This window comes from Onychostruthus taczanowskii, unplaced genomic scaffold (genome assembly GCF_017590055.1).
Source record: "Onychostruthus taczanowskii isolate IOZ18803 unplaced genomic scaffold, ASM1759005v1 scaffold11, whole genome shotgun sequence".
NCBI lineage: Eukaryota > Metazoa > Chordata > Aves > Passeriformes > Passeridae > Onychostruthus > Onychostruthus taczanowskii.
This window is the reverse complement of record NW_024497629.1, coordinates 13,834,320-13,978,498: the sequence shown is the minus strand read 5'-3', so window position 1 is coordinate 13,978,498 and position 144,179 is coordinate 13,834,320. Positions and strand designations below refer to the sequence as shown.

The following is a 144,179-nucleotide window of genomic DNA, read 5'->3' as shown; positions in this document are numbered from 1 at the left end:
TTATGAGTGTACCTCCGTAAAAGCTCCCAGGCCATCCGAGGGGCAGTAGAGAGCTCTTCTAGATCCCTATTTCTTATGCTAATATAAATTTATACTTTTTAATGCTTTGATATTTATTTTTTCCTCAAACTACAATGTTTGGTTTTGGCCAGGGTTTTTTGTGACTAACTGTACACATTCTCTTTTTCTTTTTGGAGAAATTGTTTCCTTTCACTGGAGTGCTGGCTTCTGTGTTCAACAATTAATAACTGCGGGATAACATGTTCCTTGGATATATACTCATACAATTTTTGATCCATGAGATTATTTTCACTTGCAGAAAAACTACTCACTTGAGGCTTTTATTACTGGGTTTGTTTTTTTTTTCCCTGACACCAGGAACAGAGACATAAGTTAATGCTGAGATCTTCTCTATAGATCTTACCTCTCCCATTGCAACAGATTGTTTGCATTTCATTGTCAGCAGAGCATTATGAATGCAAGGAATAATCTGTTAAGCTGATTAGGGATCTGGGGTTTAGCAAAGCAATAAACATGTGAAAGCAACTTGTAAACTTTTGTAGCTTCACTGCTGAGCTCTCCCCTTTACTACTTGTATTCATTAGAATGTGTGTAAATCAAATAAATATAAATGTCAGCAGCAGCAGTAGTTAGAAGAAATGTAAATGTGCTTCTCTTGCCTTCACTGCTGTATTTTCTCCTTCTGATTTTGCTACAAAGGGGCAGTAAAATGAAGGACCACATTATTTATTTCCTCTTTGTTGAAATGGACAGTGAAAGAAGCAGAAAGTTTTAAACAGGAATGAGAATGATAGAGAGGAAACAGGGCAGGAACTGGGAAAAAAAGAAGGGAGGAAAAATAATTAGAGCTGGGAAAGAAAAAAGCCTCTGCAAACCAATATTTGTTCCAGGGGATACTATATGATTTACTGTGTATTTACCACATTTAAGACTTTAAGTGGATCGAAAAAGCCAAAAGTTGGGTATTCCTTCTGGTGATGAGATAGGATCTGGGCAGATGGTTCTTCACTTGTCTTTCAGATTGTGGGGAGTGCTCCTGTCTCTCACAGCTGGGAAAGTCCTATGTTACCTACATGTCCACTCCTGTTAACTTTTACATGGCTAGTGCATGGCCAGTCCCCCACAGGGGTTGGCAGCACATGTGGTGAGACAGAAATCATCCTATTTTCAAGGTGTCTCATCTCAATTTCTAATGAACTATGGTTTCATTTCAAGAAGCAAAAAATAGCAATCTCATGTTGTGGCCACAGATTCCTCATGCTGCATCTCCCAGCAAAATAAGAGTTTAAGAGTTTCTGCTGGACACATGATAAGTCTGTACCTTGGCCTGGGCTGCATTGTGGGCTGTGTCACCACTGCCAGGCTTTGGCAGAGCTACAGGCAGTTTCCGCAGAACTCACAGTTTGGATGACAGAGTTTCCTGATTTCAAATTAGTGGGGAATTTTGAAATACCCAAGTAGAGGCCTCAAATGCATCAGATCAGATCTCATGTTTTCATTATTTTAATCATAAGAATTTGCCTTGTGTGCAGTGATCTGTGCACCCTACTCCATAGGAGAAAATTATGACAGTCAGCTATTTCTTGGATATGACTATGTTTATTGGCAAATAGTGTTCTCCTAAGCACGAAAATCATACAGAGCCAATTTCCCTTTTCATACTTCAACCCTGGCGTTCAGCTAGCATTCTGTCCAAAAAGTGGTTTTCTGGTTCTCTTTCTGACTTACAAACATGAATTTTCCTGTCTGCATGGCTTTCTGCTGAAATTCTGCCTGTTCTATAAGTCACACACACATATAAACCCTGAATTAATTATTTCCCAGTGTTAGTGTTTATAGGCAGTCTAGTTCTTGGCAGTCACTACCATTGCTTTAGGTCTGGCTGAGCAGTGGGACACTTAATTGTTTGCTCATTTAGTCTGAAGAGAGAGCAGCCAGCATAACCATAAAACCCAGAGAGAATTTTATGTGACCAGATTGAAAAACAAAGATGTATTTGCTGGATTTCACCCAACCTCCTGCAAAACAATGCTTCAGCAGTGCATGAAGAGGAGAACTGCCATCTTCACAGGGTAAGGGGGAGGCTCAATGAGTCTCTCGGGTGGAGAGCACAGATCCCCTGCCCCACCTGGGAGCTGACATTGTCCCCAGCTGTACTACTGCTAAAGCTTGCTCCTGCCACCATCTCTTCCTGCCAAGGCAACCGTGTAATTAAAAAATAAATAAAATTTTTAAAACCCTATTTAAATCTCTTATTAAAAAAAAAAAGGGATAATCTTCTCTGTGGAAGTAGCCCAGTGAGCAATCATGCAGATATACCTGAGGAGCACAGCCAGGCCGGGGGCACTGGGCAGCCTAGGCATGGGTGATGGGCATGGGAACACATTAAGCCAAGTATTGCCATCTGCAGAGAAACTGGTACTTGAAACTTGAGAGGAAAAACTTGGGTGTTACTTTCCTTACCATTTTTGTGCCTCAGGTTGCCCATCCCTGTATTTCTAAGGACTACCTTAAGACATTGTTAACATTATGAAAAGGTTTGAGGTTCCTGAAAAGAAGACAATACCATTTATAACAGGAGTTTGTTTACTACTAATACTTCAGGTCATACATCAATAGGACTGTTTCTGCCACTGCAGTCACTCTATGGTAATACTATATAAGTGCTGCATCTAAATAAATGATTAGATGAAGGAATATAATTTGCATAATTACTTAATATCTATAATTTAGCATTTTCAATGCCCATTAACTTATAATTCATAACAGCAATTTATTCCTCTGTACCCATCCACTATTTCTCTCTCAGCTACAAATAGCAGTAGCCTATTTTTGGCCAGCCCTAGTAAAGAAATTAATAGACTGACTTTGTGATTATTTATTACTTGTTGGCCTTCTACCAGTAACTGTGAGAGTCCCAACATCCTGACATCTGTCTTTTGACAGGTGTAGATCTTGCCTTTTTCTTTTTGAGCTCAGATTTAGAGAAAGCTCAGCCTTCCCATTGTTGCTCTATGCTATCATTTTACTACAGACCTAAGTGTTCATAGAGCTGCTAACATCGCATTCTGTAAGAGCACCTGTTTGAGAGCCAGTGGTGTCTCCCTGTGACGGCAGTGGATAGAAAGTCTCTTCTTGAAAGCACTTCAGACCACCTCAGCTCAGGTCTTGATCTCACTTGTCCTTCAAGAGACTGCTGACTGTGGAGCAAGGGTAGCTGCCCAAGTTCACAGCACCAGTGCCTTTCCTTCCATGCTTTTTGACACCTGGAATCATAGCATGATTGAGGTTGGCAAAGGCTTCTGAGGTCATTGAGTCCAGCCACTAACCTTACACTGCCAAGCCCATGACAAAAACATGTCCCTAAACACAGCATCTACATGTTTTTTGAACACTTCCAGGAATGGTGACTCCACTGCTTCCCTGGGAAGCCTGTTGCAATGTTCGATCACCCTTTCAGTGAAGAAGTTTCTCCTAGTGTCCAATCTAAACCTGTTTTATTACTAGAAAAGATATTAAATGGATAGTGGTTCTTACTGTAATATATACAACAAAAAACTGGTTAGCTCCTTCAGTCCAGCAGCATTCCTGTTCCAGCTGGCATCTCACTGTGGAGCTGCATGAGGCAAACATGGCAAACAAAGGCTGTAAAGGGCCTCCTGGGCAGTGTCCTTCAGGCACAAGGGTGCGCAGCTGACTTCATCTGCTTTGCACTGCCTGAAGACTGTTATAGAAATTTGGTACATTGTTCCCAAGCATGGGGACAAGAGCTGTTCCGTGTGGCTTAAACTGGTTGCATCCATGCTGCCTTGCTGGTGAGACTGGGTTTGAGACAACACCTACCTGCTGCCTGAGTTACTCCACCTGGCAACACCTACCTGTTGGATCACACCAGGGTGCATTTCTCTTCTTTGCCATTTTTTAGTTGCCTATGAATCATCTTTAGTTAAGTTTAGGACAATGAGTAATTCAGTGATGCAAAAGAAACTACAGCTGAGAATTCAGCTCTTCAGGCACCATAAGTAAAGTGTGATACCTTTGATTGATCTATTGTCAAAATAACTTCAGTTTAAAGCAGCGTTTAATTTCAAAGGGTTTTCATTTATTTCTCAGGACTGTGGCATATGGATTTCTCTTTATCTGATGGGGAAAAAAACATGTGGTAGTACACTCAGGGCTCACCTCCATGTGGAAATGCACTGGAAGAAGCATTCCCCAATAACTGTATCTGATGCAGAAACGAGAGCTGTGACTATTATTCCAGAATAGTTTTTAATACCTATTTTCTATGCAGCCACCCAGTTTCTGAATTAGCTCTGAATAAGAAGTAGAGTCAGACCAAAAAAAGCATTCCTACTCTGAAATAGGAACATCCAGAGAAGATGTACGCCCAAATTATGTTCTGGAATAGCTATTTCAGAAACTTTCCAAACACTGAGGAGCCCTGAGGGTAGGCAGTCCGAGGTCTTCCAGCAGCACCAGGGTGGCCAAGTTTGGACTGCTGTGAAATCTTGGGTGGAGCAGGGAAAGCTGCCACTAGCAGCCCTTTGTGGAGCTCCTGGAGAAGTTTGGTGTGCAGGGTTTCTTGCAGGGAAACAGATCCTGTCCTTGAACACACACCCCCAGCTCACAGATGTGAGTACACATGATGCCAAGCAGGCCTGTGTCCAGCAGTCCTGCCAGGATATTTTAGCTTGACCTTCCCTCTCTCTCTCTCTCTCTTGTGTTTTGACAGACCTGCAGTTATTTTTACAGAGTTAGCCCAAATACATACTGAATATACTGAAAATGTGTATTTAAATTTCTGCTTCACATTTGCCCTACAATGTCTTACATATAAAGAACTCTTCTGTATCCCTTTTTTGAGGGCCAAAATTCAGTTTAGGTACTTCTCCTCACTATTCAAGAAAGACTGGAATAAAATTTTCATGTGAAACAATTTTTCTTACACTGAACAGTGAGATTTTTTTTTTATTTACCATGTAAGGAATGTATAAAGGAGACTATAAAATATGTGCATATTCTTTTTCCTAGTTTCTTTTATGGAAATACAATTTCCCCCCTCTATTGCCTTGCAGCCTATTTACATATAAAATCATAGTCTTCCTTTTTGCTAGTGAGTCAACAGCCATGCCTTGTTCTAACTGTTCCTATTATTTTCTTATTGCAGACAAATGTTAACAAGTAGGTATATATGTAAGTAACTTTATGTTCCTCATAGCTATGAATGCAACACAAAGTGTATTTGCATAACCTAAAACAAAAATGAGCTTATTGTTTATAGTAGGCTGACCCTGGGTGGATGCCAGGTACCCACCAAATCCATTCTCCCTTCTGCTGCTGGAAAGGGGAGTAAAAAATGTGCCAAAGAGTTAATGGGTTGATTTCAGGACACAGAGAGATCACTCACAGACAAAACAGACTCAAACTGGGGATATTAATTGAATTTAGTACTAAAAAAATCAGAGCAGGATAATGAGAAGTAAAATAAGATCTTAAAAATATCTTTTCCCCATTCCTGCTTTCCAGCTCTACCTCCTCCCCCAGCAGTGCAGGAAGATGAGAATGGGGGTTATGGTCAGTCAATCCCAGTTTGTTTCTGCTGCTGCTCAGGGTCCTTCCCCTACTCCAGCATGGGGTCTCTTCCACTGGAAATAGTTCTCTATGAACTTCTCCAATGTGAGTCCATCCCACAGGTACCAGTCCCCCCCAAACTGCTGCAGTGTGGAGAAGCAGTCCCTCAGGCACAGGCTGCTCCAGCCGGGGTCCCCCACAGGGTCACAAGTCCCACTGCAAACCTGCTCCAGTGTGGGCTCCTCTCCACAGGTCTGCAGGTCCCTGCCAGGACCCTGCTCCAGCACGGGCCTCCCACACGGTCACAGCCTCCTCTCAGGCATCCACCTGCTCCAGTGTGGGTCTCCTCCATGGGCTGCAGGTGGATCTCTGCATCCCTGTGGATCCCCATGGGCTGCAGGGGCACAGCTGCCTCACCATGGGCTGCCCCACGGGCTGCAGGGGAATCTCAGCTCTGGTGCCTGGAGCAGCTCCTGCCCCTCCTTCTGCACTGACCCTGGTGTCTGCAGGGCTGTTCCTCTCATGTTCTCACCCTGCTCTTCTCTGGCTGCAATTACAACTGTGCAGTAACTTTTCCCTTTTCGACTGTGTTATCCCGTAGGTGTTACCATTTCTAATTGGCCAGGGGCATGTCCATCCTCCAGCTCTGCTGGAGATGGAGGAAGCTTCTGGCAGCTGCTCCCAGAAGTCATCCTTGTAGCCCCTCCACTACCAAAACCTGGCCATGCAAACGCAATACAAATTTTATAAAGTTTTTTTTTTTTTTTTTATCTATATGATACCTACAAAGTACTTCTACACCTCCACTGCAACTTTTACTAGCTTCATGCAAAGAAGTAACCTGTCTTGTTGGTTTGTGTCACAGACTTACTCACTTTGGAAGTTTCAATCCTCTCTTGGCATATGTTCAAAGACACCAGAATGGCTCAGTTGGCTGGCAGTGCAGGAGGATGGATGTCCTATTCCTGCAGGAGCACCCAGTATGAAGTAGTAGAAATGCCAAGGTGACCAAAGCTGCTGTTGTTTATCAATTGCCTAATATAAAGCTAAAACTGAGGCTAGAAAACACTGCTGAGGTAATATTAGCTAGGGGTGCTGTTTTGATGACTTAACACTGTTATATGAACTAAATATACTGACAAAAAACATTATACTTTTTTTCCACCTTTTCATAGTTTGGGAAATTTTATTAAGCTCTACCAACAAATCCACCCAAAATGGAAAAGCTAAGCCCAAGGGCAAGGAGGAAATATTGTATTGGTGTTTGGGATAATTTGGTGATCTCTTTGGCTTGGCTTGCTGTGGGATTTTAACCTACAACAAATGCACATAATTTCCTCATTGGGTCGGCAGGAAATGAATGTATGTGATGTATTATTACTGCTGTCAATGCAGTCTGTAAATGGAGGTACAATGAGCTCACTTGGGTGGTGTTATCCTCTTCAATCACCAGCTAGATTCAGGCTATTCAGTACCATCAGGCACTAGATAGAAAGTAGTAAGGAGTTCACTGGCTCTTTTGTTCTCCATAGACTATTAAGCCTTGAAGGGAAGAACCAAACCTCAGACACAGCTGTGAAGCAGGAGAGTATTTTCTGTTTATTGGTATATAAATCCCAGGGAGTGTCTGTTCTGATGTTTGCACTACCTGGATGCTTCCCATACACATGATTTTCTGAGAGCTAATTTGAGTGGCTCTGCCTGACCCAGCAGGGATGTGTGCCCTAGCCCAGGCAGTCCCAGCTGTGGTTAAAGGGTGGTGTGGGGTCTCTTGAGGGCAGTAAATCCTCCCCCGTGCATCATCAGTCACTGAGCATCCTCACTCAGCCATACCCTGGGCAGGGCAAACAGAGACCTCATTTAATGCCCACCCCACGCACTGTGGCTAAAGGTACTCTTTAAACTACTTGGCAGGAAGGCAAATGGAGTCACTTGCTCTGCTCTGCTTCCAGCAGTGCTCCACAGCCCCCAGTAGAGCTTTGCTTTACATTCAATCACTTACAACTGTGCAAAAGGGCAGAAAGCCTCCACAAGTATGTAGAAGGGAGTAAAAGGTTACTCCCACACTACATTTCTTTCCACAAACTACAATATTTAGAGCGATGAGTCTGCTGACTGCAGTTCAACTTTTTTACATTGGCAGTCAATATTTCTGCCAGTGTTGCCTACAGTTGATCTAAAAGAATGAGATTCAGGGAATTAGTTTTCCACACAGAAAAAAAAGAAAACGTGATTTTACTACTATTTACTGAAAGCTGTCCCATAGATCTTCCAAGGTATAGAAAAGGCTACCTGCTACTAATAGAGGATTTGGGTGTTTCAAATATCCAGAGGTTTCAGACAGCATCTTCAAAACTGAATAACTGGGATTACTTGAATCCACAGTTAAGAATCAGGCCAGTTGCTTCCTGGTGCTGAGGGACAGAAGTCTTCCCAGCAGTCTTTCAAGATGCTGACATCTGGAGTTGTTCAGCAGCTTTTAATTTCATCCTCTTTAGGTGTATAAATGTGGATTTAAAAAAAAAATAACATCTACCTCTGATCACACATTTTTCCTTCCTTAAATGTGCTTAAATAGTCCTCTCCCATGGGTACATTTATGGATAAACCCGGCAAGTTTTCAGAAGAAATACAGAATTTGATTGAAGGTCACTGTTATTTTCATTGCGTCAGGTCCCTAATAGAAATCTCAGAGTAATAGTAACATATGCTTTATATTAACAATACTTTATATTTTGTGCCTGTTACTCAGGAATCTCAAAAAGCATTTCTGAAACATTTAGCCAGTTAAAGAATGTAACACATCTATTCATATTTGGAAGGCTCCTGCTAGGTAAGTAGTACACCAGTTTTGCAAGTGAATGAACTGAGGTTTGGTAAGAGTCACATAACAAAACCAAAATTTAAACCAGAGATCAATTGCTGCACTAATAAATAAATAAACACTTTGTATTTTGTTTTCGTCATCTGAAATTTTCAATCTCTTATGTTTGTTTATTTGACTTGCTTTCTTCCCAGGACTAAGGCAAGCATTCTCCTAGGTTTGATTAGATTTAGATCTCTCTCTTGTTCCAGCTTTGTAAGAAAGCAAGATGAGATGCTTTATAATACCGAGGATCTGATTGCACTGCTTTTCTCCAGCCTTGGTTTCAATTGCCCATTTTTTTCAGCTTCTTTTTAACTCTTCTCACTTGTGTTGCACTTGTGCTTTGCCTCTGGAAGGCTGTGTCTCCCTGTGCTGCCAGGTGCACGCATGCTAGGGGCTACAATGTGGGGAATGCTCCTGGGCCGTGCTGTGACTGTCTTACAGGCTGCAGGACTGGGGTGCTTTCCGTGGAAACTGAAGTGCAGGGAAGGCATGCCCAGTGCACAACTCTGCAATGAGCAGCACAAACAAAAAAAGCTCCACTACACTCCTCCACTACAAAATCTTGGAAGTCAGGACCTCTGCTTTGCAGACCTAGCCCTGCAGACCTTTAAAAAACCAGATTCCTTGTCCTAGTACTTACAAGGATGAAAAACCAACCAAACAAGTAAACTAATAAAAAGATAATGAAGTAGTTTGTGTCACCAGAAAAAAGGTATTTTTACTAATTGAGTGATTCTACAGAAAAAAATATATACGGAAGAATGGCTCATCCATGTGGGTTTTTTTAATGAGGTTTTTTCCCCCCATGTAATCCTGTGCCATTCCACACACAGACATTTAAGGAAAAATGGAGCCACACAAAGCTCTAGGATCTACAATTTTAACATTTCCACCTTGCTCTGTTACACTGGACTTGGATATAACAAAATTTTTAGCTCACTGAATAAAACTGGCTACTTTGGATGTCACATTTTACACCATACATACACAGTGATTTTGGACTGAATATAAAATTAACTTTTCACTATTTTTGCTTTCTACAGGTCATGTCATAACCTTAGTAAACACATTTCTTTTGTTTTACTGTGTCACAGGTTAAATTGTTATCAGCCACAATCTTTTCAGCAATGCCAGTTCAAAAAGAGCTCACTAAGCTTCAATTCAGTTTTCATCCACAACGTAATGTCTTCAAGCCACCACTTGCAAACCTCACTAAAGGAAACAAATGCTATGTTGCAGCAGCCTGGTAACACAAGCATAGGCACTGGCAGTGCTAAGTCATGAGCTTTAGATTTCTGTACAATAGCTTCCAATGAAAGGTCTTATGAGATGTGGCTGAGGGAGTCAGCAAGGAAGTTTTGAATACCAGTGTTCTTCTGCAATGGAGAACATCTTTGTTCTATTACAAACTGCATTTTTTCAGGCATTGTAAATCATTCTTCCATATCAAAGTTAAAAACTGCACTTTCTAACAGACAAATATTACCATAAGACAGCACAAAACTATTTTCTTTGAATATTTATGCATTTTATAACATTGCTTACTCATAGATACCTTGTTTATTCACAGATGGGAAATATAAAACACCAGATAACAAAAACTGTGATAGTAACAAGCATGAAAAATTTATTATAGATTATTTAAAACTTAATAGAATACAGATTTATAGCACAATATCACACTAACACTCATTTTGACTGATGCATTAAAAAAAACCTAATAAACATTCCATTAAATAGAATATGCCACTTCTTTTTTGCTGGATGATAGTTTTGTTCATTCTGTGGTTGAAATTACAGATCACTGCAATCGTGGATCTCCTTCATTATCCTGCACTTGCAGATTTGGCTTAGGAAGTGAAACTGAATTGTCTTCGCCTGGTACTGCTACTGATGCTACAGGTGGTACTCATGCTGTTAAGAACTGCCCTGGACTACCCTGCCATGTGTCACTTTGTCAAGGTAAGAAAATTTACTGGCAAAGTCACTGGTTTTTACCAGTTAAGCTGGTCAGAATGACCACTTACTCTGCAATCAAGATATTTTCTTTTGCTGACCTAACTTTGTGAGCAATGTCTGCCTGCAGAGAAAAGCTAGTATACCTCTAAAGATGTAGTTCTACAGGAATAGTGACAAACTCCTCCATACAAAAATGTGGGCTGTGGAACTAAAAGAAACCCATATTCAATTAGGCTATGCTGGATTTCTGGAGGGCAGTTGATCATAATCTGCATCTTCCTAGCAAACACACCTAGGAATTACCCATGGGAAGTGCAGCTGCTCCACCATTATGGGTGGATAAGGAGTAGTCACCATCTAAGTCATGCTGCAGCTGTGTTTGTACAATTTAGACATGGTGCTTCTCATCTAAGATTATGCAGCATTATTAACTTCTGCTTTTTGGAAGCAATTAAAAACCCCCATGAACAAACAAAAATACTCAAATCTCTTTTGGGCATGAGGTTTCTGTAAGCTATTCCCTGACTCATGCATCAAAACACTGCTTGGGATAGTACTGAAAGAAAAAAAAAAACCCTAGATTTTAATAGTGCTACAATAATGTTTCCACAGATCCTCAGGAGAAATGCCACTGGCTTTTTTCATAGGAGAGGGTCAGCACTAGGATTTTTATTGAGTAAATCCATTGATTCTTGTGCTAGTGTAATTCACAACTTTACTCAGGCATTTCCCTTCAGGCTCTTTTAATGGAGAAAATATGCGTATATGTATGACCTGCACAATTTCTTTGGACTTTTATTTAATTAGGTTAAAAGAAATTTCTATTTTTTTTTGCTTAGTTGTTGTTACCCTTATTGTCAGAGATATTGTAATGTCCAAGTCTTTAAAAATTACACAATAAAATTATGCCTCCAGATCTCTAAAGAACACAAGGATCAAGTCATTAAAGAAAAATATGTAATATTTTATACATTCAAGTATCTGCCACCTAAAAAATTCTCATTCTTTCTTGCAGTGGTGGTGAAGAGGCACATGACCTCTACTAGGCAGAAACCAGATTTTATAGAAGCATCATGAAAGGAATTCCTCCTTTTTGTGGGCTCAGGTCCTGTCTGTTGTGGAAATCTCAGTAGCATGATGAACACTTGTAACACGGACACACTGGTCACTGAAAAAAGCTGGGAATTGATATGCCACCCTTGGGTCTCTGTGCTTAGTCACCCATCACAGGACATCACCCTTGCTGCATCTGTGCAGACTGAAAAGACTTACTGAGGGCCAGGCAATCAAAAGCTCTTTGAAGGAGGGTAGCAAAAATGAGATTGTTTTCTTCTTAATACTGGGGTGATGAGGGGGTAAGTAGCAGCTTCCCATCTCCCAGCAACCAGGCACTGTGACACCCAGGGATGCTGCAGAGCAGGGAACTTGCAGACCCTGTGCTTAGGGAGCTGGTGATTTAGCTTAAACTGTCATGAAAGTTTAATCTTTCTGGATTCCAAACTAGAATTTAGCAGAACACCAGGTACCCAGATCCCAGCACGGGTTAATGGGATGTGCTGCTTTCCCTCTGAAATTACCTCACTGATAGGTTTTCATCAGTGTACACAAAAAAGATGTGGTGCAATATTACATCAAAATGCCAAGCCTTTCTTTGCAAAGAACACAAAAGAGGTTCATTAAAATTTATCATGTAAAAATAGATTAATTTGGTGGCTGAGCTTCCATGTCCCATCTGAAACAGTTCAATACTTGCCTTTGTAGGCAGTGGCAAACTGATGAACTGCAGGCTCCTATGCTACTGAGCTCCTCCAGAAACCTTGCACAGGACAGCTAAACCAATGTTATTTGCTGTGAAATTCAAAAGGAATCTTACTTCCTAGGTAGTTCTTAAGCAAAATGCAGGATGACTGACTTTGTAGGCACACATAATGGCTGCTTACCTGCAAGATCAATGTTGAGGTTAATGGGGAATTGCCAAATCAAATATGAAGTTTTAAAAACAGCTTTGCAGAAGCAGAATGATGAGATTGCAGCACTATACAACAGCACAACAGACACAATACAAGACACAGCAGGCAATGCTATTTCTGAATCTAAACACTTTCCTTCATAGGAAATGTATTTTTACTCATTTTTATATCAATCTTCACCTTTCCTGAAGCATATGAATTTCTTGGTTCTAAGTAACTGATGGGTTTCTTTTTTTTTCTTTTTGTTGTTTGCAATAAATATAAATTCCTGACCAAATGGACAACTATATAGTAAACTATTATGGTATTAAAAGCAAAAGGATTTATGTAAAGTATGTATTGAGCCTACTAAAGTCAGGAGGAAAATACAGTGGAATTTCAAAAAAATTAGTGATTTCATAGTATAACTGTAATAGGTGAACATGCAAAGTCATCAACAGTGGATGAAATAAAGGCAGGGAAAGCTATGAAAAAAATTAAATTACATTATATTAAATCTAAATAAAAGTGATGCAAATTTAAGTTACGAAATTCTTATGAAAAATAAGTACTGGTATACAAATATATCTACAAAATATAAACTCTTCTAATTGAAGCCTTTCCTAAAATCTCTGTACTCGCTAAATAAAAGTAAGCTTCTTAAGCATAAGAAAATTCTCAGCCAGTATAAATCTCTCCAGCTTTAGCTTAAACTGAATTCCTATATTGGCATAAGCCCCTTGTGGCTAACGCAAGCTTTATATTCCCTTACTGTCAAACATAAGGGACATAGTCTCTGGTACCTGGCCTACACTAAGCATAACACACAAAAAGCAATGTAAGCTTTCAGAAAGTAATTCTCACCTGTATTTGCTTTACAGTAGACCTTTCTGTCAAGTAAAACTGAACATGTTATTACTGAACACCTGGGGAAAAATTTATTTGGATCTAAAATTTTAGGTGCTGTAAAAAAGGTGGAAGATTTAGATTATTGTAGATTTACATCTCACTGGGGGTACGTGAAGGAAATTGTCAAGTAGCAAGCTGCCAGTTTGGGGATCCACACTGGCTTTACATGCTAGTGCCTTGAGAAAATCAAAATGCAGCAACTGATGGGTGAAAACTTGATGATTTTGGAAGCACTTTGGTTTTTAGTTCTGCTTTTGGAATAGCCAAATGCTAAGAAAACTATTGTCGTTGAAGCTGAGATTAGAGACAAGAAAACCTTAATGATTCCATGATTCTATGAAAACTGAAAAGACTCAGCCATGTAAACTGTTTTCTAAATTTCTGTAAATGGGTTTTTAAATTTAAATCATCTACACAATCAGATAAATAATACTAATAACAGAATTTGAGGCCCTGCTCCAATATCCACTAGATTTTTTATGCCCTTAATTTCAAATAATTGTTCAGTAACATTTTAGATAAATCTCTGTCAGAAGAAATGGGGCTAGCCCAAGGTGTCCTTTCAGGTTAGGTACTGCTATGATCAAGAGGGCAGAGACAAGAAAAAAAAAATCACTCATTTAACTAGGTTTTGAACCAACTGGAGTGAATATTTCTCTTGTGAAATTTAACTGGATAACAAAATCTCTTTTTAATACTGATCTCAAAGGCCTAAGAGAGAAACCAAGAACTAATCTGATAAAATACCTCTTTAGATTACATTGATATTTCCACACTGCACATACACAGGTTTGTTTGTTTTTTGATTTTTTTTTTCCTCCCCCTTCTGTATGCAGTTATTTTGAATTAAAATACACCTCTGCTAAAGTCAGGGAAAACTTTATCAATGAAATCAATGAGGTCAAGGTTTCAGCCACTTGGTCTAAGCATAGAAAGAAAAACACAACTCCATCTTGCATCATTAGCCTGTCCATGGGAACTTGTTTTTTTCATGCAAAAGAAATTTAATAGGAATGGCAAATACTCCAGGGAAATTTAGGCAAATGCCACTGACTCCTGTATACTTTATTAGAAAACTAATTAATAATCAATACTGAGTAATAACTTTTGTAGAAATATTTATAGCTCTCTTCCTGACTCTCATTATCCAGGACTGCAGCAGTCTCCCATATTAGCAAGTCACACCAGCCTTGATTATATAGAAGCATTCAGGAAAATTATCTGAACCACCTACAGGTGTGACTTGGAAGTGTATTAGTAAAACTGCCTTTAATCCTGTGTGGACACAGCTTCATAATTAAATCACTTTTACTTTAATTTTGCATATATCAGAAGCAAAGTAAACAAACTGAAATCAAGGTCAAATCAACAGTAAAACTATATATGTAATGAGCGAATATAATTTAATCCACATTTTAAAGTACAGTAAATTCCAAAGTACAGTAAGCAAAATTCTTAATTGCAAATTTTTTTTGTTCTGAATGAGTGATTCATGTGCAGTTTTGTTGAGATGACAATACCTTGCATTTAAACTATTTTAAATTTTCAACTTTCATCAATAACAAGATTTTTTCTACAGTATTCTATGGAAAATACATGGTCATAATTTCATAAGCCATAACTCTAACTCCATCTGTTAGGCATTTGGGACAGTTTTGTTGTTTAGCTAGTATTTATACTTTTTCCAATGCCATTCCACCTTTTAATTTTCTCAGTGCCTTTGATTGCATTATCCATAGTATGCTTTTATACTGTATATTTCCTTACAATAGAAACCAAGTGCATTTCTCAGACTCTGGACTCCACTGGCATTCTCATAGTCAGAGATTATAGATTGCCAAACATTTAAAAGGGCAGGAGATCATATAATAACAATAACACTTTGGATGCTTAATGGGCTGTTTGGACTTGATCTTTATCCCTTGCCAGCAAGAGAAAGTTAAATTACTGTAAATTCCATCATGCCCTGAAGGTCTATGCTTGAGCAAAAGCACACCTGAGTGCTGGGCACACTGGCTGTGGGCAGAGATGGATGGAAGCTAAGGGGCTGCTCACATTGGCACAGAGCTGTCCTGCAGTGACATACAGGGGGACTTTTTGCAGTGGATGACACTGTTCCACTGATAGGAATATGACCAGGTGACCCACATAATGTTTCCCATCGTGCTATTAACATTCCCAACTTCTCCTGCATAAAAGCAAAGTTTTCTTTGTGGTTTTCTTTCTCCTTACATTTAAAAAGAAAAAAAAAAAAAGAAAAGTGAGAACATTTTATGGAGAAAAGTTGAATTCATAGTGAAAGCTCATGGAATAGAAGTCCATCAGGCTTTTTAAAGCCAAAGATGCTGATATAGTCTCTAGAACAGGAAGCTGATGCTGGCAGGACATGCCATGGGAAGTACCACACTGGACTTACTCCATCCCTTGTTTCTTTTCTGAAACATCATTGTTAGAGACAGAATGCTGGGGCAAATGGACTTTTGGCCTGATTCAGACCTTCCGAAACAAATACCCCTTTACTGTTCCAGAAGGATGTTTGTCTTTTAGCAATATTGCTTCTCATTCTCTGGTTTGCACCTCTTCTATATTCCTCACAAACCTGGCTATTGCTACAGCTGCATGATAAACAGCCTTGCACCTTCCCTTCTCTCCAGCACGAGGATATTCACACTTTTTCTCTGCAGAGAGAAGCATGGTATTTAGGTGTCTTCCCAAATTATGCAAGGCAATGACTGCCTGCCTGTGATTTATGCTAGCAGTGGAGAAAATAAAGTATTTCTCAGATGTGGAGTTATCATATTACATTGATCAATGCAAAGCAATAGAAAACAAAACCACAATGGGACAATTGCTTTGAGGGAACAGGGCATTGTGGAACTGGAAAATTGTTAAGAAATATATAAATGAGGAAACATCTATGTTCCTATTCTTCTGTAGGCTTGATAAAAGCTTCCGTGGCTTTGGGAAGGTTGTATCACTCGGATGAGAATATTTTGAGGTTTTGATCACTTAAAAAATGTATTTGTAGATATACAATCCATGACTACTTGGTGACAGCTCTGCAACAGTGTTTGTTAGTGTAGATGTGGAATTGGCAAAGAAAATGGGCTAGTGGATAAACAGCAAGAACGTGAAGTCAGGATGTTGCTGCTTGTTTAGTAAAAGATCTGACAGTGCTTGCTAGAAAATCTGTGTATTTTGGCATCAAGCATACATAGTGCTTTATTATTAGTCATGATTTCTTGTTTTATTCCAGTAATAGCAAACTTTGAAAAAGAGGCAAAAAAAAAAAACAAAACAAAAAAAACCCAAAAAAACAAAAACAAGGTAAGCTGGAGTTTTCAGCTATGAAGATATGAAGATTTTTTTTTTTTTGACTAATATGTTGTCAGGATTAATTCACTAATATGTAAGTGAGTACTTTCAGATCATTGCACTGAAGTTGCACTACAAAAGAAGTATGTAATTTGTTTTCTCACATCTGAAGCCCATTATTAGTACAACAAATAAAGAACATTTTAAATGTCAGGGAAGAATAGAAGTTACAAATAAACAAAATTCTGTCTTAAATCATACATGACATATAAAAAAGCAGGCTTGCTCACTGCAGAACAGTATTTCATTTTTGCCTAGATTAAAGAGTATTTATTCTTCCAACACATTTTCATTAATGACCACTTGAGATGTTTATAACACAATGGGCAGTAAACACAAGACCTATTCATCAGTCTCCTCCTGGTTACAGCCAAAGTGGCCTTTCATGCCACCATGAGACACAAACTCAATGAGGGTACCCTGCCAACTGCATCATCTGCTTCCAGGCCCTCATCTTCTCATGCTGACAAAGAGAGCACTGGTGGGCAGCAACCATGGCTCCCCTGGACACATTCCAGGAGTGACTGATGTTGTTGGGGGCTGCACTCTTCCAGTGCCCATCAATTTTGAGTCTGGCACACTCACACATTTTTTCCTTTTAATCTTTTTTTGTCCTCTGGAATCACTTCTCATTCTCATATTTCTTTTTTTCCTCCAGCCCCTTCTGCTCAAAAGGCTTGAAGGGTTGGTTACGGCTGGGCTAGCACCTGGCTCTAAAAGGGAGAAAGATAGATAACATGGTTTCAACAGGACTTAATTAAAAAAATTTTGCTCCTTTCTGAAGGGTCTAGTGAGAGCTTATGTGCTCACTGAATCACTGAGAAATACTTGAGGAATAATTGGTCCCAGGAGAGTCATATGCTGGTGCCTTGAGATTCCCTCTTCACACTGCGTAGTTTCCTTTGTTATCTTCCCACTGCTGATGTTAACCAGCAGAATAAGCACTGAACTGGAATGTTTCTACCATATTTTTCTTTGCCAATCTCTTTTTGCTGTCCATCTTTTTTGAGATATTTTTTGTGACTAATGGCCACACAATGCTGTGATCACGCAAGAAGAGAACTTGGAGGTGAGCCTTGAGCTCTTCAGTGTCCTTGTGCTGTAAATTTGGATCAAAGCTGCAGGTAAGAGTTGGATCTCCAAAGAAAACTGAGGCCATGACAGCAGACTCCTGCAGTCCAGTCATGTCACTTGGGGTCAGAGCTACTGCTCTGGTAGATAGCTGTTTGGGGGAGAAACAGTCCCCCTTTTCCTCCCCCAGCACACCTTTTTTCCTTCAGATAATTGTGGAAGTACAAAACAGAGGTCCCACCTGGAGATCTTTGCCTGTTTGGAGTGCTGGTATATCCATGAAAATATCTCCAGCTGAGATTGCCACTTCACCAGGCAGAGAAGGCCTGAATCTGCAATCAAAGTTTCACTGTTGACTTAAATAAAATGCTGGGGAGATTTCATTAGGTTTAACTCCCTGCAAAACAGATCACTGAGTAGTCTAGAAGATGATGCATGTTTGATTACATTTGCTCTTCTTGAGTGAGTCTGGGCAAACTCATGAGAGTATTCTCATGAGTTGAACTACCTACTCTGTGGCTTAAATAGTCAAAAGTTAATCTCCCAGTTGTTCATTTTCATTAGATTTTGGTAATTAAAAGTTTTAACTGTGCTAGATTTCTTGAAAAAGTTTGTGATCAACATAATATAAAATACGGCATACCTCAAAGAACAGAGAATTTCAGCCACTTTGGATCTGTTTCCTGCAGACAATGAAGTCTTAGTACTTGAAATCTTCTGAGCGCATTTCTAGCCAGTGTAGATATTGCACAGAAAAGCACTGTTTCAGGTCATTTTATTTGAACTTTGTCTAGGAAAAAATTTTGAAAATACTTATAAAAAAGAAAAGGGATGTAAGATCAGAGAGATTAGGCAGTGGTGTGTTTTATATAATATTCTATTTCCCATAGAGGTCACTGCCAATTTGTTATACATTACAGCAAGAAATCCTGCAGTGGAAAATAATGGAATATATTTTCATTTTATTAAAATCTAGAGAAAATTAGCATAACACTTGAAATCTGAACTAATCCTATTAGCTTTTTTGGGCTTACTTGTGCTACCTGATGCTGTTGTTATCCTCATGAAGTTCCTGTTTCTTGAATACAACTTCAGTGACATTCTTCAGAAATGAATTTGCACAGTGTGCAATTACACTGTTGGAAAACATCTATTTCCTTTTTCAGTTATAAATGCATTATCTTTTGTCTAAATGGATGCTTCCTTGTTTATATCTGATGAGAAGAAGCAATTCTATTAGTTCTATCCACCTTTCCAGTCTTTTTCTGTGTACATTTATTCCATTTCCTCGTATTTATTTCTGGTTTAAAGCACAGTGTTCATCTATCTTCATAACAGTATTTTTCCATGTCCAACAGTGTCTTTGTCATCAGTTCTGGCCTTCTTCTATTTTTGCTATGTCATTCCTGGGGATATAAAATCTATAATAAATCGTAATGACAAAGTAGAAATTAATTTAGTATGCATTTGCACACAATAATCTGCTTCCTCTAGGAGCCTTGGTATTTCTTGAACTGACTTACAGTTGATTCAAGCAGCTGTCAAGTTTTAAAATAAGTCTATTTTCCCAAAGTATTTTGCTGTTCTCTCTTACACATTTTCTTTGGACAAAGATCTACATTGACTAACTTACACGCCAAACCACAAACAGCTTTCCTATACATGCCAGTATTTCAAATCAAAGTGGGTTTGTTATCAATAAGAATGGAGTTTGGCTAGAGACAGAAGATTTTCTTTCCCCTCTAGGAACAAGGAAAAGGAAATATTCTGTCTCTTTATTGGTAAGCCTTGAGAGTTTAGAAAGGAAGGTTAGACCATCTTGCGGTGTTTTCTGGCTCCTAAACCAGCTATATTTATGCTTTGTTTTAAATGAGAATTATACTAAAATCCCAAAATAGTAGAATTCAATATTTTTCAAATTGTCTAGAACAGGTTTTATGTAATAAATGTAACTTACACACCTATGTATACATAAGTGAAATGTAAGTATTGCTTTTAAATGGGCTTGGACATTGTGATGACTTGCAGAACCCATGTACTATACTCATCCAGAAATCATATTCCTAAAAATTGTGTATTGTATCACACAATATGTATTTTCTGACACATAACACATATGTTTTAGCTTGAAGCTGGCTAGGAAACTGCTAGGAAGCATGGGGGAAAACATGAAGAAGAAAGTTTTGCTCTGAACTCTGGTATTAGTAGTTGCTGAACCTTCCTCACTTCCTCGCTTTCAGTTTAAAAGATATAGATAGCCCTGGCATTGCTTATTTTTGTGAACTTTGATACAGTTGTAAGTAGATGTCCACAGTAAATACTCCAGAAAGCCAAGATGAAAAAGGCAAAACAACACTGTTGCTCTCCACAAGTTAAAAAGGGAGAATAACTGAGATATGACCTCTAGACATTTAAACTTCCATGAGATAAATTCCAGACTGGTACTCTGGCACTATCACTGTCCAGAAAGTGGGAGTAGGAATCTAGGAGTGGATATACAGTGCCTGTGCTGTATTCCGGCACAGTGCTATAAAGACAGCTTTTACCATGAAATGACTAACAATGGGTCCCTGCAGGGGGAGAGGGATGTCTCCCTAGTGTTTGTGGTGTGTGCCTAACACTGCTGGGAAGTGGCAAATCTCATCGTGCTAGCATGGTCTCCAGCAGCCTGGCTAAGGTCTGAGCACCAAGTGCAGCTGAGAAGGTTGGCAGTGGTGGCAGCAGTGGTGGATGTGTCATCTCTAGCACAACAGGGGTTTGTTTTTGCATCTTGCTTGGAACAGCAGCACTGCAGCCTTGTTCAGGCACCCATAGCAAGGTTGGCAAAGGTCCTGCAGCCTGGAGTCACTGAAGAATGCTAAAGCCACCAAGTGCCATGGAGCTATGTGGTATGATACAGGGGATCACCTCCTTACTGCTCTTCACTTTTCTCATTTTTGCTCTCTGTCTCCTGAGAGCTTGGTTTAGGCCAGCAAAAGAACTCTATCCTTTTCTCTCCTGGGTCAGAGCCTGGAGTAAAAGAGTAAAGGAGAAACATTTTTCAGCATTATAATATTTTGCCAGGTCATGAAGTGGCTGCTAAAACCATGTTGTCTGGCTTTGCTTTCGAAACAGCTCAGTACTCCTTGGGAGTTAGAGACAAAGACTGCATTTTCTGTTACTTCTCTCACTTTTTTCCCCCAGCTCTGTGCTCCCTTAAGGGAGACAGAATCAGAGTTCAGAAGAGGAATCATCAATTTTTTCTCATTATATTTATAAAGATGTTCATGGCATTTTAAACACCATGCAAGAAGTTTCTAATAGGATTTCACAGCTTTCTCCTGAATACAACTTAGGGACACATGACAATATAGCTTCTTAGTGGAAGAAAACTTGTATTTAAGTGTTTTGTATTCTTTTTCACCCTAGACAGGTCCAGTTGGCAAATGTCATCTTCTTACTCTGGAAAAACAAATTTTATTAGTTGTATATAATTAATTTTAAAAGGAAATAATAAATTTATAAGCCCAAATCTGTAGAACAGATCAGCAGAAAATAATATTCTTCTCAGAAGGATATGAGATAACACTCAGCCATGTCCTGGGGTCTTGAAGATAAATAGAAAATGTGAACTGAAATTCTCACCTCTCTAAAGTCAACTGGACTGATTTTCAGTGACCAAAGTAAAGCCAAGTTTTCACACTGAACTTCAAGATCTTAGGAGAAAACCTAAGGGGGAAAAAAGTTAAAATTATTTAAAAATGAAGACCAAAGGCATGTAGTTAATTTTGTGTGTATTGGGAATGCTGTGTGAATTTCTTAGTGAGACTAAAACTGAGCAGAATCATAAGTATTTCCATGATTTAAGCCTAATGGTAGAGTTGATGTTTCAGGCAGCAATAAGAAAAATAGCATAAGGAAGGCATTGGATTAAAATAGTAGGGTCACATGGTGACAACTTACTTGATCTTTTCAAGGTCTAAATACATAATTCAAATCAAATAAAATGGTTATTTTCTACTAAGAGTTACACAGACATGTGCCAATACAACTTAGAAATACTTTTGTTTATCAATTTGAAGGAGCGAGTGGTTAAAGAACTAGTTATAAATTGACTTGGCCTTCTAGAGGAAATCCATGCTAAACCTGATCTGTCTTTAATAACGGAGAATGTGTTTTGTCTCCTGCCCTCTTGAGATTCAGTTAATATTAATGCAAGCAAGATGTGAAAGGAAAAACTGTGCTTCACTTTTTACTAGCTTTTAGTCTCACAAGAGATGGGATTGAAAATGAGATAAAGAAGACTTTGTTTGAAAACTTATTGCAAAACTAAAGGCTTTTAGAGTCCTTCAAACACTTGTTCACTTGCTTTATGCTCATAGATATAATTTTGCAAAGTTCATTTTCAAGACAGAGTTAAAACTGCACTGGTGTTAATGCTGTGGTTACAGGTCCAAGTGAAAGTGAATGTATCTTTTGTGGAGACAGCTACAAATTAAAGTTAGCTACACAGCATTCCTAAGTCATTACAGAAATCTTTAATCAGTACAAAAGAGAATTTATAGTTAAAACTATGATGCCTCTGAGGTTAGCGTCCATAGGACATTTTATGACAGAAAAAGTCCTTTTCTCATTGATTTGCAAATCTGGAATCTGTGTGTGTCCTTGTGCCACTGATGGGAGCTAAAGGCAGCAGGCAGTGCGGGAGCAGCCGGCCTGCAGGAGCTGCTGCTCCTGCCCGGGGTGAGCCCTTTTCCTGTTAAGCAGGTAGGTGCACACTGCAGCCAAAAAACCCTCGGCAAAGCACTGCTGCTCGGCCCCAAGGCATCAGGCAGTCACAGCAAGACTTTCAAGTCTCTCATGAGGGATCCTTGAGTGTTACGGCCTTTCACTAGTAAAATCATAGCAGCATTAAGCAAGAGAACAACCAAAAATGGTAGTTTTAGAATGGTTTCCCAGTTCTTTGGACATCTGACCCTAATTCACAGATCAAAATAATGGATAAAGGAGTGCTTAAGTGGGGATTTTAATGGAAAAGTATCCTTGCAAATCTGTCTGAAAACTAAGAATGAATGAAAATACCAGCTGGTACACAGGGCATTAAATCTGAATCATTCAGCCATCAAACTGGGAGCTCCTGGCACTCACTGGACTCCAGCTGGACGCACCAGGCTTTTCCACCCTGGCTGTAGGGCTCCGTGGGTCGAGGGGAGCAGGCATGGGTCCAGGCTGGAGGGCTGGCTGTGCAGCCTGTCCTGTGTCACAGGCACCCGGTGACCCGCGGGGGTACCCGGCTGGGTGCACAGATGGGTGCACCGGTGAATACACAGGTGGGTGCACTGGCAGGCACACGGGCAGGGTACACGAGGGGGTGCCGGGACCATTTGCAGAGTTGTCGGGCCATCTGTGGCGCCCTGCGGATGCCGCTACTCCCGCTGCCCAGACGGGTCCAGCTTCACCTCCGAGCGCCCCGCGTTACCCGCACAGACATCCTGCTGCCACCGCTGGCCGGGCAGCGCCATGCGCGCCCTCCACAGCATCGGCCGGCGTTCGGCGGGTCCTTATCCTCGGGACTCCCTCCCGTACCATGGGGGTCTGCGGGGCGAGCGCGGGGGTGCTGCCGGCGGGCCCGGTGCTGTTGCCCCGGTGATGCCGGGCAGGTCCCCCTGCCCGTGCCCCCGCCCCGCAAACATGGCAGCGGCGGCGGCGCGGCGGCCGCGGGCGGCGGCGGCGGCTCCGGTGGGGAGCGGCGGCAGGTGAGGAGCGAGAGGGCGGGCTCCCGGCGCCGCCAGGCAGCTCCTCCCTCCCTCCCTCCCTGGCGGCCGGGAGCCCCCGGCGGGGTGACAGCCCTGCCGAGCGCAGCCGCCCCGGCCGGGGCTGCGGAGCAGCGCCCGCTCCCGCCTCGGCCCGCTCGCTGCCGGCTCGCAGCGGGGCCGCCCCGCGCCCGCCATGTGGAAGCTCAACAAGAGCAGCAAAGTTCTGCTGGACGACTCGCCCGAGGAGGAGGAGACGCGTCCCCGCGGGCCGCCGCCCGCCGCCGCCTTCGCGGCCCCCCAGGTAGGAGCGCGGAGCCCGGTTCGGAGGGGTCGTGAGGCTCGGCCCCGCTCCCGCTGCCCTGCTCTCCGGCGGCATGAGTAATCACTTTTCCCACCCTGGTGTGCCGGTAGGCTGGCCCTGGTCGGAGCTGGGAGTGTTTGAGCGGATCGTGCGACTGTCACCCGGTTTTTTGGGGTGCTGACTGGCCTATCCAACCCTGTTTCCTTCCAGCAGCCGGCCTCCGGCGTTTCTGGGACTTGCTGTCCTTCATTCCAGCGGCTTCCTACCGCAGGGTACTTTCTCTCCCAACCCTAGGCAGAGGCACTGCAACCCATGTGTTAAGCACAACACATTAAACAAGGATGTTTAAGAGCATAACTTTATTTGTGTAGAGCCCTGATGTTTTGGCAGGATTGCTTTTTTCTTTGGTTTTACTAATAGTAGTTCACTATCTTTAAATAGCTGCAATCTTGTTTGAAAGCTTTTGTTGTTTAGTGTTAAATTAAATACCAACAGTGATTTTCTCAAGAAAAGTAACCTGAAGGGAAGGATATCAGTTGAGTATCAGGAGAAACAACTAAAAAAAATATTTGTTGACTTGCTTTCAAAAACTTGGTAGCAATTAGGTATCCATCCAGCTCAGAAGCCTGTTACACTGCCCCAGCTTGGTTGCTGATCTTCTGTTGCCACAGAGTTACTTTAGATATTGAATGAGAGTAAGCAGTTGCCTCTGGTTGCAAACCAGTGAGGTTTATTTTCAAAAAAAGGTACTAAAGCCTTCCCAGCTTTCTACCCCGTGTTTAGCTTGCCTATCTTGCTGAAAGAGCTGGAGTGTGTCTGGATAAATTATCCTCACCTTGAGTTTCTGGTTGACAGGTGCTGTGAGTTGTCAACACGTGTGACAACTGCTGAAAAGAGCCTCTCCCAGTCACAGCAGTTATTCTCTCCATCTTCCAGTAGCCACAACCTCCAGTTTAGCCTTGCCTTGCCCTTGCCCCTGCACAGTAAACAGTAGAGCCATAGCCCTTGCTCCTTCCTTGGCAGCAGCCGTGGGGAGTCCTATCATAGCCCCTGCAGACTTGTTTATCTCCTGAAACCCTCCTCGAGCGCCAAAGGTCACCGAAAACCTCCAGTAAATCCCACTGACTCTTCACTGCTCCTCTTCTCTACCACTACTGATCGAAGCCCCCTTTGAGGCTCCTGACCGTAGCCTCCCAGTCAGAAGAGGATCCTTCAGACTTCTGTCCAGACAATTCTCCTAGCCCTCTACTGTAGCAGCAGAGGCTGGAGTTTGTTTATTTTACTTTATCCAGTCCAATTGTCTTTTACTGTCTTGGGCCTCTTTTCCATTAGTTGAAGTCTCAAGTTATAATGGTGATGACAATGGTTTTTTGTGCAAAAGGTTTGCATTTTTGTGAATTTTAAGAAAATTCCTATTCAACTACCGCTGAACTGGGATGCTGATTTTAGTGTTGAGGGGTGGCAGGAGAAAAATAAATTATTCTAAGTGACTAAAGGAAATATTCTTGAAGATAAAGGATTCAGTAAGGATAGCATAACTGTAGTGTAGTTTGGCACAGAGGCTAGAGTGAAGATTGTAAGTTATTAGTTATTTTGCCTGTTAAAATCAAAATATTTTGAAAGGAATGCAACACCCTGCCCAAAATCTTTAGCAGTAATCATTTTAGAGTTTATGCACACTTTAACGTAGAACAGACTGTCTAGAAAGCTCTGATTGACCCTGTAATTCTCATGATCAGGGCGGCTTTTAGGTCAGCCATAGGTACAAAACCATGGCTGGGACAGGTGTCAGGGGAACCAAATGCACTTGTTCAGCTTGTTGTAGCTGACCTGGTTCATGTTCCTTGCTTTTAGTATTTGAAATTTTTGATGTTTCATCAGATCCTGTTTTATTCTCCTAATAATATGATTGCAAGTGAGTGAAATCCAGTAATGTGTAGAGGGATTTGGTAATGATGTGCACTCTCTGCTGCTGCATCCTGACCTGTGTCAACCAACCCCCTGGCCTTGGAGGACAGCAGCACCATGAGAGCTTGGAGGAGTTCTGGGGGCAGTTCTTGTGGTACCTTAGCTGTGCACGGGGATGCCTCAGTATGTGTGTGAGTGTTGTTGTGGTACAGCCTGCTGTGAATGATGGATTACCTCATCAAGATGAGAAGAATCCAGGACGTCCCTGATTTCTTATTGTTAGAGCCAAAATCTAGATAATTAGTGTGAGTGCTTTTTAGTAAATTAGGAAGCCCAGTTTTAGATCTCATGCAGAAGTTGACTGTTAGATTTAATTTCCTTTTCTGATACATCATTTGGTAAAAGAGAAGATGAACCAGACTAATTGTGTTTTGACTTTGATTTATGATATGTTGTTTTCCCAACAACCATATTTTGTCTTTATTTTCATTTTTAATAAGCAATTGGGAAGAAAATCCTTAAGCTTCTACCATTCATGCTATAAATAAGGCTGAAACTTTTTACTTCAAAGGCAAGAAATTGGTAGTCACATCTATGTCATTAAAGCAAACCACATTGGAAGTATTTCAGTATAATGAAATGTTGGTGCTGTATATTGTTTCTTCAAAGCTGAGAAAGAGTGAAGGAGTTCTCACTGTGCAACCTAATAATTAGGACATCGCAGTAGCAGACAGCAAAAAAGAATTAGTCTACTATAAGTTAAAAAAAAAAAAAAGCCCAACACAAAAAACCCCTTTGTTACTCCAGAGAAATTTTAATCATCCTATTTAGATATGGAAGCCTGATTTGGGCTTAAGCAGACATTTGAACTTGTAGACGTTCATAGTTCTTAAATAGAAAAGCCTAGTTTGATCTAAAAAAAAGTTTTGACAGTCCTGGTTTTGTGTTATACAGAATGGTTTGATTTTGTTCCAGGGGAGAACAAAAACAAATTTTAGAACATGAAAATTGCAAGGGAGGGAACTGTCAGCCTCTGGCCACTTTTTAGCAAAAGTTTTTGCATACATTCAAGTACTTTGAATTGTTAACACTTATTTAAAATAGTAAGGTGTTTCCTGAGATAAGAAAGACAAGTAAATTTTGAAACAGTACTTGTGTAAATAAATGCGTGGATTATTGTGAGGTTTTTTTAGACCAGACAGTTCTAGACTGTATCGTAGAAGTTAATTTTCATTTATGCTTTGAAGCATAAGTATTTTTAATTTATGCAATGAAGGTGCTTTATTCACTTAAGTTATAATTAATGCATGAAGGTAACTTGACATGCATAAATAGTACACAGACATGAGATGAAATTAATGTGTTTTGTGTGTGTCTCTCTAAAAATATGCTAGAAATGTACAGTGGTGCATGCCAAACTTGCGTTCAGTTTGGAATACAGTCATTATGTTAAAAACTGTTTTTTTGGAAAGGGAAAACTGCTGGGTTTTGATTTCTGGAGGGCATTGTTTTGGCAGTTGTGCTAAGTTCTTCTTGATGCAATCCTCCCATCTAATCAGTTCTCAGAGATGTCAATGCTGTGTCAATATCGCGTGTAACTCTGACGTAAAATGGAACTCCACATTAAAATACATCTATATATTAGGGGAGGGCATGGGTGTCAGGCTGACCTATATTATCTAATGAAACTCTTTCATGTAAAAATATTTCAGAACCCTAGCCTTGATCTGTTCTCCCTAGTTGTATGTTTTTTTATGTTCAAAGAGAATATGTGCAAAAACATGTTTTATGCTGAATTTTGTTTAGACTTGCTCAGGATGTTTGAAGGTTGGCTATACAGAATTTTAGTTATCTCTTTTAATGAAGATGTTTAAGTGTCTGGTACAATTTTAATACTGGCTTTCATCTTGGAATGAGTTGAACTCAGACAAGCCCTGCAGAAATGGGTGGGAGCTGAGCAGCTTTTCTTGTTTTACTAATACGTTGAATAAGGGTGTTTTTAAATTAAAAAAAAATAAAGTAGAAAATGTTAATCCAGCTAATGCCTTTCTTTCACTTTCTAGCCATTTCTTTGTGTCTCAGGCTTTGCCTTCAGTACTCTAATAATCCTAGCATACCTTCTCCTCTCTGCTAGTCTGGTTTTTTCCTCTTCACTGGAGTGGTTCTTGTGACATTTCAGTGGTATTTTCCTGGCTAAAATCCATCACCTATATTCTGTCATCATTCTTGAACATTAGATTGTGGTACTGTCAACGAAGACTTTCCTGAGCCTTCCTTGGCCTGCCTTTCTTGCTTTTCCTCCTTCTTGTCACATAGAATCTTTCAGCAGCTTCTTGAGTGGGTCCTGTTTCTTTCTCACAGTCTTTCTGGAGCTCTACAGAGCTGACAATGTCTTTTGGGGCTTTCAGCTTTCTAAGTTTTAAGTCCTTTTCATTTTTGAACTGCTTCACATTTTAAGTTATACTGTCATTTTTTACACAGTTGACTGGGATCAGATCTGTTTCTCACCTCTTATCCCCTCTCTGTTGACTTATTCTGACTCTTAAAAGTCCACAAAGCACATATTGTCTGATTGGTCTTCTATTACAGACACCATCATTAAATATTTTTTCTTTCAGCAAAGCCTCTAACCTGCAAATTGTCGGTGTTTTTTATCTATTGTGTGAAAGAGAATTTGTGTCCTAGACTTCACTGTTGTTTCCTCCATGAATTCCAGGTCAAGTCTGCTTTCTCCCTCTCTCTCTCTCTCTCTCTCTCTCTCTCTCTCTCTTTAAAAATATTATTATTTCTTACTGTCTAGACAGTTGAAATTCTTGTGCAGACCCTCACTTGCCATACTGATGGTGATTACTTCCTCTGCAGTTTCTAATACCTATCTTGTGGTTTCCCATCCTCTAGTTCCTGTAAATTCCATTGCTGATATTAATGTTGTTGCTTATGGCATAAAGTTTAAGACCTCCTCATCCTTCAGATTCCATTTCTTCAGCTGGCCTCCCTTTGTTGCAGGAAATTTGCATTTAAATCTCTGTCCTTACTTTCAAGGTTTTTCTTAGTCCATCCCCTTCCTCTCCCCCATTTGTCACTTTTATCACTTGTATCTTTCCTGGAGCCTGTTCTGCTTTACTGGCTCTGATTGCCTGGCTTTGCCAGCAGCAGCCGTGTCTGCCCTCCTCCCCTCCAGCCTAACACAGAATCATCCACTCCCACTGATCCACAGACCCACCAGCATCTCCTCCTCTACAGCTGTGTTGAGATCTGCTTTCCCTGAGTTATTTGTTGCATCTTCTTGGGGTTTTGTGAGGTTTCTGGAGCTATACTCTCCTGCCACTGCTGGACTTCCTACCATAAATATACAAAGTAAAATTAAATGGTTTTGAGAATGAATGAATAATTTTAATTCTTTACTGTTAAAGTAGGTTTATAGTCCTTTCCTTGCTTTTATAGAAACTATTTGCCAGACAGTGTGAGGACATCCATAACATAAGTAGGGTTACTAGAAGTTGCTGAACACTTTACTAGATAGACTTTTTTTCAGCTCTGTCATCATCAAAGGTACATTTCCAACAAGTTTTGCTGCTGGTTCTCTGTGAGGAGCTCCAGGAAAATGTTTGTGTGATCACTGCACGTGTGATGAAAGCCACACATCAAATGGAAGCTGTACGTGTGCTGCTGAACACTGTAACAAAAAACGATGCATTCAGCCCGTTTTGCAGAAACTGTACTAGGAAAATATGGCCATTACTCATCCAAGACCTTTATTGGAGACATGTAGTTTAATGGCAAATTCCATGACTGAATAAGAATTGTATGTCAAATACTGGGTTTTTTTCTGGATAAGAAATGAGCAAATATTAATTTCTGCTATGGCTAAGTTGTTAAAATAACTGACAGATTTTCAGCTGAAAATTTCATCAAAATTGTAAACTTCACTGAAATAGTTGAATTGTTACAGAAATTGAATTAAAATTTACTATCTGATCTTAGTTGTTTCAGCTTTGACACTGATGGTTTTTTGATCTTAATACAGCTGTTTCCATTTCGTGAAGGATATTTGAAATATTATAAATTAAGTAAAACTAAATTCTTAATGACATACGTACTTTAAAAATATTTTAAGGTGATTAATCTTTAATATTCTTCCAAAAATATTTCAGAGAAGCAAAGTCTGAGTAAGATGTACTTACTACAGAGATGTAGTAATGTGAACACTTAATAGAGTAACCTTGTTACAGAGATGTACAGTACTCTTACTGCAGAGATGTACAGTAATGTGAACACTTAATAGAGTAACCTTGTGTATTGATGTAAAAACAGAGCATAGGAACCTGGTGTTCCAATGTTTCTCTTTGTAATGCCAATAAAATTCAGAACTACAGAAGTATTCTTGTGTAAATACTTACATTCTGAAATTAATCTTCTCTGGAACATTTGGCCATTTGTATCAATTGACAGTAAAAATATGGAAATAATTTAGATATTCTGTTTTAAAATGTAATGGAATGCGAAACAATAACTGAAGTGGTTGAATGAAACAGAGTTTGAAAATGCTAAGCAAGTTCTTAACAGCTGTGGATGCTAAAGAAAAGAGCATCGTCTTTATTATGAATACTGAATAAATTAAAATTGTTTGGAAGATGAAAACCAGTTTCCCTATGTTTTCACCTCTCAGTTGGTCTGGTGAATGGTAGGCAGTTATGAGAGACTGGAGCATAGAAGATGGAAGAATTTTTAAATATGTTGGATGGGTTTTCTCCTGTAACCTTTCTGGGTGAAGTAGTCACCCACACTTTTTAAAGTTAGTGTAGTGAAATAAGTTGTTTTAGAAATGATCTGACAAATTACATTTTAAAAGCATGTTTCCAAATTAGTGTTGTCTACAAACTGTATGCCAAAATGAAATTATATTCTTCAACACACTTATATTTTACATTTTCTTTTTCTTTATCAACAAAAGTGTTTTCAGGTTTACTGAAGACTGGAAGAGGAAACTTGCAGCATAGGAGCCACTGTCACTATTTAGGTAGTTTATTGTTATAATAAAGATGCTTTTTCTAAGTGTGGGAAGCAATCTGGTGTAGGAAAGTATTGTTTATAGAAGAGAAAAAATGAGTTTAAAATACCAAATTACTCTTAAGCAAGACTGTAGAAATGCCTGTGTTAATACTTTTCATTGGTGACATTAAAAGGAAATTTTCAATTTACACTATCTGCCCAGATGGCTGGTTTGGTTCACTCATTGCTTTAGGGACATACAAATGGAAGACTGAACTCTAGCAGTGGATGAAATAGGGACAAGGCTGATCACATTGTCTTGATCTTAGTCTAGAATATTTCTGCCAGAAAGGAGCAGAGGCAATTCACAGTTCAGCACTGGAGTTTTTCTGCTGAACACATAGCCTCATGTCCAAGAAGAAAGTGATGTATGACTGAGTAATGCAGCCTTTATTTGTTAAAATTGAAAACCTTGTTTTTCCTTAAAGGCATGTTCAGTTTTGTGTGGGTGTTCAGGTACAGTTCAGCTTTGTTTTTCAGCTGTGTTAAGGGAATATGGAAACTAGTAGAGTTGTTTCAGTGCCCGTTTACATCTGATCACTGTTGCATCCATTTCCTATCTCAGAAAGCATATATCCATGCATTGAATTGTTTCAGGTGTGTATTACAGGTACAGCAAAAAATGAGGCCAAATGCCACTGATCTTCTACTGATAACTTTCTTCTTACTCAGCATTTGAGTGTATTTTGTATTGGTTTCGATTCAGTTCTAAACTTAGATAAGCAGAGTGGCTTTTGCATCAATAATCAGATTTAGTCTTGTTTATTTCATTTTAGGTTATATTAAAATCCTTCTCAAACCCAAGGAAATATTTTCTTTTCTTAGTTGTATTTTAAGATGGTGATCTGGCTGTGTGATCTCCTCTTCCCAATCAGTGTTGTTTCTGGTCAGGCTGTGTATATGTAGTTGTTCTACTGTTTGGTTTGTAATCAGTGTTTTGGGAATCTTTCCAGCTTCAGAGGTTGACTTTCAGGTTTGTGATTTCCTGAATGATTTTTAAAACTTTTTTTAACCCTTCTCCTCTCCTATCCCTAAATTATTTAGTAGGGTTTGTAGAGTACTGGAAATTATGTTAAATTCTTCCCTGGAGTGTATCTCTTCAGGTGCTGTTTGTTTTGGGATTTTTTTTTCCACTTAAATGATACATTTGTGGTACATAGTCACATTTGCATTTACAGGCATGACTACCTAGACTTTATATTACACTCAGTCCTTGATGAGATGTGATGATAGGCAGAGGGGATGCAATAAGTCAGTAGAAGGGTGAGAATTTGTTCCAAAAGGACCTACTCTTTTAACAATAGCTTGTTTACTCTTATGTTTGCACAGCTAATGTTTGTGTGTGTATGACAGGAAACTCCCACAACTGGGCAGAGAAAATCAATAATATATCATTTTACTTACTAGAGCACAAGAAGGGCATGCAGGACGAAATGATGCTATTTCCCTTAACTCTTTGATGTTCAGCATTCTTCATCTTGGCCTGAATTATGAAAGTGAGTGATCTAAAGAGACTAATTAATTACTTTACCACAAAGGAAGCTGAGGGAAGCAGATTACAATTTTGATCTCTGTACAAAAAGGTTTGTGTGCTAGTTGAATTGGTCCCTTGAGTCCCTTATGGTTTGCAGTATGTCCAACAAAAGGGCACTTGTTTCCTTATGAAAACACTCTGTGCATACCAACCTTCCCCTGCCAGAACTAGAGGGCTATTCAAGCTGCTGATCAGAATTTCCCACTAGCGTTAGCATTTTCACCTAGAAATATCTTAATACTGTAATGTAGTCCAGGTTTTTCTTTTAAATGGAAGTAAAACAATGGATTGCCATACCTGTGAACCAACCAGACTAAAACATACTGAAATTATTTATAAGTGTTCAGCATCACTATGTGTTATGCAGCATGATAAAGAGTGAAGATGAGCTTTTTTGACATATAGCTGTACAGTAGCTTGTCCTCTAAAGAAAATTGATAAACCAAATCGTAGGCTTCCTCATCAGAGTGGTAACACAAGCAGTGAATTTGTATGAGGAGAAGGGTGTAATAATATGCATCACTTAAAAATACAAATATTCTGTGGGTAACAAGGGAAGATGGATTGTAGTGATGTCATCTTTCCTCCTGGGTTCTTCTCAGTGGTGGCACAAGTCCCCTCCCTCTGCTCTTTTCCCCTGTATTTTTTTTTTTAATACAAAGCCCATCCCTCCTGCAGGGTGCACAGATCCCTCCCTGCCATGTGGCCCACGGCTGGCTCTGAACCCCTATACCTACTCCTCTCACACTCTGTTCTTGCCGTGTGGCATTTGTCTGCTTCTCTCTGCTTCCCCGAAGGATGGATTTTCTACAAAACATTTTCAAATCTAGTCTGTTGGAGATGACTGAATGCAAACCTACAGACTGTTTTCTAGCAAAGCATGGGATGTATGGATGGACATCACAAGCACTCTGCCATTATCCAAGTCTCCTTTTTCTTCAGCAGTGTATTTAAAAGGATAATATGAATACTTAATTGGTTTTCTGCCCCAAAAAATGTATTTTAGGGATTGGATTCTCACCAGTTTTTCTTGAGGGTTTAATGTATTTCAATCTTTGTATTTCATCTCTTTAAACTTTGTGTTGTCCCCTTACCATTAGCCCGGGTTGCATGAGTGTAGTTGTGCAAACATGCGTCTCCTTCCTTAGGAGGTACCGCTTTGTATAACCGTGAGTAGTAACACTGTATTAGTACAGAAACAGTCCTAGCTGCCCCCTTTTAAAAGAAGCAAATAAATACCCCTTTTTGTCTACTATTTATTGTTAGTTGCATCTTTTGTAGACAGCGGTATTCACATTCTATTATGCTGACTCCCTAGCCCAATACACTGCTCTTTGCATTCGTGGTTTTCCCCTAAAAGCTTTCACTGTGAAAATGCCTTGCACTCTTGCTTCCTTGTGCTTAGCCTTGCTAGAGGCTCTGTGCCTTCACACTCCATCTTTTCTCTTCTCTCTTCTGGAACATGATATCACTATGCACTTTCATAATTTTATTTTCCTTTCTAAGATACTTGGAGAGCTGGAAGAATTAAAATGAGAGGTGTTATTTCTTTCAAAGGTACTAACAGTGTCTTGTTTGTTCTGGAGATAGTATTGTTGGTTATTGAAACTAATAGTTCTGCCAGCTCTGGATGTCTGAGAATTTCTCCTCTTACCATATTTCCCCTTGGAGCTTTCCTAGTTCCTGTTGGTTTCTTTTTGTTCTTGGGAAAAATTTGGATAAAACAGGTGATGCATTCTCTAGCTCTTACCGTGTCCTAGCAGAGACTCCATCATGTTAAGTTTAGGACTTTGCAACCTCATCCAAAAGCTGGAGAGCTGAGAGTGTTAAGGGGAAAGAGACTTCTGAATAATGTGTGTGAGCTGTTTCCATTTAAAACATGGTCAATGTTTCTTTAAAAGTAGAGGTATAAAAAAGCCAAAAGAAATCAAAGCAGTTGAATTTAATTTGAGAGAACTGCACAAATCTTAACGTTTTTGGTATCCTATCTACAATCCTCCTGTGTTAGACAGCTAACGAATTCGGAAGTTAAGTAACTTGTTGAAATCCACAGGAAGCAATAGTCTCATTTTAAATGATAATACGAGTTCCTGACTTTGTGTTCTACCCCAGCAAGTAAATCTAGCTATCTACAGCTCATTCTATTCCAACATACAAATATTATTGAAGTATAGAGAAATGCTCTCTCCTTGTCCCTTGTATAACATAAAGTATTGCCTGTAAAGTAAGTGGAAACATTAGTATGTAAATAAATATATAAAAAGATATATAATAAGTAAATATATTAAAATAATGCATGGGATTTGAAGCTAGTCTGTCAAAATGAAGCTGATACCTCTAGGTTCCCACATGACTAGAAATAACATAACACTTTTGTGCTGGTTTTCTCACCTCTTTCTGATGCCGTTAGCAAAGTGAAGGAGGCCTTTGGCAATGCATAGGAGCCAGGATAATGAGTGCTTTAGGTGTCTTGGGGTATGTGCCTGTGGACTGCATATCAACTCCCTAGCATTTACTTTAGTTGAAAAGGAAGAAGTTGATAAATTTGATTTTTAAAACAGTAAGTGGCTGACATAATCAATATATGGACCAGAGTGAATACTAGAGGTTTTGTGAAACTGCTGCTTCAAAGACACTTTGCACTTTTCTGTTTTAATTCTGTTTTTTTCCTGAAACTAGGGTTAAATATTTTTGGTCATATGTAGTCATATGTTCTGGCTTTGTACTTGGGACTGTTTGTATTTGTAGTCATATGTAGAGAAAAAAAAAGGGTAACATTTTTCTCACTGAAATACAGAGTGAAGAAATTGAAAATTGCAGAATTCCTGAATTCTGTCCCACTTCCTTTATCTTTGACCTCTAAAGTACTCCCAGCAATGATCTTACTTGCCATGTCTTGAAGAGAGCACTCATAGTAACAGGAGGGTCTGACAATACTAACATATCAGCTTAATTCAGAGATGGACAGAAATGCTTCCCTACTGAGTGGCCTTCACAGGCATTTAGAACTCTAGTTTTCTTCTGAAATCTACAGTTGTGCATGGAGGGGAAAGAAATGTGGAGGAAACTGTTGCTTTGAGTTAAGGAAATCTAGGGCTTTTTAACATGAAGGAGGAAAAAATCATGGGACATTCCTCTCCCCCCAGCCCACAGACAATGCATAAACATCATCTAGTACAGTATTTAGAAATTCAGTGCAGATCCAAAAAATTAAGATACTGCCATTAAGATAAAATCAAACTAATTGGACTAAATTTTTTATGATGTAAGGTTGTTTCTCTCTTTGTGGTATGGGATTTTGGTTCTGTAAGGGTTTGATTTTTCATAATTCTAAGTGTAGATTTATATTTTAGTAGTGGTGTTCACTTAGTTTTGTGTTGTAATCATGTTTTGTCAATTTTCTTTTATGATGTGCCAAATAGAATAAAAGCATTTATGAATAGTCTAAAATGTGTCAGTGCTAATTGTCAAACCAAAACTGACTGTGGGCCTTTTTTATCTTTATCCTTCTTTTGAGAATAAAGACCAGTTTCTTCAAGATGAAGTTTCATCTTCAGTGTCACATCTTGCAACAAAGGTAAATACCTGCTCTTGAAAATGTAACATTTAATATAATATATATTTCAGTCCATGTATATTAGAAAGTTGCCAGCATTTCATGGACAGCTGATTAAGGAATTTATATAGTTAATTGATGATTTTATAATTATGTATGATCCTTGGTCATGGGTTTCTCATTGAAGTAATATTAGTAGTGCAGGATTAGTTGGAAAGCTCCCTTTTTTACTTTCATTAGTGGGGGTGGGAAGGCATCCTGATTTTTATTTTTTTTCCTCCCAATGATGGCTATTAAAATACAAGATGAAAATAAGAAGCCACAGGAATTACTGAAGTCTAAAGAAGCACTAAATTCTAGCTGTTACTGGCAATAAAAACATGAAAAGTAGAAGAGTTTGGGGTTCTTTATTCCATTATATGTCCACTGGCTCTCTGACCACAAGAGGTTAAGGATTTTCTTTTGTATCTCTTTCAGGAAAGAGAAGTAGGCATGCAAGTTAATTTTTTTTTACCTTGATATGTGTCCAAGAATCTTCTTTAATGTTCTTAAAATACATTAGTAGAAGATGAAAGAAGTGGAAGTTATTATGATAAGCTAGAGCTTGTTTTGAAATTCCATAGGTATAAAGAAAAGTATTTTAAAATATGTTCATTAGTGTAATAGGATACTTTACATTAATATGTATAAACTGAACATCTGTCTCTGTTACTTCTTTTTGTTCTACTTCAGATGCAGCATGATTTTCCTTGAAAATAGAAGTCAGATTGTACTATAGCTTTTTGTAACCTTTTGAAGGATATTCTTCTTTATGAAAACATAAATTATCATATATTTTATACCAAATGATAAACGTTTAGGGAGAGAATCTTAAAACTAATCTATTTTCTATAGAAACATTTTTTGCCCCTTTCTTAGTCAGTCAGGAAGGCTTAGTAAGTGTGTGTTCTGACTTAAAAAACCAGAAATGTCACCAGATAAAACACTGCAGTATTTTTGTCTTTTAAAATAAAACCCTCGTCTTAAAAATGTATTCTCAAGAAAGCACCTTATCCTTCTCACCTTCTTTCTAAAAGCAGTTCTGTATTTTATTTGGTTGTTCTGTTGTCTTAGAAGCTGTCAGTGTAGTGATATTCCAGAAATTCTAAATATTAATATGTTAATAAAAGGCTGATTAATTGCATGTGTGGCCTTTCCAGTACACACATGTCATGAATAAAGTAGTCTCCATGTTGCAACCATGTGGTGATGAGCAGCAGAATTCTTGAAGAAGGTAGTGGATGAATAGTGTGTGTGTGCTCCTTGGGGAGACAGCCTTTCTGGTCTCTTAAAGCCTGAATTTTAAGACAGTGTTGATGCCCATTTGCAGAGGAAAGCCTTTGGGTTTGGAGGTCTAAAAGTGGGAGCTAGTCCTAAAGGCTGCAGGTGGAGCTTGGTGAATGGTCTTAGATCCTGCTTTTGCAGGAAGCTGCCCACTGAGCCCTGAGGACAGGCTGATTGCAGTGCTGAATTTTTCTAGTTCTCACATCACAGCTCTCTTGAAAGGCAGGTATAGGTCGTTAAAAAACCTCATGACATCTCAAAATGAGGAACCATGAGGGCTCCAGTGGTGCTCTGCAAAATGCAGAAATCTGGAACCTGTGTTCACACTCTGCCTGGACATGTGAACTAGAGAGCAAGTCCTATGAGGAGTGACTGAAGGAGCTGGGAGTGCTTAGCTTGGAGGAAAGGAGGCTCAGGGTAGACCTTTACAACTACTTGAGTGGAAGTTGTAGGTGGGTGGTGGTTGGCCTCTTCTCCCAGTTAGGCAGCAACAGGACAAGAGGAAATGGCCTCAAGCTGCATCAGGGGAAGTTCAGGTTGGACATCAAGAGGAATTGCTTCACTGAATGCATGGTTAGCATTGAAATGGGCTGGCCAGAGAGGTCGAGGAGTCACCATTCCTGGAGGTGTTCAAGGAACGACTGGATGTGGCACTCAGTGCCATGGTCTGGTTGACCACCTGGTGTTCAGTCACAGGTTGGACTCAATGATCTCAGAGGTCTCTTCCAAACTAAATGATTCTGTGATTCAGCCTCTGAAAACTCAGTCTTTGGGGGTCTCACTGCCATGCTCAGATTCTGAATTAAAAGTATAGTAGAAACTTCATCTGCAATTTTTAGGCCAGATTTTGTAAAGAGACAAATTTTGAGAAACAAAATAGATTAAGAGCCTTCATGTACGCAAATCCATGGAACCTGATGAAATACATTTGTAGGTCCTGCGGGAGCTGGTGGAGAAGTGGCTAAGCCACTATCCAGCATACTTGAGAAGTTATGGCAATCTGGTGGGGTTCCCACTGAATGGAGAATGGAAAACATGACCCTGATTTTCAGAAAAAGATGTAAAGAAGACCAGGGAAGGCTGGTCAGTCTCATTGCTGTGCTAGGCAGGGTCATGAAGCCAGTCCTCTTGGAAACTCTTCTGAGGCTAACAAAAAATAAGGGGGGAATTGTTGACAGCCAACATGGCTTCATTAAGGGCAAATCATGCCTTTAAATTTGATGACCAACACAACAGTGTTACAGCATTGGTGAATGAGGGAGGAGCAACTGATGTCATCTATGTGACCTTGTGCAAAGAATTTGCACAATATCCTTGTCTTTAAACTGGAGAGATGTGGATTTGACAGATGGATCATTCAGTAGATAAGAAATTGGCTGTACGGCCACATGCAAAGAATTACGGTCAGTGGATTGATGTCCGAGTGGTGGCCAGTGAAAAATAATGTTCCTGAGGAGGTTGGGTTGGGACCAGGCCTGTTCACCATCATTGCTGGGGACATGGACAGTGGCATTGAGTGCACCCTCAGACAGAGGTGGGCCTGTGTGAACTTCGTAAAGTTCAGCAAGGCACCGTGCCAGATCCTGCAGCTGGGTGGTGGCAGTCTCAAACACAGGTACAGGATGGGTGGAGAATGGATTGAGAGCAGCCCTGCTGAGAAGGATTCACAGGTGTTGGTACACAGCAAGAACCATTGCTCTGCACATCAGAAGCTGGCTGACTTGAGAAAATCCCCCCCCCACCAGTGCTTTAATATCTGTAAGACAAATTTGGAGGGGACTTAGTTTTTTAAATTTTGATTATCTGTCGTTTTGCTTGTTTTGAAGAGGTTTCCTGTCATGTGGGAAGAATGCTTCTTTAATTAAAATGGATTGACATTTTTTTAACTGTTAAACACAGTTGTAACTTTATTGAACTGTGGGGTACTTATATGGAAAATTATATCTCTAGCTTTTATTTTAGCTTCTTTTTTTTTAGGGCAGGAGAGAGGGAAACTGTGGAACAATTATTTCTTCTCAGTCAAGGTCAAGAGGAAAATCTTTTCTTTTTGTTTATATTTATAAAAAAATTCTACAAGTGTTTTGTGAAGTGCCTCTACTTAACTGGAGAATTTTGATTCACCAGTTGTCAGTCCTCTGTGAAAATACTTGTGAAGGTCTGCTGAAACACGGTCCAAATATAAATTTCTGGAAATCTCATTTCATACATGCTGAGCAGTGCCTTTTTAGGATTAGCTGCTTAACTACACGATGGCATTGAAAGTGCTGGTTCTCACTGCAGGTGTACAGCAAGAACACCCTGTAATTGCTCATTTTGCTTGCTAAGACTCTGTCATGTGGCTTGTTCTGGCCCGCAGAGAGTGATTTCTGTGCTCCAGAGCCCTGCTGGCCTGGCAGTCGGGAAGTAGAAGAGTCTAACAGGAATATTCTGAAAGCACCAGTACCCAGTCCTAATGCAGTCAGGGTAAATTCAAACATACTTGAATCTCTTGCTTTGTAAACTGCTTGTCTTGTACCTCTAACTCTGTGACCCACAGCTGGTTATTCTTTGACTTGATTGAATTCTGTGCTTTTTTATCTCTCCCATTAGAAGATGTTAAGCTGTATTAACCACATCCATCTGATGCACAAGTTTACCTGTTTTTAGTTAAATTTACACCACTTTCCTCTTTAGTATATATCTCCATCTGCATACTTTTTTTGGGTGCAATAAACTTTTGAAATTTGCTTTTAGTACCGAACTACTTTAGTTTATACCAGCTGTTAGTATTCCTGGTTTGTTGCCCTTTACCCTAATATTTCATTAACCTTCTTGCCCTCTAGCAGAGCTCTAATTATCAACTGTTTACCTTTGACAGTAAAATTAACTGAAAAGGCTTCCCAGTGATGCTTTGCTGTTTCCCATTAGACTCTTGGATTGTTCATTTGCCTGTTTACCTATTATTACCTATTGTCTTTGCCTGTTTACCTATTATGGGAAGATAGTAATGTAAACATCAGAGTTTGTTGATGTGGTGAAAAATGGTGTCCTTAAAGTAATTTTTGGTAATAATACCTGTCAATTTTGTAGGAGACCTCCAATTTAAGGGGTCCTGACCCATTCTGGGGCATTTTATAAAGTTAACTATTGGTAGACGTTTGTTCCCTGTTTGTTCCCTTAAAGAAGGAAAAATTGCAGTCAACATATACAATTTGTATACAGTTAATTCATTTGAATCAATACAGGTAACAGCTGAAGTCTTACTATGAAGGTTGAGGTTAGAGTGGGGTAGGGGTTTGGTGAGAGCCATAATGTATGTACAGAGCTCTGATTATGGAAGAAAGCTGATAGATGACTGCAGTTTTCAGAGGGTGCTTCAGGTGTTAAAATAGTTGCTGCTACAAAAAAGGTGCTGTTGCCCCTAAATTCCACATGCTTTATCTTTAATTAATTGATTCTTAGCACTAAGAATGCAAGAATGCACCTAAAAGAATGCAAGAAATTAGGGAGTTAGATTTCTGCTAGCTTAAGTTGAAGCAGTTTTCCACAGCATCACACAGGTACAAAATCATAGCATAAGGAAGTCAGTATCAGTGAGCATGGAAGGGCCTGGGTTGGCCCTTTTCAGCAGCAGTATCTGATAAGCCAGGTCTGCCTCTGTGATCCCCTCTCTCTGGGGATCTGTCTGACAGATGGGCACTGATACTGAAGCACTGGCAAAGCAGAGGGAAGAGGAATGAGCAAGAGAAACGGCAGACAGCTTGACCAGGGACACAGACCACATCCTTTGCATGATGTTCTAGGAGGGACTGCTTGTACTCCCACTTTCAGAAGATACACTAATTAAATGGTAGCTTTCTCATGGTGGAAAAAAAGTACTTCATAAACTAGAAGGAGTTAAAGGAAAAGAATCTGTGCTCTGGTCTTGAGCTCTTAAGATACCAGTTGGAGCAAACTGTGATGACTTTTCAGTAGTTTGCCAGTTGATGGATTAATATGTATGTTTAATTTCACTTTTTACTGATTCTTTTAGGTGATTGCACAGGACATTGCTGCACAGGTTTTCCCAGCCTGAAGTGGAAGATACAGGAGAAAAATTATTAATTGCTGTGATAGACAAACTGCTATGAGACCAGCCTGTATTTCTACTTCAGAGAATACTGAAATGGCTTCTTGAGAAGTTCCTGCTTTGTTTCTCATTGACATTTGCTGCAGTAGACTGCAGCATCCAACATGGTCCTCTAATTCTAACATCTGGTCTAACCTTTGTAGTCAGCAATAGTGCTCTCTTCCTTGATAGAGGTCCCCCCCTTTTTTTTTAGCTGTCCCATGAGCATTTCACTGAACTTTTTTTTAACTTTGTTTGGAGTGTACGCCTGGTTCTATCAGTCAGCTTTGATTTTCAAAGATCACCTACTCCAAGCTGAAGCCCAACCCATCAGGCAGAGAAAGAAGGAAAGGAGGGCATGAATGTGATATTCCTGAAAAACCTCAGACATTAAAGGAGGCATTCTGGAGGTGGAAGTAAGGTCAAGTGACCTGAGGGGAATATAGATACACTCTTTGAGTATGCAGAGATGGGGTTAGGAAGGATTAAACCCACTAGAGTGAAAGCTGTTGTGCAACAAGAAAGGTTTCTGCTTGTACACCAGCAGCAGAGAGAGTGTGAAGAAGATGGAGCCTGACTGTTCTCAGGGTGCTCAGTAAATGGGCAAGAGGCAATGGGCACAAACTGAAATAGAAGAAATATAATTTAAAAATAAGAACAGTATTTTCACCATGAGGACATTCAAGCCAAGGAATGGGTTTCTGTGGATTCTCCAGCTGTGGAGATACTCAAAAGCTGTTTGTCCATGATCTTTAGCAGTCTGCTGAGGGTGACCCTGCTTAGATCAGTGGGGTTGGACTAGAGGTCCTTTCCAGCTGTAAAGGAAGGAATTTATGTGAATTTTGGATGTTTAATTATTTGTTTTTCCAATGACACAGGTAAAAGTAGATTAAAGATATGAGAATATAATCAGGTCAGTTACTTTTATAAACCTCCTAGGAAATTTTAGGAGTAGTACTTTTGTGTAGAGAGTTACATCATAAAAATGAAATATTGAGCTTCTCTCAGTGGATTGATGCTTTAAAGCTATATCAGTACTGTGTCTTCATACTTCAAAACTTTAATAGTTTTACATAAAACAGGTCTCCAGTGTGGTGAGAACTCCGCTTACTGAAGTGTTATCTTTGCTTACTGACCTTCCTTTGACATCCATTGCAAGGAAGCTGATTGTTCTGGGATATGGGTCTTTCTCCAGGTGCTCTGTGAGGTTGTGAGTGATTCCCAACTGATTTAGATTCTGGCAATCTGTGAGTGTGGCAAAAGGAGATGGTGTTCATGGAGAGCATAACATGGCTGGTGTGTAGGCCTCTTCCCCTAAGATCAAGAATCATTGTCCTGAGGTATTAGAGGGTGCATCCCTTTAAATAGGGGGTATTCGTATATGAATCTCCTGTCTGAATTTTTCTAATTTTTCTTGTGATGGTTCCCAGCCCTTTTTGGCTATATAGCTGCTGCATGTCAAACTGATGGTTCAAGGGAATGCAGACTTCAAGATCTCCTTCCTGAGCGGTACCTACCGGCTGATACAGTTGTAACTGTTCCAGCAGCATTCATCAGTTGGTTAAAAGTGTTTAAAGAACTCTGAAAAGAAACATGGAAATGCAGCAGGCTGTTCTGAGGAATTTTGTTATTAGGTGTCAGCTATATGACAGCAGTAGTCAAAAAACAAGATTGTTGCCTTAAAAACAGTTCAGTAGTTACAAAAAAGCTTCTGGAAGTGCGAAATGTGTATTTGACCGCCTCCTCCGCTAAGGTTTTGATTCAGGAGGATGCTACCACTGGCAATCAAGAGTGAGCTGTTGCCCCTGGTTGGTGCAGTGAAAAGATCGGTGCTGGTGCAGGCAGGTGTTGAAGAGCAGGCTTAGGCATGGGAGGCAGAGGTTCTGCTTTCACTCTTGCCCTCCTGATTTCTCTCATCCTAGTCTGTCTAATATGTAGTGGGCTTTGTGCCATGAGTTATATCACATGTTGGCAAAATATGGTTTACTTGGACATTGGTGTTCTTATGCAGATTATCCTGACAGTGTTTCCTTTGGAAACCCCAAATAAGTAGTGGAAGTGAAATATTTAGCATACTTTTCTCCTAAGGACTAGTTAACAGAAGGAATAAATCAGTTACAATCTGGGTATTAGCCTTGTATATACCTACCAAATACCATGGACATGAAAATATGGAAGGAATGGTACAAGGTGTGCATAGACAATGATTTACATACAGATGGATAGAGTGCAGAGATTGTACAAGTTTATCCAAAGACCTGCACATTAAATAGAAATTTTCTCATTATTGTTCTTAAAGATATCTGTGAGTCAGAACTGGATAAATTAAATTAAATTAAAAAAAAAAATCTAAAGTTAAAAAGTATAAAAAGCTTCTGGATTTTTTTTTTTTTTTTTTTTGAGGATTGCTTGGGTATTCATACAGTGGCAAAGGTTGGGATTGCATTGGCAAAGTATGTATGATGTTCTAGATTAAAGAAGGTGTATGTACAGGTATATCCTTTTTGTTACATTGAATGTGTGTGTATAAATGCTTGTCTCCAAGCATTTAATCAGTGTTGTTCTTTAAAGGTACATATAATTTAAATGAAGCCTCTTCTATGTCTTAAATTGCTATCTGAAAACTAGTAACAAGGTTCTATTTTTTGTAATCAGCAAATTTGTTAGATGGAAATGACTTCATCATTGTTATGATAAAGCATCACTTTTGAAAGAAGGCAGCTTATCTATGAATTGCATCATCCAGTTTAAAGGGAAAAAGAGTTTCTAAGTGCAGCTTGTAGCTGTGTTTTTGCTTTTGGTAGCAAAGGTTCCTTCCCCAAAAGTCCTGAAATAATAGAATTTTAGTAAGATAACAGATAATAGAGTCATTGAATGGTTTGGGTTGCGTGAGACCTTAAAGATCATCCAGTTCCAACTCTCTTGCCATGGGCAGGGACACTAGACACAATTGCTCTAAGTCCCATCCAACCCGGCCTTCAGCAATTACAGGGATGAGGCATCCACAACTTCTCTGGGCAACCTGTTCCCGTGCCTCACCATCCTCAAAGTAAAGAATTTCTTCCTAATGTTTAATCTAAACCTACCCTCCTTCATCTCAAGGCCCATTCCCCCATGTCCTATTACTACATGTCCTTGCCAAAAGCACCTCCTGCTTGTCTTGATGGCTGTGGCTTTGTTTTGATTATTATACCTCATAATGTATAATATTTTTTAATATTATAATAACTGACTATCACTGCTGTTCTTACTAGATCCTGTGAAGAAGAGCAGCAACTTTCATATTCTGTGCTCGGCACATACATGTTTTTGTGAGCATGCTATCAAAGTAAAAATAACCCATACCTAGGTATTTTGCCTTGAGGGAGGGAGAATCAAACCTTTAATAAAGTTTAAAAAGTAATTTATGCTGTATGCTTAATGGTCTCAGTAAATTTAGAGAACACACTGTAGTGCACCAGTGCTGCATCATACATTGCTTGGGTGAGCCAATGCTCTTACCCTTCTTGCTTGCAGGGCAGTAAGTTGTAGTTTGGTGATTATAGAGAGGGACAATATGTGTAAAGCAGGTTAAATCTAAAGAGTTTCATAATGTATGTGGCTGTCCTGTCTGTTGACTCTTTCTAGACATGACAGTTTATTTCATTTCTTGTCTACTGAAGCTCTTTACACTGTCTTTAAAGCTGCCTAGATTCTCTTCTTACTGTGATACATTAAAATGGAGCCTAGCTGTACTCAATGACACCACAAAACCACCCAGGATTTGTATTGTTTGCTCAGCAAGGGAGAGCTCTTGCTGCAATAACCAGGCATGGCCATCCTCTGCAGCTCTTTTCCCAGGCATGGCCATCCTCTGCAGCTCTTTTCCCAGGCATGGCCATCCTCTGCAGCTCTTTTCCCAGGTATGGCCATCCTCTGCAGCTCTTTTCTCAGGCATGGCCATCCTCTGCAGCTCTTTTCCCAGGCATGGCCATCCCCTGCAGCTCCATGGAGTCGCTCACTGCCAGCAGCACCACGTGCAGGGGACAGAGCCACTGCTGCCTGCCAGCCCCAGTGTCAGCAGTGTCAGCCCCGCTCCGTGCTTGCCAGTCTGTCACCCACACTGATGACGATTTACTTCTCTCTGTAGGTTCAAGGTGCAAGTTTCCGGGGCTGGAAGGAAGTGACATCTATGTTCAATAAAGACGATGAACAGCAATTGCTAGCAGGATGCAAGTCTCCAAAATCCAAGGGGTGAGTAAAGCCATTTGGTCTATCTGCTATTGAAATACACTATTAAAATACAGAAAACATCTGTGCAAAGTAATGATGCTGAGAAACAGCAGTGTCCAACTGCTGGAAGTTAAATTGACACAGAAAGTTTTATGGGCAAAGCTATAGATACATTAAGCTTACAATGAATAAGGCTTGCTGTATTAGGAAAGGATAGATGATGTTTTGAACATTTTTATGTTTGTCAGGAAGAAAAAGGAATTTAGCTGCATAATTATTTTTTTACTGTAGAAAAGTAGTAAAGGCTTGTGAGTGAAAGGGTCATTCTCACACTTTCACTTTCCTCTTAGGGATTAATTATAGTTGAGTTTACAAATTCCCTTTTTTACATGCCTTACTCTCTCTTTTGAAGTCTTACTACATCTAGAAAGGCCAAGTGGAGTAGCTGTACTAGGATCTGCAAGTCTTCCCTGTTGGCACTGAGCTGTGTTTTGGCCCAGCTGTGTGCTGGTGTGGTGAGGGCAGCTCCCGGGACAGAGCACGCTTCCAGGACAGACCATCTCCCTGTTACAAGTATCCATAGGCTTCACCAACGTGTGCTACCTCACTGCCTCATTACAAACCAAATATACCACATAGCAGTAGATCTCTTCCTGCCAAATATTAGCTTTGATAAGACTTGCTGTAGCAGGCTTTGTCTCCAGTTTACTTTGAAATAAATATGTTTCAGGATGCAAAACCACATATATGCATATGGGGGGGTGTATGTATATAAATAAACAATTTAGAATATAAATCCATATATTTAATTTCCATTTGAGCCTCTTTCATAAAACTTCACAAAAGTTCCCATCTACTAACCCTGTGCAATCATATGGGTTTTATTGAGATGCTAGGCTCCTGCAATAATGCTTTGCAATTGATGCTGAATGTAAGAATCAAGTAATACATGAAGAGAGCAGAAGTATGATAACAGTTACCACCAATGTAGAAAGCTGTTTTGGTATTACTATGAGAACTGTTTTTTTTTTAAGTTCAGGATATTTTTCTTTAATTATATACCACATTTTTTACTTTACTTTTAAATACACGTGCAACTTTAAAGCGTGCTATTTACAAAATACCAGAAAAGTGTTTGGAGTCTGGCTGGTTTTATCAAGATGAAAATTCTGAGGAAGCATAAATTCAAAATCTGGTAAAGGAAAAGGGATTTTTAAAGGTATTGCTTGAGTTACTTCTGTTTAAATATGATAGAGCTAAGCTTTAATTAATGGAACAAAGCTTTTTTAATATAAATTTTTAAAAGAGATTCAGTGGTGTGTTTAGTTGTGGCTAAGGAATTGATATGCTACTACAGATAATGTTTTCTATTTGCTTTTTAGCTCATTGAACCTTCAAGGTTGTTCACCCCTGGTGTTCCGTCTTCCTGGTGGCCCATTATTTATGCATAAATATTTGACATTCTGTAATTCAAATATTTCATGCTGGAAAATTATTCAGGTTGAAGATTCTTAAGGGGATAAGAAAAGTAATAATATGAATAGCATTTCAAATGTCTGAGAGAGAAGTTCCATTTAGTTTTTGGGTTTGGGAGGGGCATTGTGAAAGTTCTTACCAGAAATACAAAACAGCTGTTATCATGTTATTGTGTGCATCTTTATGAAAATATTAATAAAAAAGCCTGGCATCTTTAAAGTCCTAATGCTGTGTACATCAACTGTTTTAAGGTATAAGGTTTAGCTGTAAGGTGGTAGCAGGTATATGAAACTGAGTAACATAGTGAGTGTTAAAGCTGGTGTTAGAACATTGTCATATTCCTTCTACTAGTCTTTTTTTAATTTGTTTTTGTTTGGTTGGGGTTTTTTGGTTAAAGTCCTAAATTGTTCAAACGCATCCTAAAATACTTCATACATTTTCAAAGGCAGCTCTGTGGAGTTCACCCCACAGGAGTGGGGTGGGGATGGTGGTGTGTCAGTTCTCTTGTAATAGAAAATGACCATACTCAGTCCTCTTCTGATTTATCACTGCAAGATTCCGCTGTGTTTAGGTTTATGTGTATGTGAGGGCGTTTTTCCTGAAGCTGACAGCAATGGATGTGCTGCCACAAGCTGACAATGATTAGCACTCCTGAAAAACATAATTTAATTGAATGTTTATTAATAACTACTACATACATTCTTAAATGAAGGAATTAATCAGTACATCATTGTTATTTTCTAGAACAAACCTAAAATTAAAGGAAGAGATGAAGTCTGAAAAGAAGCCAGGTTTTTGGGACAGTTTGGTGATAAAGCAGAATGTTCCATCTAGGAAACCAGATGAGATTGAGGGATGGGAACCACCACAGATTACCACTGCTGACTCTACCAGTGATGCAGCAACTCCTTTAAGTGACTATACAGCCTGGTCAGGCTGGGAAGATGAAACCAAAGGCTCCACAAAATACACAAACCTGGCCAGCTCAGGAAACAGTTCCAGGTGGAGTATCAAATCAGCTGGAAAGCTGGTTAGTATTAGACGTCAAAGCAAAGGTAACCTTACTGACAACTGGGAAGAACTAGAATGATACTGGTAATACTGGTGAAATACTTTATATGTAAGAAGAGAACAGTTCCATGATTTACTCACATGTTTAAACCAAAATCAAATCTGCTCAATATTGCACCTTTATACAGTACTTTGTTTTATTCCGATTGTTACAAATTTTTGCTCACCTGATAGTAAATTTTCTTATTACATTGTTAATAGCTATGTTTTCCACACTGAAAAAAAATAGAGAATCTATTTTGTGCCTATATTTCACATTCAGACTCTGCAGTATGTCATGTTGTTGGATTTACCAAAAAAAAGTTGTAATTCCTTAGTGAATGTATACACTGGTTGTAAATTTGATTGCCTTATGAAGGAACTGCCACTAGCTTGAGGTCCTGCTTATTTTCTGGTATTTGAGAGCCATTCAAAATTTTAGTTTTGATGCTGTCCCTTCTTAACTAAGAATACCAATCTGTCGCTTGCAGGGAGAGTGCTTGTCCTTAGTACTGTTTTCCAAATCTTCAGCCTCAGCTTATGCTTCAGCTTGTGCACACAAGATGCTTAGTGTCACATTGTGCTGTACTCTGTGTGACATGGGAAAATACTATTCTGATGTAATTCCTTCCATTACAGAATTGTCACCAACAGTCGGGTCAAATGGGTCTTCCAGAGCTGGGGTACTTTGTGTTTTACATTTTTTTCCCTGGGGTTTTTTTGGTTGTTGTTTTTTGTTTTATTTTGATTGTGTTTGGTCGTTTGCTTATTTTTTAATATTGAACTTCTTTTAACAAAGCTAAGGTTCTCATTTTTTAAGATGCATGCTGTGCCAAAAATAGAAATTTTTGAAAATTTGGAAAACAGCATTGAGTAAAGTGTAAGATGATCTTGGTATTCTGGAGGAATATTGAATCTGGATGTAGGAATAAGTTGCTTCTTATGGAAGGGCATATGTTTTCATTTTTTTACAACAGCTGATCCTTGTTCTACAAACGACTTTTTTTTGGTTTTGACTGTGTTTTTCCTTCCTTCCCACTGCATAACCAATGATCAAATTATACTCCAGCATTTTCAGGGTAGCTGAGTAACTGAGCCATTGCAAGTATGTGCATGCACACAACATTTTTGTTGAAAAGTTCCATCTTATTAGCTTCTGATACTTTGATTTTTTGGTAAAAGAAGGTGAAATGTTAAACTTGAGATTTGAAATGTATATATGACTAATAAAAGTGCCTCTTTTTAGCATATTGTCTCTCACTAGTGGTGCAGCTGATGTCAGATCCAAAGTCAGTTTCTGTTTTGTTTGTATGACCCACACAAAGACTACTTTAACATTCATGAATAAAAATCAAACCAAAAGTTTCATAAGAAACGAACAGTAGGCCTTTTCTGTCCTGATTGTTAAACTGGTATAACAGAACTGAAACTTGACTGTCTAGCAATGTGGCCAGTGCAGTCAGAAGATGAAGCTAGCGTGTCAGAGAAAATCAGCATTTTTACAAGAAAGTGTAGACCTTTATATAAATGATGTCTTGTAAACATATTTTTGCAAGAAGCTTATGCTGATGAAAAGGGATGCATGCAATTTTTTCTAAGCTTGTTTCTGTTACTGCCACATTACTCCTCCCTTAGCCTGCTCTTTCTCCTCCTTCAGTTCATGTGTAGTTTTCTGGCTTGCAGTTCCTGCATAGCTATTTTTTGGAGATTCCTGCTGAGATGTGCCTGGAGGGAAACTGTAGCAAAATGGTTTTAGTAGGTTGGGGTTTTTTTCCTGATATTGATAGGATGCTAAAAGACATTGTTCTTAGGTTTACCAAAAAGAATGGTGATGTTTTGTGCTGCAAAAGAGAATCTTACAACTGGCAAATATACTTGTAAAATTTGCATTAGATATTAAAAACTATTAATAGGGGAGAAAAAGTTAGCATTTATATTGCATTGTTTAGTGTGTGAGTAAACTCTATTTTTGCCTTGAGCAAATGTGTATGCTGAGTTTAATTATAGGAAAGAATTAGTATTCTTGGGTATAGTATGCTGCATTTTATAGTTTATGGAATATCCTCTAAGGCATGAGCTAGTATTTAATTTGGTTGTTGGTGCTGATCTGAAAGAACAGAAAAAGATCTGTTAGCAGCCCTTAATATTCTCAAAGATGGACTGAGAACTTTTAATTTCACTCCTGAAGAAACTATTTATACTGTGACTAGTAAGGGTTTTGCCTTGCACATTATACTGTCAAGTGCCTGTTTCTCACCTTGATGATGTGTTTGATGCACAGCTTAACTGCAGTCTTTTTCAATTTGTTTTTAGATGTATGATAAAGGATATGCTCACAAATATGAAGCCTATTATAAAACAAAAGTGGGAAATTGAGATATGTAAAATTCCAGTTTTGCTCCTAGTGATGAAAGTTTTGGTGTGCTTTTTAAGTGATATTTCCTCAGAAATAACCATTTTAAGGATCAACATTATTAAATTTAATATAATTTATTGTTATGCTTTAATAATGTATTTGTCTGTTGAGAACTCACTAGTGTGAGCTTTCTTTCTCTCATGTTTATAAGTGTGTCTGAATTTTCAGAATGGGGTCCTTTCATCTCTTACCTTTGTTAGATGCTTAATTACATTAAATGTTATGAGCTTAAGCTATACACAGCTCCATATGTGGAATAAGTGTAGAATATGTCCCTTAATATTTGTTTTGAAGTTGCAATTCAATCTATGTGAAATGTTTTAGAAGAAGGTAGCATTAAGATGGTATGATAAGATTGCACAAAATAAAATATAGTTTATATTGCTTTCTCGTAGCCAATCTGCATGACTGTTGGCGTGGGTTTAACGGGAATTAAAAGCTTTTTGTGGCTGTTACTGGTCACTTAGCTCTGAGCAAAGTCCTTTCTGAGTATTTTTATTTATTAGCATCATTTGCAAAAAGAAAAGTAGTATTTTCCATATGAATAAAGATTTAGTTTGAACTGAAACACCTTATTCCTTGACTTCTTTTTTTCCATTCAAATTTGTCATGTGAATATGTTTACATTTGCTTGGACAGGTTTGGCCACCACAATATAAGAAAGATAATTAAAATATTAGACAGTGTCCAAAGGAGGGCCACAAAGATGGGGAGGGCCTTGAGGGGAAGCTGTGTGAGGAGCAGCTGAGGGCACTCGGTCTGTTCGGGCTGGAGGAGACTGAGGGGAGAGCTCGCTGCAGTTACAGCTTCTTGTGAGGGGAGGAGGAGGGGCAGAGCCTGATCTCTTTTCTCTGTTGACAGTGACAGGACCCAAGGGAATGGCCTGAAGCTGTGTCAGGGGAGGTTTAGGTTGGGTATTAGGAAAATGTTCTTCACCCAGAGGGTGTTTGGGCACTGGAACAGGGTCCCCAGGGAAGTGGTCACAGCACCAAGGCTGACAGCTCAAGAAGGGTTTGGACAATGCCCTTGGATACGTGGTGTGATTCTTGGGAATGGTGCTGTGCAGGGACAGGAGTTGGACTCAGTAATCCTTGTGGGTCCCTTCCAACTCAGCTGATTCTGATTCTGTGACGTTACTTCCACCACTGTAGAGCATGGCCAAGGAAGTGATAGCAATGTTTGCTGAACTCTGTGAATCGTGCCATCTCAGAACTTGCAGCACCCTAGATTTAAAGCATCACACACTGCTTTTACAGTGGCAAGAATTCATTGGTTGCAACAAACTAAAAATATTTTGGTATTTTTTGGTTTAAAATATTGTGGTTTTGTTGGTATTTTTCTTTTTTTTTAACTTACTGGCTGTTGTGAAAGCTTGGGCAGAGCAGCATTCTCTCCCTGAAGATTTCCCAGCTACACGTAGAGTAGGACCTGAAATGCTTTGCGCACAATGGCCCCCAACAAGGTGACACCTGCATGGCCTGGCGTGTGACGTGAGGAGAAGCCACCGCTTCCAGTGGAGCAGCTGCAGAAGGAAGTTTATTGTCAGAATCCCATTCTTCCACTCCAGTCTGCTGGCATTGTGGTTGTCTACACAGACCAAGCAGGGAGCATTTAGGCAAGATGTTTCTTGTCATAATACGTGAAGTAACTAAAGCAGAAAATGTCATTCATACAAGTTACACTCTCAGTGAGGAGAAAAAAGACTATTGACACACCGCTGACTAGACACAGGTAGGTCAGATGCACAGCTGGGCAGGTGGAAGGAAGTGGAAGGACCTGTATTTCCAGAGCCTGAGCAAAGAACCCTGCTGAATTTTGAGCATAGGTGTTCCTATAGCCAGGTGAATTTGGTCTGGCATCTGTCTCAATTTCTGAAACTTACCAAAATGCTTTTTATTGTATGGGAATCTTGGATGACAAAACTGTAGGTTGTGTGCAATCTGAAAACGTGAACGTGCATGTTATATCGCTGTTTATTGCACATCCAAACTGTGCTGATTTGGAGGGGTTTGTTTGATTCTTTGCTCTGAGCGCCTGCTTCTTTGTTTCTGATGTGTCTGGGAAATAAAATCAGTACTGTGAAGAGGAAAAGTAATTTCCTAGAAGGCTTATCACCAGCAACAGTCGGCAAAGGTGTGTATCATTAGATACTGTCACTCTCAAAAATTTCTGGTAGCATGAGTGATTTGTACCATCTAAGACGGGGAATCAAACATATAGGCAAAAAAGCCAGTTTAGAAATCAAAAGGAGAGAATTACATTTAAGTGCCATCAGCATCATAGCAGAACGTAATGCTGCTTCTGTAGTTACAAAGAAATAAAGAGTATGAAAACAATAAAAAATAGGAATATAAATAATAGGAATTTATATGAAATATATGATAGTAAAAAATGTGTAGGGAGATGATGGTTTTTCACATGATATCTACTGACTGTTATCACTGGTAATGAAAAAAGAAATACCTACTCTGTACTTGGGAAGAAATTTTTCCTATTCTGTGTCTAGCAATTACTAAAAAACACAAGAAAGTGAGAATATTCTTTTCAAGGCCATAACAATCTGGCAGAAGCTTGGCTGGCATTTAAGTTTTTATGCTCTTGAGACCCAAATAACACTACTAGAAGCTTTATGACACATTTTGAACTGTGAATTTGCTATTGGAAAAGAAAAATGATTGTTCTTTGCATAGAAAAGTGTGCACACACAGCTGTGTTTTCTGAGATTGGTTTGTCCACTTCTGAAAATAATCATGATATTTTGCTTTCTAGTTGCTCCAGCCCCTTGTACTGAGGAGACTGAGTTTAAGTAATTTTTCAGAGAATTGGCTGGTTTCATTATTTGAGATTGTACAGTAAAACACATCAGATTTCATATAGAAATATTCCTATAATTTAGCAATGTATTTTAGCCTTTTTTATCTTGTACCTTTTTCCTTGAAACCTGCAAATGCTGAGGTCTTGACCATCTTGTTTGTCCAGGAGTCTTCGATTCCCTACAAGGTTACACTGCTAAATTCCTCTGGTATTTAAGGGATGGAGGAAACACTGGTGTGTGTTTGTGCTAGAGAATAGATGGGAGGCAAATGTATCCTGACACCAAGTACTGTACTTGGCATATTATTTTTTTCTGCTAAAGTTTTCTAATATGCAAGATGATGAATATTAATTTTTCTTTTGATTTTTTATTTTTGTGCTTGTAGTCTGTTATCTTTTCAGGAGGGGTGTCACACATGCAAAGACATCCTGATTACGTTAAGATTGGTGCTTCTCTCATGACCAGCACACCTCTTTTAGGCTGAAATGCCTTCAGTTTAGGTAGTGCCTGTAAACAGTTTATCTTCTGAACATTTTGACAGAACTTGGCAACCAACATTTGATAAGGACAAAAAAAGGAAAACAAGTCAAGCATCACTTCCCATTGGGAAGTAAACCATTGTTTGATGGGATGAAGCACAAGATTCCCAGAAGTCATCATACAGACGGAGTAAATCTGCACATAGGGTTATTTTAGACACTTAATCAAAAAGATACACGCTCTTCTTTTTCCTTTTATAAACTAACCCTGAAGTGCAGTAGCCCAGCATGGCTGGCTCAGTGCTGCCTGCCCGAGAGCAGCTGTGACCTGAGCAAACCATCGGGGCCAGGGTGAGCTGCAGCTGAGGCCATGGTGCAAGATCTGAGCTCCTGAGCTGTGCTGGATGCACTGGGCACAGGGGGAGGGTCTGTGACTAGGGAAGGAGCTGGTGTTCTGCCACTGAGGAATGAAGCACACTGTAAAGAGAAGTAAGTCCATAACATCTGGGTATGTTCCTACAGCTGTTAGTACCAATATTTATTAGGCCAGGGTTTTGGTCTTAGAGAATCAGAACTAACACACATCTAGTCTTTTTTTCCTGGTGTTTTTTTCATGGTGTTCCAGTTTAAGACCAGGACTTTTGGCTTTTCATGAGCAACTGAAAAAACCATCCACTTTGCACAGGTACAAACAGCAAGTTCTGATTGTTTGCAGCATTGGTGCTCTTCAACTTGCAGCAAACACTTCTCCAGATCTATTCCATACTACTATGCCCATAAATTAAACTTAGGTGATGAAAAATGTGGAAGGTCAGTTTAGGGAGCAGAAGAAACATAGGATTAGCAGAAGGCCTATGGGCAGCTTGCAGCAAGAGCTGAAGTGGTGGTAGGATTAATCTACTGAATGGGGGGGCTGAACTAGGGCAGGAGCAACACCCATCCTGGGTAGGGGTGGTCTCACTTCTGCCCAGTGGCTGCTTAAACATGGTCAGGCTTCAGTGTGAGAGCAGGGGAAGGGCACAGAGGGAACAGGAACAGTGCATGGCATGCACTGTGCAGCTGTGTGAGGAAAAATAGGAGAAGTGCAGCCTGGGACACGCAACTGCAGGAGCTGCTGCAGTATGGTCAAGCATATCTGGTTCCAGTGAAAATGCTGCCGAAATATTGCTGTTAGAAATTCACCAAGTTCTAAAGGGATACCACTGAGTGCAGAAGGGGAGTGCAGGATTGCAGCTTTAAAAGTTTCCAGTAGGAATAGGGCTAAAAATAATGGCTGTGCCTGTGAGAATAATGGGGACCAAAACATTGGGAAGAGGTGCTCTCAGCATGCAGAACTTTGCTCTATATCTGAGCATTATGTGGGAATGATAACTGACCTCAGCAAACAAATTATTCTTCCATTATCATTTTGCAATAAATACTACAGGAAAATAGCATTCAAGTGGGACAAGCATATAAAAATCAAGGAAGTAAATTTTAGAATTAAGCGGCAGCTGTTGATGTGGACCTTGAAAACTATTAAAAAAAACTTTCAGCTGAAGGCACAATGACTATAAAGTCCAACAGATATAAAACTGAAGATGTTTTATTCATATTTGTAGAAGAATGTACGCATAAACCTGCAGGAAATAAGCATTACCAGCATGTGTGACAGGTAGATGGACAGGTCTGTGTGTGGCACAGAGGATGGTCCACAGGAATCAAAAGAATGAAACCCAACCTTACTCTCACCTCTCGTGTCCTGATCCACTTATCTGTCATGTCCTTCAACAGAGACATTTTAAGCATTAAAGGTAACCCTCATCCTACTGAACTTGGTAGGAATTTTTTGCTGGGAATTATGTTCCAGTGTCTTTGAGGGTTTGGACCTGAGCCTTGCAGATGAACATATAAAAACACTGCAAGAAAATAGCATAATTAGCTAATATTTCAATATTCTGAACTCTAATTTAATAATGGTCTCCAAATATTTGATATTGATTTATTTATTGCAGGTACCTAACTATCTGCCAATTCAAGGAACTTTAGTTGGATATTAAGGGTCTAGCCTTCCTCTAAGTTCTTTGCCAATGATGGAGTTTTAAATATGCTAATTTGTGCACCATAAAATCCAAAACGTTGTGCTACTGTTCCCCATCCTACCCTCTCCTTCCTGCTAGCCATCATTGCTTCTGCCTTCTAGACTGCAGAAAGGCCACTGGTCTTTTAATGCTAGTGCTAGTAGAGAACTCTTGGTTTGAGCTTGGTGTTTTTCTGGAGTTCAGCTTCTTCCTTCTCCTAAAGCAACTTAATGCATTTCTCAGGAAGGGGAACAGGGGGAAAGAAAGAGCAAGGTCCAACTCCTTTGTTTTTTCCAGGCAAGAGCCTCAGTGCTTTCTGACTCCAAGGAAACTCCAAGGAAAAAGGCTCACAAAGTGCTCTTAGAAAAGGTCCGTGGCAGAATGTCTTTTCCCAGAAATAGGTGAACAAAACTGTTGGGAGAGAAAGTAATAAAAAAGGGCAGGAGTCTCTCAGAGACAGGTTTGGGAAGCAGTGACTGGGGAGTGGGGAGACCTTGTTTTTCAAAATTGTAATTTCAAGCTCCTTGTGGAATATGGCAGTGAATATCCTGATTGCCTTTGAACTGCTATTCTCAGGACTAGAATTCACTAAAAGCCAAATCACCCAGGATTGGGAAGTGATCATGGAGGTGCCACAGTTAAAACATGATTTCCTAGCACTGCCACTGCAGAAGCTGTCCATAAGGAGATCCAGGTTTGGGGACAAAAGCTGTCCCCAAAGAAAAAGGAACCTCTGCTTCAGATATTTAGAACACATTTCAAGGCACCTTTCTGCTGAAGGGGAGAGTGCCTGCTCTTCCTCCTAGGACAGCAGCACACAGGAGGCCAAAGAGCAGAGGTTTCACGTTAAGTCATAACATTTCTCATGGTCACAGTGCTTTAGGTTACATGAGAAAGTGCTGGAGTAAAGGAAAAGATGATGAATTCAGGCTGTCAAAATATTTTCTGTGCTTCAGGAGAGGTATTAAAGATTATTGTCCTGAAGGTGAAATCATTTCCCCATTTTTTATGTGATTTAAATTAAAAAACTCAACAGACCGACACAAAAACTCAACCACCACCAACCCTATCATCAAAATCACTGCCTTAGCTTTTTTGCTTAAGTAACACAATTGAAAGTTATCTTCTCATGTATCCAATGACCTCACATCACACAGTCACTCTTAATCAAGCTCTTATTTGCCTTAAGTCTAAGCAACACATTCACTAAATATTTAATGAGTTGTGGAACTGTTTCCAAAACTCAGTTTTGCCAGTGTTAAAAGCTTGCAACACCACTCATGACAATGTGATTCCACACTCAGAGTTTAAGATTTCTTAAATAAACTTGAACTGAAATGCTTCTCAGCACTTCTGTGCATATCTCTTAGCCAGAAGAAATGTTTAAAAAGCCACAATACTGCCTTTGGGGCCTTGGGGTCCTGGTGGGCACCAAGTTGAACATGAAAATTATTACAGACACTGACTTTTTCCAAACCTGTCTTAAAATGGCTTATAAGACCTTAAAGTCATTTCTCTCCCTCCTCAGTTAAATGGCTAGGAGAGAGGTTTCCTCTCAGGTCTCTTAATACCTTTCACCCAGCTGCCACCTTATTTGTCTTTTGAGTGCTGGGTATCTCTCAGGTCACAGTGTAAGAGCTTTGCCCTCTGTCTGCAGGAGGGGTGCTTCTGCACAGTCCCTCAGCACGAGGGGGAAGAGCTCACAGCAGCATCAATCCACTAGCTTTAAAACCTTTCCTTCAAGCTCTCAGAGAAAGCATCCACATACTTACAGCAAGTTTTATGCGGGGTAGCAAATCTTAAAGGAGTGATTAGTGGATGTCAGCCACCACCAGCCATTGTCAGGGTTACTGAGGTCACAGACAGGAAAGCATCTGAGCTGTTACAGGAATTAAATAAATGGGGTACAAATTGATGTTAAAGAAGGGCTGCTGGGTCCTGAACAAATCCAGTGGCTGCAGCAGTACTTGGCTGGGAAAGCAAGGCTTGCAGCAATGCTCAGAATGAACAGGAACAAGAATGGAGGTCCTTGGATCCACACCTGACCATTACTTTCACCACAGCCAACACCTGCATGGAAAGAAAGAAAAAGAAAAATCCACAAAACCCTGTATTGAAAAATCCACAAAAATCTGCAATTCAGTTCAATCAAAGATTTAAGTTAACATAAAACTAGTTCTTGAGGACATAAATATTCTCCTCTTCTTGTGCAGCCTATTAACAAGCCCAGCTCTGCTATTACTAAAAGGGCTAATACAACAAACTACTAAAGCAACAGCACTAGGACTGCTTGTATGCTTCTCATTCCATTACCAATTACTATGGACAACAGGTTACAGAAAGATCTTACACAATTCAAATGGATTCGTCTCTATGCACCAGAGGCTTCCAGGAATAACAGATAAAAACATGATTTATTACATTGTACAAAACTGGATTCAGAGTAAGCAAGTGCAGAATATGGTACATGATTTATTTTTTCTGTACATTACATATTGTTAAATTTCACTGACAAATCCAAAACTTTCACAATTTTTCCTTTACCTGCTTAAGCCAAGCAATTTATTTTGTTCTACAGGACAGAAAAAAAATTGCTTCCTGGAGAATTTATCATCTAATTAACTTGGCAGAAGGTGCTCCAGCTCAGACTGACTTTCAGTGTTTCCCATAGCTTGTCAGGTTAGAACCTCAGTTGGTAGCACAGTGCTCTGCCACTGTACCAGTCTAGGAACAAGCAACTCCATCCTCATTAAATTTCAATAATGTCTTCTTCTTAGAAGATGAAATTAATGCAGTTGCACTTGTAGACATTCCAAACAGTATAAATGAAGGCTGTAGCTACTATCAGAAAGATTTCCAGTAGCCCCAGATTGGTCTCATGAGTTCTGCAAGATGTGCTAAGATATGTTAAATGTTTAATAAAGTCCTTAAGAAAAATAAATATTTTTGCATAATGTATGTACAAAACTTGGTTGATTTCCTTCATTCATGTAGGTTCAACAGCAGATATAACCACAGTTATATTTTACTCACTAGCTCCTAATAACAAATGCCACCTTCGTAACGCAGTAAGAGTCTAAGAGAATATTGGCCTGTTCTTTATAATAGTGCAAATTATATGGAGGCGTTTTGAAAACCATGGCTTATTGAAAGAAGGATTAACAAAAAACCCCCTCCTTTGGTCCCTGCAAGAGTAGTTTAATTCTTCCATGAAATTTTCAAAACTCCCCTACATAATTTTAACAAACTATTAAGGCGTCGAAAGCACAGATTTAAAGTTGAGATTAAAGTGGTCTTTCTTGGACTTGAAAAAAAAGTCCACTGGAGATTTCCTGACAACGAAATTTTCTTAATGTTTCTCCTTTCCTCCTTGCTATTCTGCACAAAAACAATATACCAAATGAACCTCTCTGATAATCTCCCCCATATATTTATTTAAACTACAATAAAACATTACACTTAAATATATTGCACAAAAAGCATAACATATCCTGCCTGACTCTTCACAAAAATGGCCACAAACACAGGAGAACAGCTACTGAACATCTCAGAATTTGAAGAGATCAATAAAATGCTGAGGAGATACTGGCATGAGACAGGTGTTTGGGTCACTGGCTGTGCAGGGGTGTCCTGTATCCTGAGAAATGAAGGAGAAAAAGAAGTAAGTTCTCTTTCTATATTCAGTCTCCCTTCACCCCCAATTTAGGGGAAAAAAACTCAAAACAAAACAATAAAAAAACCAAACCCAAAGCAATTCTCTCCTTCTATCAGAACCTGAGCCAGAGCCCTTGAAAAAGTATCATCTTCCTTATTCATTATTTTTTGATAAGCATAACAAAAAGGCAAAAAGGCACCAGCTTTATTGAACCTAAATTATCTATTTAATCAAAACCTGAAGTCATCTACTGCTCTGGGGGAAAATTAGTCCCTTCCTTTGAAAAAGATGGGCAGCAGATATTTCCTCAAAAAACCTGAACAGCATGTTTGAATTCCCAATCTTAAAAGCATTTCTACCTTGCTACATTTTCCCCCTAATCTTTCATGCCCACCTTTCCCCCAAGTGAAATGAAAGCACTGCCTTAAAACAGAAGTTGGCACCTAGGCAAGGTAGGAATAGAGAAGTAAGACAGAATGGAAAGGCTTTGTCATTACAAATGCACTAAGCCTGCAGTGCTTTCTTTCCTCTTACAGAAATTTGACCTCAGCAGACCTGTCCAATTACTTAAGATTCAAATTCTTCTTTAAACAAAAAGTTGTGGTTTGCATCTTATTAAAACCCCCTAAATGAGGGAAATGCAGAGGTGTAATGAGAAGTTCCCAGATAGTTCAATGGAAAAGTTAAAAAAAACTTGTCAGTGTTATTGTAAGGCTCAGAAGTGTCCTCACCAGGCTTTAAGGAGTTTCTGTCCCTTTTCCACCAATGCTGGTGAATGCACCACATGAGGCAAGAAAACTAAATAAATACATGACAAAGAGATTACAGACTACTATGGTCCTCATTGCTTTTGTTTCCACAGGGAATGAAATTACATGCAACTCAGTTAATAGAAGGAAAAAACCTTTAAGTGATTTTTTTTCTCACTGCCACATTCCTACCCAAAGTCTTTGCAGCACCAAAATGCACCAGGTGAAATATATTCTAAATACTGCTCAGCTTTTCCAGTGAAAATTGTTACCCACCAGATTTATTATCTATGTTTTCCCATTAAGTCTGTGGAGGACTATAAGAATACATCAGGAGGTATCACCTCCTCATCTCGCACTCTTTTTAATAATTGCTTTAACATCACCTGAGAAACAGTTTATAGATTCATGACACAGAGGGAAAGACAAACACACACATTAAAAAAAGAGACCCAGTTTTACACTGCCTATTGGGGGAATCTGCAGATGAGAAAGAACAGATGACCAAGACCAAAATCAGAAGTGTTAAACTTAACACCTTCATCTTGAGATGACATCTGCAAGGAAGATCTGCACCACTCCAGAAAACACTTAAAGGTAGTTGCTAATGGACTATTATCTTCTCTATCCATTGCCATGTCAATGTCATGTCATTACTTTCCTAGTTTCCAGCAAAAAACACCATCAGAATTTCAATTCTGTGAAAAAGGTAGGGTTTATCCTCTTTCTTCTTTGTATTCCTGAATATTTTAAACTGAGTTTGTAACATGCTGCTTTTTCTGCATATCATTATAAAAGCATGTCTGAAACTTCTACCCAGTCGGGAATTACAGGTGCAATAAAAATCTCAGAGATCAGTTATTGGTGTTTTTAGTTATTGAAAATAATATAAATTTTACAGTGAAAAAAGCGGTGAGGACCAAAAAGAAGACTCACAGCTTTCTTTTAATTATGAATATTCCTCATTTTGAGAGAAATACATTTTCATGGGAATAATGAACTAAATAATAAAGTAAAAACACTTAACAAAGTGTTAAAATAATTTGATTTCAAAGTTTCAAAGCTAAGGCAGACTTCCTTCAAAGTAAGAAGAAAATTCCCCAGGAGGAGTGTTTACTGGCAAATGTAGTCGTTTTCCCCAAAATCTAGCATAGCTAGACATTAAGAAGCTCTGTAAAAGTATTTTCACCATTTCTTCATTCAGAAGGCAACAATATAATTGCTTCCCTTGGCTACCTCAAGTCACATGCAGCCTTTTTTAGGGAATTTCTGTTCAGAAATAAAAGAAAATATGACTACAGCATTCCAAGTGCAATAAAATCAATTTTCGTACCTTTGTATGAAAGTTATCTGAGGTACATGTTACTCTTCAGATTTAAGTACTGAATTAAATACATCAGGGAATGCAGAAAACAGTTTACAATAACACTGAGTGCAGAGAAACCTATTTCTTAGCAAAATCTGTCTGATCCCACTGGCACCTAAGCTCATTAGAAATTGAATTATGGCTCCTAGTTTAAATGGCATTAAGAGGGAATATGGCAATAATAAAATACAAAATGATGAAAAGCTGAGACGGGAAGTCATCACTACCTTTATCTAAAAGGGAACAAGAAAACTATTCCTGCTGCTGAACTGATGTGCAGAAAGAAAAATCAAAACAAAGAGCATCAGACAATTAGAAAGGAACACATTATTCACTTTGACATTATGGAACAGTCAGCAATGAAGACAGATGAGACACAAGAAATACCTGGAGTAACAAAGCAAGGTGGTAGTCCTTTGAAATCGTGAAGAAGGAAGCAGGAAGGAGAGCCATAAAGTAAAAGAAGCAGAGTTAAGGTTTATTTAAGCCAAGGTTGATAAGCCATTTAGAAAATGTCTTTAATTCTTGTGGCAAATCACAAGCAGTTTTGTGAGAACCAAAATCAGCCCAAGTGGCAAGAAGACTATAACCGAGTATTATGTGATTACACTGTTTTCACGAAGCCCTGGAAACTGAAAGAAGAAAAGATATTTCAGCTTCTGTGGCCATGTCTGAGATAACCTAAAAGTGCTACTAAATAAGCTCAGGAAAATAAAAGAATCTGCCACAACTGCAGTGGTGCCTATTGGAACAGAGGAAATAGTATACATGAAAACACTCAAGAGACATAGCACAATAATTAGTCTTTTCTTTTGCATTACTGAAATTATGTGGTTTTTTTCAGTTTCATCATGGACAAATCCTTTAGCAAGAAGTAATTTTGAAAAGAGATGTTCAGTATGAAAATTTTCCTATGACTCCCTCCTAACACAGAAGAGTTCAAAAGTCACTGTACTTCCAACAAAGAACTTAGGAGACTCCTATGTGCTATATATAAATTGACTTCGGTTACAGATTTTAGACAAGGAATACAAATGCCTCTTCCTGAAAAAATCTTAAACATTTGTTAAAAACCCATTATGATTATTATAGTATACTGAAAAAGTGAAAAGTAATTTCCCTACTTCAACAGTTCAATAGATAATTCAATTCAGTGGCCATCAGTTCCTGCTTTTGCAAGGCCTTCTTTGAAAAGAACACAAAACAGAGGGCTCCAAGAATTTCCTTTGGAGTAGCTCTTTCACATTGTCAGCAATTACATTATATTATCAATTTCATAAATTGCTGAAAATTCTTCTCATCACTAGCTAGTCCTGTGCTTTTGGGCTGTATCAGACCCTTGTGGCTTTGGTTCTTAGAAACTCCTAATTCTCAGCATGCTTACCCAAAACTACAATTTACTTGCATCAAGGATGTCCCTTAGTGTAAATAATTTCCATTCTCTGTCTACAAAAAGAATTTATGGAGAGCAGTCAGTTCCTTGTTAGCACAACTGAGTTAAGATAAATTAATCACTCCTAGTCTTCTTCATGCCCTGATTGCTTTAGCACTTTTTTCTCTGCAACTATTCCCATATTTAATGAAAGAAGAAAAATAAAAATAGATGTCTTATGAAGAAGTGTTCAGCTCTGCCTGAAGTTCTTCTGAATGACCTTGGAAACAAAAGTTGCCTGACTTCTGAATTGTACCATTAAACAAAGAAACAAAATTTTTACATATTATCAGCTTTCTCAAGACTACAGTGCTTCCATTTGTTTCAAGACTCAAACACTTTTTACCTTTCCTCTGTAGTAATTGTGATTTCTCTTTTAGAATTTGGATTTGGTGGTAGTGTTTTTGTTGGTTTTTTTTTGCTTTGTTTATTTTGGATTTTTCTTGCTATTCATTACAGATATAATTGTATGCCAAGTACTCACACATTTAGTTTAAGAATTTTTATAATCAAGGATAATACTGAAGCTTGAATAAATTTTCAAAGCCTGACAGAAGTTCTGATTAAGGAATACTTTCACCTAGAACAGGATTTATCTAGAATTAATAAAGTAGCTCCTGTCCCTTTGCCCCTCACCCCTGCTTTATTTCTCACCTCTCTTTAGCAAGCTTGGGAAAGGATACAGACAAGTGTCTGAAAAAAAAGCACTATTTTTTTCCCCATATAACTGAGTGACAGCACTACTTGAGCCACACTGCCCTGAAAAAAGAGGGACAGTATTTCAGATGTCCCTGCCAATAAGGGTGCTAATTATGCATAAATCAATTAATTTAACAATCCATTTCTGCCTGATCATCATTTACTTTAAGACAGAGACAAGGCTTAGTCACCAAGGCTAGAGAAGGAATACTGCAATGTCGGCTCACAGAATGATGAGGCTGAGAGGCACCTCAGCAGCCTCTAGGCACCTCTAGCCCAGCCTCCTGCTCAAAGCAGGCTAAGCTGTGAGATCAGAACAGTTTGCTCTGAGCTTCATCCAATCAGTTCCTGATCACATCCAAGGATGGAAACTTCATCAGCTCTATGGTCACACTGTTCCCTTGCTTGGCTGTCCTCGTGGCAGGCTCTTATGTCCCCCTGAAGCAATCTTCGCCACTCCTCACATGGCAAGTCCTCCAGCCTCCCTGATTATATCACCCTGAACTTCAGGGTGATTATATCACCCTGAACTTCACCTGAACTTCACCCAGCTTATCAGTACCTCCCTTGTGCTGGGGGCCTCATGGCTGCAGCATCCCAGATGGTCTAATGAGTGCTGCATGAAAAGGGATAATGGCTTTCCTCAATCTGTTGACTGTGCTCTTGTTGAAACAGCTGATCCCAAACACCTGCTCCAGTATTTTTGTGCAGAAGCACACAACCAATCTATAACTGCGCTGTCACTTTAAGACCTGCCCAAATTTCTAGGATGAGGCAGCACTGGAATGGTGATCTAGGAGGTACTGCTCATCAGTCCAAAGTACCTTTATAAACTTCCTGTGCTGTGTTTCAAAGAATTTAAAAGTCCAAAATGAGCCCTATTATTCCAGCAGTAGGTTGGAACAGCTGTCTTGTCACTTTGACTGCTATAACCTCCTACTGGAATACTACTGCAACCTGCACAGGTTCACTGCCTCTTACTGTCCCACCATCTCAGAGTTTAACATTTCATTCCAAACACATTCAGAGTAATTCCTAATATTAGACATTTGTACTTTTTAATTACACTAAGATCAAAATGAGAGATATTTAGTGTAGAAAGCATTAACTCTACACAGTGATGGCAGGCAATCCAGAGAAATCTCGTACCACAAATGCCCATGTAAATGCACCTTTGAAACTTCCCCTTTCAGAGAGAGGCTTTAACCTACATATTGAGCTACATGCTAAAGACTTATTCTACTGTAATGAAAGTTCTTAGTCATTTTTGATACAGATCCTTCAGAAAATGCCCAGGTTTTTCGCAGTAGAAGCCAATTCTGGCTACCTGCTTTCCTACTTTTAATTTTGCAAAACCTTACTACCTGGAAAGGCTCCCATGGTATCAAAAATACTCAACTTCAAGATCACATCATTAAGGAACATGCTATTTCTAGCAGGATTTCGCTTATTCTGCTAAACAGCCTAGGTTTTTTGAAGGAAAATTAAAAAGCCTCACACTGACATACAACTTCTCATAAAAATCACAGAAAGGTGACACAAGACCAACTAATTTACGTTATTTAGAATATGAGTAATATGAGTATTTTCCAAGATTTCTCAAACATTTCTTGCTCTTTGTTGTCCACTTGACAGTACCCATATCTGATCTTCCAGCTGTAAAATTAAAGAAGTGTCACTAACTAGAAGGCTCTGTTACAGTACAACACAGAGCAAAACAGGATTAAGTAATCACACACGTTAAAGAGGAGAATGCCCTACTGAAATTAAAATCATCCTGTAAGACAACATATGCCTTACGGTAAACCTCAAAACCAGGGTAAAACACACTCTGGAAGAAGTTTTAAACATTCCTCCAAGCTTCCTATGGGACACAAGCAAAATTATAAAAATACAGAGCTCTTTAGCAATGTGGTAAGAAAAATGTAGTAATTATTTCTCATTAGACATGTATTGGCTACCATGGCATCATTAAAAACACTAAATTCAGACTAGTCCCTCACAACTTTCCATAAGAAGAAATTAATAAAAGTAGACAGAATAACTCTTTCCACATGACACTTTTCATTGCAATTCTAAGTATTGGGGTTATCAGATAGCAAGAAATAAGAAGTCAAGATTAAGAACAACTTCAGAATTTAACACAGATTTTACATGGAAGTTTTATATATTATTTTCAAGTTAGATATTATCTAATCACCTTTCACATGAGAAAACTGATAAGATGACCATAATATTTTCCCTTGCAGATGATCACCAGTAGCTGTTTGAACTTATTTCTGATTGTCTGTTCCAAAGCTCTTACCTTCCAAAACAGAATACTACAGTGTCGACAGAAATGCAAGGTGTCCCCGTACTGCTCCTTTATTGGGTAATATTTCTGAAGTGCAAAGTACATCAGCTTCCAGTCAATGTGACCTTTCTCTGATGGAATCAAATGCCTACAAAACTAGACATAAAATTAATATCTTCCTTTAAAATTGTTGTAGTCAATTCAGGCAAAGGACAGGGGAAGATGGGGGGGGAAGGTAGTTAAACTGAAGTTTTGTAACTAGAATTGTTTGAAGTCAATATTATGACATCATACATCTCTGCAAAGCAGTGACAGAGATCTGGCCACAAAAAAGATGGAAGGCAGACACTAAAAATAGGAGAGTGCATATTTGCCAAGAAAAACTAGGCCATACACAGCTGATCTAATTCTACTGTCTCAAAATTATTCTAATTATAGTCAAGAAGCATTTAACAAAACAGTATTTAGAGTTGTAAGTAATTAATTTTATCCTTCTAAAAAAACCCAAACCACTCAGGAATGAGATTTAAAAACATGATTGTGCACTGCAGATAATGGTTTTCTGTTAAAGTAATATGGATTTAAATAAAGCTCTTTAATTTTAAAAACATACACATGTTTATTTTTTACATTTGGTTGTGATCTCTCTAGAAGGATAGCAATAATCAGTGATTGATGTACTTCTTGAGGACCTAATCTGCACATAAAGATTAGCTGCCGTACAACAGCTATTTCTCCCCAGCTTGAGAGACAGACAAGGTTTATTAAGTATGTATTATAAAAGACTTCTGTTCCACTCAGTGTGGATTAATGCTAATACATTGAGTGCTTTCTTAATTCAGAAGACAATTCCTGAATGGGGAGAGAATAGAACTGCCTTTCTGATTTCAGCTACACTTTATTTTGTTTCATAATGGCTCATTTTTTTCCAAAAATTCTCTTCAGATATCAATTATGTTTTCACGGTTGTTTCAATGGCTCAACACACACACTGCAGGGGACAGAAAAACCAACATCATGTGATTCTGTGGCTTATTAAGCCAGTACACTTTTAACCAGATATGGGAACATCATTAGATAATAACTTAGTAAGAAATTAAATGTGAACATTCAGGAACACACTGGAAACACTGTGTACAAGAGTACTTTATGGGGCACAGGGACAGCTAATTTCACTGAAACCCTTCAGGATCTTTCTCCCTGCATTACCCTAGTATAAAAAGCTCCTCTCTAATCAGTTTTGTCACTGTTCAATAGAGCTTACCTCATCTACCCTCAAAATCCACTCAACTGCTACATAAGCTTAAATTTGTTATCCTTGTAACTTCACCTTGAATTCTTCTGGGCTGCTTCTGAAGATGGGTTTTCAGTTTGCTTCTGTCTGTCTATTTTTTTCCACAGTTAATTCTAAAACCTTTCATCTCACACACACACACACAAAAATCTTATTTGGGTCAATGGTGCATGAGTTAATTGAGCTTCAGTTCTGTCTTCCCCATTACAATAATACTTAATCTGGTAGTCACCAAGCAACTTCAACCTGCCAGATTTAAGAAGGGGCACTTTGGCTTCCTCCAGTAGAGAATGTATTAGGCTTCAGAAGTTCTTCCTCAGCTCTGATGAGGTACCTTCCACTTCCTTAGATTTATTTTCACCTAGTCAGACTTTTTCCCAGCATTTATTAACATCAGAAAATGAAGACAGTTCTGGAGTCATTCCTAGATTAATTTAATGCTCTTTATGGGGAAGTGACAGGAAAGTACTGCTTCTCTTTCTGTTAATAATTTCAAAGCATTTGTTCTTATCTTCTTAGCAAAGATTCAAGTTGGCTTCTCCAGAATTATCATGTGGCTTAAAAGTCTGAGAAACCTGTCTGTCTCCTTGGTTGGTAAAGCAAGCTCTACTTCAGAGGAAGACTTTAGAGGTATCCTCTACAACACTGGCCAGGCAGTTTTTTAGAAAGCCCATCTTGCAATCACTAATCATGTGTAATCATGAATATTCTCTGTATTTGGGGCTTGATTCCTACTAAATATTGCATTCAGTATGTCTGTGAGTTTAAGATAACTACTGGGCTGTTTCCTTGCATTCACTTTCAAAAATAATGCAAGGAAACAGCTCAGGAGTTATCCTAAACTCACAGGCATACTGAATTGAACATTTAGGAGGAATCAAGCCCCAAATACAGAGAATACTCATGACTACTGCACAACTATACACTTTCATCTCAAAAAAGACAAGTTCATGCTTCATTATTAGTATATGATATCAAAAAAGCTACATTTATACAAAAAAGACAGTTTATTACCTGCTTTTCTGCAAAATGGTACTGGCAGAGTTTTTTCCACAACTGTCTGTCTTCACTAAGCATGTACAAAGTTGGGGTCACTTGACCCAAAGTAATAATGTCCCAGCCATCAGAGAACCTGTATAAGATGTTATTCAGCATATGGAGAGGGAGATCGCTAAGTGTGAGTCCATTGTTGACTTGCTGGAAATAAGAGTTCAAGACTTTTAGCTACAAAAACATGACAGTATAAAGTACAAATAAGATTCTTTACTTTAGAGAAATCTTGGGTCTCAGTTTAGTTTTTTCAAATAATTGAATAAAATCTATGGTTAATGCTTGCCTACAATTATTTCCAACCGCTGTTGGAAATTTAAGTTAATGTACAGAAGCAACAAACTGTAAGCTTTATAATTCATAGCTTTCCTACTGTTAAAATAAACATATCCTAAATTTGTTATTTAAATTTCAAATCATTTTTGAAACACTTCTGTTCTCTCAAAATATTATGCCATCTTGAAAACTATAATCTAGTCAATTCCATCTATATTGTGCTAAACCCTTAACTATAAGAAAGGCATGAACCAATTAATTCTAACTTGTTGGATACTATAGTTTCTCAATTTTTATTAACAAACAAAGCACATATCAACTTGTCTTAAGCCAACTAGAGTACAGAATAGAATATAGGATACAGGACTAAAGACCAGAGATACAAAATGAAAGCATTTTGCAAGTTAGGGGCAGAAGAGAGTGGGATAATTTCTGAAGTCTAGCTCCCCCTAATTTATAAGTGAGAAGATCTGCAGAGACGACAGGTGAGAGCACTGAGAACATTTTCAGTAAGACTCTACACCTCTGTGAACTGCAGTGGGGTAAGCAGCAGCACAGCTCCTACACGGCTAAAGCTGGAGCCCACGGTGCCAGGTGGCAGAGGCCCAGCAGGCTGCAAGCTGTGTCCCAGCTGGCAGGGAGGGAGCACGGGCAGTGCCAGCCCCAGGGAGCAGAGCTGCCCTGTCACAAGGTGGTGGCAGCACAGCAGCCCTGCTGCACCCATGGGCTCACATTTCTGTCTGCTTTCTTCCCAACCATTCACCTTGCTTGTAGACCAGACTTCCCATAGAGTCATCTGGTACAAGCACCGCTGGAGCAGCAGCATTCCTCTGCTGAGGAATGACTATGTGAGCACTACAGATGCAAGATTCCTCATGGGCTACTCCAGCCAGTGTAAAACAGCTCCAAGGGAAGGGAACAAGCACAGCAGCAACTGCACTGTCTCAGAAGTGTCTGTGCTGTGGTTGCCTGCTGCATGGAAACTGCTGAGACCAGGTTTCTCAGTTCTCCTTCTATTCCAAAAGTAGCTGGTTTATTCAGATAGCCAGCTCACACAGGAAGGACAATTTCAAAATTTCACAGCTGGAAGCCAATAGATAAAACACTTGTATGACTTTATAGTGAGCAATATCTTACAGGATTTCTTCCAGGAGTAAGCCAGTCAGATTAAAAAATTGTCTGCTTATCATCAGAAGTTTCCACTATAAAGTCCTGGAACAGTGCATACCACATGCTTTGAACACAGTGACATGAGGAGAAACCAAATGCTGAAGTCATTATCTTTTTTTTTTTTTTACAAAAGCTACTGTGCTAATGAATAAATCTGTAAAATGGCTACTTCAGTTGATACACCTCCAAAATGTCTTTTAGATTTTTATTTCTTCAGATGTAGAAAATTTATTTTGGAACTAAAAATTGGGGCTTTTCCCCCCATGTTTATCTGACAAGCTAGAGACAATTTTTTTTTAACTTATTTGAGTGAGAAAAACAGTTTTATCTACACATCTCTACTACAAAGCAGCAGTACAGACACTGTAGCAGCTTTCACTAGAGAAAAGCTATTAATACATTAGAAAATCAAGCTGACGCCAGTGAGTTAATTTCACATTACTTCTTCATAAAACAAAACAAGTAAAATTGCTTAAAATATATTTGAAACTTGGTTCACTTACAAATCCTCATGCAATATTCAACATAATTCCCCTCCCCCAAATATTAATTAATGATTTAATAATATACCTTGTTCATCTGAAGATTTTTTAATTGTTGTTGCCACAGAAGGATAGTTTCTAATCGGCAAATCCAAATGTTGATGTTGCCTACCAACACAGATTTTCCTACTCCCCTAATCAGTATACAGAGAGTAGAACTCAGATCCTGTAGAAGATCTTTGATCAATCGTGGATTATATTGGTCTTCCATAACTGGAAAACAAAACAAAGCCAATACAATTTGGGTTGACAGAGTTAACCAAGCTAATAGCTCAAGCTAATCAACACTCCTTTTTTAGATGAATTAATTACAACTCAACTGTTTGTGTACAAACAACTGCCCTAATTCCCACCCTGACATTCATTGGTGCTGTTCCTTATGTGCAAGATCAATAATGAACAATCTCACAGGCAGATTTGATGCAAAAACTCATGCTATGCATTTAATAAGCTAAATGCTAAACAGGTAGGTATAAATCCAATTTTTTCAGTTCAAAGCAGACAGTATATCTCCATTTAGTGTGGATACCAGAAAAAAAAAATCAATATAATGTAATGGTGTTTTCTTAAAATAATCAAAATGTATGTTTTTTGAGTCTCAGTACATCATGCAAACTGAAATCCAAAAATTTTATTAACCTAAAAGCTTTCGCATTTTGTGAGGAGTATAATTTAAAAGCAACCAATAGTTTTTGAATAGAATCTAAATGTCACAATTTCACCAACCTGTTTCAATAGACTTTATTCAATAACAAAGAGAAAGTAACTTACTGCAATCATGGGATGGGAAGTATGAAACCTGGTATAATTAAGAATGCTATTACTATGTCTTACAATGCAAAAATGGTAATACGACTCAAAAAAAAAAATCAGTTGATAGCTTAGTTACAGCAATTAAATCTGAACAGTTAGATTACATATTTCTAGGTCTTACCCTTCTGCACAATTTTGTCCAAAATGTTAAAGTAGTTCTTCTGTGCTGCACCACTCAGTGAAGTTAACTGGGATTTTGCAATTAACTGCAACAGCTATGACAAAAAATTAGAAGTCAGAAGAATGACAGAAGTAAAGGATGGTTTTAAATGCACATTTAGTGCATACACTCCCCTAAAACAGCCTGCATTGGCATTTTGTGAAAATACTACTACAGATTTCAGAAGACAAAGTAAGACGTGGAAAGCTTTAAGCATTCCCACTGGCATCCCATGAACAGTTTCTGAAGGATGCAGGTTTTCAAAATACTGTACAAATGCTTATCTCTAGCAAAGCACATGATATACTTTATGAGCTGTAGTGAAGCAACAGAGTTTATTTCGGGGGCTCACAAACACAAATGTTAACTTGGATGTGGCTGGGTCCTGAAATCCCTGACACATTTGGTGGCCAGTAACATCACACTGAACTGATACCAGTTACCAGAATTACAGCTTATGAGTGAAAGTATTATACTAGTCAAACTGAAGCGTGATGGATTTAGTGCGCTACTTTCTACTCATGGAGAGGAGATACCGTATTTTGCCTAAACTAGGCAAAACCACTTTCTGTATTAGACCTACACTCATGTCCCTGGTAGAATAAACCACAGAAATCTAATAATGAGCAGTGTACAAACCATGTCAGTAACTTTCTCTTAAGTATTATGGTAAGAATCTCCTAGCTGTCCACACATCTGTCTCTGAAACCACTGTGAGCAAAAAAAGTTACAAGAACGGTGGCAATGGTTCAGGGCAAAACAATTACAACAGCTTAAGTTCTTGCCACACATGAATGCCAAGCAATAGCTACTAGAGGCAGCCCTTGCTCCATTCTGGTACATTTGCTTTTATACTTCAGATTAAGTTTTGTGGGTGATAAGAACCATTAGCTCTTCAACAAAAAATGTTCTCTTATTATGAGAGACTTTGATGTTGTGACACAATTGCAATGTTTAGAGGTGTGGCACTGAGCTTTGCAATTTGCACTTTATGAGTTCAGAACAAGTGTTCTCAACACACTGGAAAGGGAAAGCATGGAGCAGAAAACAGCATTCCCTAAAGAGTGTTCCAGTACGAGGTAGCACCAAGTGTTGGCACAGAGGATGAAAAAGACTAAGCTTGCCAAAAATTATATTGTATCTTCATTTCTAAAACACCAATTTGACACTTCACTCAACAATCATTTTCCTTGGGAGGAAGAAAGAATACACCTGTTCTGTCCCTGATTTAATAATGTTACTTCTGGCTCCTCTGCATGTTCTCTGACAAAATATTATGTGCTATACAAGAAAGAAATAATTGTCCTGATGTACTTAAATACAAGCAATCTAGTCTTAAAAACTGTATAAATAGATACCAGGATCTCTTTGTTGGCTTTTTCAAAGCCTATTAGCCTGATTAATAATTGAGAACATACCTAGAGGTCTCTGGCAGTCTGCCAGTTCAAGCAAGTAGGTACATTTCTCTTCATTAATTAAAAAAAAAAAGTCAGTTATGTTGCTCAGTCTAAAGATCAAATTAAAGAAACAAATTCCACCTGACTGACTGTAATGGAAATTCTAATTTCAGTGAAAGTTAATATGCAAGGATGAAGATGACTGTAGCAAAAGCAAGTAGCAGAGAGTACTATGATGTCACACACGGATACATGCAGAGCCATGGCTTATGCTGTCTACTACGGATTGTAACTTTGAATGGATCTATGTTTACTCAGAAACATTTGACCAAAACCCACCCATATCAAATTCAGTGCATCAGAATTTAACAGCTACGAAGTTATCAATACACTACAGCACCCACAAATACAAAAAAACTAACTGATCCTACCTTCTCCCCCTCACTGCCAATCCTAAAAGAGTCCTGGACAGACATCAATATTAACTTTTAATAATTAATGAAATTTTTAGGTAGTTGGAGAATCATCTTGATGGTCTGGGATCAAAGAAGAGCTAGGGTAGGGTTTGGTCTTTAAAAATAGAATTCTTGAGTTATACATTGCTATCAACAAACAGCCACCACTTCAGGGGAACTGATGCAAAGACATGATCAAGATTTTGTATTTGTAAAATAATTTTAAATTTTAAAAATTCCAAATAAATTCTAAAACATTTAAAGGACTTTGAAAGTGTTTCTACTATTTTAAATTCACTCAGATTTCTTAGGGTCTGCTCTTAGCAGAAAAATTGTTTGGATTGCAAAGCCAAATTTCTGAATTTTGAAGTACTGCTCCTTCCTCAATGATCTTAAGCCTGGCTGACTAAACCAGCTTTTTGTATCTCTTGGTGAACAGAAAAAAAACGGGTCAACATGCTTATGCTGGACTTTGCACTTTGTCTTGATCAACTGTTTGGAGCAACCCAGTTCAGGCACTCCAGCACCTAAAACAAATGCAGAATTCTCGATCTGCATTTCTTTTACCTTCTTGCTATTCAAGTGAGACACCCAACATTGACACCATTTATACCAAATCACTTTAAGTGCTTTGGTTTTTCTTCTTCCTACTATTCAAGGCTGAAAAGTCTTGGGAAGGATCAAGGCTCTTGATTCTGCTCCCAAAAAAAGCATTAAAAAGTAATGTTCTAAACCACAACATATACATATACCAAAAAAACCCCAAACCCTGCATGGAGAACAAACCAGGCAAGTACCCTAACCACTAGCCTGGAAGCAAATCCTTTTTGATTTGTTTTCACATATTTTGTTTTCCTGAAAGTACAATACATTGCCTCATCTTCACAGGGATGGATAGAATGTGTTTTCTCTACAAATAGTCCACAGGCTAGTGGTAAGGGTGTTCTCCTGGTATGTTTATTTAATTTTTATTTGTCTTTTCAAGTTCAGGATGCATTCCAAGAAATACAATATTATATTTGTGAACAGCCTCACCACTGAGCAGTCCACTCTAGTCCTGATATGACTTGCATTTTGAGCTACTCTAGGAGCTGGGACAAGCACTTTACTACCTCAAGTTAGACAAACTTCAGGCTAGAAAGAGATCAGTATCCCCAAAATAGACATTTCCAAGAGGGCAGCTGGTAAGGCATTGAGGTAATTAAGGCTGCAATCTCAAGTTGTACAGAATATTAACAAAGATAAATGCATAGATATCATCCATGATAAAAAAACTGCAATGAATCACAGGACTGGTAAGAAGTCACAGAAGATACAGAAATAGCAAAATATTTGTACATCAAGTACTCTTCTAGAAATTGTTACTTGAAAGATATTTGAGATGCAGCGAAGTATATTTAAGATTAATAACACTTTGCTATTTTTGGTTGTATAGAAATGATTTTACCTTTAAAGAGAGTTCATTCCCCAGACTGATGAACAACAACTGAAACTACCATCAATGTTCCCCTAAATGACACAGCACAGTGGCCATCACCATCCTCCTCAAGCTATAGGCTTTCAGACAGCCATATAATGAGTTTTCACCAGAGAAAATTTACTCAGTTTGAAGTTGCTACTTGCATTATAAATTACATATGATCATGATATTTATACAATTACAAATCATCTGTTCAGTGCAAAAACATTCCTTTTGTATACACAGGCAGATCAGTAAGTGCATTTTTATAATATACATATAAAATAAAGAGCTTACTTTGACCACGTAATTGAACCTCCTAATGTCCTGAATCGCACTTGAAAAGTCTAAGCGGTTAAAGGCTTCCCCCAAGGTGCAATAGCCATGTCTCTGAGAAAGGGAAAAATACACTTGAAATGGAAGGAAACAAAGACAAAATTGAGCAAAACATTCAGAAAAGCATTCTGACATGCAGCTGATGCTAATGGATGCCATGCTCCCTGAAATGTAGTGCCTCTGGACTGAAGAGGTACTTGTTCTACAAGAAATTAAATTAAACAAGATACACTACTTGTAACTATCAGATATGGAGACAAGGCCTTTCAATTCATATTAAATGTGTAATCTGGCATCACTGGTGTTTGATTTCCCTGGGAATCTACCCCACTCTTGCATAGTCACAATGCTGGCACTCCCTCGTGGGAGTCCCCATTTGCCATGCACAAGGAAGAGCTTGCTTGTACAGCTGTCTGAGCCTACAATTATGAGAATTATCTGATCCACACTTAAGGGTGAGAACACAGCAAGTTGCTTCTGAGATCAGAAGAAAAAATGGTCTCAACATCTAGAATTTGTTTTCCAGGTGCTAGAAGCTTAGGGACTTTTTTTTTTACACATTGAGAACAAAAGCAAGTGCATTTTCCTTTGGTACTTCTCCACACTCTAATGTGAAAATGGAAGTTTTAGAGGCTGTTGAGAAGACTTAAGGTGGTAGAAGCAGCCCAAAATGACATGGGATTATGTAAACTCAGTACATTTAGAGCCACAAAGCCACACTGGAGCCCAGGACCAAATACACTGAGGCTAGGAAAATCTGACTGGTAAAAGAGTCTCACAGAGCAGTGTGCTATTATGGTTTTATTAGCCCAGGGAAGGAGGAGGATAAATAACTATTTAAAGCTCATTCCTAGACAGACTTACTTGGTAAATTATGGGATGTTGACAAGTTTTGAAGTACAAATAATGCTCCTTTTTGTGACTCAGTAAACACTTACCATGCATATACCCCAGCAGTATGGGACAGTTAAGAATTCACTGCAGAGTGGTTATAACTACTGCCTGTTAGTGACCAAATTCAGGATTGCACTGCTTGCTCATTCAGCTGATGCACCTCAGACCCAAGCACACTGCACACTTCACAATATGCACACCTTGCATAGCTAACAGCAATGAATTAACACATAGCCAATTAAACTTTTGTTGAAATTTAAATATTTGCAGTTGTTCTCTGCCTAAACAGTTATTATCATTAGGTCATGCTTAAAACATTAACATAGAGACGTTTCCCTGAACAGACTGCTATGAAACTACAGCTTTACCTTTCCCAGTGTACCACCATGACAAAATTATTCCAAAAACATCTCCAATTTCATTTCAGCCACACACATGCACTTGCTTTGGTTTTCTTCAATTTCAATGCTCTCCCATAGCACGGTTCACATGTTTCTTACCAAGACCTCCCTATCTTTTCATCTTGCCCTAAAAAACAGTATCCAGTTTGGGAAGAAATGTTTCCTGGTTGTGAGACCTCTCTTTCAAAATCAAGAAAGATCAGAACCTGTAAGGAAAACTAGAGCCTCCAAATTATGTTTTAGATTAGCTTAGATTGTTGCTCTGGATTTTTTGGTTATTCCTTGCTACTTTTTCAGCCTAGTACTCTAAGCTTTTAAATTTATACAAATAATTACTTGAAAGATAAGTGTTTAATTCTAATCATCCCTGGTTTGTTTTTTATATTAAAAATCCAAATAAATCTGAAAGATGAATGGTCAAATATTAGAAGGTAACCAAAATACTTTGTCTGTTCTCTGAACGGACAAGGAACAGAAGCAAATACTCACACATGACTAGTACACCAACTTCTGCACAAGTAGGGGAAAAAGAAACCCTTTATATATGGGTTATGAAGGACACCAGTGCATGATTTTAGGCTATTTGTATTTTAGCCTCAATGTACTTTTGAAACCTCAGCTTAACCTTATCATTCAAAGCACCACAAGGACTGGTGACAGTCTGTTCTCCCCCTGCTCCTTCTCACCCTAATTTAAGACAGCACAAAAGGAAAAAGCATGTTCGAGACTTTTGCAGACCAATCTAAGTAACGTAATCTAGGAGATAAAGCAGAAAGAGGGCTGTGAATCTGGTGAAAGGCTTTAAAGTACCCTTCAGATCTAGATGGGCAGTCTCTGGGTCACTGGTATATAAGGTCTGCAAAGTCTTGCAGTATGTCCTTTTATGTAAGCTCTTCTCCACAGCATGCCCTTCCTGAGTAAAAAGCTCCGGGTTGTCTCTCTCAGCTCTAAAATGCAAAGCTACTTTTCCCTGCATGGCTACAGTCATCAGCCTCACCTCCTTCCCCCTCTCCTGGCTGACATGACCATGTGGATGTAAAACCTCCTTACTGGTGTTCAAGCTTCACACATCCCAGATAGCCATGGCAATCAGCACAGGAATGAAATTCACACTTCAAGACAGTTTAATCTCTACATAAAATGGATGTATTTTAACTCTTGACTTTCCAAGAGGTGACTCCAAGAGCTTTCATATTCCCGTTACAGTTAGATGATAGAGTTTATATCCCAAACTGAAAGCATGTGGACTTGGTTGAAAATAAAGATCCTCTTTGTAAAGTTTGAAACTGATGCTTTACTTACTTCCATCCAAATTTACACCAAGATCCCAAAATACCAGGTGGCTGCCTGCAAGCAACTTCTTTGGAGATATTTCTCGGGTTTTGCAAATACTTTCAATTTTAGTTCAAAGAGACAGTAGAAAGATAGAAGGGCTTGGATAAGTAATGAAGAACTGTGTATCTGTCCTAGCAAGTTCCCACATGTCTGCCACAAAGACCTACCTACAAGTCACTTGGACAGCTGCCTTTGCCTCACCATGTGCAGGTGTCCAGTATTGCCAATGAAGAGAGTTAAGCATAGCCCCTAAGAACACATGGCAAAAATACTTTTTTCAATATACTGTCTGTCAAGAACCACAAAGATTGACCCGCACCATGCAGACTTACTTCCTTGGTGCTTTCCTTATGAACATAAATCCACTTTTCACGATAAAAACCTACAATAAAATCAAAATATAAGCATTTTAGGCTTCCACATTAGTTAATGCCTTCCAGAAACTCAATTAAACATACAATTTTCAATAAAATGCTTCGTAAGATAGCAGAACAGTTTTAATGAAGGAAGTTTATAAATGATGGAAAAGATAACTAAAAATTGTCTCAAGATGGACCTCCTGAAAATAATAGAAAAGTTATAAAATTTATTTTTTTTTTAAACCACAAGACCTGGCACACAATTGGTTGATGAATGGCAACTTTTGTCAGCTGTCACCAATCTGACATAACATAATTATGTCCTACATAATTCCTGACTTTTTTTTTATACAACGGGCTCCTCAGCGTTTGAAAGTACAGCAGATACAGACCACACTTTTGTTCCTGACCACTCCACCCCTCTAATTCATTTTCTTCTGTACAGGTGCCTGTTATACATTGACTTGGTTCAACTAACTGCAGAGGATAGCAGGGAAGTCAAAGGTACAAGACTAATGAAGGCAATCAGGCTGACCTTCAGCTTTTACAAGTCTTGCATGTTGTCAAATGAGACATGCAGCCCCTTGAATCTTCTGAAATACCTGAAACTCAGGCAAGCCTGGAGAAGCTTGCAGCTTTCTGCAACACCATCTCTAACAATTTTTGGGGATACACAAATAACAGATCATTTCAAGATCAAAGCATTAGAAATGCCAACTAGCTGCTAACCAACTTACCTTTTTTACCTACTCTACCAAATTCTCTGCTTTACTTGCTGTCATACACATTTGCAGTCAAAAGTACAAGCAATCTATTACACATGAGAGCCAATAAAATGGCTTTCATATATTAATTTTTTTAAAGGGACTTGTCTCCAAGAAATTCAGTCTTGATAAAATCTCTATCACGAGATATGATTGTTATGACAAAACATATTTATTTATGAACTGATTCTGGAGTTGGTTGACTAATTAGAACTTGAAATAAACAAAATAAACCATCTGCTTTGGGAAGCAGAAGCTCCCATAAGCATCCAGAAGAATTTAATCTAAAACTAGTCCACAAAACATAACAGTGGTTAGTATCAGAAGACACCTAATACTCAGCAATTACTATTCTTAAATGAATTACCTTTGGATCTTTGATAAAAAAAATCCAAAATAATAAATGATTAATAACACAGTTTCAGTTAAGAAACAGCACTTTTGACACCAGAATTTGTTGCCAATGCAGAAATAGGCATAATTTGGAAGGCTACTCTATAGGTGAGTATAACATTACTACTATAACATTTCTCTGAATCTACATGTGTCTTCTAAAATAAATGAAAAACCCCAGCCTTACATTGTGAATCTGTGTTATTCCTAAAATGATCTTTTTTCCTTTTCTTGGCTGCAAACTCACAGTCTTCAGTATTGTACACTTCTTCATTCTCATCATCTCCAGTTATGATACTGAAATAAAAACATCTAATTAGAATAGCAGTAATTAAATATTTAAGAGCATACATCTTACAATTTCCTGCATTAAAGTCTACCAGCTGGAAAAAAAAATCATGTTCTTAATTAAGAGTCTCTATCTCATTGTCTATAGCAACATGTATCTGGAGAGAAGCTGTCTTCTTTTCTTCCCAGAGGGGCTGAATTTTATGCCAAAGTGATTAATACATGAAAGTATCTTCCTAAGAGGTACCTTGAAAATCATTACTGACATTCAGGAAGGACTGAGGAGACAGTACTAGCTGGACAACTGTAAAACTCTGCAGAGTTCTGGTGTACAAAAATCTGTTTTTTGAAGTAGACCAAGTCTTAACTGCACACAGGTAAAGAGTCTGTGAAGAATTATTGCACATCCTTGCACAGGCAGAAAGCCAGCAATGAACAACATCTCTCTTACTACTGTCACCTTTGGGGCAAACGAAGTCCTCCTTTTAAGAAACTCTTGATTCACAACTCTGTACATACTACAGGTGTCATGGCACTGTTTTACCAACGATTTGTACAGCATCAAGAGGCAAGTGGTCTGTCACTGCCAGAGAGACTCAACTCCACCTATGTCACTTCTGACAGTTAACTATGTAACCCAACACAGAGGACTACACCAAATGCTTACGTATATCAAACACACAGTGTGAATATAAAAGATTACACATATAAATTGCTGAAAATATTTTTTAATAAGCTAACATTTCTAAAATGTATATGAATTTAAAACTGTCTGTGCTACAGGAAATCTACACAGCTTCATGAAATTTTCATTCCATTTTTGCAGATAACTGTAAGGACCAGCAACAAAGATAAGAATGGGTGTTCTCTTTTCTAGTACTGAGAAGGAAGATACTTCATATGAAGGCCACAGTCTTGCACAGATAAGAATAATGAAGCATACATGGTAATGAAGTGGACTTATTTATCTCTACATTACTGCTCTTTGGCAACAAAGTTGTATATGAAACTCCTCACATTCATTACTATTTTAAATCTAAATTGCTTTTTATCACCGCCAGTTTGAACTTCAGGTTAAAACAACTGAACACTGTAAGACAGAAGCTTTTTAAAAAATAACCTGTATCTGGGCATTAAGTGACAAAAATCAAATCATTTTAGTCTATTGCTACTAGCTTACAGAGTTAAAATTTTCAGGTTTGAGCCATCTGTTAAACAACACTGTAAAAATGTTTGGCTTCTGAATTGTTCTAATCAATACATACTATCTCAGCTTAAAGACACACAAGTTAACAAGATTTAGAAAAAGAAAGTTGCTTTTTTCCAGGATTTAAACCTAACATCTTCATTCAGATAGTGCTCAATACAAGGTGATGGCATTAGTTCAATCCTTAATATTTTTAAAGCAGAGGATAAAGACTCAATACCTTAAACATTCTATACAACAGTGCCAAATATCACATCTGGTCAAACAGCAAAAGAGTTCAGAGGGAAGAAACCAGCAAGAGACAAAAGCAAAACATCAACACAAGTTATTTGCTTATGCAACATTTCAATCGAGCAGTTTGTTTTCGTGGGGTTTTTCTCCCCAAAGCTATCATATAGGAAATCTCTAAACTCACTAAAATGAATTTAATTATGATTTAACATATTGGCTGCATCACCACATCATGTGAGAAGCTATGGCAGAATCTGAAGAGTTGCTACAGAACCAGAAATCGAGCCAAAAGCTCCCAGAGTTTTATCATCCTAACAACAGATACAAGACTAGGTCCCTGATACTCTGAAACATAATCCAAGCAGCACAGAAACTCTCACATGCCCCTTGACCAGGGCAAGCAATTGGGAGAGGGTGGGAGACCACATTCCTGAAGGCCTGCTTAGAAGAAGGTTAATATGTAAAGATTCCTTCTTTTGTTCCTGGATCCAAGTGTCCCTAGAAGGTAATTCAGGCCAGTAAGATACTTGAAGTGATTTGAATCCCACTCCTGACACCCCATAAGATATACTTCCCCAAGCATCATATAAATAACTAAGGCAGCTTCAGCAGTCAATAAGTGTAAGGAATTGTGAAGATGAAGACTTATTTCAAACAGTCTTCATCTAGCATTCAAATTTGCCTGTGACACTCCTGGAATTCCTTAAGTCTCTTTAGAGAAAAGACAAATTGGACTGTTACCTCTGAGGATCTTCTGATATGAGGCTTTATTTCCTCATGTTCTGTTCCACTTCACACAGACTTTCCCTACTCATCTGTAAACATCCCACTCCTCTTGACAAACCTTTAGTCTGAAAGTAATGAGTGAAAGCAAGGGTCCCACAGACATCAGAAGAATGGGACAGACACAGTTACCCAATGACTGCTAGCATCCCTTCCAGAAATCTGCAGAGCTGCTTGGCAAGTAATAAAGCTGCTCTACTGTTCCAAAAGCAACCCCTGCCCCCTCAAACACCAAGATAAGATACAAGAAACCAAATCAAGTGCTGCACGTGCCATATGGCGTAACAGAAGTCTTAATTTAGTGTTTTTATTATAATACTGCACGTGACATTTGAGTGTACCTGGCAGGATTTAAATATGTACATAATACTGCCAATTTACAGCTATTCTTACTCTCTTGTCTTGATGACTACTTCATAAAAATTGTTCTAAAGCTTTTAAAAGCAAAGTACCTGGTGTCCTTAGAACTATCATATCTTCAATAGATCATGCAACAATTTCAGTTTTCCCAAAAAGTAATTTCATGGCAGTATTTAAATAACCTCTTGGGTATGATACTTAAAATGATGGAAAATGAGACAGGTCTATCTGAGCTCCAACTATTCTCCCTCATCTCCTTGCTTCTTTTCACATGGCCCTCAACTCTTGCAATTATTTACAGAGACAAATTATTTTAGAAGTGACTCTCACAGCTTGACCATGGAAAATCCTGAGCTAAGTGCACGCACCAAATGATTTTTTCATTTGACAAATATATTGTAATGTTATCTGTTCACAGATTCAAATCCAAGGACTTCTATCCAGAATCGAAACTGCTCTTGTGAACACTGTGTCTCACAGAATCAGACAAGAGAAACCACAGACTGAAATTACTACCTTGTCAGCCCAATCTGTTCATATGAACCCAACACACAAAAAGTAAATATCACCATCATTAAAATCTTATTAGTCTAATTCTTTTACCTCAAAAAGAAGACATAAGACAGCTTTACTCCTAAGCTGCAGGCGAATGAAAGACACTGGCATACAATTCTGTAAGGCAGCTCCACCCCCACCAAGCTTCTCTCCACCACAAGGTTTCAAGGACACAGTGCCACAGCACTGGAAGTGTCTATCTTTGCTTGATTTTACAGGCAGTCACGGCCAGCATTCACACCACAGAGCCAGAACGCACACAGCCCAAGCCACATCTGCAGATACTATATGCCTTGATCACAAGGCACTCTTAGGCAAATAACTAAGACCTACTGAAGTGATGGTCTCTTTTTTTTTCAATCTTAGTTTCCATAAAAGATCTAAAGTGCAATTATTGAAGCAATTAATTATTATGCCAAATAATTAAAACTCTTTCTGCACAAGCGATTATATTTGTTCAAGCACGGTTACCATCAGGTCTACCAATTTTACTAATTCAGCAGCTGGATTCACCAAGGCATTGGATGATTAATCAAGCAAGGTTATAAGTTCTATTTTAACAAGAACACATTCTTCAATTTATGTAACTTATGTGTCTTTAAGGTTTATTTCTGAATCTGTTTGTGATTATATCCTCCTAATTTCTGAAGAGAAAGTATTTGCAATGGTTAAAGGACAATATTTGGCAAACAATTCTATCTACACTTTCTCTCACAGAAGAGAATAGAAACAAAACTAGAAAGGGTTTTATTCAACTAGATAGCTTGAATTTATTTCTTTATAAAGGAAAACTGCTATAACTGCTCCCTTAAATACAATACTAAAGTACTAACTTCAGAAGAGATTTTTACAGAATATTTTAGTGAAAAAGATTATTCCTTACAATGGATATAAATGAACAAAACCCTGCTAGAACTGCCAGACTGACATACACCATCTTCCCTATTCACAGGGCAGCTTGAAGAGAGAAATAGGTATTTTTGCACTGTTTACTACGTTTCTTCTACAAGGAAGCACTTGATAAAGTCTCATTTTTCTTCAGTGCTACATCATGTTAACAAATCTCCTACGCTATCTTCAATATACACCATAATTATTTCCAAATAGCATAAGATGGTACAGAGATCCAGCCAGCAACACATCTTACACTGCTGTACCACAATGTGAAGCCCTGCCCGTGACACAGGAGAGCCCCAAACCTGGGTATGTGCTGGGTACAGACTGGACAGAAAGCAGTTTTGCAGGGAAGGAGCCAGGAGTCTGGAGGACAAGTAACTGAAAACAGGTCAGCAGTGTGCCCTTGTGTTGTGTTAAACCAACTGCACCCTGCATCGAGCTACGGAAAGTGTATCCTGCAGACTGAAAGAAGCAAACATCCGTCTTTATTTGGCATGAGTACTCATCTGGAGCACTGTGCCTAGTTTGGGGCCCCCCCAGTACAGTGAAAATATTGTCATACTGGAACAACTCCAGTGGGGAGTCACCAAGCCACTGGAGTACATGGTGCACAAGGGTAGAGAGCTGACCTTGCTCAGTTCTGAGAGCTGGTGGCGTAGGGAAATCTAATTGCTGCCAGTTTTTAATATGAGGCTATATATAAGATAGAGTGAGACTAAGTTTGGAGAAGGTGGGCAGTAGTAAGTCAAGTGGTAATGGACACAACCTGTGATAAGAGAAACTTTTACTGGAAATTAGGAAGGCAGGGAGAAATGATGCAGCGTAGGACAGCACAACAACAACAAAATAACAATATTGACAGTAACAGAACTTAGAACAGGAACCCAGAAAAGATCTTCCATTCTTGGAAAAGCACAAAGCTGAACTGGGCAAGGCCCTGCAGAACCCAACCTCAGCTGGCCTTGCTTTAAGTATGTGTTTCAACCAGATGACGCTCAGAGGTCATTTCCACTCGAAATTGTTCCATAATGTTGTGCAAACAGACATTAATTGCAGTTTAGTGCAAAACTAAACTGGCATGTAAAAAGTTCAAGTTACAATCATAGATCCAAAGTTAAAAGTGTAGTGAAATTACTCCAAAGTAGTGCTACAATGCCAAGACGTACCAACTTGAATTCTCTAGTCTGAGTTTGAACAACATATTTTTTTAATTGAATAGACAAAAGTAAAATTAAGAAACAAAAATTAAAGCCACAGTTTTTGGCTCCAGAAGAGTTCAATTCTAGGGTGTTCCAAAAATAAGGTAAAAAAAGAAAAAGAAAAAAAAAAATCAATCCAGTATTTTTGCTGAAAGAAGCCATAAAAATACCTCACCTTTCTCTTTGGGGAAAACATACGTATATACATTTATACACACACAAAAAAAGGAGCAGAAATCTTAACGGTATTCACAAAGACTTATCATTCCTTTCATACTTCTCAAACAGTATTAATTAAGCAACCTACATGATATTTATTTTTGAAGCAACTTGCACAGTTGCTAAATACTTATTAGATTTCCCTTACTTTGCCAAATATATCATTAAAGAGATAAAAAAGAATATTTTTTTCAAAGGTATTTAAGGTAACTTTTATGTTGGAGGCTTACTGAACATTCTTTCAGACAAAGTTTTGTATCCACAGTGGCCAGACTGTGGATACAAAACTTTCTTGGATAAAGAAGCCCAAATGAGATCAGTGAGAGATTAACACAAAAGGAAAAAAGGCATGAAGGAAACAGTAGGTTAAGCTTAATAATAATGCTTCACTGCTTGATAACTCCCTTGAGGATTGCTTTACAAATTTAGAAAACACAGGTGTGTGACGACAGCAATACCTAGCTTCCCAGTAAATCCCTCTCTAAACCAGATGAGTTATCTTTTACTGGACTAACAACAAAACACCGAATGTTTCCTTTCCTCATTATGAGCACATTATGCTGGAATTTATGACCAAGATCCTACCCCTGAGAATTACTTCTTTGTGGAGGAGTTTGTTTTGACAAAATAATTTATATCACAGCAGTTGGTGTTTGCCACAAGTATTACTTGATTTACCTAATCTCTTTCTCACCTGTCCTACAGGAGCACATACAGTCACCTATTTTGTTAGAGAATGAGAATTAAGCTACCACTGATTGGATATTTGCAGCAATGGCATTTTATGGCTGCCACAAACTAATCCAACACCCACAGCAGAAAGCCTTCATTCACTTCCAGGTTCAATATGCCTGTTGCACTTGCAATTGACAAGTGTCACTTTTACCTTTAAATAGTACTCAACAGGCATTGGGGGGCAGGTTTGGTGGTATTTTTTTTTGTTTGTTTGTTTGGTGTTTGGTGGGTTTTTTTTGTGGTTTTTTTTTTTTTTTTTTTTTTTTTTTTTTTTTGGTGTGTGTGTTTATTTTTTTTTTCCTTTTTTTTAAAGTATTTATTGTTTTATTATTTTGAAAGACATATAGGGATATGAAGACATAAGAAGGAATCTGGCTGCCTCAAATAAGCAACTCACAAAGCAGTGACAAAAAAGAGACAGCCTCCACAGGGGTCTCCTGTCTGCCTAACTAACAAAACACATGATTGCATTTGTATACAGATGACATCAGCTACCACAAACAGTTGCAATGTGAATGGAAATTAAGTCAATTTTGCCTTCCCACCTGCTATTAATTCATGCAGAATCACTTGTTTTTTTAAACTTACACAGTGTGGCTGATATCATTCAGCTGATTATTCCCATCCTCAAGTGCATGACTAAAGGTTTCACATCTTTTCCATCCATCTTCTGTTTTAACCCATCTCCATCCAGGGGATCTCCAGTCTTGGCCCAAAAATGGCATGGTTTCTCTATAAGCATCAAGAAGAGATTCTTTGTCTATTATTTATTTAAAAAGTTTCAAAACTTCCTGTCATTATTTCAGTTTTCTCTTTAGCCTTAAAAAGAAAATATCTTGAGGAAAGTTCTCTGTATTGCATCCTTTAAAGAAACAGGTTTAAGTAGATTTTTTAATTCTCTAATGATGTTCTTCTTGTCTTTCAGCATTTTATTAGATCAAGGTAGATTTCCTTGTTCTTTGGAGAACAAGGAAAAAAATCCTGGTAGCCCATGAATGGAATGATACAAAAAAAGAAAATTATATAAATTATATCATGTGCAATCTGCTCTGTTATCATAAAACAGATTACTGATTTTCATATGTGACTAATAAATGCTCTTAAAGAGATCGACAGCTCACAAAATCAGTGTTGCTCCTTTTGTTTTTTCTAATCCTTACAAATACTGAGTTTATGGTACAATGCGTAGTGGTATTTTGGGAAAGGAATTTTAACATTCCCAAAAATCTTTTTATGTTGTTTTTGAGGCCACCTGCCATGCCAACCTATTAAGCAGATACCAGGACAAATGGAGACTGCAACAAAGTAAGTCCATTGTGACACATCTCCAGAAATTCCTACAAATAGATGCAGGTCATCCCAGATACATAAACAGTGTTCTGCTACCATTTTTCAAAAGTGAGATTCACTTCTGACACATTAAGAATTTGAACAAGGCAGTTTTCTACACTTTGAAGACTATAACCCTGCCAGTGTTTGCTGTCTTCCCATTCATCACACAAAAATATTGCTCCTTCGTTTAACAAGGGATTTCATATGCAAGCTATAGAGGGAAGATAGCATTATCATATTCAAAACACATGTTAGTATATAACAGCAACAGCTTTGGCCCCCACAAACATGCATTTTCTAATATTTTTTCAACTTTAAAAAAATATTAGGCCCCATCAGTAAACATCACTGTGAATTTATTTAAAAATTTGCACTCTTGACCAGCATTCACCCAATGTATTTGTTAGAAGAGGATAAAACAAGAGGCTGAGTGAGCCAGCTGGGTTTTTCTTTATTTAAAAATCTGCATAGTACGCAAAACAAAGTGCATTGCCTAGACCTCAGGATTGACTAAAGTCCCCCTCCTACTAATAACTCAGCTTTCCTCTGCTCCTAACTAGAGCCTTTTCCAAAATCTACATCATCCACTCCCCCAGTTGCAATAAACTTTATTCATGCCTATCTGCTTTTCCAATCCTTTTACTGCTTCCTAGGAATAATATGAAGCACAAGAAGTTGTTCAGTACTCCCCTCGTACTGGTGTCTCTATCACAGAATGGTTTGGGTTGGAAGGGACCTTAAAGACCACCCAGTTCCAATCTGGGTGACACCTTCCACTAAACCAGGTTGCTCAGAGCCCCATCCAATCTGGCCTTGAATGCAAAAAGGATGGGATACCCACCATTCCTCTGGGTAACCTGTGCCTCATCACTCTTAGAGTAAAGAGCTTTTCACTAAGATCTAACCTAAACCTACCTGCTTTCAGTTTGATGCCATTCTGCCTTGTTCTATCACTATGGGCCCTTGTAAAAAACCTTCTGCAGCTCTCCTGTAGCCCTGTTTTAAAGGGCTGGAAGACTGCTCTAATGGTCTCCTCAAAGCCTTCTCTTCACCTGGCTAAACAACCCCAGTTCTTTCAGCCAGTATTCATAGGTGCTCTAGCCCTCCTCTGGACTCTCTCCAGCACATTCACAGCCTTCCTATGGTGAGAATCCCAGAGCTGGATGCAACACTGCAGGTGGTGTGTGAGGAGAGCAGAGCAGAGGGGCAGAATCACCTCCCTTGACCCACTGGCCACACTTCTTTTGGTGCAGCCCAGAACACCTCCAGCTTTCTGGGCTGCAAGTGCACATTGCTGACTCATGCTGGGCTCCTCATCAACCAATAGCCCTGAGTCCTTCTCCTCAAAGCTGCTTTCAGTCCATCCTCCACCCACCCTCTACTTCTGCTTGGGGCCGCCATGATCCAGCTGCAGGATCTGGCACTTAGCCTTGTTGAATTTCAGGAGGTTTGCACACACTCATTTCTGTCCTGTCAAGGTCCCTCTGGATGGCATCCCTTCTCTCCAGCTTGTTGACTGCACCACACAGTTTGGTGCCAAAAACTTGCAGAAGATACACTCAATCCCACTGTCCACGTCCCCAGTAAAGATGTTAAACAGGCCCAGTCCCAATCCCAACCCCTCAAGAATGTCACACTCATCTCCACTTGGACACAGAGCCATTGACTGCAACTCTTTGAGGACGACCATCCAGCCAGTCCCTTATCTACCCAGCGGTCCATCTGTCAAATTCATGTCTGCCCAGTTCAGAGACAAGGAATTTGTGTGGGACAGAGTCAAATGCTTTTCATAAATTCAGGCAAATTACATCAGTCACGGTGTGACCCTGTATGACCTCATCCACCAACCTGAAATCCCACCGTAGAAGGCCACCAGACTTGCGAGGCAGGATTATCCCCTGGTGACACCGTGCTGCTGCCATCCTCACAGAGCCTAATGACATCCCAACGCCCCAGGCAGGCTCCACACGCCCCCTCCAGAGCGCCCAGTGCCGCCCGTCCCGCCTCGGCCCAGCCCCTTCTGCCCACCCTGACTCCCAGCACCGCGTCCCACGCTCCCTCGGCTCCACACGCCCTTAAGAGCCAACCCTAAACCCCTCAAGCCACGACTGCCCACGCTCAGCCCCAACCCCGCAGGCCGACGGGGCTCACACACACGGCCCTACAGGTGTCCTCCCGACGCCGCTGCCGGTCCGGTCCGGCCCGCGCTCACCGCTCACCTCCCGCCGCCGCTCCCTCCGTCCCCGCCGCTCCCCGCCCGGCGCTCGGCCCGGGCCCGGGGCTGTTGCCGGAAGTACCATGGGCCGCGCTGGCCACGCCTCCCCCACGCTGATTGGTCGCCGCCCGCCGCGCTTGTTGCTACCCGGCAGCGCGCGCCGCCATTGGCGCAGCGGGGCGGGGCCGTCTCCGCCCGGCCCGAGCCGGCCGCGTCACGTGACGGACGCCCGCGGGCCGCACGTGCCAATATTTTGGTCGGCGGGGGCGGGGCGGGAAACCCCCGGTGGACCCCCTAGGGATCACCACCCCCCACCCCCCCGCACCGTTGTGAGCAGTGTGACCCAGCCCGTGTGCCCCCCCTCTGTGCCCCGGGTGTGCCAGCGTGCCTGGAAAACCAAGTTTATGGAGGGCCTTGTTTCTTAAAACCTTAAACCATTAACAGATGATTGTATAAACATTTGAGATTTCACTTAAAATCAGTTATTTTCACTTAAAATCAGTTATGGAGAAAACCACTAAAAAAAAAGTCAAAGCATTAATAATAAAATAAAAATAGTATTTTCAAACATTGTAATTGGTTCGAAATTTTGTGCTGTAGAAAAAGGCTTTTTTAATTTAATTATTTTAATGCTTAGGATTGACAATGCTACAATTACTGCAACTTGTCCCTACCTGGAAGCAATCCTTAATGTTTTTGCTAGTCTTTCCCATAAGAAAATGGAGTTTATGAGCTTATAAAAGAATTTCAGTGTCATAACAGCACAGAATTCAGCAAAAATTCAGACTGGAAGGGCTTATTTTCTGTCTTTGGTCTTAAAAAGCTTACCTGAGTAGTTATATTTGGTCTGGGAGCCATTGTGTTCTCAATATATTACTTTTAATAATTAAGCTAGAGATAGGATTCCTTTCTTTTCTTGAAGACAGAAAAAAAAGAAGTTGGATACCCAAATATTTTTCAAGACCCCAATATCCTGGCACAAATACAGCCATGGCAAAGGTGCTGCGTTTGCATCGCCACGGCCCGTAGGCCACTCTGTGCCATTGCCTGATTGGAAACATTCCCAGCCCTGCACTGGAAAATGATGTGAGTGTGAGTCAATATAAAAAACTCTACACCACTACTCTGCCAGGAGTGTGTCAATCCTTTTCCAGCCCATGAAAAGGGGTTTTTTTGGTTTTTTTTTTGTTTTGGTTTTTGGGTTTTTTCTTGTTTGTTTGTTTTTTTTTTGTTGTTGTTTTTTTTTTTGTTTTTTTCTCTTTGGCACCTGGATCTACAAAATTCCTTCATAAAGTGCCACGAATCCTTTTGTCTCTAGGATCCTTCTGCATTTTCTGTCTTTGAGGTGTCCTGGGGTGTGTGGACATACAATGAGTGCTCGGTTAACTCGTTGCTCTGCTGGGGTTGTTCCTTTAGGGCAGGCTGGATTTTGCTAGCAGAGCTTCATGGGCGAAACATCTAATCCAAAAGTGATGCACTTCAGAAAATATGCTGCGGTTCTCTTGTGTTTACCTGAGGAGAAAGCAGCTTTAAAACTCTGAAAATAAGCAGGAGGTTACTTCTTGAAAAAGTGCAGCATTTTGGGAAAGCCTCCCACTGGAGCAGTTTGTGGAGGACTCTGTCCAGTGAGAGGAATTCCATGCTGGAGCAGGGGAGCAGCCTGGGAAGGAAGGAGCGGCACAGACAAAGCGTTATGAACAGAGCCCAACTGCAGTTTCCCATCTCCCTGTGACACTTGTGGAGGAGAGGAGGTGGCAGAAAAGTCAAGAACAAAGAGTGGAGTTGAGTCTGGGAAAAAAAGGGAGTTTGCAAAAAGGTGCTTTTATTTTTGTTTCTGTTTCTCACAGTGCTGTTTTTAAAATACCCAATTTTTAATTCACAGCAAATTAATCTTCCCCAAGTTGATTCTGGTTTACCTGTGATGGTAATTGGTAGATTATGGTTATTGGTGGATGGTAATTGGCTCTCTGTCGTTATCTGGACCCATGACATTTTTAATTTTTTTTTCCCTGTCCTGTTGAAGAGGGGGAGTGACAGAGCAAAGGGTTGGGCACCACACTTCCTAATATCATAGAACGGTTTGGGTTGGAAAGGATCTTTGAAGGTCCTCTACCTCCAGTCCCCCTGCCATGGGCAGGGACACCTTCCACTAGATGGAGCTTAAAGCTCCGTGCAGCCTGGCCTTGGACACTCCAGGGCTGCAGGATCCTCAGCTTCCCTGGGCAGCCTGTGGCAGTGGCTCACCAGGTACCTCATCTAAAGCTCCCAGCTATCTAATCCCTCTGCTCCTGTGGCAGTCAGTGGCTCACCAGATACCTCATCTAAAGCTCCCAGCTATCTAATCCCACTGCTCCTGTGGCAGTGGCTCCCAGGTTTCTAATCTACAGCTCCTCTCTCTCAGTTTCAAGCTTTTCCTATCACTACACACCCTTGTAAAAAGCCGCTCTGTGGGTTTTTTGTAGGCCTTCTTCATTTCCTGGAAGCTGTAGAAGATCTCCCTGGAGCCTGCTCTCCCCTGAGCAGCCCCAGCTCTCTCAACCAGTCTTTGTGGCAGAGGTGCTCCAGCCTCCTGAGCATCTTTGTGGCCCTTCCCTGTCCCCAGCGCTGGCTGCAGCACCCCAGGAGGGGCAGAGTCCCCTCCTCAGCCTGCAGGTCACACTGCTGCTCACACCTGCAGGTCACACCTGCTGCTTACACTGCTGCTGCTCACACTGTGCTGGTCACAGTGCTGCTCACACCTGGTGGTCTGAAGCCCAGCTGGAGAATGTTACCCTGGGAGAACACCCCACACTTCAGGGAGGATACCATAGGGAAGGAAGAAACAGAGGAAGTCATATGCTTCTAGCTTTTTTTTTTTTTTTTTTTTTTTTTTTTTTGTATAGGTCCTAGAAGGACAAGGACAAGGACAAGTGTGTCTTCCCAGCTTAGGCGGTCACACTCTTTGACTTGTGCTTCAAATTTAATAAAGTTATTAATAGCTGAGGTACATAAGTAATTGGGTTTTCCATGATAACTCTCTTTCCCGCATATTTTCTGCTGCTCATGCCCAGCTATTATAATATTTCACCTGCTGGCTTCAGCATATTTATATTAATTATACAATTAAGGGAGCTGGAAGAATGTAATTTTTAATTTATATTTCAGTAAAGGGCCACTTATTACAAGGCTTTATGTATATGTGGTTTCATTCCAAGTGTCTAAAACTCTTGTGATTATTCAACAAGCAGATGCAAAGTGGTTATTGCCCAGAGTTACTACTGAGCCGTCCTCTCTTGCTAGTGAAATTTTCTCACTCTGTACTTCGAAACCAAAGTCATTTTGCTATTTATAGTGTTTGTGAAGTAATTCTACTATTTAATGTTTATGATATCTTTCCATCTGCCTTTTTTTTTTGTAACAAAATATGATAAATTTTCAATTGAAGAAATATAGAGATATTTCCCATATTAACAATAGTTTCTACCTTGAGAGTCCATGCTCTGACCTATAAAAAATTCATCGAAGACTGAGAAATTTATTTTAAAATATTTTTTATGTGTAGTGCATGTCTATGTTAAAAGTATACAAAAAACAGCATGTTGCTCACTTTAGGGGGGTTTCAAGATGTAAAATAACTTAATAGAATGTGGAAGCTTTTAAGACTATTCTGATCAACATGGAGTAGCTTGAGCACTTCTTGAATAATTTAATATTGATTGACACTATTCCATTTCACATATTCCTTATAAAGTTCTATGGTAATTTTCTTATTCTGGTGTCACAGCATTCTATTATGTTTTATTTAATACTAAAGCAGTTTAAACCTTCCCAGTGAAAATTGAACAAACTGATCTGAAGTGTGGCTGTTAGTGCTTTTGATTGTTTAAGAGAGATTTTAAAGTGAAAATTTCATTAAACCCAGATGAATTTTGCAATTGGGATAGTTACCCTTACTGCTGATTACAGGTCCATGTAGATGAGACATTAGATCATTGCTACATTAACATGAAATTAGGAATAAAATGGTGAATTCCATCTTTCCCATTTTTTGCTATTAAATTATTGAAATTATTGTTTCTTTTTAATAATCCACAGCAAAGGTGAATTCTTTAAATGAGTTTACACTGAAGGAAAGCCAAGCTATTTTACTTTAAAATTACAATTGCTTGTAAGATCTGAGACACATTATTAAAAGCAAAATGAATGTTATTTGGTGTGGCTTAGGATAGCCTCATGGAGCATGTAAAGCATCTTGTCATTAAGATTCATATTTCTGTAGCTGTTTGGTCTCAAAAGATGCATTTAGGTATGTTTATATGTGCTTATGTTTATATATAATATGTTTATAGGAATCACTTCCAATTTTTTCCTAGAAATCACCTGAAAATGAGAGTTGTGGTAGATGCAAATGACCTTCTTTCCTTTGGGAGAGTGTTTTTCATTTTGCTGAGTAATCTCTGTACATATTTCAAAAAATAGAATAGTGCTGGCAAATAATACCGCAGCCCGATTCAGTTACTTAGCAACTTTTAATGCTAACAAAAAGAAACAGGAAAGTGATGCAGAGGCAATAAAATCATTAGAAAGCAGAAGGAAACTCATGACAATGATGAAGAAAAAACTCTTAAGTAAAACAAAAATGGAAAAGAACACATAATCCAAGCAGTTGGTCTTTTTCCAAGGAGTCAGTTGGTTATAGTTTCATTTTTCAGGAAAAAAAACCTACCAACCTGTAAAAACAAATTTCAAAACTTGGAGAAAAGCCTCATCATCTCAGATATTTCTTTATGTGTGTTTTTCAGTGTATTACACAGTTCTTCAGAAATTTCTTTTGTGGCTGGCATTGTTTTGTTTTAACACTTATCATGGATACTTCCAAAACAAGAGGTAATGCTACCACTCTTCCTTCATTAGGTTTATTACTCTCCTCAGTGTGAGAGGATAAATAATTTAGTGTGTTAGGGAAACTGTAGATGCATAACACAGCATCTCCCTCCCCAAAGGCTTGGCTGCTGAGGAGCAGGTCCAGCTCAGCAGTGGTGCAGCCCAGGACAGCCCCATTCCCCCTGGGAATGTTGGAGAGAGGCTGCTGACCGTGCTAGGGGAACCAGACTGGCCTGTTCACATAGTCTGCTGAGCTGGGCTGCTATCTAGACCTGCAGATTGGCTTCCCAGCTTGGCCTTGGACTGCCTGAACCTGCCTTACCCCTTGATCTGGACCCTTGGTTGAACCTGGCCACCATCAGAGCCTTTTGCAGAGAGGCTCTGACTGGCACAGCCCCTGCCGTGTCACCCAGCACCCCTCTCAACTCCCAGCCCTCAGGGATGTGAATTCATCAGACAAATTGCTCCCCAAAGAGCCTGGGGAATTGAAAGAATTGTCTTGTAAGAGCTTTGTGGGGAAAAAAGAATACACAGATATACAGTAGGTTATTAATGATTACACTCAGAAACATAATTGTCTTCAGCAGATTTGCAAAAGAATGTTGGTTGCAGAATTTTAAAATGGAAGATGTATTTTATAATCATTCACTGTTGAATGTAAAAACAGATTTACTTTGGTTGGAACAAACACTATATAGCAGAGGGAAAAGAATTTTGAAAGCTAATAATTACTCTGTGGAAAAAATCAGTAACACTTTGCTGGGAAATAACATTAAGGGAGAAACTGAAGAACTTTCAGTATGGCAGTAAAAACCATGATTTTAGATAACTCCAGAGAAACAATCTGAAAAAGAGCATGTACCATATCTTGAGACAAATCTTTAATTGAAAGCTCTGGGACACGAACAGAAATTACATCATTTGATCAATGGCAGGCTGGATACTGCAACTAACTAATTTGTGATGGGGGAAATGTGAGGTCACAACTAAGGTTTGGAAAAGAAATGTTCATTTTTCAAGATATATGTGCTTTGCCTATTTTAGAGAAAGATAACTAAGAAAGAAAATTAATTAGTTTAGGAATTTGCAGTGTGGGGTGGAATTTCATGGCAGTCCAAGCTATAGAAATTAATAAGAAATTACTCCTCAAAATAAGGTTTATTGCTTTTATGGTAATGAAGGATGGCAAGAGGTTTCTAGCCTTCTTGAAACCTTTAATCAGAAAAAAACCCACCAATTTTTTAGAAGCAGACTTTCTATATTGGTAAGTTACCATCTGTTTTCACTATATTTGTATGTATCCATAGAACCTTTAAATTGGTTTGGATTTGTGATTTCAGATATGTTCTTAAGAGAAAGTGACTTCTGCAGCAAAAGCTGGGGACATAGAACTCAAGGAAAAAATAGATCAAAACTGAGGACAATGTTGTAATAATTAAGATAGATATACAAATAATGTGTAAATGAGAAGATATCTAGCTGTTGAAGGAGAGAGTTTTTTTTCCTCTCTTGTTTCTGTTGGCTTTTCTCATAAGAAGAATTGCAACAAAAAAAAATCTAACTTTACAGAGAAGTTTCATCAGTATAGGTAGGGAAGCTTAGTGAGTATATATGATATAGTTGAATCTGACTGCAGAGAACTGAATGCAAACTAGTAAATGACCTAGAAGGGTAAGAAAAGAAGTAAACTATTAGTCTGCTATTCTACAAAATTATATGCACTGATGTTTGCTAAAATGCTCTGCTGAAGGAGATGGCTAACAGAACTGCTAGTTGGTAAGTTTTCAGAGACAAGGAGAAAAATAGGGTTTGAAAGAGGGAGATAGCTAGAATGTTTAGAGAGATTACGTGTTTATTAGTTTGGCTGGACCTGATAAATTGAGTTACATAGCTAGTAAGCAATCAAAGATTTTATATAGAAAACATATAGAGGATTGGATAAGTATGACAGAACTGCAAAAGAGCAAATACTGTCTCTATTCTTAAAAAATGGAAAATAAACCCCATCAATTATAATTTGTAAATTTAACTTTAACTTCTGGTAGAAAAATCCAATACTAATATCACTTCTGTAGTGAGCTGGAATACAGAATTAAGTGTATGCATGTTAAATTGGTAGATGGTAGGAAATTGGCAAGATCTCTAAGAATGTGGAAAGATATGCTAAGAATTAAAAATGACCTTGGAGAAGCGGTCTGAAACAGAATGAAATTCCCTACAGACCTTCTTTTGTATACCTACTCATAATTAAAACCTCTGTCCATAGGGTGCTTTGCTCCCATTTAGCTATGCCTATGACATACATGGTTTAATGGGATAGCATAAACCCAAACATAATTACTAATGCTGCCAGTAACTGTCTTTATCTCAGCAGCAGAAGCTGTATCTGATATAACAGCAGTATTATTGTGATAAAGCTGAAAAGTGAGGAAATAAAAAAGAAGACATGTTGAAATTAAAAGAAACCCTAACCCTGAAGCTTACTTAGGTTTTACTTATACCAAATGAAACACCTATAAATAATAATTGTCTTAGTCAATTTATGTTGTGGTTTATGGAAGTGGTAGAACAGAATCATGCTTTCTGATTTACAAAATTTTAATGGAAGCTAGCAAACACATTTTAATCTTGCCCTGGTTTCAGCTAGGGTGGGGGGGAAGGAATAGGGGGGCTGAGTGGCTGCGTTGTGTTCACCTCCAAGTGGGCTTGGAACCACGACAGTATTTCATCTGCAAGGGATGCAGAATCTTAACTTTAGCAACTCAAGTTACCCTCAGCTACTGTGCTTTAGCTCAGTGGTATCAAAGAACTGTGGTTCTGGCTTACAAAATGTCCTGTTTCGGGTTTGTTTTTTGAAGCAAACTGCAAATGCATAGCAAGGAAAAAGAAAAGTCTTGTACAATAAAAATTGTGATTGAAGTCCCTGAAGTCAAAGTGTCTTTCCACTGGCAATGCAGACTCCACAGAAATTTCTTAAAAAAAAATCTAACCGATTTCTTACTTCAACTATTTTTATACTATACCTATGGTTTTTTTCAGAACTGGAAAATATTCCCTTCTTACTGGAAGTCTTTCTCTGGTGGATTTGTGCATGTTGAACTGAATGCTTAGTGTATTGAGGTTTTAGTAGGTTTCAGTTCCCATGTCTTTCATTTGATCAATCAGTGCAAAAGTGGGGAAAAGGCTAGAATGAGATTGTGGCACAAGGAGGAAGAGGACATGCTGAAATAAAAAACAGTTATATGATACTATATTATATTAAAGAATATTAAACTGTACTATACTAAAGAATACAGAAAGGATATTAAAGAATGCTAAGGAAATAATAAAGAAACTTGTGACTCTCTCCTGAGTCCCGACACAGCTTGGCACCGATTGGCCAATGAGACAAAACAATTCACACCAGAAACCAATGAAACAATCACGTGTTGATAAACAATCTCCAACCACATTCCGAAGGAGCAAAACACAGGAGAAGCAAATGAGATAAAATTGTTTTCCTTTTTCTCTGAGGCTTCTCAGGAGAAAAATCCTGGGCAAAGGGATTTTTCAGAAAATATGAATGTGACATTTGTGTACATGTAAGTTGCCTATTAGACTTTATTTGAAAAATAAATTTGGTTATAAATAACAGAATTGTCTTTGTTTTCAATAGAGTAATTTACAGCACTGCTGAATGAGAATGGCACCAATGGGCTGTCAATCTGACCCAGAGATGAAACAGCAAGCGAGCTGTCAAAATCTTTAGCTGGTAGGGTGTAGTAGTGATGGATTCAGAATAATTTTGTCTTTTCTTGGAAAAATGCAACTACAGGTAATTCTAATGAACAAAACAAAAAACTGATGGTTGATTGTTATAGAGGTTACTGTATAACATATGCTTCATATATTGTGTATTTACAACTAATTTAACTGCTCAAAATCTATCAGAGATTAGTACATGGTCAGTGATTTTATGCCTCATCATTAGTAATCCTCATGATTTGTAATCCACTGTGATCTCCAATAGTAAGGGTTCCCTTTGGAAGCACTAAACAGAGGAAGCCTTAGAAGTAATGTATTTTGTGAAATAGGAGCACAATATACTTTAATGATTATTATTCATAGCCTTGCTCACTGTGTAATTATAATCCCTAAATTCACATTTCCTACTAAAGAATCCATTTGGAGGAGGGTGGCTGGGAGGAGGTGAGTTTGTCCAGTAAGCTTTATGGGTTGAAATTCCTGCATTTGATCTCTGCTTACTCTATTAATATGAGCACCACTTCATATGACCCCCTGAAGTGCCACCCAACTCCCATGGGAGTCAAGGAGGATTTTGACCTTTATTTCACAGGAAATGAATCAGGCTTGTTTATATGGAAGAAAAGCAACTACATAATATACAACTACAATTTTAAACTTTATAGTTAAATTCAGTGCCAGTCCAGTAGAAAAAAACAGTCATGAAAAAGCTGAGTAAATTTCAGATTTGTTTTCTTGGTGTTTTGTTTATTCCCTGATAAGGAAGAAACAAAAGCAGCATTTTATTCACTCACAGATAGATATCTGCATAGTTCTTGGGACCATTCTATTAAGCATGACAAAGTGGCAGTCCATCTAAACAGTTCTGAGAGGTTTAGAACTATTAATTCAGAGTGTACATTTCTACATATGCTGTTTTGAAATTTTTATTATGATTTTATAAATATCTTAACCACAAAATCTATGGCTGTAGATAGGAACTTTTACAAAACAGTCAAAGACCTTGTGGATAGGAAATTTTTTTCCTCATGCATTTTATAGAAAAAATAGGATAGCCATTAAACTAAACAGGAACTTTCAGAAACTCATAGGCCTGGAAGACACATAGATTTAATTCATATATTATCAGAACACCAGCAATATGCAAAGAATGAAATAATTTTTGCAACCTATTAAAATAAAACTGCCTCATGAACACATGTATTAAACTAGAGGAACAGCAGGAAGTGATCAATGTGCCTTTCAAGGTAGAAACTTATGCTATCAAATACCAATAAGCAATGGGAATAGTCTTGCTGATAGCATTGGAAATGCTATTTAGGCTGACATTACATAACTAGGTATACAGTTAACCCAGGAGCTAGATTCAAGAATTACTTAGATGTTTTTCTCCTGCAAGCATGCCGGTTAAATGAACATAACCTTTACTGCAGCAATGATTGCCTGTCCATACCAAAAGGATGACTAAATGTCTTTATAACCCTGAGAACAGAACAGGAATCATATTCCATTGTGTCTCACTTTCCCCCTTCCATTTCTTCTGCTTCTTTCTACTTTGACTGTAGGTCTCAGAGAGGAGAAGTCCCATGCTGCTCCTTGGCAAAAGCCAGAGGACTTGTGCTCCCACAGGGAGCTGGGGCTGGGGCCCATTTCCTTCAGTTACTCTGTGGCTTCTGAGGAGGCTCCTGTTCCTCACAGAAAGGGTGCCATGCACTGGTGTTGTCTCCCTACGCTGTGGCCATTCTCACCTCTTCTGATGGTGTTTAACGTATGGATCATCCTGTAGGCCCTTTGAGAAAACAAACTGGTACCTGATGAGTGCATCCACACTGCCATGAAATGGGCAAGGTTAGCAGTCACTCCTAATAATGACTAGCAGGGAGTCTTTGGGATAAATGGAATTTAGACCACCCTGTAAAGTACAGGTTAAGTTTAGCCAGTGTGTTTAAAGATGGCCCAGTCACTTCCTTCGTATTCTATGATTTCTGTAAATGTCCAGTCCTGTGATGTCACCAGTTGTGAAAAGTGCTGATGCTGAAGGGAGTTTTGTCTAGGAAATGGCAGCAGGATTGCACCCTGTAGAGTTCTGTTCTGTGGCATCTATTTCATTGGAATCAATATGCTTAAAAGAACATATTTATGATTATACTAATGATTGCTGCTGTTAACCTATACCCTTACATTAATTCTTCAGCTTGGGGAGGACAAAGCAGCTGCCTATAGATTATTAAAGTTAGGACATAATTCTGATTTACCTGTCTGAAAGATATTACAATCTGTTGTTGCTAAATTAAAAACAGTTAATTGCTTTCCCATGGTCATTTCTATTGAGGAGATAATTTCCTGATTGAATTTGCTGACAGTTCTAAAGCGTAAATTCATGGCATGTACTATTTTTGTGTCTCTATTTTATAGCATGGTTACATTTTATTCATTTAATTTTAAAAAAGTAAGTAATTTATAACTACAACGCTAGATCTTTCAGCTGCAGAATTGGGATCTGTACAAAATGTTTTTGGCATAGTAGAGATAAGAGTATCAGGGAAAAGTGTTTTTTTAGCCCTTAAAGCTGGACTAGGTTGAGTTACTATAGTGACAGATGAAGTTTCATCTGGATGTATCTAACTCTTTGAATGCTTGTTCCTTTGGTAGTCTCTTCCATGCTGGTTATGGAAGCTGCCTGGTTTAGGGAGTATTAATCCCATGGCAGTAATAAAGTGGTGCTGCAGAGGTTATATCTGTGAGGTGAACTGGGCTTAGTAACTTCAGCCAGAATTTGTCAGAGTGAAGACTGGCCCCAAGATGCTGTTGTTCTTCAGATAAGTCTGTGGCAGTCTGGAGAATTAATTTTGTTTTAATGTCAGAAAAATTACTGAATTAAAACCAATTTGCAATTATTTAACCTTACTTGAAGATATGCATTTAATTTAATGCAGTGCTGACCACTGACCTGATTTATTATTATTATTTACAATTTTATGTAGCATGTATGTGCTCTGAGCATTATATCCATCAGGAGATAGAGAGCAAAACCTTCACAGCTTCCAACACTACCAAGAAAGTAATGGACCCCACAAAGCAGCAGTCCTGCTGGTGGGAGGAATAATCTGATGAATTCTAGTGGCAGCAGCATTAGTGGTTGTAAAACACTGAATTTAGAGGCTAGAAATGCATTAGGCAAGTGCTGTGTGCTTTCAGTAATCTATCACAGCAGGATCTAGCATGCATCTCCTTCTCCTTGGATGACATCGCCTTCTAGCAACATCAGCACAAATATTTGGAAGAAGATAGAGAAACATATGGCTTGCAGTACTTTCCTGGCAAATTGCTTCAGCAGAAAGCATGCCTTTTCATTTACCTTCCCAGTCAATGCTTAGAGTTAATCACAGCAACCAAGTGCCACTGCTGTGCCATATGGAACAGAGCTAACTGTGTTAACAGAAATTTAAACACATGTGGGGAGAGTCACAGGAATTATGAGTTCTGGGAGTGTACATTTAATAGTCAGACAGGAACACTTGACAGAAAATAGAGGAAAAAGTTGCACATTTCTTGAATCTTACTCTTTCCAAGACTCTTTTTTGACTTAAACCCTCATATGCTCCTTCACGAGTTGCTCTGCTCTGTAGGTCTTAGCTATTTGATAGAGGAGGCAGCAGCACGGCTGAGAATGCAGTCCTGATCTCAATGAAATCAGTGGCAAGACTCCAGTGGACTAGGACAAGCCAAAATTTCTCTTTTAATGTAGGTTCAATTCTATTAAAACTGTTGCCTTAAAACAAAAACCAAAAACCATCCTGCTGTCTTTCTAAATATCACAGGAAAATGCCACAACTGGATCCCCATTCTTCAGTTACTTGCCATTAAGATGAATTATTGGGTTGGACTGTGCTTTGGGTTTCCAGGTCTAAAGAGATTGTCTTGGCAGCTTTGCTGTATCTTCACTTTAATCAATTGTGTAATCAAATTGTCCTTCTTTCTCCAGTGTTCTGTCGACCTCTCTTAAAATGATTAGAAGAGATTTAAAGGATACTAGCTGCCATCAGTGACAGCAAGCACATAACTTGAAAATCTCATTACAGCTTGTGAGGAATATTCAAACAGGGCTATTTAAAAGACAGGCTCAAGTCCAAATTTGCACAGTTAGTAAATTCCTTCCAGACCTTATGAGAGTGAGGTGAAGTAAGATTCATCTCATCCACCTTTAACCATCTCTAGTTTAGATGTGTTCACCTGAGTTTGCTACCTGCTGCTGGCTATATAGCTGGGGAGCACAGAGAAGTAGGCAGTTTTAAAGCACATCAATAATTTGGCCTGTTTTAATCTTCTGCTTTAGTATGAGATAAATTGCTCCCTGAAAGTACCAGTGTCTTTCCAATGGCTGCAGAGGGAGCTTTAAAGGTAAATGTGTATATTGTAAATATGTCTAGTTAGGTGAGATTCATTTCCTCTGGGATCACTTTTCATCCTCCTGCAGGACATCCCATATTCCTTGCAGCTTTTGGGGAAGAATTTCGTTTCCCACCACAGTTTCTGAGTACTGTCCCATGCCTAGGTGGCCCAACAGAATTGAAGTTAAAGCACAAATCCCTGCTAGCTGACCTTGGAAAAGATATGCAGTAGGCATGGAAGGAGTTTATCACAAATGGTTGATAAGGAGAAAAGAAAATCAAACTAATTTTAAAGATTAGTATAGACATACAAATACGTGCTTATTCTCCTAAAAAATGGTAAATAGAATATTAAATACACTGTTGGGTTTTTGACACTAGATGGCAACAGTATACATTAGAAATACAGGATCATCAACCAGTAAAAGTAAATTATACTCAAGGAATTAAATGAAGGAGAATCACAGAAATTATTTTTAGAATAGATTTTGAATGAAATCTGAACAAAACAAAGCATGTTTAAAGTACCACATGTTTTTTCTATCAAGATATAAACCCTGGAGAAGCTAATTTAAATCCACTAGAAAAGCTTGTATTTACTCTGAATTAGAATCTGCCCTTCCATTAAAGAGTGTTTATTAGATGTTCATCAATTTAAACAAAGGTTTTATAGTGCTCTTACTGGCTGGATGGTTACAGAAAGTCTGATGGTCACAGACCCTCTCCTTTGCTCCTCAGCTTCCTCAACAGATTGTTGTATTCACAGAGTTTGAAAGCAGTTTTCTTTTATCATGAAACACATTTGTAGAATATAAGAATTAAGTTCTCATTTGCAGCTCTTCTACTGAGTAGTAGTGACATTATGCAACATGACTCATTTAATTAGGAAAAAAATACTGAAAGACTGCAGAAAAATTAAATTGTGATGATGACTTGGGAGGAGACATCACAGGTGCACTTCTCCTTTTACAGTGGTCTAAATATTTTGGTTTGGTTGGTATCATCAGTCAGTGCAGAGGAAAAGAAGGACGTGACTTTCTGGCAATTCTTTTTCTTTCTTGATGTGCCTGAGATACCATGTTTGGGAGATAGCATGGATAGTCCTGTATAGACTTCACAGCTGCTTAGGGAAACATCCCTACTGTTTGTTGGTTTAGATAATTTTTCTTAATATATCTTTCTCATTGTCAGATTGCCAATGGTGTTGTTTAACATCCCACAAGAGGAATTTAGAGTTAATATTATGTGGTATCATAATACAACTTCTACAGTAAATGAGAATACTAGACTTTCAAAGAACAGAATGGACTCTTTAAGGGTTAAAAACACAGAGAAAAGTTCCTAGACTATTCATGAATAGATCCTTTTACTATTGCTATTTTGAAAGAAAAAAAAATAAATCCTTTTTTTTTGGTGGTATACTCTTCTGGGCCATGGAGCTATAGTTTTAATATTGCTACTATTTTGAAAGAAAAGAAAAACTTATTTCTTTTGTACAATATAAAGCAAACTGGACATTGTCTGAATTAGTGTGCTGCAGAGTTCTCTGCAGGACTAAAACCACAGTAGTACTCATGGCTTCACAATAAAAGAATATCAAGAGATCCCTTTGTGGTTCAAAATGAGCATTGCCTACTTTTTCTTTTTCTTTTTTTTTTTTTTTTTTTTTTAATTTATTTTTGTATAAAATCATGCAGTAGATATTTGGAACACAGGGAACAAAGTTATCTTCCTGACTGGAAGAACTCCATCTCTACTGTATTTTAAGTGGACTCTTCCTTCCACCTTCAAGCAGAAGCTCACTAAGCATCCACATTATCTGTACTCAGGTCTGTGCTGTGGTCAGACAGCCTGTGTATCCTGAATTCAGGTTCTGAGTTTGCCACTAGATATTTCTGTGGAGAGAAATTATGTGGCATCAAGCACAAACTTTTAACCCAGTCTCAAAGGTTCAAGATCCACAGGATAACTTTCAGTCCTTATGTGACTTTGAGGTGAGGTATGGCCTAAGGAAAATATTTTTGGAGAAGGGAAACAATGACCTTTCTTTACTGTTAGGTGAATATGGTAACTACATATTTCACAGATGTGGAGTATGAGGCAGAAAGATTAAGTGAACAGCTCAAGGCTATAAAGAAAATTTTGTATCAGAGCCCAGATCAGAAGGGAGGAACTGCTGACTCCCAGTGCTATGCTAAGATACCTCTCTGTGTTAAAATTGGCCTATGAATCATCTTAAAAGCCAACAGTAATGCTTTATGAGTCTCAGCACTGCAGATGCTATTAGTCCTGTTGAGGAAGAAGGCACTTCTTTATCAATGTGCAGCAATAATCATTCCTCACTCTTACAAGCATTTATAAATATGCAAACCATTCACAGTCTAAATCCAACAACCTTACCTTCCCAGGACTAAAAAAAATCATATTATTATTATCATTACTATTATTATTATTATGATTATTATTATTATTATTACTATTATTTTTCAAAATGTAGTTCCCAAAGCCTGTAAAAATGACTTTGCAATCATATCCATTTCCTGATAATGCCTTTATTTTCCTTCCTTAAGAGGCATTTATAAGATATTGTAAGCTACTTGGTGGCAGCAGTGCACACAGAGAAAAAAATCCAAATGTGAGCCTTTGTATTTCAGGACGTATCTTCATTTGATTCTGAATGATACTACCCGATTATTTTCTGTCCTGTTTCAAATATGAGCAATTTTATTGTTCCTATCTTGTGAATAAAGTGTTGAATACAGAGCTGTTGTGCTGCAGCTTGCAGAGAATATTCCAGTTGCCAAACCTTGCAGGATATAGCTAGCTTATGTCCTATAGAATATATTTTGAGATCTAAGGATTTGGAATCACAGAATCACAGAATAGTTAGAGTTAGAAGGGACCCTTGGAGATCATCCAGTCCAAGCCCCCTACCAAGGAAGGGTCACCTAGACCAAGATACACAGGAATATGTCCAGGTGAGATTTGAATATCTAGAGAGAGAGATATTCCACAACTCTCCTGGGCAGCAGTTCTAGTGCTCTGACATCCTCAGTGTAAAGTTCTTCCTCGTTTTGAGGTGAAACTTCTTGCGTCTTACTTCATGGCCATTGCTCCTCGTCCTGTTGCTGGGAACCACTAAAAAGAATCTGGCACCTGCCTTTGAGATACTTGTATGTATTGATGAGATCCCCTCTCAGTCTTCTCCAGACTGAGAAACAGTTTCTCCTCATGAGATAGATGGTCCATATTCCTAGTCCAGACATCTTTGTGGTCTCCTCTTCAGTAGCTCCTTGTCTTTCTTGAACTGTGTAGACCAGAATTGAACACAGTACTCCAGATGTGACCTCACTAGGGTCAAGTAGAGGCTGAGGATCACCTCCTTCAACCTGTGAAATTGCTTTTGCTTCAGTTACTTTCTCATCAGTTAAAATCAGCTGGATCACCTTGGCTGACAGTCCCTAAACCAGGTGAATTTTGAACCAAAATGGTGGCTTATTGGAGTAAATCAGGAGTAACTCCACTTAATGGTGCCACTATGAAGGGTGAGGGGGAAGCAGGATGGAAATGTCATGAGGGAGGTTCCCTGGGCAGTCAAAGTTACCTGATTACTCAATTACTTGGCTATCTCCCTCTGAGCACAATAAGCTTCTTGGCAATTCTAGATCAGAAGGCAATTTTCCAATGTGAATGGGACATGATGGCAAATGCCAAGTAATCCATATCTCCATAGCTGTCAAAGCAGACAGCTCAGAGGGCATGGAGAAATCTAAGTCTCTGGCCTAGCACAGAAAGGGCTCTGAGATTTGATATTCTCTGTGAGTCATGAAGAGAATTATTGCTATAAAAGTGCAAGGCCTGAAGCTTTATGGGTGATGGGGGAGATTTGCATACCTGAGTATGAAATGCACTAAAATTACAGAGAGAAACAATATGATGCTGTACACAGCCTCACTCACAAGCAGGCATTAAGCATAAAATGGATCTGAAAGAAATCATTGGTGAGCTCTGAAATGATGCTATTAATTGTTTTGGTGTCTGATGTCTCAAAAATACCACCACGTTCTCTCATCTAGAAACAAAAATGAGCTTTAGTGGGTTTTCACTTGACTTGCAGACACGAGCTCATGCAGATTCTTAGCTGTTGCAGCATTTCTACCACCCTGGCACAGTGCAATTCCACTCTTAGCAAGAAAATCTGTACATACTTGTTTACATTCAAGTAGCATAGCTCATTAACTTGATGCCCTCAGAAAATAGCTTTTAATTAATTGTGATTTTTTTTTTTTTTAGTTCATAAATACAGTGCCAGATTTATAACTGAAATGAAATGCTGCATTCATGGTCTATTTTCACAACAGAGAGACATGTAAAACATTTACCTTAATCAATTAGTAGTATTTAGCCAGCTACATAACTAGCCCCATTGAAAATATCACTATTTACATTTATTATATATAAAACATCACATTTCCTTCTTCATTTAGCTGTTCTCTCACTGATTGTCCTTGGTTAAGTTACTTAAACTTCAGTGGGCCACCATTGTACAGCTTAATTTAGTATAGGTATTCTGCTTCTAAGCTGCTTTTTCTCTGGAATAACTTTCATCTGTCCCTTCTCCATAATGAATCCCATATGCATTATAAAATTTGTCCATAAACAGGTTAGCAAAAGAGTATTTAAGCATCAAGAATGTTATACCCTTTAGGAATTGTCATTTAAAAATTATAATTAAAATTTTAATTTTAATTTAAAAACGTTTCTCAAAAGTCGTATTAGTTCTTTTTTCAGTAACTTTGTTTTGTAGCTGCTACAAGTTCACTTCAGACTTGTTAACATCTCCAGTAACCAAGTTGTTACTGGAGCTGTTACATCTAACCAGTACACTGTGAAGAAACCAGAGTACTACAGATACTGCTGGTAATTGTGCAAGTCTGCTCCTGCTACATGCAGAAGGATTAGACTAGAGTGCAACTCCAGCAGCCATTTGTTCAGTTTTCAGGTGTTACTACTATCCAATCCAGAAGTGATTTTGTAGCCTAGAAATTCACAATGAATGAACCCCAAAATGAGAGGAAGGCTATTGTACCAGTAAAGAGGAATCTCAGATAAAAATGTGTGAAATAATCCTTACCCTTTTCTGAAAGAGCAGAAATATTGTTTCATGGCACTGCCTTGGAGCCTTGTTGTGGTATAACCTCAACCTGACTCAGGCTGACTTGAACTGTTACTACTACCACTAATCGAATGCCAGAGGCAATTCCAAAAAATCCTTGTATCTGTAGTGAAGAATGATGAATACTTTGTAAAATGTTTAGGCATCCTTCACAGAGAAAAGTGCTGTTTAGGTGTGTGGTGTTTGTGTCTCGGTTGGTCTGTACAGATTGTGTATTAACAGCAGCAACAACAACAACACAGGAATTACAATGCTTAAAAAGTGTTATTTCTTCTTTGGTGTTATTGTGTCTAAACAGCAAAAGTTTCAGAAAGAGATTTAATCAAGTACTTATACAAATACAGCTTTACTGTCATTTCTTGGAAGAAATCATTCTTATTATACTAGTATGGAACTATAAATGCAGAATCAATGTAAATAATGCACAGCACTTTAGGTAACATTGTCATAGGAAGGCAGACTTCAACCTACTTTAGTTAAATAAATTCATGTATGTGTTTCCTTTATAAACAAACAAACAAAGAAACGCATAATGAAACAGAAATAATGAATGACCTTATCATAGGGTGCTTAAAATTAAAATGAAAATTAAATTAAAAGTTAAATTAAATTAATTAAAACTCCTATGGCAACTTCATGGAAAGAGTTTGGAAATGCCACTTGAAAAAGACCTCAAAGAAGAAGTGGCTTAGGGAAGGACCATCAGTACTTGCTCATCTCAGTTGCTCATAGTATTACCACTTGTACCCATCCAAGCTGAAACCTGGAGGCTATGTTTACACCATAAATCCAAACACAGTCAGAGTCTGACTGGCTGTACTAATTGTTAGCCTGGGTACTGCCATAGTTTGGCAAGCACAAACCAGGGAGACAGCCAGGCTCTGGCCCTGCTGTTTTGAGATGGAAGATAATTTAGGGGTATGTCTGCAAACTGTGTTGTGCCACTTGTCTTCTCACGGTACAGAACTCTGTCTGCAGTGTCTGATCTGCTAATACAGTCAAAGCCCAAGTGTGGCATGGCAGCCTCCTGATTTTTTAGTAAGAACGAAGTGAAAGAAAAATACAGTTGTTTTCTCAGAGCAGAACACAGAGACAGCCTTATTTTTTTCTAAAAAGGTATAAAGTTCTCATGCCTTTGAGGCACATCTTCCAAACTGGTTGGCTTGGGATGGGACAAAGGGGCACAGCATTTTTGTGAAGAGTCCAGCACTCAAGAAAGAGATAAAACAATAACATAGTGATAATCTGCAAAATACTTAGCTAAGAGTGAGGCTGGCATCACAGAGAAAAAAAAAAAAAAAAAAAAAAAACCAAAAAAACCCCAAAAAACCAAAACCCCAAACCCATAAAACTACTGTTGGGAGGATGGAAGCAAAAAGGATAAGCAAAAGATTCAATTGCCTTAACCCTGAGATCAGCTTTTTTTGTTCCACTTATTCACTAGAGACTTTCTCAGTCCCTCAGAAAATGAGACTGCTACAGATAAGAGTCTTCTTCAGTATTCTGCCATAATTTGATCCTTAGACATGTTGGAAAGAACTGTATGTGGTATGTAATTAAACATGGTACTGAGGCAGACATACAAGAGAGCTTAATCTTTTCCACATGATGTGGAAGCAGATATGTCACTCTGTTGGTACTGTTTTTCTTATTCTAGGCAATATTTGCTGTGACTAGCACTCTTTTCCATGAGAGTCCAAGAAATAAAATAATTTGATAATCACAGGATTTTTATTGTACAACTCTGATAAACAGGATTCCTCCAGTGTTCAGTCTGTGTTTGGTCTTCATGCATCCAAACTCTCCCATTTAAGAAAAATCTTGGATGTCCTTTATAAGAACCTGTACTCCTTTTGTTCCTCAGGTATGTCACAAAAACATGGGGACACGTTGTTTACTTTGTGCTATTGGCAGTGCTGAATGATTGCTTGCTGTAACTGTCAGCATGTAGGAGAATATTTTCAGTGCATTTTTCTAAAGCTGCCTGTGATTTGTTCAAACAGAGAAGCCAAAAGAGATTACACACAACATGGTGAGATTTCCTTTGGAGCAGGTTGCAAAACCCACCTGTTTGCTAAAAGGTTCTTATCACTGCAAATAAATATGACAAAAGTAAAAATCAGGCAGTATTTCTTAGAATAAGTGATGATTCAGGAGCCAAGTCTCTGATGAGTTTGATTTATAGAAATCAGAGTGAAAATCCTTCAGCTTGTACCCTAAAAACAAATGTAAAACAAGTAGGACAACCAAAATCACTTTGACTATGGCATATATTAATTACTAGTCTTAAATTTTAAATGTCTACTCTCACAGTATTCATTCAATTTCCTTGTATAAACTGAGAAGATTTTTCTTGACTTATAAATGAAATTTCAAAATAACATAAATTTTTGATTTTGATAGTATATCTGTGAGGGTTAAGACCTGCATTTTTTTTACCTAGTCCTGAGATGTCTGAACAGAGGATAGTGCAAATGTTACATTATTAGTGACAATTTCCGTATTTTCCTTGTTTGTTTAGGGTTTTTTTAATGTGAACTGGTAGATGAAAATTAGAAGTAAATTCATACCATATGAAGATTTTATCTAGTTGTGAAGCAGGCTATCAACCAAACCTTACACCACTACCCATCAAACCACTAAACATAAGTAATTTAATTTCTGAAATTTTAAATTCTAAAATCTTAAATCCAAGAGAATAATTCCTTCTGCATGTGCCTGTACAAAAATTCAGGAACTGAAAAACTGATTCTGGTAAATACCTCCTAACTTTTTTCCAAGCAATTTTATAGAAAGAGGGAAAAGAGAAAGGGGATCCATATAAATACCTCAAAGCTGGGTGTCAAGAGGATGGTGCCAGACTGGACCATCTATCTCAAGAGCAGAGACTGCAGGAACTGCCCCTATTTCTCAGTCTGGAGAAGACTGAGAGGGGATCTCATCAATACATACAAGTATCTCAAAGGTAGGTGCCAGAATCTTTTTAGTGGTTCCCAGCAACAGGACAAGGAACAATGGCCAGGAAGTAAGACACAAGAAGTTTCGCCTCAACATGAGGGTGGCAGAACACTGGAACTGGCTGCCCAGGGAGGTCATGGAGTCTTCCCCTCTGGAGATGTTCCAAACCCACCTGCACATATTCCTGTGCAACCTGCTCTAGGTGACCCTGCTTGGCAGGGGCGTTGGACTAGATGATCTCCAGAGGTCCTGTCCTATTATGTTTCTTTTTCTTGGGCCAGGTCTCATAATCCCTCAAAAGAAACATAATACACCCAAGGATAGCTCAGCTATTACTCTGGGGGCATAAAATAAGCAGGATGACTTCTGCTGAGGTGTTAGAAACAAAAAAAGATTTAATAAAAGGCAAAATAACAAACAGAAAAACTCGAGCCAGGTGCAGAGGTCTGCTCCTGGTAAAAACACTTCACAAAAGCCTTTTGCTCTTTTGTTCTCTTCTTTTTCTCCCTGATGGGTCAGGCAGTACTTTTTGGCTCCTATCCAATTAGATGTTCTCTAGTGTTTGGTGAAGTCCCTGAGGTCCTATGAGGTGGCTTTTCACCTAATCGTTGAGAGAAACTTCTGGGCTTCTTTCCTTTTTTGGGGGACAAAGGCAAGCTTTGCCACTCTTGTCATTAGGGGGCACACTCCTACACTGTCCAACCATAACAATTGTGGCATTGTGTGAAGTAATACATAATGCAGGACTTTCCACCTGTTGGCAGCCAGGTCAGAGCAGAGGGCAGGGGAAGAGGGTATTTCTAGAACAAAAGGCTCACTCTTACAATGTACGCAGCTACATGTAATCATGTCTGCTGAAGGCTGCGAATGTAGAAAATAATGAGTTTCACCATCGTTTGGATGCTCTGATGAATGTTAAGAACTGCATTCATTACACTAATTCAGACCTAGCAAAGGATAAAGTCATCTTTGTGACATCTTTCATCTTTACCTTTATGCTCTCTGCATTTTCTTTTTCCAAAGGTTGTCATTGAGTCCCAGATGATAAGTGTCCCTTAGTGATGCAGCAATGGAGTTACCTTTCTCAGATTCTTGTTGGTGGCTGTATATGTCATCTTCCTGGGCTGCAGCTTGTTCTCTTACATCCTTTGACAGGTAGAGCTCGGTTACACTTGACTCATAACCAGAAGCTCAGGCACTGGGGGAAGTAAAACATCCCTCAGCTGCCTGCCGGTTGTCAAGTTAACTCAAGCAAATAAATTCCATGTCAAGTCAGTGCTTCCTGCAAATTCCTTGTTGAGAAGAGTTAATGCTTTCCTCAGATGCAGGAAAGAACTTCACTAAACCAGTTCTCCTTTGATAGTATCAGTCACTTTTTCTTGGCCAAGCTGCTGTGAAGTGTTGAATGTGTGAATGCAGAGACAGAACCTGGACTTTAGGCTGTTCTAAGACTCTGTTCCTGGGTCATTATCTCACTTGACGAGTATTCTGTTCTGACAATTGAGCTAAGAAGAAAAATAATGCAAATTCTCTATTAATAGGAGAATTTTTGTCATCAATCACTGTCATAGTAGTCTTTTATTAACATGCATATCCTTATTAATACAGCTATAAATAAGGAAATACTATTATTTCTGTTTCACCAATAAAATGTAATTAGAAAATATAAAGTGACTTGCCTAAAGCCATATCCGAATAGTAACTGAAGCATGTTCAAAATTCTTAATGCTGGAGTCTCAATCCAGTTCCTTCACAATGAATATTATTTCCTGTAAACAATTTTTATTCCTCTAGCCTGTACTTTTCTCTCACAATTTATGTGTTTTAGACAGTTACTGAAGTTGTAACTGATATTTCTGGTTGTTGCTCTTTAGCTTATATTTTAGTTCTCAATCATAAAATCTTGAAAAATATAATTTAGAACAAGAAATTAAAATTAAAGTGGAAAACAATAGTGTGATGGAAATGTTATGTTTTGCTGACATCAGATTTTTCTTTAAAGCATGTTGAGGCAGACAAATGTATGTCATATTATGCATTCCTGTTTAAATAATTTAAGAGAAACTGAATATCTTCTTATACTTCTACAAAAAGTTATATTCAGAATTGATATTTTAACACTGAGTGAAAGATACAATATAATCAAATGATCATCAAACTTCAGTATTCCAGGAAAAACACCCCATCAGTAGATCAATGAGAGATGTCAGAAGAGCATTCAGAGGGTTCTTTCAAAGACACCTTTGACTCCTGACATTCACAGAGCAATTCCTTTTTCCTGCATAGCAGAATGTAGGACTTTCCTCAATGCTCAGCTTTAGGCCCAGATGGAAGTTCCAAAATTCTGTTTAATGATTGGTATGCCCAATGCTTTCATTAATAACATATGCAGATGAAAATCAGCTGCAAGGACCACAGAAGAGAAGAAAGCTACAATGTAGCTATATATATATATATTATGAGTCCAGCCCAGGAAAGAGATGTCTTCCACCTTTGATGAAGTTTCAATATAACATAGAAACGTATTGAATTAACTTTCAGGATGGTTTGTCTTGAGAAACATAGATTCGACCCACATTAAATTAATGCATCTGAGTGAAACTAATGAAAAATATGTATTTTTAATTTTTTTGACCATACCACCAAAGTGTCTTTGTCCCCAGAGTGGGAAATTGCTTTCTTAGCCATATAATCAAGGGCACATTCTTTATCTAACGATTAAGGAACTGGGAATAAGTTAGTGTGAGTTCTGTGTTTCAGTCCTTCATGCCAGATCCGGTTCTCTACTGGGAGTAGGAACATTACTGTGTGAACTCTGCCTGCTCTCTTAAAAATTGGATTATGAGGTGCTTTTTAGACCTTAGTAAGTAGTCAGTGAGTAGGCTGTGTACATTGCAAGAAATATTACCTTATGTATGGTATGTATTGTATATCTTCTGCTAATGTCTCTGCCTAGTCATGTGTATAAATATGAGTGAGCTGTGCTTCCAGTGTCTTGGTTTTTAATTCTGCAATTTCCATAGTATCCTCTTTGCTAAATAATGGATCAACTTCAACAGCAAATAGTAGGTAGTGCAGTTTCCTTCCTCCAGCACTCTCTCATTGAAGAAATTAATTCAGGTTTCCTGCTTTCTGTACCACTCCTACTTCGACCTTGTTTGGAATGGAAAGAGTGACTCCTACACAGTATTTGGAAAATAATTATGCTTGTGCTTAGGAGACAGTGCTTTTATCTCTGGTGCTACATCCTTGTGGTCCCCAATCAAGCATCCAGTTCCAGAAAAAGGGATGCATCTGCAAGGATCTACCCTGATTAAGTCCTACTGATGGGCTATAGGAAAGTGTATTTAATTTTAAATACTCTCTATAAACATTTACCTCTCTTCATAGAGATTTCAGATTTAAAAGGTGGATTCCCATTTTCAGAACTTGCTACCAGATGTTTAGATTCCAGCCTCCTTTAACAGGTCTAGCCCATGGGCCTTAAACTAGAATGTGAAAGTGTGTAGACTATTCATGTATCATGTTTCTTTTTCTACTCCTTAAATCCAGGGAGTCAGTAAAACTGGGAAGCATGTTTACATGAAGTATGACTCACTCTTTTAATTAAAAAATTGGCAAAAAATAATAGAGGGCATGCCTTTTTGTAGCATTCATTTTGCAAATTGTATTTGATTGCTGCCAAAATTTCTGTCCTTACTGTCAGTTATTTAGTCCCTTTAGCAATATTTCTTTCAGTCTACCAGATAGTAAGTGTTTGTGTTTCTAGTCACATGGGAATGATGTGTTCAGGTATACTCCCTTTGTTTGGAATAAAGGGCCTAAGCCAGGTGTGTGTTCCATCAGATTTGGATTTTTAGTGATTCTTGAGGAAGATGATTCAACCCCTCTACTCTGCTTTCCTGAGACCATGCCTGGAGTGCTCCATCCAGCTCTGGAGCACCCAAGGACACAGAAGGACATGGACCTGCTGGAGCAAATCCAAAAGAGCACCACAAAGAAGGTCAGAGGGCTGGAGCATCTCTCCTATAGAGACAGTCTGAGTGAGTTAGGGTTGTTGAACCTGGAGAAGGAAAGGCTCCAGGGAGACCTTTAGAGCAACCTTCCAGTACTTAAAGGGCAGGCTACAAAGAAAGCTGGAGAGCGACATTTTATATGGGTCTGTAGGGACAGGACAAGGGGGAATGGCTTCAAACTGAGATCCTAGGTGGAGATTCCATTTTAGTAAGAAATTCTTTACTGTGAGGGTGGTGAGGCACCGGAACAGATTGCCCAGAGAAGCTGTAGATGCCCCATCCCTGGAAGGTCAGGGATGTTCAGGGCCGGGCTGGATGGGGCTTTGAGCCACATGGTTAAGTGGAAAGTTGCTGCTCATGGCAGAAGCATTGAAACTAAAGGATCTTTAAGGTCCCTTCTAACCCAACCCAATCTGTGATTCTATGATTGGTACTTAACCAGCAAAATTGCCTACATATAGTTCTTACATAGCCAGAAGAGAACAGTCACCTTTTAAGCTCCAGTTCCATACATTTTTTAACCAAAAATTCAGTTACAGATGTGTTTTTTAACACAGACCTCTCTGTATTACCTCAGTATTGGCTTTAAAAGAGCTTCTGACAATCACATCCCTATTGAGTGTTACAATTTTTCTCCCCTTTACTGGAATTAGTCCAGGGCTTTACTTTGTGCTTTTCTTTCGTAATTCAAATGATGGAATGCTAGAAAAACCCGAGGCTAAGAAAGATCGAATAAAAGAAAACTAACAGAAGCAACTGATTATTCTTCTACTTCTTTTACACACAGATGATACCCACATGCTTTATACACCTCATTTAGATGAAAATGTGCAGATGAAGAGAATCACTGATGAAGGTTCTGCAGAAGCAGAGGCTTCCAGTTCATGGGAGAAGAAAACGAGACATTCAGGAAGAAATCCACAAAAAAGATCGGAGGACTGGATAACATGACCTACAAGTAAAGACTGAACGAACATGGATAATTTAGATGAAATAAGAAAGGATTATCAGGAGAAAAAGAGAGGGAAAGAAGTGTCAAACTTCAATTAAGTAAAGGTCTTTGGTGAAGATCAAGGATTTAATTTTTTCTCTTTGTCTATGACATATGTATGCCATGGGATGCAAGGGCTTAAATTACATCAGAAAATTCAGGTTAGACACCAAGGAAGTTTTTTTAACAGTTCAAGTAGTAAAGGGATGGAAAAGCTGCCTAGGGAAGGTCATGGCATCTCTGTCTTTGAAGAACTTTGAAAACAGATTAGAGATGTGTCTACCAGGAATAATCCAGGTATAGATGTTCCTGCTTTGTTGTACAGTGCTGAAACACAGGAAATGAAGGTCTTCTGTAGTTGCTATGACTCTGAGACTAGTAGGAATAACAATGCGCTTGCTTCATTTTTGTAAACTTGTACTTTCCAGACACTCCCTGGTGCTGAAACACAAGATCCTCCAATGGGCTAAGCAGAGCTTTTCATAGTGCTGGCAAACCCTTACATTTGATGTAGTCATTGCTAAGGAGCCAGGAGAGAAACTCAGAAGGCCGGGTGATATGGGCATTGAGGTAACATCATTTCTTTTGTAGGGAAAGAAGTGAAGAATAGTTCTGACCTTTGGCTGAAGGGGTAAGTGGCTGGACAGAGGAAAGGCAGCTATCCCCATGAAGAAGGGGAAGTATCCCTTTGAGGGGGAGCTTGTTGAATTCAAGGATGTTAGAGTGAGGGGTGAGCCATACACTGGTTGCTGGCCATTTGCTTAGGAAGCTCCAAGCACTCTTCCAAATAAATGTAGATATCAGGATCCAAGCACACCAGTACCACAGAATAATAAAAAGCTGCACTGAGAAAAAACAGTGGCCTGGAGGAAGCATGAGTGAGAAATCACTTGTACAAGAGATCTTGATTTAAGTTGATAAGGAACTTAACAATTAAAAGCTAACTTTTAATTGCATTGCTGCAAACTTTCTTTTAGTGAATGACTTTCATGTTTATGGATTGGAAGCCCAGAAGGAAAAGCAGCAGCAGCAGTGTTCCCACTGGAGAGAGGACTTCAGGCACAGTTTTAGCTGACTGCTGAGATCCATAGTGGAGTTGGAAAGTTATCAACACACTCCTGCTTGACATGAAAGCAAAATACCTCAGACAGATGATGAATGGTCTTGTGCAGTTGTGACAGGAGGGGACTCGACCCAGTGGGACATGAAGAAGCTCATCAGGATCACTGACATGTGCTGTGAATACAAACCTCTCTGCTGTCCTGATCAATACTTTATCCACCCTTAAGATGAAAAGTGGTTACATGCTATACAGCTCTGTGGGGCACTAACAGCAACAACAGTAATCAGGAAAGTAGAGCTGTAAAAAGCTAGGAAATGACACACTAAATTTCCTATTCGCAAAAAAAAAGATTGCTTGGTTCAGTTTTTGAGCTTTGCTAAAAGAAAATGATATAAAATCTATTCCTAAATTGTCAGCAGAGACTTAAAGCAGTTCCTAGCTCATTGCCCATATGCTCACCCTTCCCAGTGATAGCTTTAATTCACTGTGAGAAGCATTGCTTTATTTTCACTGCAAGAGTTGTGCCTAGACTCAAACTAACAAATCTTCATTTTTCAAGGCATCTGGGGAGAACAAAACTTTCACTGATTTCATAACATATACGAACTATCTCTAAAGATAGGGGTTTGCAGTTGTTTCCTGAAAATTCATAGTATGCACAAAAAGTTTGCAGGGATGTCAATAAATGTGAAGATGCTTTGTAAGATCATGTTCAGGTTATTATTATTATTATATAATAGATCTAATTATTATTTTTTATTATTCTATCATACCAGATTATTATGAAAATCTATAAACAGTATGAAGGGCAGGAGGAATTTCCTACCTCTAAGAATGGTGCTGCTAAGACATGTAGGAGATACAATAAGAATCACACTCCAGTCACTGCCAGAGCTGGTGCCCAGCATTTAATCTATTGGTATTAAATGTAGCAATTGATGGAGCATTTCCAGTCTCTGGGGAAGTTATTTAACATTGTTGAAGCTATTCTAAAAGAAGTTGAGAAATCTGTGACAGCTGGTCAAATTCATTTTATGTGTACTTCATTGAAATGAATCTGGCCCAGATAGCATTTTCAATTTCTCTTGAAGTGTGACCACAAGGCACAAGCTGGAATGGAGAAAAGAAGTCAAGATGTCAATCAGTTTCTAATAATACAGTGAATAGGTCTAAGCTGTGAGATACCACTCTAAAAGTAGTAGGCATGATAGTAAGGAATTTAGGAACCTTGTCAAAATTGGATATAATGGCTTGATTTATTAATAAGCAATAGAAAAAATTATTTAATGGGATTACACTTTTTTATTATTTTTCTGTTGCTAAAATATATCTCACCTTTCACTGCAGTGTGGAAAATGGCCTTCAGGAAAAAAAGAGGGTTTTTTTTCTTCACATAGTATGATAATTACATCTTTAGACAAGATATACCTTTAAACCCTGAATTTGGCAGGGCTCTGAGAGCACTAATAAGCTTTAATGGCCTTGATCAGAATTGCCTGGAGCCTCCACCCCCACTATTTTGCTGGGGGCTTCATTTCAGCTCAGGGCTGGGCATTCAGCCCTGGCCTCAGCTGTGCAGTTCTGGTCCTGCCTCCAGGATGGATCCTGCACCTTTGCTACAGCTTTTTCTCTGCCTATAAAACCTGAGTGTTCTGCAAAGCTTGTTGTTTTGGGTTTTTTTTTTTTTTTTCCTTCAGTCTTGTACTAGTTAACTTTAAGGGCTTTTGCATCAAAATATATTCATAGTAGATCAGTTAGCATTAGGTTATAATTATGACCAAGTTTTAGTATCTATCGAGGCCTAACACTTTTTTCTTGAGTCACATGAAGGGTCTTATCTCTGTGTGTATTGACATTCATCCTGTACCACTGGAGTTGCTTTGCAAACAAATAAACAAAAACCAGTTAAACCTGTGCCTATTTTCCTAGTAAATATTTAAAATTAGAGAATCATGGAAAAACAGTTCAGAAGGGATGTTTGAAGGTTATTTAGTTCAGACTTCTGCTCAAAGTAGAGCTATGTCTGAAGGCGGGTGGGGATTTTTAGCTGAATTCTGTCTCCAAGGATGGAGATCAGACAATTTACCTGGCAGACTGTTTGATTAACCCTCACTGTGAATTTTTTTCCTCATGTTTGACAGGAATTTCCCTTTTTGCAGCTGGTATCCTCTCTTATCCTTTTGCTGTTCCAGTCTGAGAAGAGTCTTGCTCCATCTTCTCTATTAATTTTCTTTCAAAAATGATAGACTGATCCTAGGTGCCCCTGAAGCCTTCTCTTCTTAAAGCTAAACAAATGCATTTCCTTCAGCATCTCTTTTCATCTCACCTGCTCCAGATCTTTAAACATTGCAGTAATCAGCTGCTGGGCTTGCTCTGATCTGTTCTTATTGCTGCTGTGCTGGGGCTAAAAGTGAAACCACAGTGTTCCAGATGCAGCCACGGAAGTGCTGAGAACAGGAGAATAACCACGTCCCTTGGTCTGCTGACTGTACTGTTGCTTGTACAGTCCAGTATGTGGCTGTATTTGATTTGTATGTGCAGTGGAAGTCTGAGTGTGCCCACAGGTAGCTTCAGGGTACTCCAAAACCTCTTAATAATTCCCCATTCTGACTCAGCCTGAACACTGCACTGAACTGAACAGGGATCTCAGCTATATGTGGGCAAGACTGCAGCTTGCCAGTTTATCCATCCAGCTGCCTTTTCTTCTTTTCTTTTTTTTTTTTTTCCACAGAATGGGGAACACAGAAGTGATTCTCTCTGCTTTTTACTTTGAAACTTTGCCCTTCACATTGGTCATTCTGAAGAATGTGCAAATGTTGGTCATTTCAAGGAATTTACAAGCTCCATATTATCTTGCTGTGAACAATCCTATCTTGGCTAGGGCTTTTTAGGACATGGGTTTACTTACAGTTTCGTCTGACTCCAGTGAGAACAGCTGGCATATTGTTGCATATAGGTGCTGCTGCTTCATACAGCAGATGGCAGTGGTGAGGGTCTGGCCAATATCAACAGAAATATTCAGGTCCTTGCACTGTCAAATATGTTAGCATCTTGTGAACAGAAGAGCTACTTGGTCCAAAATATCCCAGAGTTTTAGCCTTCATACTTGGCATATAGTTTAGAATGGTTTGGAGAATTTTATGGCAGAATTTGTTTTTGTTATGGATATGTTTGTCTGCAGATGATTACCTGTAAAAAAGCATGGAGAGAAAATAGTTATTGTCATGTCTCTGTGTCATGTTATATCCCATGTGGCAGCCAAGCCCCACACTGCTGCTTGCTCAGTCCCCTGTCAGGGGGATGGGAGAGAGTGTCAGAAAGACAGAACTGAGATAAAGACAGGCCAGTAGGTAAAGGAAAAACTGCAGCCACAAGCAAAGGAAAACAAGGAATTAATTTATCAGCCCCAGGAAAGCAGGGCTCTATCACACCAAACAGTGACTGGGGAAGACAAATGTCATCATTCCAAATGATCCACCTCTTCCTCCTTGTTCTTCCAGCTTTGTATATGCTGAGCAAGACACCATATGGTGTTGCTGTGCTGCTGTCCGAGTTTCTCTACTCCCCCGGGCAGGGGAGGAGGTCTCGCCGGCTGAGCTGAAGGCACGGCAGCCGACAGCCGGGGGGGCACTCCCTAGATGCGCCGGGGCGTCCCGGGAGCGCCTCAGCAAGGGGCAGCAGGGAGCAGCAGGCAGGCAAAGTAGAAGAATGAAGAGAGGGACCCTCCTCGGGGGTAAAATCCAGAGCCGTTTACTAACTCCTGGCGCACCAGCCGAGCAGGGACCAAGAAGCAGCAATACAGCAGCTTATAAAAGGGGGGGAAACACGACACATTGACCAATGAGGGAGAACTGGGGAGTGAACAAACTCGTGAGAAACATGTCGACTAGCCAATAGGGAATGTGACAGGGAGGGACCCTTGTTCCCGATCCAATCACCCACCGAAGAAAGGAGAACTTTCTGGAATATGGGAAGGAGACAGTGGGTGATGGACAGTACTTGGGGAGGGATTGACAGAAGGTAACCAGGGAAACAGGGGAGGAGAGAACGAATTGACACTCTCAGAGAGAGAGGTTCCAGGGGAGGGGGAGAGGGGGATCCCAGGACCGAACCATTATAGCTTTAGGGGGTAACAGAACACACCAAATGAATCCTGCACCACAACATGGCGTGGGGTATCCCTTGGTTCAGTTGGGATCAGCTGTTCTGGCTGTGTCTCCTCCCAATTCCTTGTGCAATCCCACCCCCCTCCTCTGGGATCAGGAGCAGAAACACCTTGACACTGTGTGAGCATTGCTCAGCAACAGTGAAAACATCCCAGTATTGTCAGCCCTGTTTTCAGCACAAATCCAAACCACAGCCCCATACCAGCTACTGTGAATAAAATTATCACCAGCCTAGACAAAATCAGAATGCTAATGAGTGCAATCATAAGCTGCACCAGGAGAGGTTTAGTCTGGGCATCAGAAAGAGGCACTTCACAGAAGGAGTGATTGGGCATGGAATGGGCTGCCCAGGGAAGTGAGGAGTCACTGTCCCTGGAGGTGTTTAAGGTAAGAGCAGATGGGGCGCTCAGTGCAATGACCTAGTTGACAAGATGGTGTTAGGTCATAGGTTGGAATCCATAATCTTAAAGATCTTTTCCAACTTAAGTGATTCTGATTCTGACTCTACTTGCAGAAGCACTACAGTGCAGGGAAAATCTGTTTCTTTAGTATGCTGATTTAAATACCAAGGAATAAAGAGAAAATGAACACACAAAAAAATATTTCATTCTGCTATAGCCTGCAATTACAGAGGTTACCAATTCCCCTGTATGCAATATTCAGCTGCGAAGCAGTGAAAATGTGTTCCTGAACTGTATTTACAGTTGTCATTATATTACTGGACAAAAACTTGAAAAATGCTAAGCATCCATAAACTCCCAAGAGGCAGACAGCAGCCAAGGGAAATAATCTTCCTCTTCACCTGAAGAGAACTTAACACTTCTGTATTTACATCTCAAACAGAAAGTGAATGTGTGTTCCTTTTCAGTACTTAAGCTGGCCTTTATTGAAGTACTTGGCTGCTGTTGAGTGAACTTTATGACATTTGTGGAGGTTTGGAGCCACAGCTATTGTGCCTGTATAAGAGCACAGTGTGGCTCTGTCCTGGTACAGATGGGTTCACTGCAGCACAGAGAACAGAGACACCTGGTTTGAGTCAGGGCAGAGGAGATGCTCAGGGTCTGACACATGCTCCTTATTATAGCTGCCTCTCTCTGCAGGCTGCCAAAGGTCTGCTCCACAAAAGGGAAAAATGTGGAGTTTCTTATCATTGCCCCAGGGATCTAGAGTGCTTCAGAGCCCTGAACAAAGGAAAAACAATTAGAAAGCTGTTCATATGGCAAATAGAATGATAAATCTGTCTCATGTCAAAAACAGGTTTTGAAGGAACTATTATTATTATTTATTATTATTTTAAAAATAAATAAATAAAAATAAAAAAATTAAGGTGAGCTGGGAATTCAGCTGAAGAAAACAGCCTGCAACTATCAATACTGGCTTTTCTAATGAGTGTTTTTAGGATTTGGGTGTTCTGGGCTAATAAAAGCAATTTTTAGGTTTGGTTCCTTTTTAGCTCCAGCCTCATCCTATTGAAGGCAGTACATTGGCTACTCAGTGAAGTCTGGAGAGGTATTTAGGACAGGAAGGCGTCATGTTTAAGACATGTTTATACGTTCATGCAATTTATCTCACTCATGAGAAGCAGGGGCCAGAAGATATTACAGGTGTAGTGTGTGTTCTTCACATCCTCTTCATCTTCCATGCAAACATCACTGAAATTAAGTTCATGAAAATAGTTAAACATCCCACTCAAAAAGGCATCCAGTGGAGAAAATGTAGTGGGCAGCTTTTATACTGCATGATTTTGTTTTTACTGAAATGCTGCCATCCCAATTATGTACAGTTGTTCAACCAAAGTCTTACCAAAGCAGAGCAGAACAGAAATATTATTTCCTCATGTCTTTAGAGGCATATTTCTTTTCAAAAGTGCCACTATATCTTTCCTCCACTAGCATGGCACTTCTGATTTTTCATCTGAATATTAACTTCCATGCTGACCTTTTTTTGAAAGAATATGTACTCAGTTATCCCCATACTTGTATTCTGGTAGATTATTATTACCTCTGAAAAATAATATTCTGCACTTGCATTTACATTTTTACACTACTTCTCTCATTTGTCAAATTGGTTTTGTATTATTGCTCTGTTCTGTAATAAAATTCTTCAGCTTTGTGTAGCTTGCATATGTAGGAAGTATATTCTGTCCCTTGAAGAGAGCTAGAGCTGGGAAAATCTGCTTCAAATTTTACTCAATAGATCATCTTATTTTGAAAGTGAAATACTGATTGCTACCCCCTTAGTGATTACACAGCGTTTGAAAGAATAGTCTGTATTACATTATAATCTGCTTTACAGTAAATTAGAGGAGTGACCTTTGCAATACTGACGTTAAGCAATATAACTTTATCTCTTAATTTTGTGAATTCTCACCTGTTTTACTCTGTGTCAGATGATCCAATTATTTTTTCAGGACCCATTCTCAGTTCGCAACATTTATTACACATAATTTCTAAATGTATCAAGAAAAATCTCTGTTTTATATGTTTATTTTTTCCTTTGGCTGATACAGTATGATGTATACAAAAGGCTTGACCAAACTCTGTATTTTTATTAATAAAATAATCAAGAAAATCAAGACTAAATTGGATATGTCCAAACCAGGAACAATGTATACTGATCCTATGATCAGAGTATATAATATTTTAAACAAATGTCCATAATAACAGTAGGAATTCCTGTACCTTGATCCTTGTCATGCCAGTGTTTTAGCATGATTATGAAAGTATTTAAAAAATATATTTTGGACGAATTTGGCTGTTAGATAGATTTCTGCAATTCTGGAGGAATTCCCACTTAGGTAATAGTTACTGGAAATTTAACATTGCTGGACCTGCAAGCCAGTGCCTGCATTCACTGAAGTATGTAGCAATCCTCCCACAGATTCCATTAGAGTTTCCAACCTCCAAGTATTACAGATGTTCTTTTTATATCTTAGATTATTAAAAATATTTTATTATGAAAGCTGTCATGTACTCTATTTTTTTTAATGTACAAGCAAACACTTAACTTTAAATACAAATGGTGTCATTTTGATGTTGACAATACAAAGTCCTGGATAGACAATTTTCCATGTAAAAAAAAAAAAAAAAAATTTTCTTCTCCCCCTCTCCCTCTTTTTTTTTTTTTTTTTTTTTTTTTTTTTTTTAATGTAATTAGTTCTTGATTTGAGTTGATCTGTAGAAATTGAAGATAGGGACAATGGAAGGAATGAAGGAAGGCCTGCCTTGTGTAGTGTTTGCCTGTAGCTTGGACTGGCAGATATATTTGGATAAAAGCAGTCTCTCCTGCTACATCTATATTCATAAATTAAGCCATATTAGAGTATATCCCCAGGCAATAGTCCTCTCTATTGTTAAATTCTTAGAGTTTTTCTGGCAAGACTTGACCCATGTCAAGTAGCACTTGGCAGCCCCTGGGCACTGTTCTGAGTTGGCACAGGTCATTCTGATGAGAAGCTGCGATTGGAATGTTGAATTTTGCTGGCTAAGAGCATTTGGTATCGTGGGCTGGAGGTACTGATGGATAGAGCACTCTTGGACACATGCTTCACAGCATAAAAACACTTCAAACAGCAAAGCCCTTAAACTGTGAGTCTGTACAAACACTATCAGCCTGTGGATAAGCTAAAAATGTGACTTTCTGAAGGTAGATACAGAAACTATGTATCAGTAAATTCTGAAAGGGCTGGATACAGTCCCATGATGACATATCCAATGCTTTCCCAAACAGCATTTGGGTATAGTTCAGGGAGCATCACAGACCATGCCATCACATTCCAGAATCTATGACACTGTTTTGGACTGGAAGAGAAGCTCTCCATGTGCTGTGAGGCTCGCTGTGTGGGTCTGTCTCAGGGTCTGTCTCATTTTGTTTACTAGCACAGATGCCTTCATGTGTTTCAGGCATATTAATTCATATTTAAGTTTCTGACAGAGGCTGTAAGCTACCATGCTTACAGCCTCTGTCAAGAGAAGCTGGCACTGAACTTTAGGTTGTGCTAGGGAAGCTTTCCTGTCTGACCCTGCAGGAGCCACTCTGACAGTCACACCCTCACCACCTGGGCTGGGACTGAGACACCTGGGTGGGGGTGGCTCCAGTGACCAAGGAGTCCCCTCTTCACTCCCTGCACTCTCCACTCTCACACAGGCAGACCAGGTTTCCTTACTGGCTCAACCATGGGTTTCTAGAATCTGGATCCTTGAAATGATTTAATCTTGGTGCAGTAGTTAAATAACAAGATGAAAGCTCAGACTGGTTGTCTCTATGGAGGGAACCCAGACAAAGGAAACCTTGGGCTTTTATATCCTCACAGTCTAAGTGTGTGAAAGTCTGGGGGTCTTTGGCCCTGCTGTGCCTCTGAGACTCTGGTCATGCCCTTTCTTGTGCAAAAGATCACTACCAGATCCCGGCCTCTTGCCTCTCAATCCCACCACCCAGAGCTCAATCTGCAGCCTGCACACTGGGCTCCCTGCACTAAAGGTGTTCTTCAACACGCTGAATTAGAACAGTGGCTCATTAAACCTGTTCAGGCACCCTAATACAGTATTTGGTGCACTTCACCTATATCCATCAGCCTTCTACCTCTCAAGAACATTTCAATCATTATTCAGGGAAGTAGACTGGCAAACCTGGGGAACGACTTCATTTTGAGCAGGTTTATCTATATGGCTGATTTAATTAAAAATTACTTCTCTGTCTGTAGAAATGGAAAATTTTCCAGTAAGAAAAGCATCAAAACATCACCCAGAAGTGATGTAACTGCTAAAAAAAAAATCATACAGTCACAGTAAGATTTGCAGAAGTCTTGGTTGTTGCTTTCCTAGTGCTCGGCTTTGGTGACTTGTGCTCTGCAGTCCTGACCTGTAGAAAAAGTGCCTTCCACACTGCATTTATGAGTGCTATTTTTTATAAGAAACTTACACAGAAATGTATTTGTGCACTGCATTTTTGTTGATATGGCATCTTGGGAGTGCTGGAGCCTGCATTCCTTTTGCATTTTGCATTGTAGCTCAAGTTAGCTACAGCCACAACCAGGTGTCAGAGGGAAGATCAAAGGGATAAATCCTCATGTGAGCACAGATTAACTCCTGGCATTTCAGCAAGCATTTCTGTATATTTTTCCTATTTTTAACTAAATTTTGTGGGGGTTAAATTTACTGAGGCAGGAGACTGTAGGAAAGAGAGAGCTAGTTGCAAACTGTAGAGACGAGAAACCTTTCCTTTATACATCCACGTGCACTAAAGCTTTCTGAGGCATTGGATCAGCTGCACAAGAACAGATAGCTAGAAAAATGTTCTAGGTGCTGATGAGCAGTTGCATGAAATATTCCTGCCCTTGTGCTGAAGTCCCTTATGTATACCATTACCATTGCAATTCCTTCTGTGATGTGACAGGATTGACCTCAGTTAATCTGCCAAATATGTTCCAAATCAGAGGCTTTTGGGAATATTTTCATGACATTTTTTCATAAAGATAGAGAATTTCCATAAAGGCCACTACTTCAGGTAACTAACTTCCTCTAAAAAAAAAAAAAAATAAATTGTGCTAACTCGGCAATCCCCTAAAGGAATGGCTTGGAAGTTCTGAATGCCCCTTGTTATCTGAATTTATCTTGGGGAAATTTTCCTGGTTTAATGAAATGGAAGTGGCATGTTTTGGCTTAATTCCTTTTCAAGATACATGAATAATCACAAATGAGCTGGTAGGGACTCAAATTCTGGAGGTGAGTAATTTCCTGTCAGGTACTTCCTTTTGCTGGCAAGTTTGCTATCACTGGTGTGTAGTTATGTGTTTTAGAAGATGTCATGCAAAACAAACAGGAAACCAACCTGACACTGAGTAATATCTGTCCTTAGATCAGGGAACTTAGAGTCAAGGGTCATAATTTTTGTTCTGTATTATACAAGAATATCCTTGATTTATGACTGATGTCTGATGCTGTGATGACTTGTGTGATACTGTTACCAAAGACAGCTGAATTTGAAATTATTATTTTATTTGTCACAGCCAGTGATCACACTGATTTTAGCTGTGGCAGATGAAAATGTCCCTTTTTCCCTGAAAGATTTTGCAATTATTTTGGGCTAGTGCTGTTTCCACTATACTGAAGCTGAATTATTTGGTTAATGATAGTTACACATCTTGACGTGAGGGCAACTGCACTGAATAACTGCACTATTACCAATTTTCTAAGTTACTTGTTTATAACCTTTTATGGTGATAGGAAAGAAAGAATCATTATGATAACATGGTCACCAGTCAGGAAAAGGCAGCAGGGTGTTACTTTTCTTACTGAGCAGAAAGAAAGTGGAGAGTTTGGCAAAGAATAGGAAACATTTCTGCAACCTTGCTCTCTCAAATTGATTGGAATTTTCCATCGTTTTGTTTAACATAAACCCAGTTTGTTTATTTGCTTTTAATTTTAGAGAGTTTTTGGTGCATTGCAGTCACAGTGCATCCCACTGAGATAACCTAAAAGGACATTATGTTTTCATGCACAAGGAACAAATCATGCTCTTGCAGGCTATGGCTTCTTTAATTTCAATTAAGGAAAGTGACAAGAAAGAAAAGAAAATAAATACTCCATGGCAGAGTATAGGAAAAATATCTCTTTTATTCATAATGCAGAAAGAAAAAAATAGCACAGAGTAAAAAGAGTAATTTGGAGGTGGAAGCATAATTGTGTTAATATTCCTCAGGATTAAACTGTATGTAAGGACTCGCTAAAAGATGGGTTTGAAGTTCACAGCATCTTCACAATTTTTCATGGCACTGTTGAACACCTGAAGTTTTTGGTAGTCATTCATTCAGAATCATAGGATTTAGAATGGGGAGAAGGTCTATCCCTTAGGATCTGCTAAAAGCTTTCAAAACAAGGAAAAAATCCTCCTCATTATTTCTACTTTGATGGTTTATCCTTATCTTTACCAACTCAAGAATTGTAACCACGTGATTACATGACAATAAAGTAAGTTCTTGCAGGGAGAAACTTTCAACTACATGTCCTAAGTATATGTCAAAATTCAGATAGGAAATATAATAAAGGCAAGAAACAAAGTACTGTGCCAAAAAGACCAAAATTTTAAGCTACCCACCCAAGGACAGTATCATGCTTCTTGCAACTGAATAGCTGCAGATAAACAGTCTAAATAAGGATTTAATGCCTGTAAATTTAAAGGAGATCTATATGGATTATATTAACATTTTTACCAATGCAAATAGTGCACTGGTCAGCAAATGTCCTGTGGGAAAGGTCCTTCCCATTTGTTAGTCCATCCCACTTGTTGGTTCCAAAAGGTCTCTGCCTTGTCCAGAACATCCTGAGCTTGTGCTGGCATTCTGCACAGAGCAGAGGGGAGCCAGTCACCCTGCTTGGGGCTCTCTCCCTGTGTGAATACAGTCTCTGACCTGCACACTGCTTTTAAGAATGGGCAAACCATACGTAAAAACAAAATGGACTGATTATTACTCTAAAATGTACTTGTGAAGTACTGTATTTGCTGCAACTGTACCCAAGGAGCCCCAGGTGTTTCTAGCCACTGATGCTTTGTTTAGTAAGCTCAAGGTGGTCTCTAGACCACTGTCCAAAGAGTTATTGATGGTTGTGCAGGTCTGACAGCTGGGACCCAGGAATTTTAAAACATCACAAATGCATTTGAAGGATCAGAGAGTCATCTGAGATCTCACCTATACTTTTTGACACTTTTCTGTAGGAACTCCATTCAAAATCAAATGTATTCACCTGGCTGTCTTCTAGTAAGAAAGTCAACAGTAGAAAACCACATTCCAAATATTTAGAAATGCTGATGTCCTCAGGGCAGAGTTAGCACTTGGCCAGACAGTACACAAAATATTCATTTGAGGTCACCTCTAGTGAGTAGATTGATACTTGTCAATAAACAGATCACTTAGCTGTTGAGAATTAGGCGTTCATTGCAGAATGTTTACTGATATAAATCTTAGTGAAAAATTCTTTATACCATATACATCATAAATATGTTTTATATAAACATGGAAAGGAGAAATATGAAAGCAGCTTATTACCAGCTATTGACAGTGTGGAAGTGATGACAGCCAAGAAGGTTTGGACTGATGGGATGTTTGGGATGAGAGCAAAACTGGTTTTCAGGGGGTAGAGATACCATGACAACGTGACATAAGTAAACCAGACACATAATTTTTTCCGCTTTGACAGAGGGAATTAATTAAACACTGCTTAAATTGCTATGTTGTCATCATCATTGTCAAGAGAAAAATTTGTGTTTATAAGGTTTTTTAAAGTAACTTTTTAAAAAACTTGTTTCATGTCTGAGGATGATGATCTACTAGACAGAATGGGAAAAGGAGATGAACAAATTTTAGAAGTGCTCAAAATCACCTGGAAAAACTTCAATAACATGCTTTAAGGTGTTGATTAAGAGCAACTATGACAATTATCTATGTCACTCTGAAGCAGTAGACTACATATTATCTTTATTATCTGTCCTTTTTCATACCTGACTCCTTTTGACATCCAGCTGTCTAGAATTTTTCTGGAAGTCTAAAATTTCTTGAAGAATTCAATCCAAAAAGGCAAGACTTCTTTACACAAGTCCTCCAGGATTTTAGTTAGGAGTTACAAAGTTTGCAAATTTTAATGCTTGTCTCTCATGGATACCTCTAGTAGCTAAAAGAGGAGAAAGTTCTTCAGTTCCTCGTGTACGCTACCCTGCTTCTTCCCAAATCCATGATTTAAGCCTGTCGTTACAAAAACTCAAGATTTTCTTTCAAAACATGATTTTCAGATCAAGATTTGTTATAATTTTCTGTGGGTTATATACTATATATCAAGTTATATATTTGTCAGAGTGGTCCTCCAAAGTGCCCAGTTCCAATCTCTATATTCTTTTTATTTGTCACAAGGAGGCCTGTAGTGACGTTATTTGATGTTCTGAAATCCCTTGGGAAATGAGAAGTTGCCATGTATGATTTTAGGATCTCCAGTTACATGTGGAGACTGACACTCTTATGTCAGTCTGTCAGACTTGCACACTTATGAAAATTTTTACTCTATCCTGCATTTGCTTAAGGCACAATCTGACAAGTCCCTGGTGTTCTTATCGATATGATAAATACTTTACCTAAATGTGTCTTTTTAATAAATTAGTACATTGTCTAATTCTGATGTTGCTTATTTCTAATTAATTTGTAATGACTTAATATAAAGAAAAATGAAGGTGGAAACTGTATTGCTCAAAGCCTCTTTTGAGTTTTTCTCCAAACATTTCAAATTTCAGTGCAATGAATCTCTTACCTTTGACAGCAGTGATCTCTTTAGGTTAGTAACTGCTTCCAAAATTAAGTGCAACTCACTGGAACCTAGTTTATCTGTTCATTCACAGAGGTTTTACAAGACTTAGTGCAACTAACTTTCCTGTGCACATGCAACATGTGCTGCCCTTCTGCTCCTGCATGATGTGCAGAGGTGGAAGCAGTGGACGACAGAGGATGTGTGCTGTGGAGCTGAAGCCTCAGTTTTCTGCTTCACACCTTGATTTCTGAGGCTGAAACTCAAGGTCTGCTTACAAAGCAGTCCCATATATCGAATCCTGAAGTGATAAAAGTTTTCTTTGTATAGGATGTGTTTGGATACTTGACTTTAAAACAATCCCTCGAATGACAATAGAGAAACATTTACCTGAGTGAGGCAGCAGTACATAAAGAGCTGGTGTTTGAAAGGAGAGCATGCCTGCACTGGCCATCAACAGTTGCACAGCCACACAACCATTTTTCCACTTGTTAGGAATACATCTTGAAAAAATTTGAGCTGTTCATTTGATACCTTGTAAACCTACCAGAAAATCTTGACTACCATGCAAGTCATGTTCCAACACTTTAATGTTCAGAAACCTTGTGGCAATGCAAAGATATATGAGTTAGATAATGCATTAAACAGCAAAAGTGGGAGCCTTTTATAATATTGGCTTGTTGCTTACTGTGCATTTTTTATGTATAGATCAGCAGGATGGTGTTAAACAACATGGAATGGTAATAAATGAATCTTGGCTCGTTGCAAACAGCCAGGAGGGACTGGCATATAACTTACACGCTGCTAACAAGCACATGTAAAGTGTTTGTGGTTAAGGCTTTGGCTTTGTTTACAGTGGAACAAATCTTGAGTGAATCATGGTTCCTTTGATCAACTGATGTAAGGAAAGGAGATGAAAATGCCCAGAAGAGAATAGTCCTGCCACTGGAAGCTTTCTGTCAGGCTGGTCAGATCTGAACTGACATGTTTGGGTTCTGCTTCCCTGGGAGTATATGGTGGGCAAGGATGGGCTTCACTGGAGTCACAAATGGCACCAGGGCTAAAGGCCCTCTTGGCCAACCCACAGCACCTGCAGCTCCTAGCCAAGCAGAGACAAATCCTTTATTTTGGGTTTCACTGACAAGCTGGGGCTTGGTCTTTCAATTGGCTTCATCAGGAAAGAACTAAGAGAGAGAGTTGCTAAGGTTCAGTCTGACTGTGCTACCCCAGGTGGCCTTTGAAAGGGAGAGCTAGAGGAGGTCACAGGTCATCCGTATTTTGGCTTTCTGATTGTACTTTAATCAGCTGCAGCAAGGACAAGGAACAAAAGCACCCTTCAGTGGAGGAGCTCACATGTTCACAGCTGACCTACTACACCTTTTACCAGGAAGACTGGGAAATCTGACAATTTTCTGCCATATGGTCTTTATCTGCAAAATACTGTAGTTTATTTTTTTTAGCATGGCTGCCTTACATGGCTGCCTTACAAACCCTTTACTTTTGGCCTGGTTCTGTGTTCCTTTTCTTAGTTTTGTATCTAGTTTCCTAACAATAGCAGCAAGAAATATTCTGCCTTCAAAATACTTCAAGACACATTACAAAAAATGAAGTAATTAGAGTTTAATTCTGCTTTTTTCCATGGCCTCACCAGTTTAAGTTGTGATAATGATGTAACTGCTTTGTCTCAAAGCTTTGCATTTAAATATATGCACTGGGATCAGAAGGCAAAGTCATTTACATTAGAGATGTATACTTGCAGGTGTGTACCAATATACAGAATATCTAGTTTTTACTATAGTCGAAGGAGATCTAATTAATGCAAAGCCAAAGGATAGCTTGTCTCAAGCCAGTTCAAGTACAATTTAGTTGCCTAAGCATAAATAATGACTCAACAGAGCTACCCTTAAGCACTGTCTATCTGAGCAGGAGGCATGTATGGTGAGGGGTAGCTAAACTAGAGCTCTCAGAGGGGGTGGTGGGGTCTGATATCATATCCTGAGGTGCGACTCACAGAATCACAGAACCAGCTTACTTGGAAGGGACCCACAAGGAAGTCAAGTCCAACTCCTGGCCCTGCACAGCACCATCCCCAAGAGTCACATCGTGGGCCTGGGAGTATTTTCCAAACGCATCTTGAGCTCTGTCAGTCTTGGTGCTGTGACCACTTCCCTGGGGAGCCTGTGCCAGTGCCCAAACACACTCTGGGGGAAGAACATTTTCCTGATATCCAACCTAAACCTCCCCTAACAAAACTTCAGGCCATTCCCTCGGGTCCTGTCACTGTCACCACAGAGAAGAGATCAGGCTCTGCCTCTCCTTCTCCCCTCACAAGAAGCTGTAACTGCAGCGAGCTCTCCCCTCAGTCTCCTCCAGGCGGAACAGACCAAGTGCCCTCAGCTGCTCCTCACACAGCTTCCCCTCAAGGCCTTCCCCATCTTTGTGGCCCTCCTTTGGACGCTCCCTGAGAGTTTAATATCTTTCTTATCTTGCAGTGAGCAAAAGGGCCCACAATATTCAAGGTGAGGCTGCACCACACCTTGTCTAGCAGAGCTAGAACCACTGAAATAGTTTAGGTGCAATGATCTAGTACTCCAAGCATTTTTGTATACTTCAGGACAAATACTGCCCAGAAAGATAAAAGATGTCTTCTAACATGTTTATTTTATTTTCTCTGTGCTTGAGTAGCTCTTAACTAAGCAGAAACCAAAGGCACTTTTGAGTAGAGTTCGGCATAAATAAAACAGAAATTCTGCTGGAATATCCTCTTTTACATAATGAGTGCTGTTAATTTGCTTGCTAGAAAGGGCTGCAGATTTGGTTTACAGCTCTGTGCTGTAAACAGATCATTGATTATGACCAACCTTAAAATAGTCCCCAAAAGATATGTCAAGAAACTATATTCTAAACACCAGGGAAGATCCAGAGTATCTTCCCCATGCTATAGATATTTTTTGGCTGTTTATCTCTAGGGGTGTGATGCAACTGGAAGCTTTAATACCACTACCCTTAAAAGAATTCCAGTTTGGCAGACTGAGCAACAAGTAAAATTGGAATATGATGTTGTTGAAATGATCTTGTAATATTAATAATATCTAATAAATAGCCAAAGTACCTTGATAGTGGATGACTGATAGATCATTTATTTTTTGTTCTTTTTTAAGGCAAATGTTGTGAAAAGGAAACATTTCTTCAAGCTTGATATGAACTAATGAACAAATTGTTAAAAATCAGTGAGATTAACAAAAATATATGATTAATTATCCCTATACCCACATTAAATATGACTTAAAATATCACATTGGGTATAATTCTGTTATTAGGTTTCGTAATGGTGTGTAGTGCACGTACTATATTTGTATATGATACAGTGTGGCAATTATATAATGTAGTATACAATATATAACAGTTATATAATATGTTGTATAATGTGTTATATAATTATGCTATATCACTATTACATATCTAATATAAACCATTATATTAGACAATTCATAATTAACTTCCAGTAAATAATGGACCTCTTAGATAATATAGATTGTCTCAGTGAAGTGAAATGAGGTGGTGACATTGCAGTTGAGATGTGGAGCAAGAGACCAAGAAGTATTTGACAGAAAGTGTTTGTTTGATTTTCTGATGGGGAATTTGAACAATGAGGAAAAAGAATAACTAGAAAGGAACAAAATGTGGAACTAAAGACGAAAGATTTGGAATTATTTATGTGACAGCTGTTCTTGTTACACATAACTGATGTCAGCTCTTGAAGGTCTGAGTGCATTTCAGTGTCTCACTCATGCTGGAATCTCTTGGGTTTTTCAGTGTTTCTCAGCACTGTGTATTTTAGATTCTGAAGTTCAGGACAGAGTTCAAATGCACTCTGTGCACCAGAAAAATCCCTTTTTTCTCATGGAATACTTCAGTGTATGAACAGTAGTTTAAGCAATGTTCCAGTGAACAGGTTTTGTTTAAGCACATGAGATCCATCATCAGGATTTTGTACAAATAAGCAAGTTTCAGAATGTGGCTGTCCACAGATGACTCAGTACCTCAAAAGCTGGACTTTTATTAAACAGACTTTCTCAATACTGGAGACGAGAAAGCAAAACAATTCTTCCTGTCTTATTTGTTTAATCTAAAGCAATTGCTAATTAGCCTTCACCAGAAGAGGGCTCAGCATAGAGTAAACTAGCTTTAAGACACTTTGGAAAATGCTTTTGAAAGAGAAGGTTTCCTTGCCAGTGGAATGGTACACTTGTTGGTGACAATGAAAATTATGTCATACCTTTTCTGAGTCAGTGATTCCTTTAAATCCTCTGTGAATCTGTGTGGGGCCTGGTTTTCCTCTCTCATGATGTTCAGCATTATTGATGTCAATAGTTTTTTAGGTTGACACTGCAATAAATGGGAGAAAAACAGTTGTCTTGTCACTTAAAAAATTAGCTTTCTTTTTTGTCAATAAAAGGGTAGCCAATAAAGGGAAACTGAGAGTGGTCATTAAGTTAAAGTAGTAAGAGTAAAGCAGTAAGAGAAGTGTTTTGGGTAAGATCTGACATTTTCTGCACAAGGTGGATAGCCCCGACTCTGCAAGGCTCCATAGAAATGGTAATTAAGCTCTGTGCAGGTTTAGCGAACAGCACGGAAGGTTCACAGCAGGGAAGGCTCACAGAGCAGCATGTCTCCTGCTGTTTTACTGAGTCTTGATGAAGACTGCTGGCACTGTGTTTCTGAGAGATTCTGGTGCCAGCTAGCACCAGGGCAAATGAAGACTGAAATGACGAGATGCCCTTACAGAGTGCCAGGACCTGCAGGTGTTTTGCTGTGCTCCTTTAACCTTTCCCCATGCTCTCTTCCCAATCCCGGGAAGCCAAGTGACCCAGGAACTGCAAAGCACCAAACCCTCCTTGCCCAGGCAGGTGCTCTTCTGGCCATGCCTTGGTGCAGGGCTGAACATCCTAGTGGTCTCTGGGGGATCTCCACAAACTCTATCAGCACATGCACCCAGCCCATGGCATCCTTACTTTTGAAGAGGGATGAGTCAACTCAGGATGTGGATTTTGACATCTCATGTGGGTTCATTAAAGGATGAGCATGGAATATTTGTCCGAGGTGTCTCTAATCTTAGCAAGTGACTGGTCTCTCCATGGAGACATGTTTCATAGAGCCAAGCAGCTGAAATGCTGTCTACTGATTTTCTGCCACATGCTCTTGAAAGGGCTCCTGCTGCTATCAGCCAGTCTGCTTGATGTGACTGAGCTGTCCCAGCTTCTAGCAGAGACATTTTCCTGCAGACAAAACCTATTGTTCACAGGTAGCAGAGCTGCTAGCTTGGATCAAGTGGCTTCTTACCACAAGAAAAAGGCTGACCGAAGAGCAGTCATTATTCTGAAACTAACTGTGTCCATCCAGTCGGCAATTTCTATATCCTCTTCTCATTCTCTACTAAGTTTGATTTAAATTCTCCCTGATCACATTACAGACTTTGCAGTCACATTGCTCTTTGCACTTCAGGGGATTAATGAAAACACAAATTTCCTTTGAAAAATGAAAGTAAAAAGGGACTTCCCAAACAGGATCACAACCCTACACCACTGCTACAATCAAAACCACACATTGCTGTACACAGGAAAATTTCCTCATCCTTTACTTGTGATTGTCCAACAAGGACTGTAGTATCACAGGAAAAACCCAGTCCCCAGCACTCCTCTGGGCTCGCTGTGTTTGACGCCTCGGCTGCCACGAGGTCGGTGCAGAGAGAGCAGCTTCTTCAGGGCAGCAGCTCCAGGCAGGGGCCGTGGGCAGCACTAAGCCAGCAGAAAGGCTGGGCCCAGTGGTGCTGCCAGTCTGCTTCTAGGGAAGAGCCTGGCACTGGATGGTGCTGCCAGTCTGCTTCTAGGGAGAGCCTGGCACTGGATGCACCTGGGGCTGCTGCAAGGGCAGGGGCTGGACGCTGATGGCCCCTTGGAGGAAGGATGTGCCTGCAGGGTTTAGGGTCTCTCTTGCCCTAATGTCTCTTGCTGAGAGAGATGATGGGGTTTGCACTGTACTCAGGCACTGAGAAATGTGTCTCCACTGCCCAGGACAGGGCTCTGACCCAGAGGAGATAAAGCTGAGAGTTGGAGCCAGGTGGGAGAGAAGATCAGGGAGAAGAAGCCTCCATCTGTATGATGAAGGTTTTGGTTATCAGCAAAGATAAAGCAAGAATCTGAAATCCTGGTGTTGGCAACCAGGCAGTACTGAAAAACATTCATTCTGGATTGGGTTCTTGTACTGGAACAGTGGACCAGGTCTTACAGGATTTTTTCTTTCTAGCTAATCTTTTTCCTTTTTGTCCCAAAATAGAGCGTTATGTGTCTGTCACAGTTCTGACATGAACTATCACGGCGTTTCCCACCATATTTCTATTATTTCTTTTCCTCCAAAATGTAAGAAACACATTACTCATAAAATATTTCCTGCCTCCCCCTTTCAGTTTTCAGTGAGATAATTGAAGGCCTGTCACAACTTGTGTGCTTTAGTCCTCATCATTTCTGCCCTGTTTTCAACAGCCACATCTATCAGGGAGTATAAAACCTCCAGATTCAGCTTGTAAGCCAAAGAAAACAACTGCAACTCACAGAACACCTTAATAATTTCAGCAAAATGCTGAAGGAGGTATTTTTTAATTAAAGATTTCATGGTTTTTTCCTTACTTTCTTATTTTAATTTCTTCATCATGTTCTGTAATGAGGTGGGAAGATTTTTTTCTACTGATTCCATGTCACCACGCTGGGGGAAAAAATGTTTGCACAACTGGCAAGTTTTTTATTGGAATAACTTTGTCATCTTGTTATCTCTTAAATTCATGGAATCAGTATTTATGTGTACCCTTTTTCCAGGCAATCTTCAAATCAACATTTTCTTCATTAGATTGTTGCAACATTTAGATTAAGTGTTTTGGCAGAAGAAATTGATTCTATCCCAAGTTTGTGGGTTAGTGTTTTGCAAACTTTAATACATAACAAATCAATGGGATTTTATCAGGATTCTGTGCCATGCATCCTGGAGCTAATATGCAGAGGGTGGAGGATGGAAAGAAGCAAAACTTTTGTCACAGCAGAAGCTCTAGTGAATCTGATACCTTAAAAACTACTGCTCTTGCTCTGTCTGTTATGTGTGTGGTTGTTCCTTCCACAAAACCCCCAGGGCTCAGCCTGGAGGAACTTCCTGGTTCTTATACTCCCATTCCTGTGTTTCAGGGACATTACTGTGTTTTCTTTCACAGGATTTTGAAAAGGAACTCAAGTTTGTACCATACCAAGTTCAGTAAATAATAATTTGAAACCATATATGATATAAAAAGTCTTTCTGGCTGCCACGCAGATATGGCCAGACAACATGCAGCTCACTTCTAGTGGAGCACACCCAGGTGCCTCCTGTCCAGTGGCTCTTCAATGACATTATTCCTTTACCTCTTCTTGATGAAGAAAATGCATCTGTTAATCTAAGCTGGAGCACCTGTGTATTCCTTCTTTGTGGATTTTGCACAATAATTCTTTCTTGTGCCCTAGATTAACCTCTTTTGCCCACAGAAAGTAGTGTAATGTTAAAAGATAACTTGGTCCCTCATTTTCTGAGCATTTTCTGATAATAATGTTTACTGTTGAAAGTGCTGAAAGCTCAGTCTTTGGAAAATTGGCAGTTTTACAAGCCTTAAGAAGTCAAACTGAAAAAAAAGGAGACAATTCCTATCTCTCTATTATTAATTTGTAAGCACATGAAAAATAACAGCCAATAAGCACTGTCATTGATAAAATACACACATAATTTACAGAAGAGGTTCAATACATTACTGTAGCAGATTAATGAATGACCAAGCATAAAATTAAATAGGAAATGTAAAGACAACTTCTATATTTTATAATTTTGTCCTCTGCTCTCTCTCCTTTTTTTAGAACTTGGGTTTAGTAGCCTATTTCTAAAACTCTTATTAAAATGTTGTGAAGTGATATATACTGTTGCCTAATGCTGAATTTCAGTACTTGCAGCCCAGGCACACAGAAATCTCCACTGTGTCAGCAGTGCAGAGCTCCTGCAGAGAAAGGATCACCTCCCCTGTCACCCTGCCACACACCTGGAGCACAGCCTCCACCTCAAGCCAGAGGGATGGAATGTTTGAGGCGGGCTTAATAAGAGGAGGAAATAGAAGTAAACATAGAATTAAGGACTTCAATTTGCTTGCTTATTATTTGGAGTGACATAAAAATTTGAGCCAATGTGGAAAATTTTTTGAGAGCCAAACTGGGATGTTTGTGTTATAAATATGGAACTTGTTGAAAAGGAAAAAGTAACAGACAGTTGTGGTGTAAACTCTACCTGAAAAAATAGTGCTCAGTAAGAATATATGGATGTTTGCTGATGAAATTTGTGCCCTTATCGATTACAAGAACGCCATGTAGAAATTATAGCAGAAAACACGTTCAATATGTAAAGCAGATTTTACTTGATTAGGCCAGATTTCTATGTCTGTCTCCTTCCATATTTTAATTTATGTTTTTACTTGCAACTGTACCATGTCACGTCATCATCTGACACCAGATTATGCTCACTTTTTTACATTTAAATTATTTCTAATGAAGGTTATATATCTCTATTCATTGTCAATATCATAGTGACGTATGTACACATATGTTCATACAAAATATTTTAATTTAAATTTAATTTTAAAAAATTACATGGCTTTATTTCTTATTTCACCAACTGGGGAATTAAACCAGTTAGTCTATGAGAAATAATATATTTTTCTTCTTTGGCTTTTTTTTCACTCTTGCAATTTTTTCAGACTAAAATAAGAAAACTACTCTGTTTAACAGCACATGCTTCAAAAGGAATGCAACAAAAATAAATGTTTAAGTTGTGGAAAATCTACTCTGACTAAAATATTTCATGGCTGTCTCACTGTAGGAGTAATAATTATTGATCAACCTATTTTCATTGTTTTTTTGAAGTACTGTAACCAGCTGCATTTGTAGAGGGCTGAGTGAACTTGACTTATTCACTAAGGCTCAGACACTGTAAAGTTAATGAGGCTGCTGAACTTGGAGACTTCACAGGAAGTGAATATAGGACACTGAAAGATGTGTGTCCTTCCATTTTATTAAGAAACATTTTATAAGTTTAATAACTGTTACAGATAGCAAGGCCATTACAGCAAGGAGTCAGAGAAGAAGCCACATTCTGTGGCTTGTCAGGGATTAATGAGTCTTCCATGGCAGAGCTGTGCTGCTGTCTTGGTCATTGAATATGCATTCTGCTAGTGTTGAGAAATTCCTTCAGTTTCCATGAAATGTAACTCTAGTCATCCTCTGACTATTCAGTCCTTTATCTTGGGATCAGTCCCTGGGCAGATCAGAAATCCTGCCTTGAAAAGGAAAGAGAAAATTCCCATCTGTACCTGCCATAATTCAAATACTGTATTCAAACCAGACTGCCTTTAACATTGAAACATTAGATACCATATTCATATAGAACATCTTTGGTTTTAAGATATAAGTCTTTGGCCCTGCATTATAGGGTTTCTTAAAGGCTTTGTCTTGGCAATGTAAATCTCCTAATATTTCTTCTTATCTGTCTTCTTTTGCAGCAGTCAGGGGACAATTTTTTTAAAATTATATTACACTTTGAAAACTCCCCCAGTGATATTCATTTATCCTGGTGTTTAATTCTTCAGGGTTTTCTCAAACCTTGGCATCCTTGCTGTGACAACAAGAATGACTAGGAAATCCATCTGTTCAGGCTATAAATAGAACATCAATAGGAATTATGTATAGTGTTCCAATTTATAAAGAAGACTAAATACTCTCAACCTGACAGTGATCACTTGTCACCTGCATTTTACCTAATGGTGCTAAAATTAAGTACTTTCTTGCTGTCATCATCATCATCATCATCATCATCATATTTAATTGTAATAGAAAATTTATGCAATAAGCACTTTCTGGACACTGTTTTGAAGAACTTATAGGACAGTGCCTGCTTTCTGCTCATTCCTATGAGGCATTCCTCACACTTTCTCTAAAAATCTCATCACTGCTCTTCAGTCCTAATAGATGTTTCTGACCTTGCTGCTCCTCTTCAATTCCACTTTCTTCCACTGGAAGAAAGCCTGCAAGAAACTGATGGGAAAAGCCAAAGTCTAGATCTGTCTTGCACTCTAGCTGTGCAGAAAATGAAGAATAAGAGTGTGTCTGCTACTCTCATGTCTGTGGCTTTCTTACAAAATCTATTGGCAACTTTTTTCCCCCCTTTTGATACTGAGAAAGAGAAGAGTCTCACATAATTATTACGCTTTAAACTCTAATTTTGTCTGTCCTTCTAACTTGTGCCTCATGCTTCTCAGGGTGGTGATTCACTAGTAGGGGCAATGCACCCTGGCTGACATGGCTTGTCTCTCCCTCGTGGCTGCTTGAGGCGCCCATGGATCGTCCCAGCCACTGCTGCAGTGGATCTCCTGGCTCCACACACAGCACCTTGTCAGGTGCAACACAGACTCCCACCATGCTGAAGGGGCTTTTCCTGCTCATATATCCCATAGTAAGTTATGGAACAGGGTAGCATACAGAAATAAAGCTGGAGCTGACTTCAAATATTCATGAAGTTCAGCTGGTAACCCCTAGACAGGACCACCTATAACCGCAATTTTTCTCTTTTTCAAAGATTTGAGGGGATGGATATTCAATAGTGTCCTAGGACAACTATGTCAGTTCCAGTCAATATGTCAGTTAACACAGTTAATTTTTGTTTGGATCTGGAAGTGTAACTATGACAACAAGGACAAAATATGTATGTGTTATTACACACTTAATCTTTTAAAAGTGGATTTTGTTTTAGTTCTTATCTCATATCCAAACATGGTTCTGAAGCTGAGTGAGCATAAACTATTTTGAGATAAAATGCCAGATTTTGTCATTGGTTAAATATGGCTTATATTTTTTTCAACAGTAGATAATGCACATAGCTGACCTAAAAACATGTTTGCATGGTACACAGAATCTTGCCCCTACTTAACAAGAGAATATTGCTGCCTAGATTGCAAAAACCAAGCAAAACTCTACAGATTGGCATCACACTGTGAGCTTTTATTGTCTGACTTCATCTAATGGTAGAACTGCCAAAACTAGCAGCAGGATAAGAATAATTTTGAACAAATGAAGAACTCTATCATTCTTGTGTGATAATCCAGATTTCCTTTATCTATAAATAATGATCCCAGGGTTTGAAAATGAGAAGGACAAACATTATATGAACAAATGGTAGGAAGATTTTGCATCCTTAGAATTATCTTCTCTGACAAATCAAAACACCAGATGCCTAATATAAACAGGATGGAAACCCTGTGAATTAAGTGTCCATATAAGATATCAATGCCTATATGAGATGCCCCAAACTTGGTGTGCATGAGGTTTTTGTAACCTTAGTGTTTTGTGCTCATGAGTACGATGATCCTATGGCTCACAGTCAGTGTTCTCTTCACAGTCAAGAGGAAGAAGGTGTTTTTTGCACAACAGATTGCCCAACCTAGCAGCTTATTCATATAAGCACCATCATTTAAATCAGTAGGTTTCCCCATGATAATTCTCTCCATGTAAAGAATGGCATGCTTATTTAAAACCACATATACCAACACAACTAATGCTAATTCTTCCTTGCATGGATTTATACCAGTGGAGTTGTTTCTGTGATGAAATCACACTCAAATCAGGGAACTATCCTCATAAAAATAGCACTAAAAATGCATATTTGCATCTTTATTGTATTTGATGAGCAGAAGTTAAAATGGGACATGCTTCAAGCCAAATATGATGGGGAAAGAGAAAGAAAGAGAAAAAAGTGTCAAAGACAAGAGAGGAATAACAGACAAGATGATAGAAAAGATAGGCAGACCTTAGGATGTTAATTTCTTAAGTTTTAAAAAGTTCTGCCAACTTTAAATTATTGTTTAGCAGAATACATCAAATGAGACTTATTTTGATCATGACCTCTGGTACCTGCCTTCCTCTAGTTTCTATGGTCTCCTTTTTTGTTGTTTTTTTTTTTTTTAATCTTTTCTCTTGTTCTTCCTATCCTTGTTTAATCTTTTAAATCTAAACTAGCCCAGTTTTTTACCCAGTTTTACCTATAGGAAGATTTGCTGCTGTGAAGTCCCATTGTTTCATAGGGCAAACACAATGCCTTTTTCACAGGCAAGAAGTTCCCTATTGAACTGAGTGCTGTTGAATTATTTAGGCAGAATAGCCAAGGTATGCTACAATATTAATTACTCTTTACATGCTTACATCCATTTGTTGCCTTGGCCCACTGGCTGCAGAGTCTGCATAGAAGTCAGTCCATTTCAGCCTTTTAACCTACATGCATATCATTAGGACTTTTGGCAAGAAGTTGAATGTGAAGACAAAATATACAGATAGCATTAACGCTTCTGCATACAAATAATTATTAAAAAAAAACCCAAAAAAACCAAATCAAACCAAACCAAAAAAACCCAGAAAAAACAATGAAAGTATAGAAGTCAGTCCATTTCAGCCTTTTAACCTACATGCATATCATTAGGACTTTTGGCAAGAAGTTGAATGTGAAGACAAAATATACAGATAGCATTAACGCTTCTGCATACAAATAATTATTAAAAAAAAACCCAAAAAAACCAAATCAAACCAAACCAAAAAAACCCAGAAAAAACAATGAAAGCTTCATATAGGAAAGACTGTAGGAACAAATAGGAAGATTGATATATTTCCTAGTACAAAGTTTTTACGTCAGAAGATACCTTTAGCTACATGGATCTTGAATTTTGCAATTTTTTTCTTTTACTTAATATACTAATATAGCTTGCCCACGTAGTATATATACAATGTCCACAATACGTTGGATGTACTAAGCATGTAATTACTAATGTATGATGACAAGAATCCAAGTTCAGATCCTGTAGGGAGGGCTCTAGAAATGAGAAGAACTTCAAATTTGTACCCTGGTTTAAATATAAAATTCTTGTCTTTGTCTGCTTCTGAAAAAAGGGTAAGAAATCAAAATTTCCTAGACCCTCTCAGCATGGAAGCTAATTGAATCAGCTTGTTTTAATAACTCTGCAAGAATTAAGGTGTTTAAAAAAAAGAAAACTTTGTTTTTTGCAAAATCAAAACTGCCTAAAGAAATTGTATGAATGAGCTATTTGATATGTACCATCCCCATTTACTTTTGCATTACTAGAAAATATAGAAGTCTGGTAGCCTAAGAAAAAGTGTTTGAAACTCAAACTCTCTCATGGAGAGGTCTGCAATACAGATTCTCCATGAGTCCTCTGATTTCCAGTGACTACAGGATCTAAAGATTTGTCAAATCAGCATCTTTTTTTCGCAGAAGGTGCTCATGGGATATTCCACTTCCTGCCTAGGAAAATAATAATAATTTTAAAAAACCGAACTACTGTGATCTCTGCTTTGATGTTTGCAAAAAAAGCAGAGTGGTCAAGAACATCTGAAAGGAGATTAACAAAATCACATATACTAGAGTGAAGTCTTGCCAAGCTGCATTTACTATGCAGGATAAATTTGATTTGCAAAAATGTGGAATATAGATTACTAGATTAATTAATTAAAAGAACAGACCTTACTCTCTGTCTTTTGCTCATTTTCTGTCTCATGAGAATAACAAATTCTATTTTCTCTTCTCACTGGAATAATTAAAATTTTGAAGAGCATGAAAGTACAGTACTGAATATTTACTTATTCATTTGCAATTTTGCTAAACTTTCCTTATCATAAAGTGAACATCAGTGTCTGCACCTAGTCATTGAGAAGAAATAAATGCCCTACTCAAACCATAATTTTTGCTTCCTTTCCCTCTGATTTAGAGTTGGTCCAAACTGGGATTTTGGAATTATTTCCCCCCACATTTCTTGCCCGGTTGCAATTTTTTTTCTCACTGACCTTGGATCCTGAATCGATTTTGCATCTGTCAGTGAATATTCAGATTGTTGTCTGTGAATTCCATACGAGGGAGGTGAGCTTCCAGCTCACACAAAGGAAGAATCTGGTGAGAGGTTTTTATCCAAGGCACAGTGAAGCCTGTGAGATCCCCTCTTAAGATTTCTATGCACACAGGAGAGGCTAGAACAGTCACTGCTCATCTCAGACAAGTAACTGTACTTTGAGGGGACATAGCAGTAGCAACCATCACCCTCCAGAAAACAGGTACATACTAAGGCACATTTGATTATGTGAGAAAGAAGCAGGGCAACTAGCAAGGAAAGACAAAAGAGAAAAGTGTATGTTGAATGACATTAAAAAAAATTAAAGAGAGACTTGTGCCTATCAGGCAAGCCAAAAATAGGGCTTGGTGCCCAAGAGAAAGAAACTTGATTGCATTATTTGATTCCAGATAAAGGACTCCAAGGCAGATGTAGTCTTGATGGAGGGAGAGGTGCACTTCCTCCTCTCCAGCTGTGGACA

General features: G+C 38.9%; 2 protein-coding genes across 11 annotated transcripts; one reads left to right on the top strand and one right to left on the bottom strand.

Annotated features, from left to right (window-relative positions):
* The first annotated feature begins 23,534 nt into the window (after positions 1–23,534).
* LOC121345170 (testis development related protein) lies at positions 23,535–50,939 on the top strand. 2 transcript variants are annotated; one of them, XM_041421777.1, is made up of 4 exons: positions 23,535–23,763; positions 35,775–35,834; positions 45,353–45,456; positions 47,656–50,939. In XM_041421777.1, the coding sequence occupies exons 1-4, from the start codon at positions 23,656–23,658 to the stop codon at positions 47,999–48,001; spliced, it is 618 nt and encodes a 205-aa protein (XP_041277711.1). In that variant the 5' UTR covers positions 23,535–23,655; the 3' UTR covers positions 48,002–50,939. The 2 variants fall into 2 exon arrangements, with proteins under 2 accessions (XP_041277711.1, XP_041277720.1); XM_041421786.1 differs by lacking the exon at positions 35,775–35,834.
* A 4,346-nt stretch (positions 50,940–55,285) lies between these two features.
* FBXO25 (F-box protein 25) lies at positions 55,286–89,136 on the bottom strand. 9 transcript variants are annotated; one of them, XR_005953900.1, is made up of 11 exons: positions 89,049–89,136; positions 86,086–86,229; positions 79,211–79,320; positions 77,840–77,889; positions 74,839–74,931; positions 71,192–71,285; positions 70,286–70,470; positions 68,234–68,416; positions 65,938–66,081; positions 61,889–62,133; positions 58,127–59,368 (listed from the first exon to the last, which is right to left on the bottom strand). XR_005953900.1 is itself a non-coding variant. In XM_041421291.1 (11 exons), exons 2-11 carry the CDS (start codon positions 86,220–86,222, stop codon positions 59,279–59,281), a joined length of 1,113 nt encoding a protein of 370 aa, XP_041277225.1. In that variant the 5' UTR covers positions 86,223–86,229; positions 89,049–89,136; the 3' UTR covers positions 58,127–59,278. The 9 variants fall into 9 exon arrangements, 7 of the variants coding, with proteins under 7 accessions (XP_041277242.1, XP_041277225.1, XP_041277234.1 ...); XM_041421291.1 differs by having other exon boundaries at positions 61,889–61,915; XR_005953899.1 differs by lacking the exons at positions 58,127–59,368; positions 61,889–62,133 and adding exons at positions 62,994–64,131; positions 64,164–65,288.
* Between the last annotated feature and the right edge of the window lie 55,043 nt (positions 89,137–144,179).

Excerpts from the sequence above, each read along its gene's own strand:
- LOC121345170 (XM_041421777.1), top strand. The coding sequence starts at position 23,656 with ATGTGGAAGCTCAACAAGAGCAGCAAAGTTCTGCTGGACGACTCGCCC. Across the intron at positions 23,764-35,774 it reads CCGCCTTCGCGGCCCCCCAG|AATAAAGACCAGTTTCTTCA; the intron begins GTAGGAGCGCGG and ends CCTTCTTTTGAG. Across the intron at positions 35,835-45,352 it reads TGTCACATCTTGCAACAAAG|GTTCAAGGTGCAAGTTTCCG; the intron begins GTAAATACCTGC and ends TTCTCTCTGTAG.
- FBXO25 (XM_041421291.1), bottom strand. The coding sequence starts at position 86,222 with ATGCCATTTTTGGGCCAAGACTGGAGATCCCCTGGATGGAGATGGGTT. Across the intron at positions 61,916-65,937 it reads GTAGTATTCTGTTTTGGAAG|GACTACCACCTTGCTTTGTT; the intron begins GTAAGAGCTTTG and ends ACGATTTCAAAG. Across the intron at positions 59,369-61,888 it reads ACCTTGCTTTGTTACTCCAG|GATACAGGACACCCCTGCAC; the intron begins GTATTTCTTGTG and ends TTCATTTCTCAG.